This window comes from Anarhichas minor, unplaced genomic scaffold, assembly GCF_050575085.1.
Source record: "Anarhichas minor isolate MPS153535 unplaced genomic scaffold, ASM5057508v1 ptg000016l, whole genome shotgun sequence".
In the NCBI taxonomy this organism is placed as follows: Eukaryota; Metazoa; Chordata; class Actinopteri; order Perciformes; family Anarhichadidae; genus Anarhichas; species Anarhichas minor.
In genome coordinates, this window is record NW_027466462.1 from 3423923 (window position 1) to 3563411 (window position 139489).

General features: G+C 41.7%; 14 protein-coding genes and 1 long non-coding RNA gene across 41 annotated transcripts in view; 5 read left to right on the forward strand and 10 right to left on the reverse strand.

The window, feature by feature from the left end:
- Positions 1-3198: 3198 nt before the first annotated feature.
- Positions 3199-28264, reverse strand: ndrg2 (NDRG family member 2). 3 transcript variants are annotated; one of them, XM_076092477.1, is made up of 16 exons: positions 25697-28264; positions 10605-10687; positions 9442-9483; positions 9208-9313; positions 8907-9027; positions 8306-8368; positions 8011-8071; positions 7661-7747; positions 7369-7425; positions 7136-7239; positions 7010-7048; positions 6844-6895; positions 6663-6710; positions 6514-6549; positions 6252-6303; positions 3199-6127 (listed from the first exon to the last, which is right to left on the reverse strand). In XM_076092477.1, exons 2-16 carry the CDS (start codon positions 10674-10676, stop codon positions 5964-5966), a joined length of 1104 nt encoding a protein of 367 aa, XP_075948592.1. In that variant the 5' UTR covers positions 10677-10687; positions 25697-28264; the 3' UTR covers positions 3199-5963. The 3 variants fall into 3 exon arrangements, with proteins under 3 accessions (XP_075948592.1, XP_075948593.1, XP_075948594.1); XM_076092478.1 differs by lacking the exon at positions 25697-28264 and adding an exon at positions 14967-15193; XM_076092479.1 differs by lacking the exons at positions 10605-10687; positions 25697-28264 and adding an exon at positions 10232-10342.
- On the forward strand, positions 28003-30367 carry LOC142950872 (uncharacterized). Its single transcript, XR_012954528.1, has 2 exons — positions 28003-28662; positions 28809-30367. It is a non-coding gene; the product is annotated as an uncharacterized LOC142950872 (long non-coding RNA).
- Positions 30368-37124: 6757 nt separating this feature from the next.
- LOC142950853 (heterogeneous nuclear ribonucleoprotein C) lies at positions 37125-44881 on the reverse strand. Of its 23 annotated transcripts, XM_076092502.1 has the most exons (11): positions 44803-44829; positions 42536-42589; positions 42367-42428; positions 40988-41037; positions 40164-40411; positions 39290-39362; positions 39061-39108; positions 38689-38852; positions 38470-38583; positions 38216-38352; positions 37125-38142 (listed from the first exon to the last, which is right to left on the reverse strand). In XM_076092502.1, exons 4-11 carry the CDS (start codon positions 40990-40992, stop codon positions 38032-38034), a joined length of 900 nt encoding a protein of 299 aa, XP_075948617.1. In that variant the 5' UTR covers positions 40993-41037; positions 42367-42428; positions 42536-42589; positions 44803-44829; the 3' UTR covers positions 37125-38031. The 23 variants fall into 23 exon arrangements, with proteins under 23 accessions (XP_075948617.1, XP_075948607.1, XP_075948606.1 ...); XM_076092492.1 differs by lacking the exon at positions 42367-42428 and having other exon boundaries at positions 40164-40396; positions 44803-44881; XM_076092491.1 differs by lacking the exon at positions 42367-42428 and having other exon boundaries at positions 40164-40399; positions 44803-44881.
- Positions 43055-65256, reverse strand: LOC142950850 (FH1/FH2 domain-containing protein 1). The gene is made up of 10 exons (XM_076092474.1): positions 65186-65256; positions 63340-63409; positions 48225-48365; positions 47866-48048; positions 46951-47070; positions 46700-46861; positions 46337-46587; positions 45963-46179; positions 44757-45860; positions 43055-43088 (listed from the first exon to the last, which is right to left on the reverse strand). The coding sequence occupies exons 3-9, from the start codon at positions 48336-48338 to the stop codon at positions 45693-45695; spliced, it is 1215 nt and encodes a 404-aa protein (XP_075948589.1). The 5' UTR covers positions 48339-48365; positions 63340-63409; positions 65186-65256; the 3' UTR covers positions 43055-43088; positions 44757-45692.
- Positions 59304-64490, forward strand: LOC142950627 (kelch-like protein 33). The gene is given in 6 exon segments (XM_076092190.1): positions 59304-59343; positions 59346-59453; positions 59888-61117; positions 61615-62542; positions 62619-62786; positions 63968-64490. Coding segments are annotated over 6 exon segments (2997 nt in total).
- LOC142950866 (complement C1q-like protein 4) lies at positions 65063-68499 on the reverse strand. Its single transcript, XM_076092529.1, has 3 exons — positions 66195-68499; positions 65869-66000; positions 65063-65462 (listed from the first exon to the last, which is right to left on the reverse strand). The coding sequence occupies exons 1-3, from the start codon at positions 66373-66375 to the stop codon at positions 65182-65184; spliced, it is 594 nt and encodes a 197-aa protein (XP_075948644.1). The 5' UTR covers positions 66376-68499; the 3' UTR covers positions 65063-65181.
- LOC142950863 (uncharacterized) lies at positions 67026-67895 on the forward strand. The gene has a single exon (XM_076092527.1). It carries the CDS (start codon positions 67113-67115, stop codon positions 67884-67886), a length of 774 nt encoding a protein of 257 aa, XP_075948642.1. The 5' UTR covers positions 67026-67112; the 3' UTR covers positions 67887-67895.
- Positions 68500-69187: 688 nt separating the features above from the next.
- LOC142950846 (kelch-like protein 33) lies at positions 69188-76798 on the reverse strand. Its single transcript, XM_076092470.1, has 4 exons — positions 75927-76798; positions 74894-75842; positions 74600-74770; positions 69188-73636 (listed from the first exon to the last, which is right to left on the reverse strand). The coding sequence occupies exons 1-4, from the start codon at positions 76753-76755 to the stop codon at positions 73117-73119; spliced, it is 2469 nt and encodes an 822-aa protein (XP_075948585.1). The 5' UTR covers positions 76756-76798; the 3' UTR covers positions 69188-73116.
- Positions 70900-72413, forward strand: LOC142950628 (uncharacterized). Its single transcript, XM_076092191.1, has 4 exons — positions 70900-71671; positions 71786-71842; positions 71926-72066; positions 72145-72413. Exons 1-4 carry the CDS (start codon positions 70987-70989, stop codon positions 72411-72413), a joined length of 1152 nt encoding a protein of 383 aa, XP_075948306.1. The 5' UTR covers positions 70900-70986.
- A 1100-nt stretch (positions 76799-77898) lies between the features above and the next one.
- LOC142950629 (uncharacterized) lies at positions 77899-79173 on the forward strand. The gene is made up of 3 exons (XM_076092192.1): positions 77899-78250; positions 78319-78624; positions 78719-79173. Exons 1-3 carry the CDS (start codon positions 77899-77901, stop codon positions 78988-78990), a joined length of 930 nt encoding a protein of 309 aa, XP_075948307.1. The 3' UTR covers positions 78991-79173.
- Positions 79174-79273: 100 nt separating this feature from the next.
- LOC142950841 (protein mono-ADP-ribosyltransferase PARP14-like) lies at positions 79274-90094 on the reverse strand. 2 transcript variants are annotated; one of them, XM_076092464.1, is made up of 15 exons: positions 89791-90094; positions 88742-88905; positions 86374-88476; positions 85979-86215; positions 85619-85843; positions 85450-85516; positions 84564-84710; positions 84355-84414; positions 83945-84121; positions 83457-83595; positions 83293-83348; positions 81829-82548; positions 81607-81740; positions 81339-81516; positions 79274-80491 (listed from the first exon to the last, which is right to left on the reverse strand). In XM_076092464.1, the coding sequence occupies exons 1-15, from the start codon at positions 89963-89965 to the stop codon at positions 80211-80213; spliced, it is 4863 nt and encodes a 1620-aa protein (XP_075948579.1). In that variant the 5' UTR covers positions 89966-90094; the 3' UTR covers positions 79274-80210. The 2 variants fall into 2 exon arrangements, with proteins under 2 accessions (XP_075948579.1, XP_075948577.1); XM_076092462.1 differs by having other exon boundaries at positions 86374-88479; positions 89791-90093.
- A 6024-nt stretch (positions 90095-96118) lies between these two features.
- LOC142950867 (ladderlectin-like) lies at positions 96119-98780 on the reverse strand. The gene is made up of 7 exons (XM_076092530.1): positions 98741-98780; positions 98537-98624; positions 98409-98444; positions 97894-98003; positions 97311-97445; positions 96821-96932; positions 96119-96479 (listed from the first exon to the last, which is right to left on the reverse strand). Exons 2-7 carry the CDS (start codon positions 98595-98597, stop codon positions 96400-96402), a joined length of 534 nt encoding a protein of 177 aa, XP_075948645.1. The 5' UTR covers positions 98598-98624; positions 98741-98780; the 3' UTR covers positions 96119-96399.
- An 8324-nt stretch (positions 98781-107104) lies between these two features.
- LOC142950868 (ladderlectin-like) lies at positions 107105-109766 on the reverse strand. The gene is made up of 7 exons (XM_076092531.1): positions 109727-109766; positions 109523-109610; positions 109395-109430; positions 108880-108989; positions 108297-108431; positions 107807-107918; positions 107105-107465 (listed from the first exon to the last, which is right to left on the reverse strand). Exons 2-7 carry the CDS (start codon positions 109581-109583, stop codon positions 107386-107388), a joined length of 534 nt encoding a protein of 177 aa, XP_075948646.1. The 5' UTR covers positions 109584-109610; positions 109727-109766; the 3' UTR covers positions 107105-107385.
- An 8437-nt stretch (positions 109767-118203) lies between these two features.
- Positions 118204-120878, reverse strand: LOC142950869 (ladderlectin-like). Its single transcript, XM_076092533.1, has 7 exons — positions 120839-120878; positions 120635-120722; positions 120507-120542; positions 119992-120101; positions 119399-119533; positions 118906-119017; positions 118204-118564 (listed from the first exon to the last, which is right to left on the reverse strand). Exons 2-7 carry the CDS (start codon positions 120693-120695, stop codon positions 118485-118487), a joined length of 534 nt encoding a protein of 177 aa, XP_075948648.1. The 5' UTR covers positions 120696-120722; positions 120839-120878; the 3' UTR covers positions 118204-118484.
- A 12477-nt stretch (positions 120879-133355) lies between these two features.
- slc12a10.1 (solute carrier family 12 member 10, tandem duplicate 1) overlaps positions 133356-139489 on the reverse strand; it is a 9660-nt gene continuing 3526 nt past the window's right edge. For both annotated transcript variants that reach the window (XM_076092469.1, XM_076092468.1), the window contains exons 11-27: positions 139060-139217; positions 138802-138909; positions 138555-138678; positions 138253-138354; positions 137656-137811; positions 137452-137551; positions 137225-137336; positions 136957-137091; positions 136608-136714; positions 136295-136377; positions 136091-136159; positions 135637-135741; positions 135440-135551; positions 135010-135096; positions 134512-134647; positions 134150-134217; positions 133356-133494 (exon numbers count right to left, since the gene is read on the reverse strand). In XM_076092469.1, coding sequence (XP_075948584.1) covers positions 133356-133494; positions 134150-134217; positions 134512-134647; positions 135010-135096; positions 135440-135551; positions 135637-135741; positions 136091-136159; positions 136295-136377; positions 136608-136714; positions 136957-137091; positions 137225-137336; positions 137452-137551; positions 137656-137811; positions 138253-138354; positions 138555-138678; positions 138802-138909; positions 139060-139217 — 1901 coding nt within the window. The remainder of the gene's footprint in view (positions 133495-134149; positions 134218-134511; positions 134648-135009; positions 135097-135439; positions 135552-135636; positions 135742-136090; positions 136160-136294; positions 136378-136607; positions 136715-136956; positions 137092-137224; positions 137337-137451; positions 137552-137655; positions 137812-138252; positions 138355-138554; positions 138679-138801; positions 138910-139059; positions 139218-139489) is intronic.

Consider the following 139489-nt stretch of genomic DNA (forward strand, 5'->3'; position numbering starts at 1 on the left):
TAAAAGAGCTTCCGGCTGGAGATGTCATTGTAGCAACAAACCTTGCAGGTCGTGGGACTGACCTTAAGGTTTCTAAGGAAGTAAATACAGCTGGAGGTTTGTTCGTTGTGCAGACCTTCCTGCCTGACAATGCTCGTGTGGAGGCCCAGGCATTTGGCCGCACTGCCAGACAAGGATCTCCTGGATCCGCTCAACTCATTGTCTGCTCCAGCCATCTGTCAGAACCACTCAAATCGCTAGCTTTAATAGGCAAGCTTCAATCTGTATTGAAGAATATGACTAATGTCCTACCCCATCTTTTTGTTATCAACTTGTCTTATCAACAAAGCCGCAGCCATGAGCAATCTAAAGATATGTCTTCAACGCTGTTACATATTTTGACAGAAAACTCCAATTCAGGGATACAGACAGTTAAAAAGTTCAGGGATGACTTTGCGGCTAAAGGACGAGCGAGATACTTGGAGTGTGACATCCCAAACATAAAGAAGAAGGAAGAGCTCTTCAGTCAGTATCTGGGCACACTAGATGAAGTGTACAAAAGCAGCAATGACAAGCCAGCAGATTCAGATTTGTCTGCGCTGAATGAGTTTTGGGGTATGTGGCTACTCACAAACTTGGATGGGAAGGATTCTATCATGGATTTACAAATCAAACTATCCGAGGACCTGAAAAAAGCCAGGCAAAAACTCAGAGAGAGAAAATCGCCCTCATCAAACCTGCACCACTACACAGCATTTGGCAATGATCTGCGCAAAAAGGGCCATCTTGCAGAGAGTATCAAGATGTACACCAAGGCCATCCAGGAGGACCACTGTTGGGCAGCAATTGCATATTACAACCGTGCTTTAACATCTTTGACCCAGCAAGACAGGCATCCGGATCCAAACTGCATCGATCAAGCCCTGGAAGATTTACAAAATGCACTCAGGTCTGTTGAGCTCTACAGTGAACAAATTGAGTTCACTTGTAGATACTCCACGCAAGTCAAGGACCTCTGCAGCGATCCAGTCACCCGCTTTGACAGACACATAATGGCCAGAAAGGATGTGTTGCTGTGTTTCAAACAGAAGATTAATGAGACCATAATGAAGGTAGACAGAGCCCGAGACTTAGGTAGGAATGTAAAAGTGGAGGAGAGTTTAGTCTACTCCGTAGTTCCAGCGGCCTATTTTCTTCCATTGGCAGTCTTTTCGACCAAATCGCTGAATCGTATCCGCTCCAGAGACCCTCTGAAGTTGCTCCAGTTCATCACTGATCCCTACTTCGACATTCTCAATGAACTCAAGTGTCTTGAATCTCTTGGCCTGACTCATGTCTATACCGTGGACACACTGTTCACTCTGGGTGGCCTTTTCTCAAAGATACATAGGACCATAAGTCGAGCTTTTGATTAGATGGCAGGTGTCACCACTTGAGCAAAACAATCAAGCAAGCAATAGAGCAGACAATGGTGTTAGTAAGAAAATCTTGTCAGCCACAAACTTTCAGGAACACATCCTAGTTCCAGCTTGCTGTGGGTTTTTACATCTCTTTGGTTTTTAAGTACTTTCATCACTGCAAGTTTTGAGACAGTTCCCCATCCTTGTAAATCATATGATCCTAACCATAGACTGTACATAAGAAGTGAATGTAGTCACCGTGACTTCATTCATTGGTTTGTGGACTGCCGCTTTGAAGCCTCAAGTTCCGCATTTTGGCCGTCGCCATCTTAGTTTTTATTACAGCGAAGTAAAACTGAATGTTCATTTTAGGTGATTCAATTGGACAATTGCTAATCAATGTATTTTTATTTTATTTTAACATATATATTGTGCAATTTTAAAGGTACATACGTAAAAAATTTGACCTTTCCAAGATACATTTACTTGATCCTTAGTTTATATTCATTCAACTGACAAAGCATGTTGTGATACTCACTGATATATTATTTAATGTTTAAACACTTTGTACAGTTTGTATTTACAAAGTTATTCCGATACTAGGATCACTGAATTAATGAAGTTTTTATTCACTGAAAGCTTATATTTTTGGAGAGCTATACATTTTTGATTACAATTTATAGGTATTTTATTCAGTTTAATAACAATCAAGCTATCGTTCATTTGAAATACATATAACTGCACTATATTTACAAATGTATGTTGGAACAATAATAATCAAATTGTAATAAACAACTCATATGACTACAACATTGACTACTTTCACAGTATTTGTGGTGTAATTGTTTTACTGTTCATTCTTCATGTGAACACAACCTTTAAATAGACACTGCAGCATAAATGCTGAACAGAGAATACATATAATCAGTTCATTACTACGACTGTGTGGTACTATAGGGTACTGAAGTCTACCTGCATTGAAGGCTAATCATAGGGTACAGTCATTTGTTTTGAACAGTGTCATAACATTTTGTCAGATGCATACATATTAGATAACAGTATTTGACACAATGTTAATTTCAAGCAGGTAAAGTTTTTGTCTGTTTGAGTTAATGAACTGATGAATTTACAGAGGAAATTGTGGGACAAAATTAAAGTTTGTGGATAAAACAGCAATATTTCAGCGTAATCTAGCTAATTAGCAACCCAGTTTGTTCTGTGGCCCTACAGTACTGTAGCATCCAGTAGCTAGCTCTGTAAAGGTCTGCTCACCAAGTGAACCCACCTGTTTCAACAAGTAAGTCCTCACAGTGTGCACTATTGTTTAACAAATACAAACCTATCAGGTGCAATATACATGAATTGATATATTTACTTCAAAAAGGAGCACAGGTGCTTTCCATGATGTTCAACAGACGTAAAATCCAAGATGGCGCATACCTACTTTCTGGGCGCTCAGTGCTGCCGTTAATGGTAAGAAGCTGTATTACAACTCCCTGTGATCCGTACAAACATGGAATCCAACATGTTAAATGTAAAGCCTACAAGAGGCTGAATGTACATGCATATACGTAGGCTAATGCTGATATGTAATAAGACATTCTCACTCATTTTACAATTTTTGTACTTTACTATTTAGCCTACTTATTAATTATCTGTCACTTGTGTGTATTTCTTATTTATGGATCATAATGTGCAGATCTTTATTGTGTTTTTTCTACCTGACAGAGAGATCTGCAGCCTACCAGCACATACAAGTTCTGAATCTTGTTTACTTTACATCAGCTCATATTGACAATGCAAGACAGGAGACAGGATATTACTCTTAAGCTTTTATTAATATTTAAGTTTGCTTTTTTTTAGGATGTTCATTGTGATACACACAGAAAATTAGCCAGACAAGTAAAATTGATTGTATTCTCTTTACCTTTAATCTTTTTTAATTGTTTATTATACTATTTTCCCTTATCAGCTCTAATGCTAAAAGAAGTTACACAAGAACTATCACACACACGGTTACCTAACTTGTGAACACATCGGGACGGTAAACTAACACTTCACAGAGATAAAAAAAAAACGAATAATAACAATCCCAAAACATAGAGGGGAAAGAAAAATATGATCGAAGTAAAAATGAAGAGACAAAATGGACAAGCATTTACAATCACACAGCCCTGCTCAACTCTCCACAAATAAGTACCCATCCTATTCCTTATTTGGCAATTTCGTTTCCTCAGCTCCACCCGCTGTCCCTTATTTGGTAGACGCTCCCACGCCTGGTTGCGTGAGTTTTAATTGAAGTTTGGGAGGAGCATTTACATTCTACACTTCAGCACTTCGGACAGCAACACAAGTGCAAACATGACGGCATCCTGGTTCACATTTGCCATTTACACCCTGTAGCTCAAATCCAAACAGAAATTTGTGTTTGCAACTAGAGAAGTGACGTAAAACAGATCACTGTTGTCACTGCCATCATTAATATCTCCCAAGTATACCAGATGAAATCGGAGGCCCTCCGCTGACTTTCTTGTCACTGTCGTCATCACCCATCTCTACTTCATCAACCAGGTTTGGAAAGGAGCGCTAGGCGGCCTGAGAAAGAAACAAGCAACCTCCAAATGGCTCGTAAAAATCATACTGCTTATTAAAAGTAATAGAAAAAAGAAATCAGATGCCACGCTGCATCAGAACAGAAATGCGTGCACATGACTGGCACAAACGCTCCAAGGATCGGGTCATTGTGTGTCCAATGGTTGCGTGTTGTAGGGCAGTGGTCAGCTTTGTGTTGAATTTAGATCCACTATAAATGCTCACAGTATTTCTGATGGCAGAATGTCGCCCTCGTCTTTCGGGGCTCTTGGTTTTGGCAGTAAGAATGTGCTGCAATTCCAGATTAGTTGTTTCAAGGTGCAGATATTGGCTGATCATTTTTCAATCTTTTTTTTTTGAGTGTGTTGGCAGTGAAGGGGCTGGTACATTGTCATTGATAAGTCACAGGGGGTTTTGTTGGTCTCAAATTTGAATTACTAAACTTTTCCAAGGGACCCTCTTTGCTGCATCTGTTGTGCTTTCAGGATACCAGCGCGTCAAACACGCACCCACATTTACTTCCTCGGACACACTCATACATCGCAACCATCGTAACACAATTCTCGTGACCCCGTTGCTTGAATAAAGCCGCTTGTAGCTCGGGAGGAGCTTGTGTTCGCACAGGAACTCAAGTAATGCTAGCTGGGTTTGTTAGGAGGTATCCATGCACGGGCAAGGCTAAGAGATTACAACCCAGATGATAGACACGGTGATCCCTTCTGGCCGTGCCTAACACTGACATGCAATATCCGTACTAGCGTGCTACCTAGCGATGTAACGCTCCCTGTTGTACGCAAGCGTGGATATTAGGACACGCAGCGCTGGACTGCCAGCGGTATTGGAAGCACTATTTAGCGTGCGACTAGTGTTAACGATAGCTAAAGCTAACACCCTCAGCCTCTCATGTGCTTACCGCCAAGTTCACTAAACGCTCCCAAGGAAACAAAACAGCAAACACACACACACACACACACACACACACACACACACACACACACACACACACACACACACACACACACACACTCAAATCCACGCAACTCATTAGCAGAATATAAAAGAAAATTATTATCCAGTCAATATTCATATGGGCTGATTCCAGGCATGCAACTTCTTGAGTCTTGAAAGCAAAATAAGAAAAAAAAAAAAAAAAGCTTCCTGCCCACCTCCAAATCAACAAATCCGATGGGAAAACAGAACTTATAGACGGGGCAAATGGAAGACATGAACAACCTGGCAACATCAAGGAGGAAGTGGTCACTATCATGGCTCTCATTGGCTGTCAGCCAATCAGTAGCTTCAACCATTCGCCTAGGCAAGGTTACAAATGAGTAAATAAAATCCGATTAAAGAAATTAAAATAAAAACTAGTTTAAAAGTAGTAGACACACATTGTTATAAGTATCTCTGCTAGTATTTTTTTTATTTTTTTTTATCTATGTATTTTTAAGCTTATAGTGTAATAAAGAGAAAGGTGTTACTGTGTTTTTTTTCTATTCCATTATCATCATCATTAACGTAATCATCAGCAATACCGTCTTCGGAATTATTACTATTGGTTAAAGCAAGGTGTGCGGTCTCTATAGGCCTCCTTGTCTAAATGAAAGGGCTCTATTGGCTGACAGAGGCTCCAATAGAAGGAGGGAGAGAGGACCGTTGGCCGGTCTTTCCCCACCTATTCATCTCTTCTTGTCTACACTTCTTGTATTCATTGTACAGCACAATCCACTTTGTTTTCAGCTGGCAGGGTGATGTGAGGAGAAGGACCGGTGCGAGCTGTGTTCTTCCTCTGAAATCCCTCGTTTTCTCTTCCTCCCTCCCTCTCCCTGTCTCTAGTCCTAGTCTGCCTCTTGTGGGAAATGGTGGGAGTTGATTAGTGACAAATAAGTAACCCATTCCTCTTTTTCCTACATTAGCGGCGCGCCTCATGTTTCTCCTTCCCTTCGCCCTCCTCACTCACTCTCACTCTCTCGCTATCGTTTTTCTTCTTCTTCAGCAGGACACCTCCATCGTTTGGGAGGGGCTCGGCGGCATCTGGCCGCCCTGCGAGCCCTGGGACAGGGTGCGGGAGCGAGAGCGGGACCCATCCATGGAGTAGGAGGAGGAGAGGGAGGTGGTGCGGGAGCGGGACAGGCGGGTCATGCAAGATGAAGCCACTGTGGAGAGATGGGTGGAAAGAAATGAGAAATCAATGGAAACAATGTGCAACATCTAAAAGGATAAAGATGGCGTTATTCTTATTGTTGACAAACCCTAAAAAAAAAGACCAAGTGAACTTACTGTAGCCCATTCCTTGGATGAAATACTTGAAAGCCTCAGTCAGTTTAGCAGGCTGCAAACCCCAAGAAAAGAAATGGTTCAATCAGTACGCTCACCAGTTATTTCGGGGTGCATAAATTAGAGTGAGAGCATGTTCTTCTCTGCTGAAGGCCAACCTGCTGCTGGCTAATTCAACAGGTATGTTTAAACGAGACAATCTTGCCCTTTGCAGCTTTAACGTCCACGATTTTGAGTATCAGAAAGAGGCTGTTACTGTCGTTACCTGGGTCAGCTGAGGGAGACCACCAGCATCAGCCATCTGTGGAGGACGGAGAGAAGAAGTGTGTAAGAATCAATGACAGCATAAAGTGTAAGTGATTAGAGAGAAGGGACAAAATCAGATCAAAAAAGAAAGAATTCCGGTTTTATTACCTTTAGGAATGAAGTTGTTGTTGGATCCATTTTGCTGTTGCACTCCACCTAGTGGTCACAGAAGGGGAACAAACCTCTGCCATCAAACTCTCCGTGTTGATATGAATCTGATAATATAAGAACACTTGAAACCAAGTCGCTCAGGTTCCCACTAGGAAACATCTCAGACACAAACACTTACGGCAGCTTCCTCATATGGAGCCTGGTCGCCCACCACCAACATCACTGGACACCTGAGGAGGACAGACATAGAGATTGGAAGGGTGGCATATAGAGATTTCAGAGGTTTATATAAAAAAAAAAGATTATCAATGAAGTATAAACATAAAAGTTTGCAGGGGATTTACTTGAAGGAGTTGTTGCGGTCAATGTTCAAGTCTCTGCGGCTGGAGGGAAAGAAGAGAGAAGATTATGCCGGCCGTTGTTTTGAAGCAGAGCATATCTGCGCTTGCGATGTCGGCGGGTGTGTTTACCTGTTGTAAGTCTTCCAGAAGAGCTCCATGTTGACCAGATTAGACGCTTTGGAGATGCGCTCTCTGTGAGACTGCACTAGATTTGTGTTTGATGACATCTCCTCCTGCAAGAGAATAACAACCGTTTGTTCGACTGCAGCGCAAAACAATCACAACAATCACCGAGTTATGAGCAATTGTTTTGGAAATGCATTTTGCATATACACTTTAATAAGACATTAATGTCTTTGTACCTGACTGAAAAGGTGGGACAGGATCTGCTCTGTGAGGGAGGACGTCACGGAGCTGAGCTACAGAGGGAGAGGAGGAGGAATCATTAGGATCGCTCATCACTTAGTATGTTTAATATGATAAACAATGACATAATCAATACTACCCTGGGACACAAATCATGCACAGAGTCACGTAATCTCCACAGCTACATAGATGTAGAGAAGTCGCATCAGGACTAACCAGATTCAAATCCCACGTGTGTTTATGTGCACAAGAGAGTCGTGAAAGAAGGAAAGAAGACACAACGTATACCTTCTGAGCAGCCCAGTCTATCCATCCTCGGGCGTTAGGGTCGATGTTGACCAGAACCAGACCTTCCACTGAATCTGGGTTTGCAATCTGATGAGAGAGAGGAAGCAGCAGAGAGACGGATGGTAAGACGCCGAGAAAAGCGACACAGGACTGAATGTTTTCAGGTTATTTCAGTCGTCAACATTATAAACAGACATGTTCATGAATAACACCGTGTAGAAAAGATATGATTATGTAAAATCTGTTCACTCAGTATACACGAGAAAACTGCCGTTTGACGAATGAAACAAGGTGCAGTATAATTAGCGGCTGTCACAACACGAGAGCTTAAAACAGCAGATGACACTCACCGCGAACTTGGAGAGGATGTACGCTCCCACTCCCACACCCACTCCGATCACAGTACGGAAGCTGACGGGCGGACAGAACAAGCCAACAACACATTCAGAAAATCTGCACGTATGTACATGAATAGATAAAGTGTGTGGAGCTGCATGGAGGAGTCAGTCAAAATAAATCTGTATCTGTATTTATTATGGCTTACAAGACCAGAAGATCCATGTACAATCGTGCACAATCACCTTCTGTGCACAGGAGCCAAATAAAATGCTTCTTCTCACGTCAACATCAATACCGTTAACTCACTTGAAAAACTGCAGGACAGAAGGGATCATCTCTGCTATGGTGTCCATGGAGGGATACTGGTAACTTTAACAGGAAGCACAGAAAAAAACATCACTTTCATCATCGTCTCACCACAATTAATCTCTTAATTACTAGAAATTACCCAAAATACATGAAGACAAAACGCTTTCCTTATCATTTCATCTCAATCCGCGGGGATTTCAAACGAGAACAAGCTTCAATTTCTAGAATCAGCAGCGGGAGTTAAAAGGTCGCAGCCGAGATGCCGTGACAATACGCCAAACACAATCCTCCCGAGCTTGTAACATAATCACGCAAGTTAGAGGAGTGATAGAGAAGTGAAGTGGGGCGAAATAAGACGCACATAAAGAGAGGGAAGATTTTCTTTAAACCTCTGACAAGAGCGTATATTGGAGAGCGCAGAGGAGGGAGATGTGAGAGATGGGGAGTATTTTTGGAAGAGATTAGTTTTTAAGCCTCCCACAGAAGATTGTTTCCACTTCTGAGAACCCTTTTCTTCAAGGTCACTGTAGGACGATGAGGGGGAAATCAGCATTCCAACAAACACACACACTTGACTACACAAAGGCGAACGTCGTACCTCGCGGGGTAGGCAGCAGCCCCCTCCTCCTGCCCCGGAGCGTCAACGTGAATCAGGGTGAAGTTCTTGACAATCTCCTGCATCTCCTCGAACTTGAACAGAGGAGAGAAGCAGCTCTTACCTGCCAGAGAGGAAACAAACAAAAAAAATGAAGAGAGGAATCAATCAAAAAGAGACACAAACGAGTGAAGAGTGACGCAAGAGTTGAGAAACAAAAAAAGGCTGAGAGAGAGAGAGAGAGAGAGAGAGAGAGAGAGAGAGAGAGAGAGAGAGAGAGAGAGAGAGAGAGAGAGCTACTCACTGTCCAGACCCACATCATGGAAGGTGAGGATAGCAGGCCTGCGGGTGGTTCGCGTGCCGTGCAGGGTCACGTGCAGAACGCCGTGGGGGGTCTCGATGCTGTGCTCCTAGTGAGGATAAAGAGAACACGAGTGTGATTTAAAGTGTGATATTGCTGGAGTGAGCTTGGAGATATTTTCTGCCTGTACCAAGTGAAAGTTCTTATTGGAGAAAGGACAACAGGAAACAGTCGTACCTGTCCTTGGTCCAGGAGTATCCGAGCAGCCACTTCTGCATCCTGTGAGAAATGAAAGAGTGAAGTCTTGTTAGAACAAGATGTGCGTGTGATTGTTGGATGTATACACACACACACACACACACACACACACACACACACACACACACACACACGCACACACACACACCAATAAAACATATTCATAAATTCTTCTATTTCTGTAAGTGTCGACACTTTGTGTGATTTCATTTCACGAGTCTTTCTTTTCGTCTTCTTTGCCTTTTCATCACGAGGAATAACGAGTGAAACATTCTCAGCTTTGTGTTCTTCCACAGTGCTTTTATGTTAAACGAGGTCTCGCCCCCTAATTAACGCCCACACAGGCAAGAGGGGCGTCATTACACTGCAGATCCAGCGGCGGGAGAACCTTTTCGGAGGAGCAGGTGGTTGTGGGATACCGGGGTGTGTATGGAAGAAGCCTTTTAAATGGGATATTCATTTGAAACCTTGGATCCATTTACCCCGCTAATGAATTACTCGCATCACAAGCTCTTAGGAAAATGAGCCGTCTGGGAAGCTGAAGTGGCGGTGGGCGTCCTGGAGGTTTGGGTGAGTGGAGAGAAGGCACTGCATGATAAAAGGTCACTACTCTAATCAACGTGAAGCTCATTCTCCGTCTTAGAGCACGTGGTAGAGGCTGGACGCTAAATAGCATGAGGGTGGAGGCGGGATGGCGTAGTGAGGTTAGGGTTAGGGTTACACTGTGAAAGTGTTTTTGTGTTAGCGCTGTGTTTCCCTGTTCGCCCACCAGCTGACAGCAGTGAGAGACTATAGCGGCTCTGCTCTGCTGCACTGATGCTGCTGGAGAGGATGCAGGAGATCTGCTCTCGCTCCCTCTGGGCTTTGACGTCAACCCGGCAGATCTGAGCCAGCGCTGCAGCTTTGCACACACACACACACACAGACACACACACACACACACACACACACACACACACACACACACAAGTCAACCCTTGTTTTTCTGGTCTTCTGGGACACAGACACATGGAGACACACTCTGCCATTTATCCACGGGTTCAGATTATGTACGTTACATACTGACGACCGTGCAAGTAATTCTGCCATGCATGTTTATCCATGTGTGTGTGTGTGTGTGTGAGTGTGGCATCGTCTCTGACCTTGGCTTCAGCCTGACCCGTGAGTAACGGCTTCTCCTCCGTGATGGCGATCTCCTGCATTTCTGTCGTCATGGCGTCGCCTCCTGTACAGGTAAGAAGAGACCAGAGCATTTACAACCCGTCTCTTCTCCAGCTGTTCTGTTCTCTGCACAGTGACAATGAACGCACGTTATTCTTACTGCCATCTTTAAACTCCGATGTGGGAACAGGTGTGCCAGACACACACACACACACACACACACACTAACACACACACTTAACACAGAGGCCAAATCTACACACAAGTGAGTTAATACTGCATGCAGTCGTGTTTTCCTCCGGGACTCTGTTTGAGCTGTGGGACCTCATGAAAGTTAATTAGTAATTAGTGCCGGCAGAGATGAGCAGAAAAGGATTGTGGGGCAGAAAAGAAAGAAGAGGAGAGGAGGGGATGATCAGTGGATGGACAGATTTTGGGGATGGGACATAACGTTGAGGAATAAAAGCACGGAGAGATGAAGGTGAGTGAGACATGAGAACCACCCGAGGGGAGGACTGTGACAAACAAGTGGCTGATAACGATGGAGCGAAGGCAGGAGGGGGACCCACTTTGTGTTGCATTACTGTTATCTGAGCACGGTTAGTCGAGCGTGTCCCTTTGTTTTCACACCTTTACAGCCACAGCACGTGTTACTTTGTGCTACTGTGAGTCGGCCGGAGCAGCCAGCAGTTAAACGCTGCACCCCGAGGGCGTCACACGATGTGGTCGTTTCGGGAGAGGCAGAGGGAGGTTAGCTTCATTGGCTTTCCCACTTTGATCTCTCCGCTGGTCTTGGAATTCAAACCGAATGATTGCGACTGCACAATATTATTGTTATTTTATTTCACTGATATGATTATAAAATAGCATAATAATGTACAGTAAGTGCTCTTTTGAATGTGACAATATATCAACATCTCCTAAATGAATAAAATGGACTCTGGAGCTCCGCTTGTAAGAAATGTGCCATGTCTGCACAATGTCCAAGACTTAACAGTGGAGGGGGAAGCCCTGCTGTTTGTTCTGGAATCACGTTGGCTCAAATGTTGGTGACACTCTTGTGTAAACAAACAAACACACGTGTAAACACAACGGGAAATACCGACGTCAGCAAAAACGATTGAAGGCATTTACATATTTCGTACATAAATATTTAACGTAAAAACTATCCGTGTCATTTCTTTATATCGTACGATAAGTCGGTAATGGATAAAATGTTATGCAAAGTAAAATCTTAGCTGACTGTAAGATAGATAAACACTCATGTTGTTGTGCAGATTCAGAATTCCTTAAAGCTTAAAGGGAATATTACAGTCAGTGAGTGAACACAAATTGTTACTGTGTCCGTTTGACAGCATTCTGACTTTTAAAGCTAAAATATGGGACCGTCTGACATCACTTGTGTGTGTGTGTGTGTGTGTGAGTGAGTGTGTGAGTCAGTGCACACACTATTCATGCTTGCATAAACAGATGACCGTATTCTATCTGCAGCTTTGAAATCACGTCAGGCGAGTTGGTGTGTGTGTGTGTGTGTGTGTGTGTGTGTGTGTGTGCGCGTGTGTGTTTATGTGCCTGTGTGCAAAAAAATGAACTGCTGCCCCGTGGGGCATGTGTCTCTCTGGGCCTCAAACTGAAATGATTAGTCACCAAAACAACCCCCACCAACACACACACTCATTGTGTGCCATCCATTTCTCCTGCCCTCCCTCGACTTACATCTATTAATTAGTCTTGCACATATTGCATTAGTCTCTCCCTGTCACTCTCTTTTTTCATCTTCAGGGTTCAGCTTTTAGAGAAAATAGCTCCAGCATCAACTTGAATATGAACGTGGCTCTGGAAACGTCATGACGAACAGTATGTGATTCCTTTTGATCACTTCCTCAGCCCTCTAATATTGCTTATTATACAGTAAATAAACAGTGTATTTCCTAACGATGTGATACTTATCCGGAAGTCAAGCTCAGGAACCGGTAGGACGTCAGTGTCTTCAGTATCTCTCTGATGTTGCACATTGTCCCACAGCCCATCCTTTATTTTTACGTGACCTGACATGACAGCAGAGTAAGTTTGTTTATGTGCTCCTCTGTGTATATTTATAGGACTCTGGTTTGGCACCATTTGGATAGTTACGCTGCAACAGGATCTCTGTATATAGCATGTGACCCATCAGGAATACACAAAACTAAATTATTTTAAGAAGGGACTCTCGGCTTTAACAGGAACTCAATGGGGGAAAGAAACAAAGAAAAACACACTATAATAATATAAAATTGTTAATTGTCTTTTCGACAAACGACACTGATGAGAGGCTGGTGGTGAGAGTGAACCAAAACAGAAAAGCTGCTTAAAGATGCTAAAATGTTAAGCAGAACTTCATAGTCGGGGGATAATCGTCTTTCACACGAAACATGGTCATTTATTAACCATTAATAATAATAATTTAGAGTAGCTCGAAACCATTAATTACGTATCGTTACAAATTATAGTTGTTGATAGCTAATCAATCAATTAACTATTTAATCCTGCATTAGTATAGAATACGCATGGTATGTTATCACATGACCGAAATTCAATCCTCACAGGTCATGTGCTGACCTCTTCATGGCAAATGAGCCTGAATTACTGCATGAAATGGGAAATGACATTTATTGCTCGTGCTCTCATTTGTTAAATCAACTCTATAGACTTTAACAGTGTGTTGCAGGAACACATAATCATTAATTTAGTTTTATAGACATAAACACAATCGTGTAACTCGCTCATTGTAATTAATCCTCCCTCTCTCTCCCTCCACACACGCCCTCTCCTCCGCGCATATACAGTTTCCTGAAGCTTTAAGTCGGCCTGACTCCCTCCATCGTCCATCTTTCTTCGTCTCTGCCTCCGCCCCTCTCTGAGTCAGTGTGCTCTAGAGCGTGTAACAACCGCTAAACTGCACAGGAGGCACCGTCTGTCACCATGGAAAGAGGGAAAAAAACAGGGAGATGGAGAGAAAAGGGCAGATTTGCATGCAGCGCAAGAAGCGAAGAAGAGAATGTGTTGCTGGCTGAGAAAAGGAAGAAAAAACAAAATGCCTCTTCTCTACATTTCAGCTGTCAGAAAACAGTTGCTGGGCTCATCTGAAGCACTGAACAGGTTCTCCACGTCTCAGATATCAAGTTCCATCGCACAACTGCTCCAGCGTCATTAATCCATGCTTGTTCTAAGCGCTTTCATAATCATGCAGAGAAATGGCATTGCAGTCGCCGTCTCCTTCTAAGATGCCATAATCTGTTTCCCGTCAGACCCTCCCGTCATCCTCAGCCTCACGCTGACTCCGTCTCTGCATCCTTCGATGCAAAGCGATGTCACCACACGGCGACTCTGGGTTCAGGCTGCCAACACTATTTCATCCTGATCCCTCCACGCTGCTTTCGGTTTGTAACGCACTAGAATCTACCACACTACTCAAAATCTGAAATAGCTGTTATGGGACGGACGAAGTCTGCCAACAGCGATGCATTTCAATAATGGAACAGTCGGTCATCGTTAGCTCGTATTCCTGCCATCAGTGAGAGACATTGGTCACATTTTATCTTGTACAGTCAACAAGAAAAAACAGCTCTCAGACCAGCCAGAAATAAAAGGGCTTCAACTTCAAACAGCGCCTGTTTGACTTTAATCAAGCACTAGATCGTTGTTCACAGAGCTGATGTAACAGGCTGCTGTCAGATAGGAAAACGTTCTCTCCATCTGCCCTCTTCCTCTTTATCTTAATCTCACAGCTCTGCACTTGTCCTCGTCTCCCTCCGTTCATCTTCTGTCTCACGCCGCTGACTTTTCCTTCTCTCTCCGCTCTCACTGCGGGTCTTTGTCTCATTCACTGCCATCCTCTCTCTGTCTCCACCGCTTTCTTTTTCTCCGCCCGACAGCGAGTGAAAAGGGGAAATAATGGGCAAACAAGTTCTGCAGGGCCGACTCTTTCATTTCCTCTCTCTCGCTTTAGCTGCCACCGGTGTTTGTGCTCTGAACAAAGAGGGGCACCCAGACACACACACACACACACACACACACAGACAGACACATCAACAGTGTGCTGAACTAGGGCAGCGAGCATTAAGGTCACCTATATTGAGAATGTAGGCCGAAGGCTGAAACGCTAAAAGGTCAAACCCGTGGCATGCGGGCGCAGCTGCTTCAGTATGTGGAGGCTTTGATGTCGACATGTTCAAGGCCGCATAACATGAGTGTGTGGTGGACTCCCTCAAAGTCTATGACATCACTTCATTTCAGCTGTTTGGGGGTCAGTGGGCTACAGCGTTTGTCATGTAGACAGCGTCTGAACGTTTTTTTTCCCTCACCTGTCACCGAACATTTCTTTGGTCTCCACCGCCTCCCGAGAGAAATATCTGGATCTTTAGCTGCTAAATGCTCCACTATGTTCACCAACAAGTGGCTCTCTTTGTCCGTCTGCTGTCTGGTGCTGTAGTCTTTGGTGCAACAGCTGTAGCTCGAATAAGTCAACAGTGATAAGAATCTGAGCAAGCATCCAATGCCAACCTTCAAATCTTTCAACTTTTTGATACTCGAGGCAATAGACACATTTCGGTGACAAAGTAATGAGGTTGAATCAGAAGAGAGTAAAAAGAAAAACATCTTGAGGAGAACAAACACCATCAAATTCAACGGGGAGCGATGCAGTGTTCTCTCTGTCGCACCAATGCATCGCCCCGTACAGAGAGCCAGGTGTTGAGTTCTCTCGGGACCGAATCTGTTCTCCGTCCTGAAATAAATGGTGTAAGTCAGCAGTGCTTCACTTGCTGTCACACCTGGGGTGCCGCTACGTCACCTTTATCTGCACAGCACCGTGATGTGCAGAGCACTGCCAGAGGGTCCGCATGCAAGACGGTCTGTTGAGGAAGCTCAATCTGACCGTTTTACAATTCAGCACTGTTGGTGTAAGAATGGTGCACACATGGAAATGGAAAGATTTAACAGGAAGTACAGCTTTCCACTGCTCGTATCATATACTCTGTTTTACATGCACAACACTTAGTGTCTGCAGGATAACGTGTTTACACCGTAATTTGTTTATATGTATATACAGTACATCATTGCTGTTATTGTTGCATGTGCTTCCGTTTCTTATTGAATTACTGCTGCAAGGACCTCATTTGGAGATCAATAAGGATTAATTATATCTCAAAAGACTTAGAGCTGATCATGTTTCAGGGTGATGCTGTGTGACTGCCAAAGGATTTAAAGCAAATGGTATTGTTTTTTTGTATGAGTAATAAGTTGATTGAGTCTTTGGGGGCAAATTAAATTTGTGGTTTGAAATGCCAATAAGAAACAAACCTCACTTTATCGCTCAGCGAGTCGTGGCTCATAGAAGCTCACAGCGACAAATGCCCGGAGAGAAAAGAGGAACATCAGCCACCATGGAGCCCCAGAGAGGAGCCAAAGCTCCCCTTGTCTCTTCTCTGAGCTCCACCGCCCCGCCCTTAAATCTCCTGTGCTGCTTCCCACGGCGTTGGATGGGCATACGTGGATCACCTCATTGCAAGCAAAAAAAAAAAAAGACACACGAATGAAAGAGAAGCTTGTTTTCTCTCTCCGTCTCTCAGCAAATCACTTTGACCTCTTGTCTCCACAAATCCTCGGCCGTCCATCACTCGGCGGCTCAGCTCAGTTCTTCCTCTCATTTTCAGGCCGCCTGTTATTCCCTCCATCGTGATCTCACCTCCACTCAGACATCCCGTCTCTCTCCGTCCGTCTCGAAAGGTGAGCGTGACGAAAGGTTATTCGCTAAAAGAGCAGGCGATCCACCGCATCATTATGAATATCGTGACTGTAGATTCTGAGTTTTAGACATTAGTTTTGACTATCAATTGGGGAGTCAACTTAGGCCCGGCAGCAACCCTGGAATGTAATGTAGTATTTTTCCCAAATGTTGAATGTTGTAAAGAAGCTGTCGGCTTAAATTGCCAACGGTAGGCTACACAACCAACGCTGATTGGGCTTTTTGAATTAGGGTCAAACATTTCTTGTACCAATGTTGGCAATAGGCTAAAAGGATATCATGACCGCTCGTCTAATAGCAACGCCAGCCTTTCCCGGGTCCAGACCTTTGAGTCTGCCCACTCCACCGAGTTCGAGTTGACAATTCATTTTAATAATAACAGCCAAATGCCAGTCCTCAAATGCCAACCGTTGTCAGGGGAAGTCAGGATGAAGGATTTAAATTTCAGTCCAACTTAAAGCAAATTATTGCACATTTCCTCTGTTTTAAATCATTGCAAATTGAATATCTAGTTTTGGACTGTTGGTCTGACTAAAGAAGCAGTTTAAAGACATGTGAAGATTCAAAGCCATACGATAACCTAACTGAAATAATATCCAATAATGGCAATCATTTCTTAATGTGCAGTACAAACATGACCTTCCAGGAAGTCTAGGACATAGAACAGACGTACACAGAGTCTGGATGATAATGAACAAGCATGCGTTTCTAGTTCTCCGTTCTCTCTGTTTATCTATGAAATTCAGAATTCCTCTTTCCTTCTGCGACATCGGCCACTTAGATATAGGCTTTGTGTTCCTTCGCTCAACAGCTGAGAGAGAGAGCATCGGAGTGAAGCGAAGCCGGTAATCACCTTGACTAATTATGTGAAAGTACAAAAGACAGCGGCTCACTTTGTTCAGGTCACATCTGTGGTAGTTTATTCAGCTACATGTACACAACACACTGGAAGGCCTGAAAGTGGCTCGGAATCAATTGTATGGATTCTAAACCGATGAGCACATGATCACACACACACACACACACACTAATTGACTTTCAAGCTCGGGTCAATTTATATGTTGGAGCCTATTGGCTAAGTGCTGATAGAGATAAATGGCTCGGTGATTGGGAGCTGATTGCAGCTGCAGCCAAATATAAAACAGCTTTTCTCCGGGCAGAAATTCCCCAAAAACACTCAGCTTTAATGAAACATAACAACCTGCACATGTGCAGCGCTGTCTCCAGTGGTTTCTTGTATTTAGAGCGTAAAGTTACACTCAGCAAACATTACCTGCTCTCTCCTAACTGTATTTACCCTAGAAAGAGTTCTGTGACACACATACTCTTACCAGAGGCTCAGTTACAGATTAGCAGGTCTGCTCGAGCAGCTGGGGCTTTAGTGCCTTGCTCAAGGGCTCAATCAAGAGGGTTGACTAGTACGAATGTTTCATTTTGTCAATTTCTTTATTTTTTTTAAGATCACAGCTTGACTTAAACATTGCTTTCCTCAAACATACTTTAACAAATAAATACATAGATATACATTTACTGAATTATTATTCATTATTAGAAGCAAGCGAGGGTGAAATACTTTCAAACAGATGCCACGTTTGTTGTCATCTCCCTCAGCTGTGCAGTCTATACGCATGACATAGTTCGCACCCGTGTAATCAGACGTGAACATAGAGTTGAAGTGAATAGATCGGCCTCATTGTCACCGATAACGTGATCCGGCTATTTGTCCGTATCGGATGGGTGCATCCCAAGCCAAACGTATGCAGAGAGCCAACAATTAAGGTGTTGGATCAAGTCAAGGTCTTCCACACCAAACCTATATTATGCTGCAACATTAATTGGAGCTAAGGGTTTCCTCTGTCTCTATAATCAAACTGATCAGAGCTGTATTATGAGAGGAAGATGTTATCCTGCTTCATTAAAAACATTATGAGAAGAGTTCCTCCGTTTATTCAGGAAGCCGTTGCTGAAACGTTATTAAATGATGTCAAACTGTTTGCTGTTCCGGCCTCAGATTTGAACAGCTAATGAATGGGGATTACAGTGTTGGTGGTCCGGTTTATGGAGGTAAATTAAACGCTGATAAATGAATAATAGATTAGGTGTACAGACTCAAAGGCTAAAAGGACACTAAGTGTCTCCTCCTCGCAGAGAGCTTAGAGCAGATAAGAAGCTATGTGGACTGAACGATGATGAGCTATTATCACCGAATTGCTTTGATAGCTGTTGAGTTATTAAAAGGCTAATTTGATTCAGTTGTGTGTGTATTAACGTGGTGCCTCCATGTTGGTTTGCTCGTACGACCAAACACAGGAAATATCATTGATCCACTTAAACTTGCGTCAATATGCTCGGCTCCACTCTTCCTGAATAGGACGTCTGTCTTTAGATCAATCATTGAGTTGGTTTTAAACGTGTGTCTGATGAACTATTTCCTCCTGTAGCTGAGCCAAAGTCTTGTGTTCAATCTCTTGTCCAGATTTTGATTGTAAAATGTATAATCCTGTCAAGTTTAAGTTTGTTTTTAATGTATTTATCAAGGATCTTCTGCTTGTATTAGTGTTTGTATTTAATTTATTGCCTTGTGTGAAACAGTTTGTAAGTTGCTTTTTCGATGAGGTAATCGGTGACAATGCAAAACCGTCACTTCAACATAAATGTGTCGTTTTTGCAGCATTTGCTACAGCTGTTTTCCTGTTGTTACATATTTATCCACGTTTCTTTTCCCGTGGACCTCCGTCACGGCTGCAGCCGCTGCTGCTAGCAGACCTGTGACACAAATGCAGACGACCTCCTCTGTGTAAAAAACACTTCACATGGATATTGTGCGTAGCAAGCCGGGGACGAACGTTACCCCCGCGAACATGTTATTTATGCTCATTTTCTGCCCCGCTCAGCTCTTCCTCTGCCTGTGGATCTATTGACAAACACTGCTGATTATGTAACTATGCGCCGTGGAATGCCAACAGAACACACACACACACACACACACACACACACACACACACACACACACACACACACACACACACACACGCACACACACACACACACAGTGAACCGTCACATCTGACAGCACCAGACTGGATGCACATTTTAGGTCGCTTCAACTCAAAATCGCAGTCCCAGAGTGTAACATTTGCACTACACAGTTGAGTTGTAGTTCAAAAAAACAACAAAAAAACCACCATAAATCTGCAACCTGAGTAATATGAATGGAGTTTGGGCAGAGCGTTTGTCTATAAATAGGGTGTTGTGAAGGCCTGTTTGGTCTCTTGGGAACAGACAGGGCATTGTGGTGCCCGGCCTCTCTGTTATCTGGCCTCTAGCCATCGGGCAAAAGACTGAGCAAACACACACACACACACACACACACATACTAGATGCCTAGCAAGGAAGACTGCTGTAATCTCATACACCTACACAGTATAAAATCCATACGCTCTGACCCAGATACGCTCCAGTACACCTACACAGAATGTAAAAAAAATATAAAAAATCCATGTTTTTATAAACACCCAGACTAATATTCTACTCTACGCTACAACTGGCCAACACTGATGATAACAATTCAGATTAAAAAACACATAAAAATGTGGTTCAGGTTTTTCTTTAGGCTCGACTGATCTCAGACACCTACGCAGAGAGCAACGCTGTTCTACACTGTCTGTCATCAGCTAATGTGCTGCTTCTCACTGTACAGACAGTAACAATACATCTGAGCTCATGCTACAAAAACCTGTTCGAGTGCACACCGCTGCCAAACAGTCACATCAACATCTTCAGTAACACTGTTGAAACAAAAGTGTTAATTTACAGGATTTCTGGACCGTAAAAATGTTCTTTTATGAACAATTAATGACATAGAAAACACATGCGTCGTGGTGGATATTTGAATGACTTCTTTTTGTTCTGTGAGAGCTACAAAACGGAGTGAAATCCCCTTCACACAACCAAAAGCTGCAGGTCTGAGTGGGAAAACACATTTCAGCTGCTCGGTGGGCTTTGGTTTCCATCCAAACGCTTCATTTTTCAGTCGCCCGTGAGCACAAATTCCAATGTTTATTCTGCGCTCTCGATGGTCTCTCGTGTCACGTTAGCCGGGTTTTAACACACTGAGCTGAATCTACTGTCAACAGAGAGAAATCAATGCTTCTGTTGGCGTCAACAGAGGGAAGTGCAACATCCGGCATTGTTAGTTAGAGTAGCTGCACTCAGACGGGCCAAACGGGATCCAACTGGAGCATGTGAATAAATGACGCGAAGGATTTTCTTCATGCGTACAACTCACCAATGCATCTATATATGTTTGTGTAACTACACAAAAATATCTGTCTCTTTAGACTTTTTCAGTGAAATTAGCTTACTGGAAACAAGGTTGATTAGAGCGAAGTTTTTGGGCCAGAAAACAAGAAGCTAAAAGACGCTAAAGTGCCGCATTGCGGTGAGGGGAATTACAGCCTTTTTTAAATGATTGGTTAGGTTTAGGCAACAATACTACTCGGTTAAAGGGACAGTTCAACCCAAAATCAAAAATACATACAACAACCACCTTTAACGGACTTTCTTACATAACCAGCGTCTACTTTTGGTTTCACTTGGGACACTAACAGAGGACTCCTGGGTGAAAGTCCTGTGTTTGTTTGAGCCATCTACCATCCCTCCCATTAGCCTGTACTGGGGTTTCCTGCAAGTAATACCTACCGAATACAAAAACGTCCACATTCAACGTCTCCGTGTTTTTCTTTTCTTGGTGGCTGGGCTATTACACATGGTCCTTTGTTCCAAAACCTTCATTATCACAGCTTTAAGAATGTCTTTTATCCTCCTATTTGTTTTAAAATCACCAATGTTTCTTCCAGTGGCAAACTGAAGTGGCTATCAGCTCTCCTCTGGAATAAATGAACAGCGGTCCTCAAACTGAGCAGTAAACAAAACTCTGAAGAGGCAATTACGCCCACAGACACGAGCGTCAGCTCCGTAGCACCATCAGCACTGAAACACCATCACACACCTCAACAGAGTCCACTCAACGCAACAATCCTTCACATTTAATCAGCGGCTCGGCGCCGCAGCTGCGCGGAGACGCAGCGCTCGTGTCACAACACTGACAGATCCGCAGGAACTCAACAGCTGGCGAGCTTTTAGAACGGAGATCATTTCAGCGTCAACACCTCAACAGAGGGACAAAAACTATTTCTGAGCGGTCCTGGATGACAACAGCACCTCCAAATATAGCTGTTTACTGGCCTAGTTTGCTGCATATTCACACATTCATCTACCTGTCAACAGTGTTTTATGATTCACAGCAGCTCTCCGACCTTAAAGCCACGCAGTCTGAGCTGGTGCAACATGTTGAATATTTGCTCAGTTTGTCATTGTTGCTCATTTAAAGTCAGGAAATGAACTCTATCGTCAATACTTTTATATAATTAACAGTTTTATTGGAAGTGATGACTCAAAATTCGGAAAAATAAATCATGATATGCTTCTATTCCATGTCAATAATCTTTAGGTAGGTGCTGTCAAACTCTCCAGATGTGACTCCACTTTTTCCAACATTGACGAAACAAACTGTGATTTGAACTTTAACCCCTCATTAGACGTGCAAGCCTTGACCACCCGAACAGGTCGGGCACATCTTCTTTCCCTGCAACTCAACACTGATGGATCAGCAAACACTGCGGGAGTAAATGTTAATATTGGTAGAGTCAACAGGCAAGGTGACAGACTCAATACGCTCTAGTAAGTTCCCCCTCACACAGGAAGTGCTTTTGCGCCTGGTGGCAGATGGAGCACATATGCAATTGGAATGTTTAATATTTACAGCACTTCTGGTAGAGGCTGTCCAGTTGCCATTTCCATCACTTTGGACTTTTGTCACATGATTTAAAAAAGAAAATGTGCAGGGAACCCTGTGAACCTTTGAGTCAAATCTGCCTGGAGTGCAAGAGGTCAAGCTGTCACTGACAATCCAAATGAACGCAGGCGACGACCAATTACGGTACGACGAGACTGTAACGAGGTTACGTCGGTCAATAGTCAGTGGTGCGGAGACAATAAAACATGGCAATCTGCATCTATAGCTATTACAATGACAAACAAAAGACAGGTCAAATGCATCATCAAGTCATTTGTGGATGTTTCCGTTTTCAAGCTTAATCTGGGGGAGAGTGAACCGCCACGGTGTTATGATGTCAACAAGTTGATCTTGGATTATTAGTCTGGCCAGAACGCAAACAAACACTCATGTGGCATCAGACCACGCAGGGGGGGAAACTGTTCCAGCTGAAGAGTTTATTTTTGATCCCGACAGACGCATATGAAAAGCTCCACGGGTCACCGCCGTGACACGTCAAAGTGACGGTGTCCTCGCCACACAACATTTGGCGGTTACACGGTTGATGTGGACGTCATAAATAAGTCCACAAATCAACTGTTTGGACCGTATACCGAGCCTTATAAATGAGTTTTAACATGTTCAACGGCCTTACCCTATTGCCGCTTTACTGTATTTAAAAATATATTGTTGTGTGTTGCATTACTCATTGATCTATTGCTTATTTGTGCAATTGTTGGATTAATAAATCAATAAAATGTCAAATTTAGTCTGATCAACAGTACAAACTAATTACGTGAAACAAGCAGCATTCATCCTCATATTTTCTTTATCTTGAGAACATCACTAAATCCACATGAATAACAGGCGTCTTAAACAAGATTGGTTCTGCAGCTCAACATCCGGGGGATGTAATCAAATTAAAATTTAAAAAATCACAGCAGAATAAATTGTTCTTCTGACCTCTATAAATATAAATACCCCATGATTTGCAATTCATTAGTGTTGGAATTTAAGTAATCTATGAAAAAGCACTGCTAAAAATGTCAAAATATATATTTAAAGTAATTAAATCCTGCCGTCAGTGTTCTTCTTGGAAGTGCACCCTAATACAGAGCAATGCACTTAATGTAAGTCAATGTGGTCATTAAGAGGGTTCCATTATTAATTTGTTAATGTGTAAGCGGGGTTTTAATGCTGTAGCAGGTCCTTGTGGTGCTATACTATTTCAATACACAGCAGGGTGGTTTAGACCAGCACCTGTTTTACTGGTGCGTAGTGGTCTAGCTGTGCAGATACTTCTGGTTCTATCTGCTGAGGTTTTTTAAATATCTGCCTCCGGCATTTCTGCCTCCATCCCCAATAGGGCTGAATGGGATTAGGTTCGTGCTGCACAGCATTGAAAGAGACACTGGGAAGACAAATGAAAGTTTATTGATAGGAACTACTTTCTCCTAAGAAATAGTCCCGAAGAAAACAGTCCACAGTGAGTGAGTAAACATGTCATGCTTGATTTTCAAACCCCGATCTTCAGTGTTTTGAGCAGCACAAATTACATTCATCCTGATTGTACGGCTTAAATCTCAGCGGCACATATCTCAAACCCACAGTAGATAAAACCCAAACTATGTGCACGTGGGAACTGAGACTTGGGTGAACTGTCCCTTTAATATCCAACTAAAAACTATTCTTTCAGGCACCAAGTTTTTCAATGTGTGACCTCTCATTCTGATATGAAACTGAGTCTTTATTTGAAATAAACATCATCAAAATGTTGGACACAGGGCTGCTGGTAACACCGCACCCACCAGCATTTACAACAAAGAAACAGAACACTCTGTGTGTGTGTGTGTGTGTGTGTGGGAGTGTGTGTTTGTGTCCACGCCTGCATTTCTATATCAACACAGTCTATCATTTCTGACATAGCTCGTGGGGAGCCCGCGTCCTCGTGCGCGTGCATTTGTACATCCATAAATGCACAATCCTGGAACAATGTCTACTTCAGACACAGGTCTCTCTTTGTGTGTGTGTGTGTGTGTGTGTGTGTGTGTGTGTCTGCGCGTGTGTGTGTGTGTGTGTCTGCGCACGCGCGTGCGTTATCAGCAGGGGCTCCACTTCACTCAAAGAGCAGAGGCCAAAAGAGTCTCCAAATGCGGTATGACTCACAGAATCTGCGCGCGAGCTTTTTGCTGGAGTGCGTGCGTGCAGCTTGCGGCACAGTGAAAAGCTGTCTGTAGAGCTGCGTGTAGACAGAACGTGTGTGTGTGTGTGTGTGTGTGTGTCCTTGGTCTGGCACGACACACTAAAGCAAAACATTTCCCCTCGCGCGCCAGGCTATAAAATACTCCATACGGACTCTTACGAAACCAATGTTTCCAGGGCTTTGCTGTATGATTTTTTTTAAATTTCCTCTGTTTATTCCTATTTATCCGAGCCAGCACAGAGCCAGTGAACACACAAGAAGGGACACACCTCCATTTGACATTGACACACTTTAACTCCCCCCCCCCCCCCTTCTCCGGCGCGCCAAGAGCCACAGCACCCCCTCTCGACCCTCCCCCTCTCTCTCAGGCCATGTCCAAACTAACTACGTCCTCCTCTGAGAAAAAGAGACAAAACCCAACCTTTATTTAACCATGAAATCTCCATGGCTGCAGCTCGGTATAGGGACACCCGTTCAAAAAACACCACAAAAGAAGAGCTGCGACGATGCTGTTGGCTGGAAGACCAGGAGGGGTGCACGGAGGGAGGGGGGGTCAGGTTCATGCAGGACTCAAGCCCGTGCGACAACAGGATGTCAATATTGTCCTATATTCTGTATGCAGGACCAGTGAGCTGTCACGCCTGGGTCTGCTATTTGAGAGGGGGGGGGGGGGTTGGTTGGGTTTGTGGGGGGAGGAACAAAGAGCCGCTGGCTATGCCACATGTGCGCGTCAATAACACGCACTCTCTCTATCGCACAAACACTCTTATCAAGCTCCCGTGCGTGCAAAAATATAATTTAACTATTTGGTGCTCGCAAACTCATTTAAATAGCAATGCATCGCAGAGTGGACTGTGTGTGTGTGTGTGTGTGTGTGTGTGTGTGTGTGTTGCTGGTAGGCGGACCGAGCGACGTGCTCCTGGATTCAATCAAGGAGGAAAACACGGCGGGCGCTGATTACTTTGTCATCGGTTTGCATAATGCAATATTAAACAGGTTGGCTCCACGTTGCATGCATATTCAAACACAGCCCCCCCCCAAGAAAGAGGAAAAAAAAATACACATTCATTTGTTCTCCTTTTATTGCCTTGTTGCACGACTGTTGAATGAACAATGACAAATCTGCACAGGCTACTCCCTCACTTTCTCCTGGAGAACGTGGAGAGCTCCACACTTTGGGGAAGAAGAAAATAAACAAAAACAATCCCAGTCCGATTATTCTGTTAGAATAACAACGGGACAAACTCACCTTTTAAATCTGCAGATGGGAAACAAAAAAAAAATCTTCACACGAGAGCAGGTACTTCTAAAAAATTAAAAAATTAAAATATGGCAAGTCTCGTTCTCCACTTGCGCAATGTCTTTCTTGCTCTTTCCAGCCGGTTCCTCCGATTTTAGCGCAAATCTCTTATTTCACTTTTTTCCTCCACCTCCTTTTATTTTCCGCAGTTCTTTCTTCCTCTGTTTCCCCCCAGTGTTGATGTTTTTTTCTCTCCAGCAGGAGGAAAAATATACGGAGCGGTCAATCAGAAAAGGCAAGACGTAGCGATGCAGTGTTTTAGGGGTGCTGGGGAAAGTTATCCGCGAATAAATCCGCAATAAATCCGAGTAAACTATTTTAATTGTAACCCTAATCAGTGAGCGGTTATACTTGATGCACCTTGTGACAGCTCCGCTGTGGACCCGACTAAATGCTGACGCGTTATCGGGACAAAATAGCTTGTTTATCTTTCTGGTTCCCCCTACACTTAGGATCCACATTGGTACGGTCCACCCTTGTTGCGCTTGTGGAACTGCGCCGAACGCTCGAGCAATCCCGTGCAGGAGCCAGCAGGTTAATAAACACACCTGGAGTCAAAGCGCGGTCATGAAGGGGGGGGGGGGGGGGGTCTCGTGTTGACTTTCATGAGTCCAACAGCGTGACCACAGTCCTGGAGAGGTCTGGTGGTCTGAACCTTGGCTCTAAGTCTCCCCCAGAGGGTCACTCACGGGGGGGTTTGAAGGTCTCCATGTCCACTGGGGGCCTGGGGGACGGAGTTTTAAGTCTCTGGTGACTCTGAAAAATGCCTTACATACACCATGAGATTCACTTTTATAGCTCCATGTGGGGAAAGCAGGAGGAAAACCAAGCAAGACGATACAATGGAATAAAATCACCAAATAGCAAAAGTTCCTTTTTGCCAAGATTTTAACATTGGTTGTAAAGTGGCCTGCACATAAAATAAGGATTTATTAAAGAAATAGACTGAATTCATCAAAAGTGTGATACTATGATCATTATCTTGCACATATAGTTAAATACATATCAAAGTTGCTTTTACGTAACGATGCTCTGTCCAGTGAATACGCATCTTTCATGAATAATCGGTGAATCGTATTTGAGTTGTGGATCAGTTTAATGCTCAACTCGCTCTCCCACTTTGGCTGAAGTTGAAGGAGATTTGAGCGTGAGCCTGAGCACTTAGTCTTTGTGCTTACTTAAACCTGGATTAACAGGTACGATAAAAGGTGTATGTGATACACCGATTATACACAGGACGTCTAAGCTAAATAAAGAGACGTAAGGTACATATAAAAAAGCTAAGTATAGACATTTTCTACATAGAAGAGTTTCTTCTCTCGTTTCCATGTCTCTTTCTTTCCTCCCATTGAACTACAACTTGCATAATTTGGTTTTCTTAAATAAATATTGAGTTTTCTTAATACGGGAGCAGAGTGGCAAAACACATGGCACATGTGCTCCCAGATGAAACTGTACGGCACTGTACTCCAAACCCAGAGCAGACCACACCACTCATCAGCTCTGTGGTTATATAAGTCAGGTCATAGTTTCCCCAAGTCTCACACACACACACTCACTCACACACACACACACTCTCATTGGTTTTGCCATTAGATGACCACACTGTATGTGCTTCTTTGCTGCATTTAGACGGGAAAAAGACAACGATATTAGTGAAATAATCCTTTTCGTATTCCTAATGAAGCAGTGATTATAGTTGCATTTAATCCGACTAAGCATTAGAATACAATTTAAACTATTGGCGTTCCAGATTTTCCAGCCAGCAAACTTTTTTTTCTGCGGAAAATAATCCAGTTTTTGGAGCATTTGGCGTAAAAACTCACTCAAAGTGTTATCCGCGTCATAGTTGGCGGTTCGAGATGTCCCCGGGGCCCTAAATGAACCACCTTACATAATGATCCTCCAGCCCGGGCCTCTGTCATGCTGCGAATGAGCCAGACATTTGATCCGCCACTGTGAATTCAGTCCAAATCAACACAAACGGTACTTCACCGGATTTAAAAAAAAAAAAACGACTTATTCTAACATGTGCTCAAAGTCTTCTGGGAACAAAGTACGAGGTCAGTGGTTGAAAAAGAAACTCTCTGTCTCCTGTTGAAGTGATTCTGTTTCCTTATTACCTCCATGAAAATCAGAAATGGTGTGTGCGGAGGCATTCACACATGCTCCAACAGTTGCAGTCGTGTATCAGTGGTCATTTCTCATCTTGACCCACCAGCTGTGCCGCCCCCGGCTGGATTCTAAAGGCTTTCGGGTGACGTAACACACCCTCTGGCGGCCGCAACCGGACGTCCGACATAAGCCGTGGCCGTCTGATTGCTGTCGTAGACATGACGTGACTCATCATCTGCATTTAAGTATACCGACAATTTACCATTTTATGTTTTTTTTCTGCGATTTTGATATGGACTCTTGGGAGACCATGCAGCCTTTAGCTAAAAGAGATCCAAATAAACAAAATACAGGGAATGTGTTCATGTCTCAAGTGATGTGAAATGCCTCCTAATGCGCCATCAACAGCTTCTTCAGCCACATTTATCAAAACCACAAGTGAGCCGCGCTATCAGCGCTGGACAGCCGCGATTCACACATGAGATATTGTGAGCGTTTAGCTTCATCCTCTGTCCTGAACTCTCCGTGACCCGAAAAACAACCTCAGACTATTAAATGCGTCCTGGGCCAAAGGCTTCTGTGTGAGAAATAACTCCGACACAGCGGGAGCCAGTGATGGAGCGCCTGCACTCTACCAAACAACAGGTCTACCTCTGAGGTCATGGCAGGCCGAACGGTGGATGGAAAGTCTTCTCCCTCTCTATTATAGCTACCGGTCCTGAAAGTAAAACGTGTGGTCTGTGAGGATTGTTTTGGTGCGACTCACGTCAGCGCTGGAACAAACAGACGAATACCTTCAGGTGTAAACACGTCTCTGTTTTTGTACTGCTGCCAATAAAAATGTTAGCAAGAGGAACACATTGTGGGCCCGTACTGTAACACCATACACAAGTCAATCACATGACACAGAACAATCCGCCTGGAAACGCTTTTTGTTTGTTTTCAGATAAAATACGGGGCTGCTGAGCTGCGGAGACGAGCCAACAGCTACACGGTCGAGCAGGATGTGATATATGTGTTTTCACTGGCACTGCGTGCGATATTATATTCAAACAAAACATTAAATAGCTTTTTTGAATAATATCTCGTTTGGGCTTTTGATACCGCCCACTCGTCCATTATAATCAAATTCAGCACAATCAAATAACAGCCTGTGAGGTGTAATCCACTATAGTGCCATTAGAAAGATGAGATTTGAGCTTAATCATAACTGAACCTCGGGGACAGGAGTCATGGGAGGCTCAGGTAGCCGGTCATGTAATCAACCTGTAGGGCAGGGAAGAAGGATCCGGCACATCTTCAGCGTCAGCACAAATCCAGCAGCGGGTGTCTCGAATGAATTCCAAGTTTGAACAATTTTATCAGCTCATTTACTGCTCAGTCACTCTCATGAGATCCTCTTTGATCCCGGCTCAGGATTTTAGAAATACTCAGCTCCAGAGCAATTACTTTTGACTCTATTTCTGCCACTCAAAGGCCCTAGAAACGAGCTATAAACACTGTTTGTCACATTTTAAGTTGATAGGTAGTTGGAAGATAGTTGCCTTTTTACGTATCCAGCAAATACAACATTTGCATTCACTTAGAGACGTGTTACTGGCCAACAGGCGAAGGTTCATCAGATATTCACTCTCCTTTTTTGCTCTGTTTTGGTCTCCACCAACTCCTGAGAGAGACATCTGCTTCTTTAGCGGCTAATTGTTCCGATGTGTTCACCAGATAGTCGCTAACTTTCTCTGTCGGCCGTTTGCTGCTGGGCAGGTAATGTACGGTGAGTTTTTAAAGAGTGGTTGGAGTAAAACAAAAAATGGTAAAGCTTTAGAGGCCAGAAAACCAAAAGAATGGACACTTCGCTAAGTCCCGCCCCCAAACACAGACTGCCCAATCAGAGCGTAGCACCGGCCAGCTCTGACCAGAGTCTGACAACGATCCGGCTCTGCTCCATAGACTCTGACGCAATCGTTTCCCATTTTCTTTCAGTCATTTCCAAACATGTTAATCCACTCCGTCTGAGTCTCGCCTCTCATTTAGATTCAGAGCCTTAATCTCCTTCAGACTTCTTCACACGATCACTGACGGTTCAAAACCTGTGGCCTCCGTGTTCCTGTTCCACACCACGATCAGCAGCACCCTCGGCCTGAGGGCGCCGATCACCTTCATCTCCACCAGCTCCTCTGCAGCCTCTCGCCCAGCGTCGCTCTAGCAAATAAAGACTCAAAAAGATGAAAGATTTCAGGTTGATTCAATTACTTTGAAATATTTCACATTCTCTTTTTCACCATCGAGGCCTTTGATCCTCTGGATTTGCAGCTTTTAGCGGCCCAATCAAATGTCCGTATCCTTGTCCAGTCCCAAAAAAAAGTCTTCGTCTCCATTGGGCTAAACCTACGGGGCCTGGAGTTTTAAACTTTCTCATCCTCCATGTCGCCTCCTCTTCAGCGTTTCTGTTGCCTTTGTCCTCCTTTTTGCTGTTGTTGTTGCAAAAATAAAGTCGCTTTGATCTGCCGGCTGGCTCCTCGTCTCTCTCTTCCTCCTCTCTCGATGACTTCAAGACAGACTGGATAATGTGCTGATGCTCCAGTTGGTCACTGGTGATCCCCAAGCTCCTTTTAATCACTGCAGTTGACCCCGTGACCCCATCTGCCCTCCGTAGACGTACACACACACACACTCTTTTACCCTCCACAGCCGCCCTCCTGCAGGCAGCATTCCACCAGCGTTAATGCTGATTGAAGGAGAAGAAAATAAGAGTGAAAAAACCAACCTTGATGCTAATGATCCAAAGCCAGTCTGGCTTTCTTACCCAAAATGATGACTCTCACTCAATGCATATAACAGCTTACACATGGCCAGGCAATGCAATGTTCTGCAGAAAGGACAGAAATAGATCTGAGGATCATTTTTCTGAAAGCGTGAGCGCACCATTTTTTTTCTTGAAATCTTCTCTTTAAGGTAATACAAAATACCTTGAGCTTTGCCGAAGGACACCTTCTGAAAGGTTTTTAAAAGGAATCCTAATGCATTCAGAATGAGTAACAAAGGACAGACTGAGATCCTGAATGATTTTATTCCTCTGTAGTTCTTCTCTGTGCACTGGATGCTGTTCATTAGGTGTCACGCCTTTTCCTCTCATCTCATCTATCCCCACACCCTTCAGCTGTCACTCCCCGACCCTCTAATGAAGACACATGACGGCACGACGTTTGCTTTTCAGGCGCCGAGCAGACACACTTATCCGGAGTGATCATTAAGCGAGCCCACCCACCTACTCACGCCACCCTCTGATTATGTTGGTGAGATTACGCTCTGAGCCAGACTGACGCTATTGCAGAAACGTACTGTCGCTGTCAGGCGAGTCGCACCTTTTAGCTCAAACAGAAAGGATTTCAGATTCAAAAGAAAAGCTAAACTCTGTTTTTGCATGAAAGAGGTTCAATACTCCACAAAAGTGTTGCTTTGCAGGATCCCTTGCTCACCTTGTAAAGTGGAAACAGACACAGTCAATGAGAGGGAAGATAATCAGTGTGTTGCTAAAGGACACTTTGACTTGAGACATATTGTTCTGTTCTCTGAATGATCTTGTGACCTGGTGGTAATAAGATGAGGATGCTGTGTGCACCACTTCTCTCACTGTACCGTCTCCCTACTATGTAACACACTCGGTCTTCAAGTCTTCCTTCTGAACTTCATCTGATGCAGAAGAAATGAAAACTGAAAAATACAGATGCAGTAATCGTGCATCTTAAGTCACGAGTGGATTTCATTAGTGCAAATTGGAAATGAATAGTAAGGAATGCTGTGAATGCTTTAACATGCTTCACTGTGTAACGGGGTGAATTTGCGGGGCGTTGCACAGAGCAGACTGAGCCAGGCAGCAAAAGGAACGACAAGAGCGTCCGCTTCATTTTCAAAATAAACACCCTTTACAGACTGCCGATGTCATCGCATCACTCCAGCCACAAATCTTTGATCCATGTCGTTCTTAGTTGGACTTTTTACAGTATTCACTTTGATTGAAGGCTCAGAAATGTGAGTTACGAAATGATAGTCTCACAATCTGCTTCAAAAACGACATGTTGATTTGTCTATAGGCCTGTATCTGTGATTATACTGTATGCTGACGATATTTGATTATCCGTTTCTAACTTACTTAAACTTCCTGCACTACTCAACACTACTGGTGTGAACCCCCACTTTTAGACAACAAGGTAAAACCTCCTTGTCCAAGACTGAAGTACAGCAGGTACTGCATGTGATCTTTGAGACTGGAAACAAATTTTCATTTGGAGAAATACAATCCACTCAACCACTCTCTCTATTTACAGAACGTATTCCGAGGTGTTGCAATTTGGTTTATACAATAACACAGATTTTTGCACGTTTGCGAATCACGATTGTCCGTTCCTCTGATTCATTTGCATCTGAGGTGTGTGATCATGCTCGGCTCATGTTATTTTTTATGTTTTTTTCTTTTCATGAATTGTCTGTTTGCTCCTTTTTCTATACCGTAAGATTGTAAAATTTATTCAAGCAACAATAAGGCTTTTGCCAAGTTCTCATCTTTCACATTGTTCTCATGTTAATACCCCCTCGCCTCAGGGTCTGCATAAATCTGCCTAACAGACTCTCTCACACACACACACACACACACACACACTCTCTCTCTCTCTCTCTCTCTCCTATACACAAACTTGAATGCCTCCCTAACAAGTCTTGATGAAGGACAAGTGAATTTGTTTGATGCTGAAAATCAAAAGCACATCAGAAATAGCTTCTGCTGAACTGAGCGGCACAGACGTCCTCTTTAGCACCATCTAAAGAGGCTCTGGTGAGAGCTGATGTTTGTGAGAGGAGGAAGCAGAGGGGGGGGGGGGGAGGGGGAGGGGAAGAAGAGTAAAAAAAAACGAGTAAAAGTTGCCGCGTCTCCTCTGGGATTATAGTAGTCTACTGTTACCGCCAATGTCGGCCTCTATAGCAGCTGGAATGTATGCTTGTTTTTGTGTGTGTGTCTGGGATTTGAGGCAGCTGCAGAAAAGGGGGGGGGGGGGGGGCTGCAGTGTTGTTTTCCAGTGGGAAACAAGGGGGTGTGTCCCTGCACATGATTGGCCCAGTGGGCCGACTCCAGTGTATCCAGTGACATCACAACGTCCTACCTGACCTACTTAAAGTGGCAGTGACGTCACCGCCGTCTCTTTCACTCTGCTTCTCTTTTTGTCCTCCGTCCCCTTCCACCCTCTCTTATACAGCTCCTTTCTCTTGGCCTCTTTTTGTCTTTCCAATTGCTATTTATTCATTTATTTTTGCATTCATCTTCTCCTTTTCCTTCTTGTTCTCCCATGATACAGAGGCAAGCACAGGAATCAGAGTTAAATGATTGAGAGAGAGGGAAGAGAGCAAAGAGGCAGAATCATCAACCGTCGCCAATAACCCAATTTCTACAGATCTATTGATGAATATTGATGTGTTGGAAGGCAGCGCTGGCCCTGACTAAGTGACAAAATGGGATGACATGCTTCCGCCATATGGACAGAAAGACTCTGTGGGACCAAAGAGAAAGAATCCCAGCTACCCTTTAAAACTGGGCTCTAAGTTTTTCGGACATGCTTTAGATTTGAAAAAGGAAACTGTAGGGATGCCCATGTACATTTGGTCATGAAAAGAACTCGTGCATGCAGCTGAGAACAACAACCTGCGTGTTTAAACAAAAATTTGGACAAATTCTGCACCGTAGGACTCTTTATCTGCAATTCGTGGGCAATAACTACTTGTGAAACGTAACTTTCTGTGAAAGCGGCACAAATCGCTTCGGTGAAACGAGCCTCAGGGTCTTTTAAATGCTGTCGAAACAGTAATTGTGTTTAGTAACTCTATTTAATCAGGTAATAAAGATCTGTTTTTCAAAGGGAGGCCAAGGAACCAAAAAACAATTACAGGCAGACAGCCAGCATACAAACAAACAATCAAGTCAATGGAACTATTTGAGGTATTCTTGAGGTATTTGTGCTGTATATCAGGTGGTTACAACACTTAAATAAGAGAGAAGGCACTGAGGTAGAAGCAAAGCTTATCTTTACAGATGATAATGTAATCAAGTTGTCTAATAAAAAAAACGTTTTTTTTAAAGTGGTATCGACTTTCTCATTTAACGCTCAGCAGAACAAAAATAGCTAATAAGCCCATTATTTTAAATGTTAAATATTCCTTTAACTGCTTCAATTTTGAATGCAGGATTTGGAGTCATTCAGTATTTTCTCCATGATGATGATATTGCTACTTATAACAATGAAAGTTTTTTTTCAGCAATTATTTCAACAATTCCTCCTCTCATTCTCCACCTCTTCTTCTTTGTGTTCGGTGGAAAACCCGCTTCCTCACTCATTTATATTCACACCAGCACAGCACTGTTCAAAACAAACACACACACACACACACACACATTGTTACATTGTTACATTGTCACAGTTAGGCTCTTCTTTGTATGGCGAAATTAAGTGCAACCAAGTGCAGCCACAAACAGGATCAACCAAAGAAGAGGAACTTTTCTTTCATCACAAACATGCTGGCGGGGGGGGGGGGGGGGCACAGCTCTCACATACGGCACGCACCGCCGAACGAAAAGAAGAAGAGAAAAAAGCAACAGGGGTGTTTTTTCTTCTTCTATGTAGCCACACATTGTCCCAACATGTTGTCAGAATGTGGCTCCTTTGCTGGGACGATTAGACAATTATGTTGCAAACTGATTGATTGTTATAAATGAAATACCTCACGGGTTTTGGAAATTGTCATGGGCTGTTTTGGCATTTCTTAATAGAGTAAATAATACAAAATAAAAGGGGTTATCACTCATATAAATACTATTTATAGTCGGTTTAAACTTGAGAGAAAGACAGAGAAATACCTGGAATAAAAGCATCTCCAAACCCCCAAAACAAGTTATTATGAGGACCGATAGCTTTACCCTCCATGACTCGGTGTCAGCAGTCGGTGTATCAGTAATTAACAGAGATACAGTAACAGGAATAAGGTGCAAATTGATTTTAAAACAGGTTAATTTCCTTCTTGCTATTTTTGCATCTTTGCACCCCTGTAGTGATCTTCCCTTTTATCTCCCTCCTCCTCCTCCTCCTCTCTTTCACACCCTTCTCATCCCTCCCTCTCATCCTCCTCTCACTTCGTCTCGGCCGTGACCTCTCTTATCTCCCCCTCCTTCCTCCACCTCAGTCGCCTGCGCATCATTGGCGTCTGTTCGCTCTCAGCTTGACGTGTTTGGATGGTTACAGGCTGAGCTTTAGAGTTATGACAGCGAATAGGCACCAGCATCACCCGTCTTCAGAGTGACTCATCACACTAAAGGGCTTCTGCACAACTTTAACACGCTGACTGTGTTACGTGGACAAGAAGAAAGTGCACAACAAAATGAAACAAAGCAAGTGTTGTGATGATAACGGAGCCTTAGCTTGCAAAAGAAACATAGAAATATCACATCTAGTAATAAAAGAGCCCATCTCAAAAGTGATGGTTCACACATTCACATAAGGTTTGCTAAAGAGCAGATACTCCACCAGGGACACACAGATGGAGGACTTACAGAAGATGCGTCTTGCTCTATAGGACGGCTAACTGCACAGAGAGCTTTAAACGGATACACTTTGCTGGAATCGAACCTATGACCTCTCACGTAAATGGACACTCTTTCACAACAAGGCCGTCAGGCTGCTAAAACATGCTGGAAATATCCATTCCTTTTAACACACGACCCTCCAAAAAGGTCAAAACAGGTGTGTGTTCTGATGGTTAAATGGGTTTTATTTCTTTATTGTAAAGAAAAGAAATTCAAATACACGGTGAAGATGCATTTTGTCACATTGCTCAGTTCAGTGTTTGTATGTATGCGAGCAGAATGGATGGTGCTTCTTGGATGGTGCCGTGATCCATCGCAAAGAAATAAAGAGCGTCAGTGTTTCAGGCCTGTTGTGGAATGCGACTCGACGATACAATCTGTTCATTCGATGAATCGAAACTTAAAGGCACATCCATGTCGTTTCTTGAAGTTTCCTTGAAACTTGCACACACGTTTTCAGTGACAAGCAGTAAAACATTACATAAGAACAACCACCATTGCTTAGAGGAGGTCTACTTTAACTGTTGTACCATTTCCACAAAATCTTTTCCGCTCTCTCCATCTGTCAGCTACTCCCTCCATCTGTCTCCAGCCTTCTGTGGCTGGTTGGTCCACCCCTCCATCATCCATACTCCCATGATCCATCCCCCTCTGCCTGTCTGCTGTTCCCCTTGTTAATCACAGTTCACCCTGAAGACTGATGTTTATTGATTAGTTATCCCTTCTCTGTTCTTTCCCTCGTTACCGAGAGCCATAAGGCCTCGGCAGACTAGACGTGTTTCATGTATATTAATGAGGAAGCCGTGTATTGATTGCTGTTTGGTCATTTGTTATGAGACTGTGAACTAACAAGCTGATTTGTAGATTCATTTTAATTTCCCCTTTTTCCTCGTCTGGCTTGTAGACTGAATTGAAACGTTGGGCTCCTTTAAAATCACCTAAACTACAAACAAAAACAACTGATTTCATTACTTCTATTGTTGCACCTCTATTTTTTTTTTGCCGCATAGGATTTTAAACCGTGAAGACACTAGAGTCAAATACACTGCACGAGGTGAAAGGCAATTAAGATTAAGCTAATTATACCCTTGAGCGCCGTTTGCGTCAAAAGTCACACTCCTTTTATTACCAGTCAAATCTGAACACACAGACATGATACACACATTTCTATAATCAGTGCGACTTACCCTCTAAACGGGGCGTCCTCGTCTCCGATGTCCATCGCGGAAAAAACGATAAATTTGTTTAGAAATCGTAGAAACAAACGACGCTCCTGAAACTCCTGAACTTTGTTTTCTTCAGTGTCAAAGTTACCCGATGAAGGGTGTCTGTAAATGCATGTGTACGTTCAAAACATGAAGTGCTAATAGCTTATTGGGCATACTTTAATTGGCGCTAAGTTGCCAAAATGTAAACAAATCTAGCCAACTAACAAGTGTTGTGGTCCACAGCTAATAAACTGACTCCACGATACTTCCTGTTTACACCTCCTAAAGCACATATATATTAATCTCAACTCATAATTTCCATTTTCTATCCACCGCTTTTAAAAGCCCCACATGCAAACGACCCACAGCCTCGCACTGCACCTGAATGCACCACCCGTGTGGATTTTTTTTTTTAACTGAAAGCTCGGACAGGTTCCAACTTGGAAAACATGTTTATTCACTTTCACCAGTGCAGTTGAATGACAACAAAACAAAAAAAATGTAAATCAACAGAAACAGAGAAACATGGAGTAGCCACTGCATTACAGAAGTCAGTCAGCAACAAACTAAACTATTTTCAGAGCAAAGGAGATTTTGGTCTGAGCACTTTGGCGCGTCAGAGGTTTTGTGCATGCTCATGTTGTTATCCGACAGGGAACGGAGATGCTTGCTGTGTGTTGTGTGGCCAGCTGTTGATGATCCACTGCCACCTGCTGGTTAGGAGGCAGCTGTACAGCAGCTGGATCAGGAATACATGTAAATACATCTTCAAGGCCGGACTCTAGTGTCTGGTATTTTGTCTCAAGCCTGACCTAAAATTCTAACAGTAGCATATTCTTATTCTGCTTTTCTCTCAATGTCAGCTACTACCTGCTGGTAAGTCAAGAAAAAACAACGTTTTCTCTGTCAGTTTGTTTATGTTGGAGTGGCGTATAGCCCCGAGTTCAAACATACAAATGTTATACAATGTTTAATTTATCCTCCATTGAACTTGCATTTTGTCTAAATGTAACAAATCAAGAGTTCACTTTTATCCAAGAGCAGTAATATCTATAAAAAGTCAAATATAATATGTCAGAACACAAAGTAAGAAACAAATCGAATCACCAACTTAAAGGAACTTTGGAAAATCCAGAAACAACTACTTGACATATTCTTGAAGTGTGTGTGTGTGAGGAAGCGATATCTTCATTACGCTGTATATACTGTAAATGTCCGGTCAGTTCAGCAGATATGAGCACATAAACACCGTGTACAGGTCTGGTGTGGAGACGCAATCATACACAGTTTGTGTACGCTGTGTGTGTGTGTGTGTGTGTGTGTGTGTGCCTGTGGGATGCTTAGGAGTCGTCTCCGTTGGCGCTATCTCCGTCGTCTTCTCCTTCCTCGTGCTCCTCATCGTCATCCTCTCTCCCTCTGCTCTTCATCTGCACAGGCGGCGAGAAACAACACTTTATTCATCTCGTGAGCTCTTCGCTCTCGCCCCGGTTTCCTTCCCTCCCTCCTCCTCCTCCTCCTCCTCACCTCATCGTCATCCTCCAGCAGATCTCCCTCGTCGTCCGAGTCGATCATGCCCCGTTTCAGGCCGTCACATTTCTTGCTGGAGGTGGAGGAGTGGAGGGGGGACACCTCACCTGGTTCTGGTTTGCAGCCCTTCATATCTGGGTAAATTGGGGGGAAAAAAATGTGATAAATAAAAGCAAGGAAACTCTGCACTAGACGAAACATCCACATCTTTGTCTTTCACGCTGGTATGAACTTTATTGTCATCAGCCCACCTGACTTCTTGCTGTGGTCCTTCTCCATGCGCTCCAGGCTCTCCAGCAGGTAGTCCACCTTGTGTTTGATCTGCGTGAGCTCTCTCTTGATGGTCTGCAGGTCGTCCGCCTTCACTGTGCGGGGGAGGGGAGAAGCAGTAGAGAAGTCATTACGGCGCTGACGCGGCGGAGCGGCTTCACGGGCAACGGCGGACGGAAACAAAGAAGCGCGGCACGTACTGGTGCGGGAGGTCCTTTGGCTCGTCTTGGAGGACGAGGAGAAGCTGGTTTTGGTTCGTCGGCTCCCTCCTCCGCTCACACTGACCCTCGGGCGCTTCGAGGGGATGATGGCGCGGGACAGAGGGGGAGGGGGGGGAGGCACGCGGGACTGGTAGGAGTACATCCTGACATACAAAACAAAGTTGATTTTTTAAGATTATTGTTACAAAAAGCAATTTAACTTGAACTTCAAACAGGACATTACTGAACAAACCCTGAGGTTGAACCAAACTATAAATTAAGGGGCTACAGATCCTCCACTTTGGACAAAAAGGACTTCAGCAACAACAGACAAACAGGATCAATTATCCTTAAACAGTACACAGAACTTACCTATCATAGTAGTCTCTCTGGAAGTCATAGTCCAATTCAACAGAGGAACTGTGGAGAGAGCAGAGACGGAACATTAACCACAGCACTTATCTGAGACGTGAAGTAATACGCTCTGACTTTGTGCGGTCAGGGGTTCCTGGATTTGCTGTACACACACACACACACACACACACACACACACACACACACACACACACACACACACACACACACACACACACACACACACCTGTACATGTCTCCCGCGGAGCGCTTCACTGTCTTCGACCGGTGAGGTTTCGGCTCGCCTGCCAGGTTGATGTCTGCGGGAGCAAAAACACAAGAGTCAAGGAGGAGGAGGAGCTACGCGTCGCCAGCAGTTTGGTAGAAAAGAACCACGCTAGGAACCCGAGGTGTGACATTACAATTAACACATTTCCATCGCGCCTTCCCCTTCACCTGGTGGTGTTTTATTTTGAAGGACTAACGCATGCTTTAATCTTAACCAGCTGGTATTTGCAAAAATAGTTTGTCTTTAGTGATATGAGAGATGTATTGATGTTGTTAAATATCGCTTGTGTAAAATCATAGGCCTTCCCTACAGCAGACATTTTGAAAAAGCACAGGTGTTACCAATCACACTAACGATGGCTCTGTTCCATTTCTAGTGATCCAGAGAGACCGACAGTGAGGCAGCATGCACCAAACCAGGAGCCTGGAATCAAACCTGTGCTTTCTTTTGTTTACCACAAGTCAAAATGTCTGCTGTGAAAAAAAGGAAACATCAGCCTTCCAGTGTTGCTTCTAAATCCCTGGTTTTATAGACTAGAGGGCAGCACAGCGGCTCAGCTGTCCGTGTCATGAAACGGAAAGAATAAAGGTTTGAATTTGAAGGTGGAACTGACTGTAAAGTGTGACGGATGCGACTCTTGAGAGTGAATACGTGTTCATGTGTTTGTGCCCTGCCACAGATTCATGTTCGTGGGGGGTTTTCTTGTGCATGCTGGGACGGGCTCCGGTTTTTCTTTATAGAAATGTGAAAATAAATGGTAGGTTTGGTAAGAAAATATCAGTGCTCTTTTTCTGACTTTGTACCCCCCTCCTCTACCTCTCCTCTACCTCACCTAGCACCTGTCCCACGATCATGCGGCCGTCCTCGCTGACCACGGCGTTGCGGGCGTTCCTCTCGTTGGCGTACTGCACGAAGGCGTAGCCCTTGTGGACGGAGCAGCCCACGATCTTGCCGTACTTGGCGAAGATGGCCTCCACGTCGCCCTTCGTCACCAGCAGGGTGTTGAGGTTGCCGATGAAGACGCGGGAGTTGAGGGAGCGCGGGTCAGTCTTGTTGGTCACGTTACTGCTGGCCATCGGGCTGACCGTCAAGACAGGGGGGGAGGGGGAGGGGGGGAGAGAAAAAAGGAAAGGTAGCAGATGTGAGATTTGGTTTTCGTATTTTCCTGCACTACAACTTGTAGATTATCGCTGCACCGCGGTCAACGTGAGTGTTGAAGCTCTTTAATAACGGCGCTTTTAACGCACTGCTTAAGCTTTGAGCACGTGTCCAATAAAGACAAAAACTGGCTTTAAGTGGGTGAAAGACTGCAGCGGTTAAATATATATTACATATATTAGATTTATTAGTCTAAAAAACGTCCATCACAAACTTTGCAGAGCTTAATTACCTGTCTATATCAAGTCACCAATTAATATACCGATCATTTCAGCACTCATGACACATTATATGCTCTTTTAGTAACACATGGAACCCACATGTACCAGTCTTTATATTAACAACAGAAAAAGCATTGCAGTCTTTGGTAAACAGGACATTTCAAGGTGCTATTTCCTAGCTCAGTACAGTACAGGTGGGTTACTTGTATACATCTCACGCACACTATGGACGTGTGTTTGCACGTTCACAGAGGGTCAAGAAGCAGCCAGCACTCACTCCATCGTGTCTGTACTCGGGTCGATGGAGGTCTGCCTGCCTGTCTGAGTCTGTTGGAGAGAAGAGGGTTGTCGAGGAACTATGAGAGACTGGGAGACATCTACTAAAAAAAAAAAAAAAAAAGGTTTTCTTGTTTTTGGCAAACCCAAGAAGTGCTTAAAAAGAGAAGAGGGCTGGTAGATTATTTTTTCAAATGGAGACAGCCATAAAAAGAAAAAACCTGTGGGATAAATGGTTGTTATGACAAAACAGGATGTATTTTTCAAACGGGCAACTTCCTTGTTCTGCAGATTGCGTCTCCCTGCAGTAAAAACACCACCGCTCTGAAGCTCATAATAATGCATTTTATTTGTGTAGCGCTTTAAAAAAAAGATTGATTTTAATCCTGATTAAACACGGATGATGTGAGATTTGTGCCACTTAAAAAAAATCTATATTTATAGCTTTAAGTTAACACTACCAGACCAATATTTAATAATGTCAAATACGACAGAGCTGCAGCCTTCGTCAGCGTGTTTACATGGACAGGCTTGTATGATGTTTATATATATATATATATCAGCGTAAACACCAGACCGTGGGGGAGCACAGAGGAGACCGTGTTTCCTCCAGAGCCAAAGTTTAATGACCCCTTGACTTTCTTTTACTGAGTTCTAGTGAGGTTCTACTGGAGGACAGACTAGACACATGAATCTCCCTGCGTGGCCTTTATTCATCAATATCAATCATTGTATTCAAGGTCCAGGTCCTTCCTCCGGATGACTTTTTGATTAATTGACTTTGTTCAATAAAGCTACGACGACATGAAAGATTGCCATCGAACATCCTCAGAATTTAAACATTTCCTCACTGCAAGGTGTGTATTTTGCCCCCCCCCTCTTCACTCCATTTTGTTGACGGAAGGAGACATTTATTGGGAGAATTTTATGTTTATATTTGAAACAAGATCACAGCTTGATAACCTCAATAAACAGAGTATAAGCTTCACAGAGGTGGTGTTTATTGCAGCGCCATCATGTTGGATAGCATTTCATTGTAAACTCCTTTCACTCCAACATTAAATATCTTAACTACTGCCTTCAAATGTGTACAGTGGCTCCTCGTGTTTAAGAGTCCATTCATAGCACATAGCACGATATTTACATTTATGACGGCAATAACTCAGCCTCATCTGGGCTTCATTGTGTGAGCGGAGACTTCCACTGGAAATCTTTACTGTCATTTATGTGAATGTTGGTGCTTTGACTGTGAGAGACGTTGCGACTGCAGCGCCGAGACAAGACGACAGGTAGCGGCTTGTAAACACGTGCATGGAGTGGTGTGCATGTGCTTTATAGGTTTAGAATAAAGGAAATGACGAGTAGGAACGTGATCTTAACTTTTAGGAAGGTGTTTGAAAGCTCAGTGTCCCTGATGATCGTGAGAAATGCAACCTCCAAAACTGAGTATTTAAGAAAAAGATCCTTAAATCAGATACAATCATTACAGGAGAGGTTAGTACTTCATGGTATTCAGTAGGCATGCTTATTTGAATGGGTTCAAACTTACTTTCGGTGATAATGGTGACATTATTGTTATTATCAAGAGCAGGTATCTGTTTTTCTGTGTGGGGGTAATAGACCAGATTTGACTCCATCAAATGACATGCACTCAAAAGACAAAACAAAAACACAATTACAAAGCAAAGGCAGCAGTTATTTTAGCCTTTGTCAGCGGCAGTACTTAATCCTTAAGGCCTTGGTGGACGGAGTCGAGGGAGTGTTATTCAGCATTAGCTACGGGTCTCTCATAATCAACATTATGCATTGGGTTATCATCAACTGGGAACATGTGGGAGAAGCTCATGTAAGGGCCGCTAGTGTCAACATGGAGCAGCTGATCTTCTATTTCACAGCACAAAAAAACCCACTACATGCCATTTTGCTCTAGGAAATCCAAAAGGGGGGAAATGGGCGGAGTCACAGAGGGGTGGAAATAAAAGTGGATTAAAAAAAAAAAAAAAAAAAAAAAATGCAAAATTTGAGGTGAAAAATAAACAAAAAAAAAAAAAAGTTGAGACCAACTTACGATTTGCCGCCGTTCAAAAAAGTGGCTTCAAAAACTAAACAGGGGGGAAACAAAAACGGAATATTAGAAAAGAGGCCATTGTAAAAAATGAGCTATTATTTCCACAAATATGGAGGAAAAATAAGTATTAAAAAAAAAAGAAAAGCCAAATAATAATTCCCTCAATGACACATCACGCTTAAGAATAAATAAACCCAATTAACTCAAAATCACACTGATCTACTCTCATTTAAATTTAAAAAGACAATTCACACCTTTATCCTCAGTTATGTCATTATGGACAGAATATGAACATTTTGCAGAAATATGATTTAGAGTTGAATTTCTTTTCTTTCAATTATTGAAAAACGAGTAATTATCCAACGAATAACTAATTAATGTGTATCACAATTGCATCATACTATTCTAATAGTATAGGATTCTTTCTTCTTCTAACCAAACCAGTAATAATCTAGTCTAGCAGGTGAACACCAACTCTATCTGGGTCAGAGCATCGTTTGTCCCAAGAAACTCAGAAGATCATGCAAAATAAATAGTGAATGGATTCAAAAAAAGTAGATAAAAAAAAAAAAAATCTACTAAATGACTGTTTACCTACAATAACAACCTGCTTATATCTGCTCAGACTTCTACAGATAAGTCACTTATAACTGCCCTCCTTGTAGGGGCCACAGAGCACAGGACCCCTGGAGGGCCTCACGCTCAAGGACGCTTCCAGAGGACACATTTGGGGCCAATAGGGGGGGGGGGGTAAAACTGGGATCCTGCAGTTTTTTTCAGAGGGGGGGAGGGGGCATCAACAACTGCAAGTCTACCCTGATTCCCCCACAATAAGCCTCATATATGTAAACAACTGCTCCGCCATGAAGCCATAACGTGATAGCTCGAGAGCAGAGGGATTTAAAGGTGCAGGCCCCTCTGGAGGCCTCGCGCCACAGCTCAGTACAAACTGCAGAATGAATGAGGCTTTCTAAATCTGCACGTTAACTTTAAAAACATGATAGCAGAATTACCAAAAAAAAAAAATGCACCAAAATCTGTCACACCAATGCTACACAGCAGTGCCAGGTGTTAGTGTTCCTTTAAAGAAAAACAAAGACGCCCCACTCTCATTGAGAGGAAGAAAAAAACAAAACACATCTTGCCTGAAGAAATTACATCACTCCTGAAAGATTTGCTGCAGAAAACACACCAAAAATCACAAAGGAAACGTCTTAGGAGTCAATTTTAAACGACTGCACATCACGTTACAGGTGGAGGCAAAACACGAGACGAGATATAAAAAAAAACCTCCAGAAAAAAGGGCGACCAGAAAAGACTGGAACCATCTTCCATCTTTCTTTTTCCTCGAAAATACGACCACAAATCAGATAAACAACGAGGTCAACACAGCAGCCACGAGAGGAAAAAAATGGCAGTTCTTTCTTAAATGTTTCATTCGAAAAACCAAAAAAAAAAAAAAAAAAAAAAGATCTTGTTGCGGAAGCTTACTTCACACTAGTTTCTGCGCAGCTCAATATGCAAACACAAAATGTACGCCAACCTAAATAAAGCTCAACACAGTCTCAGGAATACCAGGGAAAAAAATGCATTAAAAATGAAAACCAAAAAAAAAAAAGTCCCAAAGAGGTTTCAAAGTCGAAAAAAATATATAAAAATAAAAATATAGGGGGGAAAAAATCTCTCGGTTAAAAATACTCACCAGGAGCTTAACACTAAAAATGAGTAAAAGTCAACGCTGTTTTTACTTGAGTAGGTAAAGATCCCGTTAACGGCTCTGCAGGCTTGATTGTATCACCTTGAAACAGTTGGACACGAAATGGCGTCGTCTCTAAGCACGCACAACAGAAGGAGAGTGACGCCCACCGCTGCGTCACGGCTCCTGATTGGATACTCGAAGCCGCCCCTGTGTGGCTGTACTCCTCACGGAGTGGCAGATGCGCTTGTCAGTCCGGCTCACGGATGACGACACACGCCAGGCTATTGTACACCATTGGTTTGAATAACACTCTTATGATACGTCAGTTTAAGCTCTGCCCACAGCTACGTCAGGCCCTCGCGCTACACTAGTTTACCATTATTTCTCAGATCTAAAAAGTTGATATCTGATATATCTATAATGCTTTATTATTTTTGCAACATAGAGTGTATGTTTTTACACACATAAGGATGACAGAGAGCAAGATGTCACGGGACACGGGATAGAATGTAATGTAGCAATTTAATACAAAGTAACACATTTTATTAATAGAATGTAACAATGCAGAATACAAGTTAATGTACATAAGGAAGTGAAAGACAGCTAGTCTAAAACAGATTTTTGGTTCCACCATAGCTTTTAGGCTATATTTTGGCAAAATGTATATGTATATATATATATGCAAAATATATATATATATACATACATGCATATATACACAACATGTATATATATGAGATTAATAAAAACTGAATGGCATGTGGAATTTCATGTACCTCTCCATTTGCTTTTGTGCTGCAAAAAAACATAATTTTTAACAAAAAATGTCATAAATAAGAATAAACATTATTTTCAGCTTTTGAAAGTACATCAGCAGGGTCACCATTTCATTCTCCGTGAGATTGGACCTGAGGAATAAATAACTAAATAAATAAGGGTTCAGTAGGACACATTGTGAATAAAGAGAGAAAGAAGACGAGTGTGTATATATAGAGCACCTTGGATGTCAGCCATCCTCCTGCGAGCTCGAGGCAGAGTGACGTCCAGTCTCAAGGTGGACTCTTGAGTTCTCAGCACTTCCTCCAGCCTGCACTGCTCCTCGTCCTCCTGGTGGATCAACAGACGGCGGATCAACAAAACCAGTTGAGCATTTCTTTTCCAGAAGGTTGCTTCACTTTCAAAAGCATCTGAGATTTAAAAAAATGAAACCTGTGTTGGAGTTTGTTGACGTTTCCTCCTGCCTACGGGCGTGTTCGGGCTTTCTGCTCCCCTCCTCTGTCGCTCCCTCTCCCTCTGCAGGAGGACGGCCTGCCGTGTGGTCCTGTACTCCAGAGAAAAGTCGCTGATGGTTTTGCAGAAGTCCTCCGCTTTGGTGTCCCTCACCATAGCTCGGGAGTAGCCTAGGAATAAGAGGAAAGAGTGGAACCTGGAGGAGGAAATAGAAAGTTTTCGTCCAGAAGTTAAGAAGGACAACCTTTGGCCTCAAGCTCAAACATTGTAGAGGAACAGATGACACAAAGCAACTTAAAGCACCACATCAAGCAGGAGTTTGCACTAAAAACGTCAACAAAATCGGTGCACACCTGTTGATGACCCGGCGATGGACGGCTCTCAGGACCTTCAGCCTCTCCTCGCACTCTTTTAAAATCCGCGGCAGCCGGTGACGGAGCGAGTCCTCCGCGGCCGGGGCCTCATCTCCTCCTCCTCTCCTCTTCTCCACCTTCCCTCCTTTCCTCTTCTCCTCTGCCTTGTCCAAAATCTTAAGCTGCTCCCATGATGCTTTGCACTGGGCCTCCAGCTGGGTGAAGTTGGACTGGACTAGGGAGTAGTCGAACTGCAGAGAAGAGAAAGAGACGGGACGTTTTCTGCATTTTGAATTGGATCCACATCGGGAATCATGGTTCCTTTTTTTTCCTTCTTACTCAAATGCACACTCAAAAACAAACCTTGCCAGCTTTAGTGACGGCAGTGATGTCGGAGTGGAGGTCAGTGGACTGCGGGTAGAGCTGCAGCAGCAGCACGCAGACGTGGAGCAGCAGCGGCTGGCGAGTGTGTGTATCCCTCACCTGGGACAGCTTCCCCAGGTAACTCAGCTCAAAACCCTGGGCCTGGGAATAATACAATCGAGTAGAATTTAGTTGAAAAAAACCAAAAACAAATTAATTAAAGATGGAGAATGAAGATTGGGATGACTCACCTTGCATCCGTTGAGAAAGTTGCCAATCGCCAACACCGTCGCTAGAATGCATCTGAAGGTCTGGCTGGCTGCGAGCTGCTCCATGGCCAACTTCAGATGGAAGAGAGGCTCAGCGATTTCCTGTCGTGAGGAGGACAATGTGGTGATTCATGCACAGAGTGAGCCATCACACCCATGTGTTATTTTTAGTCTGGTGACACGGTTCGGTGGATGGAAGTCATCACGGTACTGCAGGTTTCTACAGGATCGTGACGGTGGACGTGTTGATGACGTAGCTTGTGTGGGTGGCATCATGGTAGTCCCGCTCACGCTAACTACCTTGATCCAGTTTTTATTTCTCATGCAAGTGTAGCAGTTTGCCAGAAGTCGATTGAATCACTTTTGCATCATTTACACCAGTGTTTCCCAAACTTTTTTAAATGACAAACCACCGCGACCCAGTTCACGATAGGCCTTCTCTACAAATCGCGAGAAGAGCGAATTTGTGTGTAAATGAACGTTGCAAACTATTTTTACAGCCATTTTTGCATCGCCTTATATCATCTTGAATACATAAAACAGTCATTTTTAAGAGCTTTCAGTTTAATAAAAACACAACGTTGTTGTTTGCGTGCGTTATTGAGACCATATACACACGTTAAATACTTAGTATTCTCAATGTTATACAAGTAGGCCACACTTATCAGAACAATACGAACATTCAGGCTCCCTCATGTGGCTCAAACGTGTACTGCAGATATAAATGTTAAATAACTAAAAGACTATTTGCGACCCAAATAAAAACTTCTACGACCCACCTGTGGGTCCTGACCAAGTGTTTGGCAATGTAAAGGGTTGCAAAGCAGACTATCCATCTTTATGAAAATGCTGTTGATTAATTCATTAGTCTCCATCACACATGCCACTTTCACTTACCCTCTCTAAGGAGTCGTAGTCCAGAGCGAAGGCCCACAGCTGAAGCCTGAAGTTCAGATGTGGGATTTCCCCCAAAGTGAGCAGGCAGAGCTCGGCGGGGGCCAGAGGGGAGTGGGGGTTCTGGGCCTTGGCCTCCTTGATCAGACGCAGTTCCTCTTCGGTTGGGATTAGGGCTTTGAGCCGCTGTTTTAGAAGGGAATGTGGGAAGAGATGAACTGTTCAGTAGCTGTGTCTGTCCTTATGTGCATCCTGCTCAGGTTTCATTTCGGTGAGGGCAACAAATTGCGTATCCAACAAAAAGACAAACTTTAAAGGTTAAGCAAATGCCGAAGCTCAAATTCTCACGAGCTCTGCTGTACCTGAACGTCCTCTCTGTCCAGCACACTGCTGTCCATGCTGTAGATAGCCGGGGGGAGGAGGCGAGGAGGGGGCAAGCTGCTCAGGGCGATGGTGACGATGTTGCTCCTCTTCATCCCCAACACTGAGACCGACGGCTGCTTCTGTAGCGGGATAAAGAGAAGGATATGAGACAGTTTAGTCAAGATACTGAACTGTGAGTACTTCTGTGAACGCATTTAGGGTTACATTTGTCCTACTGAAGAAGTATTTGACAATTGTAAAATGTTCATAAAATGATGATTTGAAGCTCTGTAATGCACCATAACAGATCAATCGGTACAAAAATGCCATCTGGATGGGGCTAGACAGAAATGTTTGATGAATATTGCAGAAATGTTGCATCACACGCTCCAATACCTGACTTTTTTTTCCAGCTTCCATAAAAACATTTTCTCATAATTTCCCCAAAGATCACATTGCCTACGTTGCTTACAGTTCCTCCATAAATCTGTTGCTGCAAAAACACATCGGTTAGCACAATCTCGCTAACGAGCTATCGGTCTCACCTGCCTCCCAGAAGCCACGTTAAAACTGCTGCTATTTCCCTTAGACTCAAACAGGTGCCCCAGACGGTTTGTGTCCAAATGGACAGGCTCAAGTCCGGCCCAAATCGTCCGAGCCCCGAAGCGCGTCATTCGGGGAAGGGGAGCCAAACTCTGCAGCTCCCTCCAGTGGAGCCTCAAGGTGCGGCCTTTGATGGTCGCGCCCTTGTGCGAGGCCGAGGGCAAAGGCGGGGCGAGCGGAGGAGGTGGGGGCGGAGGAGGTGGGGGAGGAAGAGGAGGGGGTCCCGGAGGGGCTCGGGGACACACCGATAATTCGCCGGTCGAGCTGGCTCCCTCGTCCTCTTCACCGTCTTCCTCGTCCCAGAGGTCTGAGAAATCCAAAGTGTCGAGGCAGAGACGGGCAGCTGGTTTCAGGAACGACTGGTCGAAATCCCAAGTTTGGGGGTCATCCCTGGTTTGGTCCGACTCCTTCATTGGTCGGTCAGAGCGAAAGTTCTGTTGGTGTTCAGCTGCATTGCCCTGACAAACCAGGTTATAATTTCTGTTTTGTGCTCGAGGAAAAAGCATGCCCCTTCCTCACATTAGATAAGAACAAGGCCTGTTTTTGGATCCGATCACACTGAGGGCATATTTGCTCTCGTCCTTATGTTCCTGAACTTGATCCTTTCCTTGTCTCAGACACAGTGGATGCACGTGGACGCTCAGCCTCACTTGTCGACCACGGAGGCGCATAACTCGCGCGACCAAATCACAATCTTCGAACCGCCTGCGGGTTGTCCTCCCCAGCACCGTAGCCTGCAATTGCCTCGGGCGCAGCGTTTGTTCTTCAAGTCTAGAATGACGAGTCTGATGCTCTGATCCAAAAGTCCACGGTGACCTCGGTCAAAGGGAAAGAATTCATATGACTTTTGGACGGTTCGTTCTGGTCCTGCATCCAACTCTGATGGGAAAATTCAAGGAACACCTTCATGTGGCGCCTCCAGAAAATCCAAGTGAAGCTTCTGCAGCTATGCCTTGACTTTCATCTCTCTGATTCTCTTTCTGTAAATGACAGCGAGTGAGAGTTTTGGAGAGCAAAGAAAAGAGAGAGCGAGAGAGAGAGAGAGGTGCATTTGTCCGTTGGTGCATCGCTCTTGGCTTATTTGAGTTGCACCCTTTCCCTTAATTTCCTTATCGAGCCTGCATCTCCTGTTTGTGTTGCTACTTGTGTATACACAAACGTCTCTATCTGCCTCTTAAGATCTGGTACTTCCCTCCTCCTCTGCCTCCCCCCCTTCTCCCGCATAAAAGAGCACGACTGACCAAATCTCGCCATGCGTCCTTTTTTCTATGACCTGCACCCTTGATAATGACACATCGAAGCTGCCTTGATGAGACAAGCGGCACATTTTCGGTGTGTTTGCACGCACACGTGGTACTAAATAGATCATTATGCAGCGGACGGAGTGATTAGGGACAGCAGTGCATGAGGACCAGCATGGGCAACCTTTTTAAAAAAGGAAGAAATATTTACATGCAGTTCAGCAATTGCAAAAACATCCCAGCCTGGATGAAATAAAAGCGTCTGCAGTCCCAGATACAGTATACAGTAGGTTCACAGGGGTCATTTGCATGGTCGACATGCAGCCGTAATGAGGAATCCCTCCCTCAGACCATTAGGTCGGCCCTAATTACACTTTATCTCGTTCAGTGGCCCTGCTGTCTGGAGGCGGGAACGGGGCTCCTGGGACATTTAGGCCAGTCTGAGCTCTGTTTGGAAAAGCTCTTTTTAGTATTTATTTATCGACAGTGATTTCAAGCCCTTTCAAGGATTTAGAAAGTAAATCTTTTTTTGCATCTCATTTCTGGAGGTTTTTGTTTGTTTGTACTTCTTGCCAATGATAATCAATATGTGTTCAACTGGATTTGATGATCCACTATGACATCATCTCAACTCTCTTAGCCGGACAGTATTTCGGTGTTGATGTAGCGAAGCTACTGAAACGGACAGATTTCCCACGGGGACAGACATTTCCGGGTGACTCGCCTGGGACTGTGTGTGTGTGTGTGTGTGTGTGTGTATACAAACATGTGCTTCTCTTTTCATGTTCCTCTCTCTGAATGTAGTTCAACTCTCGCAGCGTCTTTACAGCACACGATAAAGATCAGGGCAAAAACGACACGTAATCACACCCAGTTTGCTTTGAGAACGTTTACGTCTTCTAGGTTGTGAGTGTCGGGGACCACAGCTCGGATTTGGAGCTGGGACTCATATTTATAAATTCTATTAAATAAAAAGGGATAGTTTGTCACTGGCCTGGGCTGTTTTGTGAGATGGAGGTGGATTAGATTACCTTTTATGTGTGCAAATATGGATGATGACTTGATTTCATCATGATGAGCCAACAAGTTTCCGATATATTACAAAAGATGAGCGGAGCTGTGCGCAATAATTCAATTTAAACACACACACACCTTTGAACGTGCAGCATAAACCTCATTTTCCTGAAAGACAGTTACAATGCCGGTGTACCACACCGCTCTGCACCACACATGTATTGCAACAATGCAGTGGCGGTTGTGAGCAGTGAAGGTGTGATCATAGGCTCCCTCCTTTGGACCTGATGATTGGCGGGTTCACAAAACCACTTTCAGATCATGATCCAGGAGGGAGAACCCTGCCAGAGATAGGAGGAGACCAAACAAACGAGCTTTTCTGAAAGTATGCAAGGCCGGATTACCAATTATAAGCAGAATGTTGTGAATAAACACAACTAAAACAAAGTAGGCTATTAACGTAATACAAATCTTAAAAGGACCCCACTGGTACGATATTGAGGGTATGATTTTTTACAATGTTTTATTGCTGTTTGCCTATAGGGCAAGTTTATATCCAACTGATTACCCAAAGTGCATTTATGCTCTTAATATATGGATATGAATGTGTGAGAATAAAGCACTGTATTTGTGCTTCGATTTTGTTTTGAAGCCATAGAACACATGGTGGTGTCACTGCCTGAATAAAGCCATATATATAGACAAACGGTATACAGTATATTCAAGCCCACACGTGTTGTTTGACTTTCTTAAATACTGCCTTTTATTTCGAAAGTCCCAAACGGAAGTCCCCGCCGCATTCCGCGCGCTCCCGCGATTGCTCTGGGTACATTCGGCATCCCGGTGGGCGCGCGCCACACCGGACCTCAGCCGCCTGTCATCGCTCGAGCTGACATCACCCACACACACACACACACATACGGGAGGATTTGCCACAATGTCAAACATTCGCAGGCAGCGCGAGCTCCCGGCTTCCCCGCGCCACAATGAGAAGCGTCGCCGCGTTCTGCTGCTCATCCTCTAAATACAGAAGTCCATTCACTTCTTTATGGCTTTATTCCAATGTTCCTGCACAGGATGCGCATGAGGTAAAAAACGGGTTACTCTGTTCTATTTCATCATTGCTTAGAAATAAGTTATTTTTCTGTGTACATTTACAATTGTATGTGTTTGAATATCATCAGAAAATATTGACAGCATCTTTCTTCCCCCCCCCCCCCCCCCCTCTCGCGTCTTTATCTGAAAAGTTGTCCGGCTCTAACATTGACTGTCGTAGGCTATTACGTAACGGGAGTGCGGACAGATGTTCCAGTGAGGTTGCTTGCGTAAAGACGGCATCATCTGTACACCACTGGAGCACCCGATACAAAAAAAGAAAATCTAATTTCTATAATTAAAAAAAAAATATATATATAGGAATATTAGCCTATATTATCAATGAAAAACATAAACATATATAGATAATAAATTAGAATAACATAGACATTTGCATCATATAAAAAAAACAAAGTAATATTATTAGATCATCATGACATGGTTGCACAGATAATATTGAATATTATCGCCTTTACTATCACAATTTCAACTCAGCCTCTTGAAACCTGCCGTTACTGAGCTGTTCATGCGCTGCAGCAGGTCTACGTGAGTGTGTGAGCCGGGTCGGAGGCCATGCTGCGGACGGAATCTGACCCCCACGGCCTCTTCTCCTCCGGAGAGACGTCCGACAATGACTGTGAGGTGAGTTCATTCATTTACACCCGTTACATATGATATACAAGCAGCTTCATCACATTGTTGTGGCCTGCAATTGACACAAAGTTACATTTCTACCTTAAGTATAATCAGATGATGATACAATATGTTGGACATCAACATCTGGCGGACGGACAGCATACCGTCATGTATTTTGATTATTGCTCTGATGTTCTGAATCACGTGGATTCATCAGCCGTCATCACTCAGACGTCAATGGCGGTGCCAGTCAACTCCTCCACGTTTGAGCAGTTTGAAATGCGAGTAGGTGGAAAAGGTTGAAAGCCAGAAACCGTATCGCTGAGCCGCTGAAAGGAATGTCCACGCTCTTTCTACATTATATCAAACTTGTGCCCGTCCACCTTTTGTTAATATGCAGTTGTGTATCCTCTCTGTCTTTGTCTCAGATGGGGGCGAGTTGTGGAGAGGTGGATGTAGTGTGTCTGTGCGAGGCCGGTCCCTGTACACTTTATTCTGAAGCACACACGCCCACGCCGGTGAGTGCTCAGGCTCGCCACTTAAAGAGTCCGTGGCTGCCGCTCAGTGATGTTTCTTCATCTGTAATCGTGCTCTAAATACACACCTTTCACCTCTACCCATCATCTGCTGCTGTCTGTGTGGGCTTCACAGTATGTTTTAAAGGTACTACTGTCCATGATGTGGTCAGATTGCTACTGTTCTTTCAATCATTATCTCCTTTGTTCTCTGCTCTCAGGACACACTGCTGTGTGAGCACTGTGGGAAAAACAGGGTAATGATGACCAGGTACTCTGAGGGATACGGCACAGAGGTAATGTGTGGCCTGCTGTGTGTCTCCGACAACATCACGTTCCCACACGACAAAACTGCATTCTAAATAGGTTTCGTGGGAAATGTACTTTCTTGTGGATTATGTTTGCTTTCACGTATTAGTAGTGATTTTTGTTGCCTAAACATAAACAAGTAGTATTTTTTTGTCAAACCATGATGTTTTTTTTAAATTAAACCTAACTACTTTGGTTGCCTTAACCCAACAAAGCAGTTTTGTAGATTTTGTAGATTTGATATTTATGTTGCCTTTTTTTTTTAGCAGGCAGCTGTTTTGTATACGTTTGTCCGCTTCAAGGTTTCAGCATGTGAGGAAAACCGAGAGAGATATTTGGAAACTGAGAGGAATGACATCATTTATGTTCCAAACAAACTAACTTTAGAAGACACAATATTGTTCATGGAAGCCATATTATTAGCCCCGTTTAAAAAAAAAAATGTATTTAAAGGAATAGTGCAACATTTTGGGACGTACTCTGCTTCAAGAGTAAGATGAGAAGATCAATAACACTCTTTTAATACACAATAAACAATAAACAAAGGAGATATGATTAGTGAGCTTTAGAGGTGCCGGTAGGTAGATTTTGTTAAACCTTCTGACACAGCCAAGCTATAGCTGTTACCCTTTGGTTCAAGTCTTTATGCTAAGCTAAGCTCACCGTCTTCTAGTTACAGCCAAAAAAGACTAAAGGGCATATTTGCCAAAATGCCAACTATTTCTTTAAATGGTCTAAATTATGAGGGTAAAATGAATGCTTAATATAGGGCCCTCAGATGTTTCCATGGACATAAAATGTAGAGTTCATAGTACAACTTTTAGGTAACAAACTCCGATAATATATGTATAATGTAGAGTTTTAGACTTACCAAAGTTATACTTTTTTAAATAATTTATTTTTAGGAATATAAACTAAATAAAGGAATACAATTAATTTAGGCAGAACATCCCAAATGTTAAGTGTAATCGAAACACAAAGCATTCGTTGAACTTTGACGAAATAAAATAAGGCTGTATTTCTAAAATTGTATTTTTTTTATGGACACAGTACTATCAAAGTAAAATCAGTAGGAAGCAACCAGCAGATTAGGTGTCTGAGCTTATTAGTCATGTGTAGAGGTGTCCGCTGATTCACACATAATAATAATGGTGATAATAAAGAGTGACGCACGACGACACGCACGCAGATAAATGCCAAGTGTCGCTGCGTTTGGTTTACAAATAGTGGCGGTCGGTGATGATTCACTTGGGGCTCATCTGTGTTTCATCCAAGGACTACAAAATAAAAGCCTCATACAACAATGTGGGGGTTGTAGGCCTATTTATAAAAGGCTTTCAAATCTTTCTCGAAAACAACGTCACAACTACGAGCATATTATTTTTGTCTGTTTTCCCCACGTTTTTGTATTTGATTCAATATCTAATGTGTTTCATTCCTCTGCAGGAGGAGTGCGTATTGTCTGACCCTCAGGGGGAGAGTGATGCAGACGCTGATATAGAGGACACAGATTGCAGGTTCGCTGTGCACCAAAACACTCACGTACACACGAGCATAACTCGCACGCAGCACTGTTTCCTCTGACCTTGTGCCTTCAACCCGATTGGTTCAGACTCCAGGAGCCATCAGGTTCTCTCCAGCGAATCAGCTCACGGAGACGCAAGCGACCGCAGGTCGCGCGCCAAGACACCACCGAGAGCGAGGACGACGGCGGGCGAAGCCACAGGTCGCACCGCTGGAACCTCAGGCTCAGTCCTGACAGAGCGCACAGCAGGACCATACTGGAGGTAGAAAACACTTAGTCTCAGTGCACAGAGCTGCGGTGTGACATAGTTTATTTACTGGCTTAGCTGCTGTTTAGAATTGGGTTGAGATAAACCAAACTTGCAGGGCGTCAGCTGGACTGGAGATAAACTGCAGCTAAACCGGAAGAAACTGAATTTCTATCAGTATATACTTCTTCAAATGTACATTATTTCGTCAAACATATTGTCCGTACCACACTGACCCCCACCTCTTGTTCTTTGTCCTCCAGGAGAGCGTATCACAGGTCAGGCCACTGGTCATCTGCCGGCCAAACGCGGAGAGGCCGGTGGAGCTTCCCCGAGGCTCCAAACGTCTGACGTCTTTGTGGCCGTCTTCCCTCTCTCTCCCTCTCGCCCTCCTCCTCCTGCTGCCTCTCTCCCTCTCCCTCGTCATCGTTATCGTGTCTCTCCTTCGACCGTGGGCCAGCGCTTGACGCGACACTTCCGCTTCAAGAGGATAGTTTCATTACAAAAAAGCTCCACCCACTCCCACAGTGCAGTGGGTGGCACAGCAATGTAAACAGAAATGATGGTGCTTTACAGAGGATAGTAAGTTAGATATGCTTTAGTAGACGTAACCATCCATATTTATTTATTTTTCCTCCCAGAATACACAGATTTTAAACTTTATTATATCCAGAGAGGCACAGGTTCAAATACATTCACTCTCTGCACATCCAGAATCTGTTCACGACGGGAAAAAACGACATAAACTCAGCCCTTGCTATTGCCTCATGAAATCTCACCTTCCGTCTCGCTTTCTCACCCCCTCGTTTGTAAAAATAGACCTGGACTCGTCTCACTCCTTATTCTAATAAGCCACAGGAGTGAGACGCGGGGGGAGAAGGTTCCAGGGCTTCACGGGTACATTCAAAACGTAATAAGATAAAATAAAAACAGGCTCAGTGGGAACAAGACGATGCTGCTGAACTATGCAAAGAAGAAGTCTCCTATTTCTTTGGCACTGTCGTCACCTTTTTGGCCCCGTCCCTTTTCTCTTTGGAGGACAGGGAGTTAGTTTTAAAATAGAGCATGAACCAATTGACAAAGCAATAGCAGAAGAGATCTGATACAGCTCATGATCTGGCAGTACATCAGTTGGTTTAATGAGTAGATTACATGTATACTTTTACTTGTTGCAGACATATTTACAAAAAAGATGGATACTTCTTCCTCTTCTTCTTCTTGGACTCGTGTGTGTTTTCAGTCAAATATACCGACCTCACAATAAAATGAGCTTTTAATTATGTTTAAGCAATTCAAACAGTCTTACAGTTGTTTACTATTATATTGAATAATGATATTTATGTTTTATCTATAGTTATGAATTATTATTTAAGAAGAAAATTGAGCTTGACAATCAGTCACGCTACTCATTCCAAGCTGAAATAGTTGGAATAAAAGCCGTGGCGTTCTCTGTATTGTATGTTTTGTTGTTTTTGTATGTTTTTGAAAGTTGTGATTTTTTTCTTTTCCACAGTTTCTTGCATCCTTGTAGAAAAATGTTCATTCCCAATTAAGATCAGGTTGTACTTATCAGTATGAGTCAATCCGATTCATGTTCAGCAACTTTTTTTCTTCTTCTATCTTTCAGCCTGTTGCCGGTCTTAAATGTATCTCCATGTGTGTGTGTTCACTTTTGTGTTTCATGGAGTCATAGAGGTTCAATAAAACTAGATTGTATTTTGACAAGAAACAGCTTCCTTGTTGTAAATATCAGCAGTTTGTACAGGATTATTTCTTAGTCTCTGCTGGTTGCCTGCCTCATAACACCACAAATTGTTGTTACACTGAAACACAAAAAAAATGCCATGATGACGCACACATAGACTACCAAGATGAACAAAATACCAGCCACAGTGTTTCCAGTGTTTATGCTAAGCTAAGCTAACCAGCTGCAGCTTCATGCTACCAGTACAAATGTGGACGTTCTCCGGCTTTCATTTCAAAGTAAAAAAGTTGATAGAGGTTTAAAATAAGAAACAGTGACAGCTTTGATAAGTGAAGACAAATTCTTCACCTGCTGCTATTAAGAAGAAGATTATAAAGAGGAATCGGCCTCTTCTTGTCCCAGCAGTGTGTGCTGCTCTTGAAGAAGACGGCCCGAGGAGGACGGTCCCATAACAAGGTTATGTGTGTGTCGCTATGGTAACAATCAGGACTTTTCATAAGTAGATCGTGAGCTGCTGCCCAGAGCGAAGCACTCACTGTGGGCGATAATGTGCACACCACAACATCTGCAGTGTTACAAACACGTTTAGGTTGTTAATGGAAGTCTGCTGTCCTCCAGAGCACACCATGGTTTTTTTTTTTACATGGCACTTCAGAATGTCTCAAAATCTCAAATGTGCAGCTTAAGTCCTCAATTTATTTAAATACATTCAACTTCTCCTTTTTGCGTAGGGTTGAATAATAACCTGACTCACTTGACTGCTTGTTAAACCTCTGCGCGCATGTGTGTGTGTGTGTGCCTCATATGTGAAAAGACCAGAGTCATTGCGTCCTCAGGTAGGAGTGTGTTGCCCACCAGTTTCATTTTCCAACTCACCCACTCACAGTGCTTCAACTTCAAAGCATCTCAATAAAAAAAACTCACCCTGTGTCGATACAATTGAAGAGCTGTTATTTCAGAGCATTTAGAGGCCCGAGGTTAAAGACAAGATCTTTAAATTTGGGAACATGGACTTGTGCGGTTCCTTAATGCTGGGCCACCTAAAGTGTAGGTTGCAGACCTCTGAATTGTATCTTAGATGTATTCACCCATTACAGCTGTTTCCATCAGTTGGAGAATAAAGAATGGAAACATTAGCTACATTCATGAAAAACCGCAACAGAAAAATGTTAAATTGTCAACTTAGTGGCTCCTAGTCAAATGAAATTGACTCGCTACTGATTGGTTGAGGCTAATATGACCCTGTTAAAGAGCAAAAGAGGTTTGAAATGCGGACGACTCAGAAAATGCTTGCTAGTTGTCACTAGTTTGAAAACTAGGCAGTAGTTAATGGTGCAATACAGGATTCTAACATAACAGCAAACAACTATTTGCAATGCCTCTTTCTTTAATAAAAACGTAGGAAGGACTTAACAAACAAACTGTTGTGAATTTGAAGATCTGATGCAACCCAATGCCATTCTAAAAGTGTGGTACAATACAAGGAGAGAGGATATTTATGAGGATCCATTGCCAGCTATTGCACTTGTGAGCCGTGCGACTATATTTCAAGTCAAGGTGACAGTGTGACCCAGCTGCTTGCTTTCCCTGTCAGCACAAAGGGCAACAGGTGTAAATGGAGTCGTTTTGTTCTCCTTCTTCCCCTGACTTCTCTCTATCCTTGACCCAGATTCCACTGGTGTTGGATGTGGAGGAGCAATGTGATCCCACTGGTGACCCTCGGAGCATGTATTACTAATCTCAGGGACATATGGTCCAGAATTAAGATGCCAAGACCCCAAAGACCACAGACAGTTTGGTTCGGACGGGAAGAAATCCAGCTGCCTCTAGGTCTAGATCATTCCCTCTTTTATCACTTGCTTGGTCAAATCTTTACAGTATAACTTCAGAACTGATCACTACAGGAATAGGCTGCAAAGTGGAAACAATAAAAAGCAATAGAATAGACTGCATGGCCTGTAAATGTACTGTGCATGATACATTATTCAAAAAGTACAAATTGAGGAACCAAAGGTGGAATAAAACAACGTGGTGTGACACATAACATTACATTATAGTGCATAAACCAGTCAAACTTTTGTCAGGTCTCAGACATGGCATCCCAAAAAGTCAAGAATTTACATTACATCGTGACATAGTACTCTGAATATAGCAACTTCTTTGGTTATAAGAGGATTCATGGGTTCACATGCCGCGCTCAACCATGCAACACATGCAGGAGGAGGGAGAGGCAGGAGAGGAACAAACACACAACAGAGCTGGTGTCTGCAGACGGGCGAAGAGGTGAAGGAGTTTGCAACAATAACAGCAGCATCCAAAGTGCGGATCACTACGGCACGTACAGGAGTTTCTCAGTGCATTGTTCCTCATAAACCGTTCAAGAAGTAAGTGATCTGCAATCTTTTGGCTTCGAGAGGTGTGAATGTTTTGAGGGATTTCAAGGATCAGCTCAAATCAGAGTGATACTGGACAGTATGGCAGTAGAAGCTAATTAATGCCTCCAGGGCTTGGATGAGTGGAGAAGAGAGAGGCTGAGGAAGAGGAGATGGAGGGAGAGGTTGAGTCTGTGGGTTAGAGTAAAGGCGAGCGAAGAAGAAGAAGAAGAAGAAGAAGAAGAAGAAGAAGAAGAAGAAGAAGAAGAAGAAGAAGAAGAAGAAGAAGAAGAAGAAGAAGAAGAAGAAGAAGAAGAAGAAGAAGAAGAAGCGGCAGGGGCTGCGGGCTGTGAGGAAGAAGAAGTGTGTGAAGGCAAGGAAGGGGAACAAAATGAAGTAGGTGAGAAGGCAGAAGAACAGGTGGTAGAGCAGCAAGAAAAAGAAGGGTTTGAGAGGGTGGTGAAAAAAGTAGAGGAGCTTGAGGAAGCCGGGGTAGAGGGAGAGGATAAGGTGGCAGCAATCAGGGAAGAGGAGCAGGTCGAGGAGGAAGAGGAGCAAATTGGGCAATATCACCCTGCAGAGCAATCAAGAAAACACATGAGAAGAACTGAGGATGAGAACATTCAGCAAACCCAAGGAAGTGCGAGGCGAGAGCGCAGAACAGTCAATGAAGAAGAACACTTGCCTGATTCAGTGGAATCCGATAATGCAGATTCTGAGTTGACGGGATCAGAGGATGGATTAAACAACTTTGATAGAGTAAAAACTGAAGTGAGTGCTGTTGAGAAACAATATAAGGATCCCGTGGAACTGGAAGAACCTGATGAAAAGTCACGGAGGAATGAAAATAGCATCCCAGGAACGTGGACTTCTAAGGAAAGAAAAGAAGCTGAAGATGACTATGAGAAGTTGAGCGATGAGAAAAAAGCCATTGTAGAATCTCGGACAACTCAAGAAGAAGGGTCTCAAATTGATCGCAATGAGCTTCAAAGGGAAGAGGAAGAGTTTACAGATGATGAGGAAGCAGACCATTCGACGGACGAAGAAGCAGATGGCAATGACGAAGACACAGTAAAGATTTACTGCAACGATGATTATCGCACAGACGTATTCCGCACCTTGACAGAGTTCAGGGACTCCTCCCTTCTCACTGACCTTACTTTGAGCACAAAGGATGGGAAGAGTTTCCACGTACACTCCCTTGTCCTTGCTGCTGTCAGCCTCCGTATCCGAGAAAGACTCCGTAGAAGTAGTGTAGATAATGAGAGAGTTAATGAGAGAAAAGATGCAAGTGTTGGAGTCCACAGGTGGACAGTGTCTCTGGGTCCAGAGGTGGATCAGGTTGGATTGAAGGCAGTTGTGGATTTCGCCTACACTGGACTCATATCATGTTTGAACCAGACCACGTGGCACCAGATTAAGGCTGCGGCTCAAACGCTGGGCGCCCTTAGGGTGCTGGATCTCTGCAAAGAGGAAGAGGAAAAGTACACAAAAACTGGAGGGCAGGGGAAAGACGACAAGATCTCGGCTGCAGAACAAATGAAGATCAGTCTTCAGTCCATCAAACAGTTGAGGATGGAAAGAGTGGGCTGTGATGTCATTCTGGAAGCTCTCGGAGGATCGCTTCATGGTGAGTAGAACAACGATGACGTACGCAAGTGTGCACACTCAGCTTGTCAAGCTATGCAAGGGCATTAACCATCCAACCAAAGATCACCAATGCAACCAAACCAGTTTGACTTTCCATATCTGTGTGCTTTTAGTGAGTTTAAAACACGAACAGAACTCGTCTGTGTTTTTTATCCACGCCAACCACTTTACGTAAGTTACTACCAACCGAGGAGGCACTCGGCTGATAGTCACTGGTCAACACGGTCACACGTTAAACTGAAACACCTGTTGCTCTGAAACGCTTGAAATCCTGAAGGAATTCTGTAAAATTTGAGTCAGCTGTTGATCGATTCTGACAGCCGAACATGCAACAACCAGACGTTTTGACTCTGCTAACAGTTGTAATTAAATGTTTAAGGCGTGCTAACTCATCTGTATGGTTAATGCAAAATGCCAATTCCATTGCCAACACATTTTTCATGACATTGGCTGTACTCATTATCATCCTCCCTTCAGTCCACAGAGTCATCCTGGCTGTGTGCAGCGACTACTTCCGCGGCATGTTCACCTCGGGGATGAAGGAGTCCCATCAGCCTTTTGTGACCCTTCCCTTCCTTTTGGCATCAGAGCTGGAGGCTCTGATTGACTGCTCCTACAGCGTGAGTATCCCCATCAGCTGGAGGTGTGTCTTCGAGATCACCAGCATCGCTCTCCAGCTCCAGTACCAGCCTGCCCTCTCCTTGTGCCTCAACTTTCTGCATCAAGAAATAAATCCTCACTCCTGTCTGGATGTGGCATCTTTTGCGGAGGCCTACGAGATGGTGCAGCTTCTTGAAGTCGCAGATGATTTTGTTCAGCGGCAATTCCAAAAAGTGGCTCGTTTCTCAAAGTTCAAGGACCTGCCAGTCAAAAAGCTCTTGAAGTACTTAAATAGTCGCTCGCTCTGTGTTCCATCTGAGCTTGTTGTGTTCAAAGCAGTGGCAGCATGGATCCAAGCAAAACCCCGAAAAAGGTTGAAGTTCGCTAAAGAACTAATGAAAACCATCCACTTTCCCCTGATGACGTCCGAGGAATTCAAAGAGGTCCAATCGCTGAATATGTGGTCCGATCGCAGCCTGGCGGACCTCTATGAAACAGTTTTTGAGGATTACTGCTCGAATGAGAGTCACTGCCGGATCTATCTCCCGAAAGAGAGTCTGGTCTTGATTGGAGGCGACCAGATCTCTGAAGACCTGGGTAGTCGCAGCATCAGCAGAGAACTCTGGTTTGTGAATTCCCTGAGGAACCATATAGGGATAAAAAAGGCCATGGAGTGGAGAAAGTTGGGAGAGATGCCAGAGCCAGCGAGGTACAGTCATGAGGTGGCTGTCCTCAAAGGACAACTATACGTGTTTGGAGGGAAGAAGTACTACGGCATCGGCGACACCCTGAGTTCTAGTTACAGGTGAGAGAGGTGATGATTACAGTTTTAAAGTCATGTCTCAATTACTCATATTTGTCCCATTTGAACATATTGTTAGGTATGACCCCCTTCAAAACAGCTGGGAGAGGCTTGCCGAAATGCAGGAAAAGAGATGCTCTTTCTCTGTGGCGGTGCTGGATGGACAGATATATGCCATCGGTGGACATCGTGACCCTGAATATATTGAGAGTGTGGAACGATACTGCCCCACTGGAAACTCCTGGAGGTACGTTGGAAGGGATATTGATTTTTCAAAATAAAGGGCATTTGCTATATGCATCAAGTGTGTAGTCTTGCTAAATATCCCTGACAACCATTTACCAAGGTAGCTTGTACGACACATCTGCATGTTGTGTAGGCAGTGATTCGCTGAGCAGCCATTATGAATTGCTTGCTAAACACTTTACAAACCTAAACATAAAACCAGATGCAGTTGCAAAATTGAGTCTACTGACTCCTGTTGAGAATTTCAACATCAAGTGATTGGAAATGCGGATATCAGATTATACTTAATGCTAAGTAAATAAGTTACAGAACCCTAGCCTAAGACAAAAATGACCATAAACAATTTAATGTTGGGTTTGGGCAACAAAACTACATTGTTAACAATTTTATGTTAGTTTTAGGTTGAAAAATGTAACGTTTGGTTTCGGCAACAATACTACTCCATAAGGTTTAGGCCACAAAACCTTTTGGCTAGGTTTAGGATAGAAAACCTCACGGTTTGGGTTAAATTAACTATGTTCCGTCATTTCTTATGTCGTGTGTAAATTACTTACCGCTGACTTGTTTTTTCACACGGGACACGAACATCGGCCTCCTGGGTGAGGGGAGTCGGTTGAGCATGCCCTGGTGAGAAAAGGACAGAAATATAAAAATAACTTTAAGTTTTAATAGCAACAGTGTTTTTGACTAACTGGCAACCTTAAATAGTACGGACAATTTGAATCAGCTGAGGGGTAATCAGGGGAATGCAATGCAGCTGGTGCTAAGACAATCCAATGAATTGTCTATTTAACATAACAGATAAAAAAAACAAAAAACTTTACAGCTTTATGGAGCGTATTGTTCAGGCAGAACTTACATTAGCTGTTTCACAATTACTGGCTCTTTCGCCAGCTGTTTGGCTACCAGCTGAATGGTAATAACCAATCATATTGATACAGTTTTACAGCACAGTCATAACCTGATACTTCTCATTTGATATAAATGTGCAATTATGTTAAGTATGATGCGTCAGACTGAACAAAATATATACTTTCAGATATTTTAGGGTAAATAGCAATAACAATGTGTATTTTGGATGTTTTCTCTGCATTAGTCTGATAGACGATTGGTTATGGAGGCAAAATAGCCCCACATTTTTTGCCTGTAGTGTTTCGCCTTAAAAAATGTCTTCTCCTTCAGCTTCACGTGGCCCTTGGATCTGCCTCTGGCTGGCCATGTAGCAAAAGTTTTACAAGGCCGGATCTTTGTCTCAGGAGGGCTGAGCAGCAACTGCCAATGTCTTGCATCCATGTTTCTATACCGCCCAGAGACGGGAAGCTCTTATTTGGCAAACATGGCGAAGCCCCGAGCTCGTCACTGCATGGAGATCCTGGGCGACCGTCTCTTCGTAGCAGGTGGAGTCACCGTGGACGACAACGTGTGCATTGTTGACCAGCTAGATTGCGAGGTGTACAATCCAGTGGCTGACTCCTGGACTGCCTTCGCGTCTCTGCCAGTGCCACATGTGGGAGCAGGAGGCGCGGTTCAGGAGGGGAAGTTTTACGTGCTGGGTGGATACAGAGAGGACGACTACAGTGAAACTGGGACGGTCCATCGGTATGATCCCACCACACAGAGATGGGAGAACATGGGCAACATGCCCGGGCCGAACAATGACATACGAGCATCTGTGCTGCGTTTGCCACCAGATCTCCGCTTGTAAAGCACAGTGACATATATACATGTCATATGTTACGTTTAACGTCACGTATTGCATTAACAGTGGTATTATTGTAATTTGAAGAAAAAACATTCTTCCATTGTCAACAATATCACATCTCACAATTGTTTGACATCTGGATGAAGGTAAATTGATCTTACACAGTACATCAAGTAAACCTTTAGGCATGCAAAAGGTAGGATACCAATCTAATGTAGAGCATTTTTGGTGCTATGTATTTAATCTAAGTGTACCGTGTTCAAAAGGCCCTGTGATGAAATGTACTAGCCTGGGATGGGATGAGTTATTTCCGTAACACAACATAGGCTAAAAATATATTTACACTAACTACCGCAATCACAAACTATGAACACAGGATGGAGCTGCTCCCTCCTGTCATACTTTTAGTGTGAGGCCAGTGAACACGTTAGTCATTGCAGAGAGCTGCTTTGGTCACCAGACACAGGAAGAGAGACACTGAAAGAAGTTTGTTTTTTGTATCTAGCGTTCCGAAGAAGGCCCACACATTTATTTTTGCATTCAAATTTATTTCGCAAATAACAAACATGCATGAGTTCTTCAGATTTATCAATGAGCTTTTATTTTAATTTAGGAGAGGATAATCATACTTTGTCATTTTCACACGCTCTCTCCTCGGTGTAAAAGCACAGTGCAATGCATTGTGTCTAATCACTTACACAGGGAAGACAAGAAAACCACTGAAAGTCGTGTGTCCATTCAAGTTGTTGAACACTCTGCCGTTATCCCACAGTTCCATGTGCACCTTATCACCAGCAGCCAGTTGCAGAGCGACAGCGTTACTGCTGCTGTCCGAGCCGTCGGCTGAAGGGCCATCGTAGGTTGAAATCTGGTGTGCGCCGTTTTTCATTAACATGGCCCCCATGATGTGAGTGTTGTAGCCATAGGTGCTGAAGCTGAAGAAGTAGAGACCGCCCACTGGCGCTGTGAAGATTCCTGTAAACGGAGCAAAGAGAAGCAGATGAAAGCGGTTGGAGCCAATGACTGGCCCTATCAATTTAGATTTGACTCGTGTTGCTTAGAGTGAACCATTTCACATTACACTTGGTCATTTAACCCTTTGTTAATATGAAATAAAGAATCAGCACTGGGAGACACTGGAGACCCGAGTCAAACGGCATCAGCAAATTCTTCTCTTTGTTTGTTCTTGTTTGAAATACCAGAAGCTGATGTGTGAGTTTTACCCCCTTAGGACATTTAAGGTCTACAAGTAGACTTCACAGAAAAAAAACAGCAATCGTATCTCAACAAATTGCTTCAAAATAACACTGGGAGACTGATGAAGCAGTTTTCTTTGCCAAACCATTAGAAAAAATGTAAATAAATATTGATTTTACAGTACCTGTACTTTGGTCATAGCCATTGCCGGTGTTAGAGAAGACCCTTTTGTAAATCAGGGCCTTGTCTGTGCAGGGTCCTTTGTAAATCTCCCCGAAGTTTGCCAAAGAGGCCGAGAACGCGATCTGAGGAGCACCTGTGTACAGTTACATGGAGAAATTAATACGAACGATGTAATAGTTTGGTATAAAATTGAAGATTGGTAACACAGAAACCTAAATGCTAAAAGGCTGATCATCTCACCTTTAGCAATACTCTGTTTCAGCCTAACGAGATATATATATATATATATATATATATTTGTAAATTGTTCGTCATCACAAACATTACCTTCATTCTCTTTCTTCAGTCGGTCCACTTCAGCTTTCTGTGCCGTCAGCTCGTCTACAGTCGCGTTGAGCCCGGCCTCCAGAGCTCCAACATCATTCTGCAGTCTTTCCACACATTTAAGTTTGTCCTCCAAGTTCTTTATTAATTCCACTTTATCTTTCAGCCACTCGTCAATATCCATGTCGCCTCTCTGTCCAAACGCCGGCTCCACAAACAAGAGTCCCCAGCAGGGTCAGCAGAAGCAAAGCCCTGAACTCCATTTCCATTTATCTGTAAATTTACAGTCTCTTGGACGTTTTCCTCGCAGCTTGTGGAGGGATGTTTTTTTCCACAGAAGCTTATATACCGGCTCTCCTCGCTGAGGGGGCTCGTCGGATGTCGGTGAGTGAGCAGTGTCGAGGCCCTCGGGGACCCCAGTTCTAGTCGTGTCCCAACAAGCCAACAGGGAGGATTTTGTGAGCGGGTTAGCCAGTAAAATATGAATAGGAAATGTGACAGACATCATATAACCAATAGATAATAAATTAGCGTAGAAACAAACCATGATGTCAATCAAAAACCAAATGGGTGTCTCAGGCAGGAGACAGGGAACTACTTCTTATTCTTTTGTTTTTAATGGGTACATTACCACCACCCACCAATCTGGAGTGTGAACTTAAGGAAAGTAATTCTCTAATACCAAAAACAAACAAACAACAAGGACCTACTGAGAGTAAAGAGGGTTTTTAAAAGAGTGCACTGGCACAAAGGGCCCATGTGTTGCCAGTGTTGCTGATGAGCTCAGGTGTTTCCACTCTGCTGATGACCCTTTGCCACGCCCACCTCAAAAAAGGTAAAAGGGAGCTGCCACATGAGACTGGCACAGGAATCCTAACTTTGCAGACTGGTCAAGTAAAGAACCTTAACTTATCTCTGAAGATGGTCACCATGGTGGTTTTTCTTCTGGCTTTTGTTGGAGCGGCATCTTCAGAACTCCCCCACAGACGGAGGTGTGACCCGGAGCAAGGACAAGAAACGCCGACTCTTTGCTCAAATTACAAAAATATTTTACACCTCGACGATGTTCAGACAAAACTTGAAGAGAACCAAATGCTGCTGCGAGAGAGGATTGACACTATGGAAGGTAGGACCAGACTGCAGCTTGATTCTGCAAATGGCAACATTAGTGCGCTTGAAAGGTTAGTGATGAATGTTTCAAACACACAAAAGGACCTAGAAAGGATGGAGTCACAAACTGAGATGGAATTGAGAGATGCAAAGACAAAGCTGGAGGAACAGGAAGTTGACATTGCCAGCCTGAAGAGAGAAGTTGGAGACCTGGTCAAACACAGGGAGAGAGTCGGGGGAAACGTCAGTGAGATTGAGGAGAGACTTGATACAACTGAGAGGCAGTTAAGGGAGAGAAAAGAGAAACTTGAAGATCTGGAGTCAGAAACTGGGGCTGCGTTCAATGCCACACAGAAACTGCTGAATCTGTACAAGAAGGCACTCTCCCACCTTAACTCGACGGCCCGGGAGCTCGAAGTCAAAGTCGAAGGCCTACTGAATCCCACGGAGACGCAACTTGAAGCTAACCTGACGGAAATACATAATGACAGTGAAGGTAAGTTTTACAAGTCTGTATTATCTTTAAAAAAACGTTTTCAGGAATTGACTGCAAAAAAGCTGCTATTTCATAAATGTGGAATGTAAAATTGTATTTTTTTTTTTCCTGCAGAACCCAGAACTGAAGACGGTGAACTCCCATTAGAGGTGAAGCGCCTTACAGCACAATGTAAGGGAAAGTATAGTAAGTAATAGTTCAAAATGCTAAACACACACAACTGAATTTAACAATGTTTGCATTTCTTTCTTCAGTCAACGCCAAGGTGGCCTTTTCTGCAACTATAATCGAATCCAACAATACGTTCACTGGACCCGGCACGAACAGCACCAACAATATTCTCATCTATAACCGAGTCTTCACAAACGTTGGCTTCGCTTACAACTGTAAAACGGGTATGTTCTAGATACATAACCTTCAGAAGACTAGTATGTGTCTTTTAAATGGAATTAAAATTGCATTCTCCTCAACAGGCATCTTCACTGCTCGACTGAAAGGCGTTTACCACTTTTCATTCATGACTTTCGGCTACAACGGTCACACTTCCGGAGCCATCCTGGTGAAGAACAGGCATTACCAAGTGAGCACCTGGGAATTCACCGGCTCAGATAACAGTGACACCACCAGCAACACGGTAATCCTTGAGCTGAATTTCGGAGAGACCGTCAACGTCATCCTGAGGAAGGGTGGAAAAATGCATACAAGTGTCTTCAGTGGGTTCCTCATCTTCCCAACATTGTAGATTTTAGAATAGATGGATGCCAAGGTTTTTATTGAGGGACTCATGGCTCATCTCAATCTGTTCTTCTTCATTTCAGCAATTTCTCATGTAAACATTTTGGAGGATTGTTGAAATATGTCAAAATAAAAGATTAAACAAATGTGTTGTAAAACTGTTTTTGGCTTGCTGTGCGTCAAACACCTCACTATTGAAGATGTTTTTAAAACCCGAGATCAACTTATGAACATTAACTCGGTCACCGTCAAAAATCCAAGACACTGAAAACTTATATTTCAGTCTTTTCAAGTGATTTCTTCACAATGGGGACATCTGGTGGCACAACACCTGGTATTGCATTTGTATGGAGGATAAGAGACTCAACATACAAGTGAACACGCAGCTTTCATCCTTGATATTTTGTTCAATATTATAAAATAAACATTGACCGATTTTAAATAACATATGACTCTGCTTCTTAATGTGACAGATTCACTGTGTAATTCTGGGCGTGCTAAAGCTCTGCATCGATACGCCCTGATACCGTAGGATTTAGGACACGCACAATGATCCAATGAAACATGTTCTACTTCAAGCGTGACATGACTCAACTTACCTCCAGGGTCTGTCTGGGTTGAACATCTCGACGCTGTCTAGGTTGGTGTTCTCCTTATCTCCACCAATGGCATAAAGACGGTCCTCGTGTACCACCACTGAGAAGTCTCTAAACTCCTGCATGTCAGCGAGTCTTTTCCAGCTGTCCTGCATGGGGTCATAACTATAGCCTGTGTGCGATGAAAGAAAAAAGGTAAAGATGGAAATGTTCAGACCCCGGCTGTGCATCTGTGGGACAATCTCCATTATTCAAAGTAAGAGGATATTTGTGCACCAGTTGTGTCCTTTTACCTGTAGGCAGATTTCATCATGTCATCCTTGCAGTAGTAGTAGCATCCTCCAAACACATACAACTTTCCCACCATTGCTGCTACTCCATGCCTGAACTTTGGCTTGTCTGGCATCTCACCCAGCCTCCTCCACTCAATCTTCTTCACCAAGCCTATACCACTGCGTAAGGAGTTTGCAAACCAGTACCCTGCTTGGTATGCGCTGTCCCACATCTGGGTTCAGCTGGTCTCCCCCGACCACAACCCGGACGTCAGACCCGGCACTGATCCTGGGTTTCTGGAAGGCTGAAACCAAATTCCTTGAGCGCTGAACCATAGAGTTCCACCTCTTTGTTTCCGAAGCTCTCCATGCTTAATGGCCCTGACCTCTCGAAAGGTCATGAGGGGTAACCGGACTCTGGTCATCAGTGAACCAGCCTGGCCCAACCTCTCTTCAGGATCATTAGGATTATCCAGACTAAACTGCACTGTGTTATTAGATTATTGGCCTGTTTGTATCACATTATTTGACTGAAGTGTCACAAGAAGTGTTATGTGCACTTTTGTTTTTATTACACACAATTATGAATGAATGAATGATTTTGCTCTTGATTGTTTTGGATCATCTCTTTCAGGCATTTCTCTGCTGCATTGCGTCTCTAGTCTTGTTCTGTCAAATCGTGCGCATTGGCCTCCATTAAAAGTGCACTATACGGGGTTCAGAATGTGATTTTTTTGTTTGAGCGCCGTGTGACAGAATAATTATGTTAAAACCACAGACCCCTATCCGTTTCTTGCTGAAAAGGGCTAATTTGTGGGCAGTTATTTTTATATAGAATCTGCGATTACCTTGGAAAAAGAATCATAAAGATGGTTTTCCTTTTTGCATTGCGTGGCTGTTGCGTGAACCCAGCACAAGTTTCAATTGAGTTATGTTACATGTCAGAATAGTAAGAGAAGTCTACACATGGCAGAAAATCAAAGAGAGAGGTTTGGTGGTTTAAGCGGTGAGGGACATTCCCTAGATGTAAGAAAGCTCTTGTTGCACCCTCGTCACAAACCGACAGTTACGAGTGAGACTCACGCAACAAAGCAAATTATTAAATGAAAGGCAACATAAAAGGCAAGCTTAAACTAACAGTGGTGTCTGAAATCAGTCAACCAAAAACCATATGAGTGTCTCTTCTTCTTCTTCTTTTTTGTTTAATGGCGGATGGCATCCAGTGAAAGGTGCATTACCGCCACCTACTAAATTGGAGTGTGGACCTGATAGCCTATCCCCTTACCAAAACTAAACCAAAAACTAAAAACAAACTAAGCAAAATAAAATATAACAAAAAACAAAAACAAACCATATGGGTGTCTCAGGCAGGAGACAAGGCTAAAAAGTTTTTTTAAAAGAGTGCACTGGCACAAAGGGCCCATGTGTTGCCAGTGTTGCTGATGAGCTCAGGTGTTTCCACTCTGCTGATGACCCTTTGCCACGCCCACCTCAAAAAAGGTAAAAGGGAGCTGCCACATGAGACTGGCACAGGAATCCTAACTTTGCAGACTGGTCAAGTAAAGAACCTTAACTTATCTCTGAAGATGGTCACCATGGTGGTTTTTCTTCTGGCTTTTGTTGGAGCGGCATCTTCAGAACTCCCCCACAGACGGAGGTGTGACCCGGAGCAAGGACAAGAAACGCCGACTCTTTGCTCAAATTACAAAAACATTTTACACCTCGACGATGTTCAGACAAAACTTGAAGAGAACCAAATGCTGCTGCGAGAGAGGATTGACACTATGGAAGGTAGGACCAGACTGCAGCTTGATTCTGCAAATGGCAACATTAGCGCGCTTGAAAGGTTAGTGATGAATGTTTCAAACACACAAAAGGACCTAGAAAGGATGGAGTCACAAACTGAGATGGAATTGAGAGATGCAAAGACAAAGCTGGAGGAACAGGAAGTTGACATTGCCAGCCTGAAGAGAGAAGTTGGAGACCTGGTCAAACACAGGGAGAGAGTCGGGGGAAATGTCAGTGAGATTGAGGAGAGACTTGATACAACTGAGAGGCAGTTAAGGGAGAGAAAAGAGAAACTTGAAGATCTGGAGTCAGAAACTGGGGCTGCGTTCAATGCCACACAGAAACTGCTGAATCTGTACAAGAAGGAACTCTCCCACCTTAACTCGACGGCCCGGGAGCTCGAAGTCAAAGTCGAAGGCCTACTGAATCCCACGGAGACGCAACTTGAAGCTAACCTGACGGAAATACAAAATGACAGCGAAGGTAAGTTTTACAAGTCTGTATTATCTTTAAAAAAACGTTTTCAGGAATTGACTGCAAAAAAAGCTGCTTTTTCATAAATGTGGAATGTAAAATTGTATTTTTTTTTTCCTGCAGAACCCAGAACTGAAGACAGTGAACTCCCATTAGAGGTGAAGCGCCTTACAGCACAATGTAAGGGAAAGTATAGTAAGTAATAGTTCAAAATGCTAAACACACACAACTGAATTTAACAATGTTTGCATTTCTTTCTTCAGTCAACGCCAAGGTGGCCTTTTCTGCAACTATAATCGAATCCAACGATACGTTCACTGGACCCGGCACGAACAGCACCAACAATATTCTCATCTATAACCGAGTCTTCACAAACGTTGGCTTCGCTTACAACTGTAAAACGGGTATGTTCTAGATACATAACCTTCAGAAGACTAGTATGTGTCTTTTAAATGGAATTAAAATTGCATTCTCCTCAACAGGCATCTTCACTGCTCGACTGAAAGGCGTTTACCACTTTTCATTCATGACTTTCGGCTACAACGGTCACACTTCCGGAGCCATCCTGGTGAAGAACAGGCATTACCAAGTGAGCACCTGGGAATTCACCGGCTCAGATAACAGTGACACCACCAGCAACACGGTAATCCTTGAGCTGAATTTCGGAGAGACCGTCAACGTCATCCTGAGGAAGGGTGGAAAAATACATACAAGTGTCTTCAGTGGGTTCCTCATCTTCCCAACATTGTAGATTTTAGAACCGACTGAGATGCCAAAGTTTTCATTTAGGGACTCATGTCTCGTCTCAATCTGTTCTTCTTCCTTTCAGCAATTTCTCATGTAAAGTTCTGGAGGATTGTTGAAATGTCAAAAGAAATTAAACAAATATGTTGTTGTAAAGCTGTTTTTGGCTTGCTGTGCATAAACACCTCACTACTAGTTAAAAATGTTTTTAAAACCGAGATCAACATATGAACATTAACTCAGTCACTGTCAAATCTTTAGTGTATACTAACAAAATTATCGATTGGTAATTTAACACAACCAAGTTATGATGATATGTTTCTATCAAAACGAACTTTTCAAAAACCCTTTTACTTTTTCAAACAATTATGCTGAGAGTAAAAGTAACTGTTATACATTTAGTTGTCAAGCAGAAATGGGGACCATGCAGAGATTCATATTGTGACATACTACAAATGATTTGATAATTCATAGCGCCAGTATTTGGGATTGTATATCATCCTACTGTTTAGTACACCATTTTTCAAGAAGTAGAGACCAAATTGGCATTTACAACAGTCATTCTGGACTTGGATTTCTACAATTTATACCACATGTCTGAACAATAAAACTTACAATTTTCCAGCTAAAACACATTTGCTGATGTGAAAAATTTTGATAATGGATCCCACTAAAAATGTCTAGTTTCTAAATATAATCTTGATCAGTTACTAAAGTCTAAAATGTTGCGGCAGTCGGAGAAGACAGGCCCGTATGTCGGTAAAAGCCCCAGGCAATTTGCCCACGTTCTGCCACCGCTGTGTACTGGGTTCGAACCGGTGGACTAGTCCAGACTCACTGTAATCGTCTTGGCAGTATCCTCCCAGTACATAGATCTTCCCTTCCAGGACGACTGAGGCTGCACCCACATGGGGCAAAGGCAGAGACTCGAAAGCAGTCCAGGAATCGGCCACAGGATCGTACACTTCACAGAGTTGTTGGTCATCGTAAAACTTCCTCAGGTTACACACGCCGCCGGCGGCGTAGAGATGGCCTCGCAGGGGCTCCATGCAATGCTGGGCCCGGTCATGGGTCATGTCTGCCAGGTAGGTGGTTCCTCTCTCTGGGTGGTACAGGAGCATGGAAACCAGACACGCATACTTGCAGTCGAAACCTCCAGAGATGAATATTCCTCCGTCCATGACGGTGACAGCATGGCCGCTCAGAGCCTGGTCCAGGGGCTGGACAAAGCTGGGGAAATGAAATAAGAGGCATCAGACAGGAAGGACAGTTGACAGCCTACCATTTAACCTGAAACGAGGATACGCTCATGTCGTATTTGTAGAAATAGTGTCAGTGAATCAGCTTCAGTTTGACTAATTTTAAAAATATATATATATTCTAATTTCTACCATAAATGCAATGTCATGGAAGAAACGGCATCCATCAGCTGCTTTTAATCCCAGTATATGCGGAGCAATATGTGTGTTGACCACACTCTATAGTGACAGCTTCATAGCGGGGTGATAACAGAAACAAACTATAACAAAGCATACATTTCAATAGGAGTTTTGTTGAGGTGTTATCTCTGTTTACTAGGACACCAGCAATGAGAGATCCAGATCAAATTGTCAAAATCACTTTAAGACAGTAGCAGTTTTATTTAGGCTTTTAAATAATCTTTGTTGCAGAAATATATAACATGATGGAGCTCATGTTCTCCAAAGAGCTCTGTAATACTTAGATTGAGGCTTCTGATGCAAATAACCCAATTATTAAGTCATTATACAATTCTGCTGTGGCGGTATAATGTCAACATTCATTTTCCAATTTATGTAGTACTCAAAGAGACAAAAGATTTCCAAGGCACTGAAACACTATATTTCAGTCTTTTCAAGTGATTGATGTCGTCACAATGGGGACATCTGGTGGCACAACACTTGGTATTGCATTTGTATGGAGGAAAAGAGACTCAACATACAAGTGAACTCACAGCTTTCATCCTTGATATTTTGTTCAATATTATACAATAAACATTGACCGATTTTAAATAACATACAACTCTGCTTCTTAATAATGTGACAGATTCACTGATGTGTAATTTTGGGCGTGCTAAAGCTCGGCATCGATACGCCCTGATACCGTAGGATTTAGGACACATGCGACGATCCGATGAAACATGTTCTACTTCAAGCGTAACATGACTCAACTTACCTCCAGGAGTCGGTGTCTGGGTTGTACATCTCGACGCTGTCTAGGTTGGTGTTGATCTCCTTATCTCCACCAATGGCATAAAGACGCTCCTCGTGTACCACCACTGAGAAGTTGCTTCTAAACTCCTGCATGTCAGCGAGTCTTTTCCAGCTGTCCTGCTCGGGGTCATAACTATAGCATGTGTGCGATGAAAGAAAAGATGGAAAAGTTCAGACCCCGGCTGTGCATCTGTGGGACAATCTAGGTTATTCAAAGTGAGAAGAGGATATTTGTGCACCAGTTGTGTCCTTTTACCTGTAGGCAGATTTCATCATGTCATCCTTGCAGTAGTAGTAACATCCTCCAAACACATACAACTTTCCCACCATTGCTGCTATTCCATGCCTGAACTTTGGTTTGTCTGGCATCTCACCCAGCCTCCTCCACTCAATCTTCTTCACCAAGCCTATACCACTGCGTAAGGAGTTTGCAAACCACAGTTCCCTGCTTGGTATGCGCTGTCCCACATCTGGGTCCAGCTGGTCTCCCCCGACCACAACCAGGGTGTCTTTGGGACGTCGGACCCGGCACTGATCCTGGGTTTCTGGAAGGTTGAAACCAAATTCCTTGAGCGCTGAACCATAGAGTTCCGCCTCTTTGTTTCCGAAGCTCTCCATGCGTAGGGTAATGGCCCTGACCTCCCTGAACTCTCGAAAGGTCATGAGGGGGAACCGGACTCCGGTCATCAGTACGCCAGCCTGGCCCGACCTCTCCTCAGGATTAGCCTCAATCCAAGAGATTACGGCTCGAAATACAGCCAACTCTGAGGGTACGCACAGATCATCACAGCAGAGGATGTCCAGAAGCTTCTCTGCTGGTAGGTCCTGAAACTTTGACGTGGCTGACACCTCCCAGAAGTTCTTCAGCACAAAGTCATTGGCTTCCTCGAGCAACTCTGGCATCTCATAGGCTTCAGCAAAAGACGCCACATCCAGGCAAGAGCTTGCCTCCATTTCCTGACTCATGAATTTGAGGCAAAGCGAGAGGGCAGGCTGGAACTGAAGCTGGAGCGCTGTGCAGGAGATCTCGAAGACACAGTCCCAGCTAAGTGGAAGAGTTCCACTGTAGGAGCAGCAAATCAGAGCCTCTAACTCAGAAGGTGACAGGAAGGGAAGGGCAATGCATGTCTGGTTGGATTCCCTCATCCCGCAGGTGAACATGCTGCGGAAGTAGTCACTGCTTGCTGCCAGGATAACTCTGTGGACTGGAGACAGACAAAAGAAGAGCTCAGTTGATCAATATCAAACAATCAACAAGATACCTACAAATTGCATGACTCTATACTAACCATGGAATACAGCACCGTCCACATCCAATATCACATCATACCCAACTCTGTCTGCCCACAACTGATTGATGGACTGGAGAGTAATCTTCATCTGTTCAAGGGCAGATATCTTTCGCTCTTCCTTCTTCGGACTGCCACCTTCTTTCATCCGCTCTTCTTTGTTGCAGAGATCCAGCACTCTAGGAATGCCCAGAGCTTGAGCTGCAGCCATAATCGAGGACATGCCGTCTTTGTTCAAAGACAACACAGCTCCAGTGTAGGCAAACTCCAAAACTGCCTGTAGCCCAACATGATCAACCTCAGGAGACAGAGACACTGACCACCTTCGGACTTCTACATCATTATCGTTGCCTGATCGTACTCCACTTTCATCCCTCAGTCTTTCTTGGATGAAGGAGCTGACAGCAGCAAGAATAGGGGAGTGTACGTCAAAGCTGTTCCCGTTGTCAGTGGTCAGAGTGAGGTCTGTGAGAAGAGATGAATCCCAGAATTCCTTCAGGGCAATGAATACCTCTTTAGGATAGGTGTCAATGCGGTATGTGTGGACTTTATCGCCAAGTCCTTCATCCCAGAATGCTACCTCTCTCACATGCTGCCCAATTCCTTCCAGACTAGCACCACTCATCCCGACCTCCGACCCCTGTTTTTTACCCCTCCCACTCATCAGCCCCATCCTGGAGTCATTGTACGCCACGATCCTCCTCAGTTCGCGGTTGTCCTGTTCAATACCTTCTTCGCCACCTTCTTCAATCACTCGTTTCCTCCTCTCCTTGTCTCTCCTCCATCTCTCTTCCCATTCCATTGGAAGGTAATGCCTAGTAAACTCCATGCATGTGGCTGGGCTTTACTTTCTCTTCAAACTAATACCCACAGTGGTCTTTCTGGGGTATTTTTTAATTACTGATGACCTCCAGCAAAATCTTGATTTGATAAAGTTACTTTCTCATAACTACTCTTGCTGCCTTCACAAATCTTTCTGTCCCTCTCTAATAGACTCAATGTTCCTCACTGCATCAACAGCAGCTATTCATAGCTACTGGGTCAGAGAGATTCAGTTTCAACTGAACCTCAGCTCTCACTTCATTGTAATGTTCACCAAGGAAGAAAATGGAGATGAACTTTAATGTTTATTGGAGCCAATAAAGAGCCAGATAAAATATTTTCCCACCATTGACAAGTTTAACCTTGACTTATAGTAGTAAAATAACTTCTGTATAACAAACAACCATCAAGGAGCCAGACAGAAACGGTCTTAAGTGTATTTATGATAACACAATGTTTATGCTGTACTTTATGTTAATGATTATTCCTCATAACATTATTTTCCGTGATATGTTTTATATCCTTAAACCATAAAATAAACTAGCCTGGGCTATTTTTTTTAAGTGTCATGCATTTGAAGTCAAATATCAGGGGCACAATTCTGAACAAGTAAATTATAATGATCTTATTCTAGAGTATGTTAGTCTTTTGTACAAGAAAGATAAAAAAAAGGGGATCTTGTAGTTGACATTTACATAATGGAAGTGGATGGAAACATGCTTTCATTTGCCTTCTCTTTTGCAGATTTTCTTTAAATTCAGTTAATAATTGGTCTGCATTTGGATGGGAAGCTGGCTAGTGTCAGACTGTTGACATGTACTTTGTTTAAGAAAAAAACTTCTATTCCAGATTACAACATATTGAAGGCACATAAAAAGTAAAGGTAGAATCACACAAAAACATGGGCCTAGACTATGATGTTAATGGATTGTTAAGTTGTAATTCAATAAAATAATAACGACCAAAAAACAAGTGTCAAGATGCCATAAGGAAATAGGGTAAGGTTTATCAGCTTATCTGATGTTTTTGCAGCAGCTTTGATTCATGCATTGCTTCACCCAAACAATTATTAACCTGGACTTTCTTATAAACACGTATGTTTTTGCTGTCAGTCATTTCAGTATCGAAAGAGGACCTCCCAAGCTGAAGAATGGAGAACTTCTCAGTGATGATGGCTGTGTGTTTGCTTGCTGGTCTATCTGAGTGCCAGACTGGAGGTGAGGACAATCAGACCCAGATCACAGAACTCACCCATGAAGACCTGGCAGACACCTGGGTTGAGCAGGATGCTCTCCAGAATTTAGAAACGCCAACCATTTTGACAACGGCCTCAACAGCAACCCAGCCAAGCTGTAATCCACCCATCTACACGGTGCTGAAGGAGCTGGGGGCTCTAGGAGAAAAGCTTGCAGCTACCGCGAGAGCTCTGGAGGAAACAAACAAAAGACTGGAAGCCAGTGAAAAAAAGCTCTCTGCACTTGAGAACAGTGCAGAGTATCAAGGTAATACAAATATGCTAAACAATGGTTGTGCAGAGCCATAGTTTGTCATACAAACCACTTGTTGTGAGCTGAATCGGTCTATTGTGAGCTCACATCAAACTTGTTGTTGCACATTATTTCATTTTGCAGAAATGATTTATATTTTTTTTTTGAAAACTTCTTTATAATTAGAGTTAGAGTTAATCTGAGATGCTGTTTTATTTTGAAGGACAGAATAATGACGTATTCACGTTTCCATCTCTCAGGGCGGTCTCGGATTGCATTTTCTGCTACATTCTCAATAGATGGCACCATTGGTCCTGTGAATGTTCTTTACGCTCTGGTCTACAATCATGTTCTGTTCAACACTGGAGGGCATTACAGCCCAGTCACAGGTCAGTATTCACCGTGTACTTGCTCTTGAATTAGTTGTCAAGTACTGTTTGGTAACTCATGTTGAACAGTGATTTTATTTTACTATTGTTGCAGGTTATTTTACAGCACCAATGCAGGGAGCCTATTATTTCACTTTCACCTCCTTCGTCTGGAGTGGTAGCTCCGGTGGCAGTTTGTACCGAAATGGAAACCAAATAGTGTCATGGTATGGTACTCTAAATCATTCACGCTCTAGATCTAACAGCGCTATCTTGCAGCTACAAGTTGGAGACCATGTCAATGTTCGTCTTTGGGGAAACAGGATGATCAGTGGTCATCCAAATCACTACTCCACATTCAGTGGATTTTTGATTTTCCCTGTTTGAAGTTCATGAAAAATATTTACAGATTTTCCAACTTTTAATAATTATTGTCAAAAGATTGCTAAATGTAATGTGACTTTCTGCAGCTGTACACTTCATGTTCAAAATGTTCATTCTCACTTAACTGATTTATGTTAGAGAATATTTAAAACAATAAGACTTAATTTCATTCATTTAACAGTTTCCTTTTTTATTTCAATATTGTTTTTTTTGGTATACATGTTAAATGTTCTGTACTTTCTTTCTACCACCATTTTCTGATACCTGTAAATCATAATGTACCACATAAATCATAATTTCTTTTATTTACATTGTTCAGAAAAGCTCTTTAAAACTGTCAATAAATGGCACGGTTACAAAAGCACAGACTGCTCCTTTTGCTGCTGTATTCTCTTGCACCTTTCAAAGAAAAATAATGTCTGAAATATATTTACTTTGGATTCTTCGATTACAAAATCATTGTACAGTAAGAGAAATTCTTTAATTGAATTTTTAGCAATATATTTACTACATATTACTGTAAGTCTAGCATCAAAACAGTACTTCCAAAATACAGTGTGACCACTTGTAATGAATCAATTACCTTGGCGCAGATGGTTTAATCCCTGCTCGTTTAATGTTGAGAATAAGGGATTTTAGGCTTATTCTACTTTTGCATAGATTGTTAAAATGTGTGCATCAGCTATGTTATATTTTACATAATATTAACACTTGGAGTTGAATGAATAAAGTGCAGAGAACTAAAGACTTATATTAAATCAATAAAAAGAAAAGCAATACGTCTGCCTCAAATATTATATTAATCAATAAGATCAAATAAATGACAATACAATAACCCTTAGAACAATCTTTGCCAAATTAAGGTTATTACATACCGCTTAATATGAGTTACATTCCCCTAACATTTGACTAATTTAACAATTCATATCACTGACGCAAATCGTAAAAAGATTTCCAAAAAAGGAAAGTATAAACTCACGGTGTGTTTCTGTGGTACAGGTTTGTCCTTCAATACAAGGCTGTTCAATACAGTTGGGGAACGCTATAATTCAACTCTGTGCAATTCAAAAATATGCTCAGGAAATAAAAAAGAAAAAAGAAAACTTTATCTGAAAGTAGAAATTGGATGGCACATTCTAAGGTATCGCTACTTTTGTAGCATTTAACCAGGATGGTTCTGACACCACAGCACAGTGTTGAACCGTGACTTTCTACAGTTTTACTCAGTTGAAGGTGATGAGGTACTCTGGGTAGGCCTGGTCATCGTGGAAGATCACAAACATGGTGGGCTGCTGCTGGTTGTTCACCAAACTGTCGAAGCAGTCAGTCCGGTCTGAGCCTCGAGGAGGGGTGTCTTTCATGGAAGAATTACCGACCGTGTAACGGCCGGTCAGGACACGAGCCACATACAGCCTCTTCAAGCCTGACGCGTCTGCTGGGCTGAAGCTGCTTGCTGAATACTGTGCGTTGACAGCAAAGTAAACTCCCTTTCCAAACACGGTAGCTGTGATAGAAATACACAGGAAAAAACACTTTTCAACATCCAAAATACACATTTTGGTGTTTTTTTTACTACTTTGTCCATCTGTGTCTTTATAGTTCTCCTAAATTCACCAAAAAGTAGCATTAGATAATGCCTCATTTGCATATTTAAACTTACAATTACAGAAAGCTTTTTTTTATTGGTTATATCTAATACTTTTTTTTAACCTTATTTCCTTGTAGTGTCCTGCAAAACGTATGGAATTTGTTTTAATACACATCTTTAAATGAGTTTTTTTCTCAGATTCTGAGCCAGAAATCTCCACTTCAGTAGCACTTACATACACCGCCTTTCATTTCATTCATACCTATATTCTTAAGGTTTTTACAGAGGGATTTGTTTATATATAATTCATAGTCTAATATATATGATATTTTATTGATAAAAACATGGAAAAATTGTAGTTTTTTATGGCCGTTGACAGTATTTCCATTTATGGTGTGATATAAAGAGATATCCAAAAAAATCCCGTGGTTAGTATCATATTTATGCTCTGGAGATTTATGCAAATTAGCACATACTTGATAAAATAATGCCTCATTTGCATATCCAAACATACAATTTCTGAAAACTTGCAATACAAAAAAGAATTACCTTAACCTACGTAAGTAATCAACTGGGGATGTTTTATGGTGATATGTATTGGTTGAAGTGGTTTACCCTATTCACCTGCGTCTCCCCTTAAAGGAGTAGTTCAACACACTATTCACTTTGTTGCCACAAGGTAGACGAGAGGATCGACACCACTCTCATGAAGCTGCAGACAGAAACCGGTTGGCTTAGTTTGGCATGTGACAACATTGCTTACCGTGTTGTCCTGCGTAGCTCCTGTTAAATCTGTCCTTTTCAATGCAGTGGCATGACTCTGCCGATGTGCCATGGTAGAGAGTCTTCTCCCCAAGGTCTGCTTGGCCATTTTTGGCAAATATACGCTGCCTACACACAGTATAGGCATGCCACAGGTAGTAGTTTTGCACCCGCTCAATCTGAGATCAGAAAAACAATCAATTACTTGTTCTGTACCTACTGTAGGTTTTTAATGTGAGAGACGTGTGCTTTTGTGTTCTTATAGTCACTTTTTGGATGTTGTATTTAGCCGTTTTGAGGAAGCCCTGGGCTACAGTCTGGTACTCTGGTGAGTTAGGTTGCAGCTGGATCTTTTTAAACACTTCTCCGTGCATAGGTTCCCATTCTGTTGGCAACTCTACGGCTGAAGTAGAAGTCACATGAATTAATGTTTTAAAGACATGAAAAAAAGAGGATGGTGTTAACATGACAAACTACAAAATGTGACATACCTGTTTCAGACTCGCTCCTTTTCACTTTGTACATGACGCCTGTTAGCAGATTGGTGGCTTCTTGTGTTCTCAGGTTGACTTTCAACATCATGCCGTTTGGTGCCGTCAAATCTACAAACACTTGTTTCTCCAGGTGAGCCTCCTCCAGCATGTAGTTGTCATGCATGCTCAGCTCTTGCCAGGCCTTATTTATATCCTGAATCGACCACTGCACAGTAAGAGCCAACATGGCTTCTTCTTTGTCTTGGAGGTCTTCGCAAAGTGCCTCTTGGATTGCTCTGTTTACAAGCTCGATGACGCCCAACACGTCCTCTTTTAGGCCTGTCAGCACATAGACCTCCTTTCCTGACCCTGACCGATCTCTAGCTTCAGCTCGGGCTGCGTTTCCTGCTCGGTTGCCGTTCACACCCTCAGAACTTTGACGCCTCCTGCACTCCAGGCTTATACCTAAGACTTTGACTTTGGCCTGCACTGCCTCCAGCTCCATCCCATCAAGCCTGGAAAAATGATGTACATCCACCTCTCTCTCTACCAGCTGCTTCTGCAGGATCCCCTCCAACTCTTTCTTCACTGTCCTGATGCTGTCTGGACTACAACTGATCACACTTACTACAGCTGGCGGTGGCTTTGAGGAGGCGAAGGTTTTGCCTTGAGGTGTTGAAGTTGTGGAGGTTTTTGAATACTTGTCGTGCCACTTCTTGAGCTTTTGTTTCGCTTTTTCTAAAAAAAAAAAAAAAGAGCAAAAAGAAATGAGACACCTCATTTCGTCAATTATTTGAGCCCAGATAAGCTAAACTACAAAGGGAAACGAAAAGAGGAGAGAGAGAGAGACACAAAGCAGCTACAAAGAGACACAAAACCACAGAGAGATATGTAACAACTGTAAAGACACACAAAACAACAACAAGAGATATTAACAAATATTCAGTCTGTGTGTCTTGCTCACTGGTAGGAGAGCTGGTGGGGTCTGTGACCAGGAGTCTCATAATCTGCCCATGGTTTATAGCCATCATATTATGTGCCAATCTTACTATTTATCAATATATATCAATATGTTGTGAAGATAAAATTACTTTGTTTTGTGCAAGAAAAACAAGTGTTCTGTGTGCTAAACGGACACATTTCCTAATAATACACTTTATAAAAGAGTTGGAAATTGTAACAAATGGCAAATAGGTCGGTCCGTACATTATTTTGGATCCAGACTGAAATTTCACAACAACTGTCATTTAATTGAAGTTAATGAAATTCACATTAGCTGGTCTTCATCTGACGGAAACATCTCAACATCTATTGGAGTATAACTAAGACTTATGGCTAATCAGCCTCTGCTGTATTTTCCGTTTAGTGCTAATTAACACAAGTTAGAATGCTAAACTAAGACCATGAACCTGGTAGATAAAAAACTGATAACAATTAGGTACAAAGTACAACATTTTTCAAGCTTTATGGATGAACACAAACCTCTAAGACTGAGGTGGCGAGCAGCTGTTTGTCCAAAGCGGTTCTCCAGCTCTGCTCTGAAAAAACATATTACAGGGCAGGAAGTTTACAACAAACAATGCAACCCATGATAAAAAAATAGTTTAACTTTCTGTTCCATTGTGTGAGTGAGATTTATATCTGACCTGAAAGCCTGGAAGACCGATTGCTGGAGGATGACAATGCGGATCAGTGTGAGGGAATTTGGTTTCAAGTCACTAATAGCTGAGGTCATGCCATCCAGCATGGCTTTACAAGCTTTGTCAGAGTTCATACCAGCCACACCTGATGGGTTATATAGAGAACAATCAGATACCACCAATGATGCCATTGACATTGTTATTATGACCTTTTTTTTTTATCATTTTAGATCCTATACTATAATTAAAGAAAAGTATTTTCATGCTACTAAAGGCCACCAGAAATGCATCTGTAGACTTACGGATCTATTACTAATTTATACCTGAATAAGTTTACTTTATGTGTTATTATATATATACTTATATGTGAGATTTTTAATCAAGCTTAGATGTAAACCCTGAAATTCTAACTACATTAGGGTGGTTAAGACAAATCTGGTGTAGCCCTCAATGCACAAAGTACACATAAACACACACATGCACACAGCACAAACCAGTATTGATGGCTGGGAAGGCCACTGAGCTGTAGCCTTTGCTCTCACACTGCTTCAGTATCTTTTTGCAGTTCTTCCGAATAATCTGAGTGTCATTGCGGAAGCTAGCATGAATGATTTCCCTACAGCAGAGCGACCCGGATCCTGTGGTGCACATGTAGTCTGCTGGGATGCCCACTGATAAAAGACATGAAAGCATATACGACCATGAAAACAGCAACACATTGGATTTGTGTATAAGATGTTGGTTGATTAAAATGTAGCACAAGTTTAAACAAAATCTCCAGAAAATAAGTAAATGTGAATTAATTTGTCTTTCTAGCCTTTACTGTTGGACAGTAATGTTCACAACCCAAAACTCTACAAAGTATTTTTGCAGCATTTACGTTTAGCTCCCTCTCAAGGCTTACCTTGTGCCAACTGTGCCTGGACACTGGGCCCTGCTGCAGTCACAATGGCTTTAGACACACCTGTGAAGTTTGTGAACAGTTACTGTCGGATCTCAAATATAAATATAATGTATACAAAACTCTCAAAAATAACACCAGTTTGTGGTGCTGTGGTCCTTTACACGTATATATTAAAAGTCAATCAAAAGATTTAGAAAATCAAATCTTACCAGATGGGTTGTTGGAGAAGTCAGTTGTGTTGACAATGGCATCAGTGCTCTCCTGAATGATGTCACCGCGGACCATCTGGAGCTTGACTCTACCCAGCATGGCTGTGACCTCATCATCAGTTGCGGAGACATGGCGGTAAAAGGAAGCTAAAGACACAAAAGTAAAAAAAGCATGTTAGCCAGAACTTTAAAAATGCTAATATGTTGGTGGCAGTGTTTGGGAGCCTCTTTAATGTTTTCTGTTTCCATTCAAATATTTTTAAAGTATAACATTAGAAAAGCTACATGGAGACGGAAAAAATTAATAAAACTTCCTTAAATGAGAAAAAAAAAAAGTTTTGGTGGATTTTGCTTTTGTCGAAGAAGAGTTGGCACTCCAAATGGGATATGGAAACGACTTTGCAGAATTAATTCTGAGTTAGCGAACATTTAATTCCAATGACTAATCAGTTGTTTCTGTTGTCGGCGTTGTCTCAGAATATACTCATAACGTGCAAATGCTTGTCTAATGACGACATGAAACATGGCCAAAACTAGCTGACATGAAAGTACAATTAAACATGCCCAAATAGAACATATTCTTGACGACCTCTCTCCATTTTTCTCTCGTAGATGGGCAACCAGACTTCGTTTCCGGTTCACAAACTCTATTTCTTAAACTCTGTTTGCCGGGGGGTTAGAGCCATGTGTTCCCTATAGTGCCAACTTCTGATCAAACTACGCTGTGGCAGAGTTTATTTGCTCATTTCAAAAGTTTGGTCAAAATTTGCTTGACAATTGACAGGAAACATGGCTAATTATTATCTCATTGATTGATTGAAGAAACAAGTAATGTATCAAACTCTTGCTCAACCGGACATTAAAAAAAAAAAATATGCACACTAACCTTGGTCTGGGTTAGCGTCGTTGGTGAATCCTCTGAGATGCAGAGTTCCCTGGGCAGACTGGAAGGCCTGCAGTGATGAAGTGACGGGTTTAATTCCAGTTCCACATGCAAAACAAAAAAAACTATTGCACTCCATTTTTTTTGTTACAAGGCACTGCATTATCTTTACCTTGCTGGAATCTTTGTCATTGGGGTGGATGACAAAACGGACCAGGAAAGATGTTCTGGTGACCCGGTCCTGTTCAAATTTATGGACCTCCTCCAGTAAAACCCTGGATGCCACGCTGTGAGGAAAACGCAGGACAAAACCGGTCCCAAGCACAGGGAAGGCAACAGAACTGAAGCCTCTGATATGACAGGAAGCCAGAATTTTTCTGATGCCCTGTCTCATAGTCTGGAAGATTGAATGATTATAAGGTTACTAAACCCCTTAGTTTTTAAGGGAGTAAGAACAACAAAACACAGACGCAGTAAAGACAAACCTGGTTGCACAAAAACCTACAAGGACATATTCAACACACAAATTCACCTGGATGGCAACTTCATGTTGGTTATTATCCCAGGGAAGAAGGTTGAGGAAGAACACTCCTTTAGATTGAAGAGTAGGCAAACCCGCCACCAGGACTGTGTCGCCAGGCAATGTTGGTCCTCCTGCTTCCTTATGGAAATTTGCAGTCAGCTGAGGTCCAACCATGACTGACAAAGCGCTTCCAACACGGATCGAGGTGGGATCATGGCCAAGCATAGGGGTTACTATGCAATCCACCTAGGAGAATACAGCAATCTAATTTCATCCATGTTAACACTTAAATGTTCCTATCCAGAAAGTGGATTATGTATGCAAACAGAGCATGGTACACAGCAACAGCAGCAGATTACCGTGTGAAACATCCAGAATCAAATCAATTTAGCTCGGTTTCTCACCTGCTGGGTCTCCAGGGTTCCCTGAATGATCTCTACATGGACACCATCTTCAGGAGCTCCACCAGTGGCTCCTCTTTGGAACCCCGGATCACTTGGTGCAGCGTTTCCGCTACTTATCCCTTGGAGAAGCCGGTCACATGCTTCCTGCATGGCCCTCACCACCTCTCCTCTGTTATCAATCAGGATAACTCTGCTCAGACTTCGCCCTCCCCGACTACCAAACTTCTTAACAGCAGTTACAATAGCGTCAGAGCACACAGCGACGGGAACACCAAACACACCTGAGCTGATACAGGGCAGGGCTATAGACCTTAACTCCATCTCCTCTGCTAAATTTAGGGCAGACTGGACAGTTGTTTCCAGTAAGATCCTCTCTCTGCCACCTGATTTTCCTCCTACAGGCCCAACAGCATGCAGCAGTATCTTACAGTTTAAGTTCCCCCCTGTGGTCACTACCACATCACCTGTAGGAACTTTTCCAGTCCGCTTTACTATATCTCTGCTCTCCTTCTGCACCTGAGGGCCACCCGCTTTACTCAGTGCAGCAGCGACCCCACCGCCGTGGTCCAGATCTTCGTTGGCAGCGTTCACCAGGGCATCAGCTTCCTGTTTGGTGATGTCACCCTGACACACCAGCACCTGGAACCCGTCACGAAGGCTGTAGCTAGCAACTGTTGTGTTTACTCCACTCAATCCTGCACCAGATGCCAAAATCTGTCTTGTAGCGTGAGCTTGTTCCTGAAGCTGTACGAGACACTTCTGAGAATGAGCAACACTTAAAATGTTGACTCTTCCAGTGGAACTTTCAAAATACCTTACTGCCCCTGGTAGGTCAATGGTGATTCTATCCTGAACAAGGGAGTCCAGAAATGGACCAAGTTTGTTCCTGACCTCCGTCACTTTTCCGGATGGACCTTCCAGCACCACCATGGGCCCAGGGAAAGATGTTAAAGGATGGAAGGTAACCCCTGAATAGTCAAACCCATGCAGCTGCAGGAATTCTGGTAAGAGTTGTACTAACTCTGAGTAAGGAAGAATGACTTGGCCTTCTATGCTTGACTCATCCAAAATAAACTGTATGACAACTTCATTTAGCTCTTCAACCTCTTTGGTGTGGCCCAGTAGGCACACCGTGCTGTCTGGGCCAAACACGACCTGAGCCCTGTATTGCCCTTGGTTCATTTCATTTGTCTTGGACTTTAGCTTTTCACGAAGATCAGTCGGCACAGAAGAGCAGTTAGGAACATCAATCTTGACTTCCTTGAATTTTTCGTACAGTTTTTTTTTTGTGTCATCCAGTTTATTGGCAGAGAAGGTGAAGAAACGTACCTCTGTGTCTCGTAACTCTATTTCCACCTTGCCACCAACCCCTAAAAAGTCCCCCAGCACCCCTGCAACGCCGTATGCCTTTCTCAAGAAGGCCAAAAGATGTGGGCTCATGTCAGAAACGGTCCTTTCTAACACAAGGTTCTCCTGCTCAGAGATAGAATATCCAGCCTTAAGAATCTCCTCCACAGAACCTTCCAAAACTAACTGTCCTGCAGCTCCCTGCGTGACCTTCACTTCTGGAAAATCTTGTCGCAAACTGGGCTCCATCTCTTTCCAGAGGAGGCGGAGCTTGGCCTCACCCAGTCGACGAATGCTTTTTTGCTTCTCACTGGAACCTGACCGTCGTTTAACATGCGAGTCCTCTACAGCCATCAACATGGCCTTCACTTGAGAACGCTCCCCAACCACAATGGCCATCCCATCCTCACTGTACACCTTCACCTCATCTGTGGTCTGACGAGAGCTGCAGGACTTAAGTAAAGCTTTACCTTTGTGAGGGTCCACCTCACAGTGGCACATGTAGCCATCAAAGAGTTTGTCTACCTCGGCTTTCCAATTTCTAACTGCAGCACCAGCTTGAGCTAACCGGCTAACTAAAACCCTCCCCTCCTCTGGGTACAGCTGGGCAGAGCAGGCCACAGAGGTGAGTGCTTCCTCTAGTTCTTTCACAGCCTTGGGGCACTCCTTTAGATAACGCAGGAGGTGAGAATCAAGTCGTAGTTCATATTCTTCACCACTTTTTAGCAGGCTTGGGTTAAGACTGGACGGCTGTGTCTGCTGTTGGAAAGACGTACATTCATTTGGTTTTCAGTATATGACAAATTGATGTTCATTACAGGCACACGCTTTTTTTTAAATGATTGAGACACTTGCACAACAATTGAACACATACCCTAAAGCATTTCTATGAAAAGTCAGTTTCAATTATTCCAATCAAACTGTACTCAGTAAGTGCTTGTGATGCTTTATAATGATAATACTATATAGTTTTACAACCAGTTGCTCTGAGACACTATTTTAGAAGACTTTCCACTCTGACCTGTGATGATGTTGAGTCCAGTTTTGGGCTAACTGACTTTCTTATAGTCGAGGATGTGATGGGAGAGCCGGCGGAAGGTCCCGGGCTGCTTCGCACAGTCAGCACCAGAGGACCCTCGTCAAACTCCAACACATGTTCAGATCTATGCAGGACTCTTTCCTGAGCTGAGACAGAAAATGATTTATTACTTATGACAAAAACAAAACAACTACAAAAGAGCTGAAAAAACCCCGATAAAGTGATGCAAAAGATACAAAACAATCACAAAGACAAGCAAGAGACACAAAACAACTGCAAAGAGACAAAAGGCAACTTCAGATTGATGCAAACATGCTCATTATATAACCAAAAAGCAACGCAAGACAACTAGAACGAGTTGCAAAACAACCGTTGAGAGACACAAAACAACCACAAAGAGACGCAGGGTTCCTGCAAATACACCAAATGACTACAAAGAGACAGAAAACAATGGCCACTGTCTCTGCCCAGGAGCCCCGGCGTGTCCATCCACGCTTTACAATGCGTGTGCAGTCTATCACTTTAACTTGGCTGCCGTTTGTGCCGCACCCTGTCAAGTGGAGGTGAAGTTATCAGTGCGGTGCAGTGATCAGCCGGAATAAAGGATAGGCAATGACATCATATTCGTTTGTTGATGATTGTTATTTATCCTCTGAAACCGCAAATACCGCATCAATAGGCACATTTCAAGATTCATCCTGTGGCGTACTAGAGCGTGATGAGCGCTCTAGTACGCCACAGGGTGAATGTGAAACTAGAATATGTTTTGAAATGAAGACAGTGAATATACTGTACAGTAGCCTATGTTAAAGTCAAATTGACAGTCAAAAAGTGTGGATGTGGCTCTATAAGCAGGTGGTCTCTTTCATTACCCCCCCCCCCCCCCCCCCCCCCCCCAGATATAATCGAATGAGATCAACATGTTTGCAGTGCATACTTTCACTTTCACCAGCACAAGACGACACATTTCAAGAAATCATCGACAAGTGACCCAATTGAACAGATAAAGGTTTAAAATCACGTCTTCTTACCATCTCGCTTATTAAAAGCAATGCTGTAAACGTGATCGTGCACGTTTGTTATCGAGCCGCAGTCTCCACCTCCGGATTTGCGTCGCACGGTAAAGTACTTTTCTATTTTCTTCTTTTGCTCTTCGTCCAGACCAGGACCCTCGAAGAAGACGGGATACTGGTAAGGACCCTCCATGGTGTGAACGCTTGATAGACTTTATAATTAAAATACGTACAGGAGCGGACTGCAGTGGAACCGGGTGCCACTCTATTTCCCGGTTTCGAGGAGGTTTACTGAACTAAGCCAAGATGAATGTGGCAGAGCCTCTTTAAGAGTGGTGCAAAGTGAAAGTAAATGTACTCGAAAGGCGTTGTTAAAGGAACAGTGTGTAGCATTTAGGGGGATAGATTGACGGAAATTGAAAATCATATTATTAACTATGTTTTATTTAGTGTATCACCTGTAAATAAGAACGCATGAAATGCAGATTTCTGTAAATATTCTATTGCAAACTTTACCAGTTTTCTCCTGTGGACGGCAAAAAGTTTAAAATATTGTAAAGGAACAGTGTGTCACATTTAGGGGGATTTGTGGGCGGAAATGTAATATAATATCCATAACTATGTGTTCATTAGTGTATAATCGCCTTAAGGAATCAATAAAGAATCGTTGTGTTTCTGTTATAGAACGAGCCGTCACGTCGTAGGGAGCCTGTCTTCACTATATTTAAGCAGCATTTTTATTGAAATCAATTGTATCATTTGTTAAATATTGCTCATTGCTTTCTTTAACAGGTCATGCATAATTATATCATTATAATAATCTTCTCTTAGTTAAATGATAAACGTGAGAAATGTCAGAGAACTGCTCAATTGTTTAACATTTTTAATCAGCAGCAGAAAAATCAACTGTTTACATAAAACTCAAAATGAATATGATAAAAATGATTACATGGTTTTACACATTTTAAACATCCCCGTATCTTAACCAAAACTAAACATTCCAAATACAGTATATTAAATGTTTACTAGAGTGAAGCAGTATATAGGTGTGTGTATGTATTTTCTCTTATTGTACCACACTGATGCAAAATACACCCTCAAGCGACACATAAAAAGCCCACTCTTTAAATCTGAACACTTCCTCATTGAATAACAGACGATCACCGTTTGTTATCTCTCATCCAGCCATGATGAAGGAAGTCAGTCAGATGTTCCTGAATCAGGACAAGGAGACAGAAAACAAAACCATATCGCAGGGTTACATTTAATTACGAAATGTGTGTTATAATTGACATTGTGTTACAGCCGCACTCATCTCATCTGTAAACTGATTTTCCTCCCGTTTAGGCCATGATACCGACATGTGGCACTGTGCCATTTAATAAAATGAGAAGAAAGAATTAATTCTAGAAATATGACGTCTGCAGCTAGTGAGTTATAATTATTTGTTATTTCTGAACTTACAAGCACAGATGAAATTACGAGTTTCCTCTTCCGACCGCCAGAACCACTTGTGTTCATCTCTTGCGCTCATGGCCACAGCGATGTCACAGTCCTCCGTCTTGTTTCCTGGGGCCCAGTTATTATAGCAGACCAGGTTATCACTGACCCAGAACCATAAATCCAGAGGGCAGCTGTAGCGCAGTCCCAGCCAGACGTAGGGACTGTTGGCCTGTTTGGCTTTCTCTTCGACCCATCCCTGCTGGCGAGCGTTAGTGATGGAGACCAGGTCACTGTTGTTCCTTCTGCAGTAATTCAAGGCGTCCTCCCAGGTCTTGTTCTCCTTGATCAGGTTCAGTTTCTCTGTCATGGTAGAGATGGACACAAACACAGGATCATAGCAGCAGCTTTGTTTGTGTTCTCTTGATTGTTGAGAGCACTGAGCTCCAATATGGTCACTTTAAATCACTGCCTAAATGTTTGGTGCTGATGATCTTTAAATGCCTTCCGCCACTTTTAAGGAAAATGTAAGGGGTTGCAACTGGTTGCAATGTGTAACCTCACCACTAGATGAAGCCAAAACCCTACACACTATACCTTTAAGTGACATTTTATTTTAGAGCTAGCAGCGTCATAACAAAGTCTCGAACATAAACAGGATCAACATGAAAAAGCAGATGGAGCTCGTGTACATGTAGCAAATAAGTACTCACCGTCATAGCAGAAGAAGGGTTTTGTGTTATTGCATTCATCGGAGCTCCATGTTCCATTTGACACAGTCATAGCACATTCCTTGTTGCTTTCATCTTTAAATTGTTTCGGATCCCAGGATCTGAAAGAGAAACTACTCTCATCTGACCACCTCCAGGTGTCTCTGAACAGGCCGATCCAAACGTATTCTTTCACAGACTCTATCTCAATCTTGAATTCTTCGTCATGTGTTAACTGTGTTAACTGTGTGGGTCCACTGATCAGGTCAGTGTGATGTTCTCTGCAGTAGCTCTGAGCCTCTAGCCATGTCTTCGATTCGTTAATCAAATGGAATGTTTTTGGCTTTGTTTCTGTGGAATGAACAGAAAAACTTAAGGAATACACATTGTTATTAGTTATTGCCTCTCATAAAATCATATTTTCTTATTTAAACATGTGAATTAAACATGTGAGATAAACATGTGAGATAGATTAACATGATTTCACTGCAGGTTCAGATATTTAGATGAAAGTGTTTGGGATTATAAGGTGGATCACATCATTTCTTGTAGAACATAATAAAAATAAAAGTAGTCTATATTTCATAAAGATTCATTTGTGGATTTTGTTTTATCCCCATACCTCCAAAAAAAGATGAAGTATATGTCCACATGGAAAACTATTGTTAGACAGGTTGATATTCTTTATACACATAATATTATTAGCCACATATTCTCACCATCGTAGCAGATAAATGGAAATCTGTCAGTACAAGGGACATCGGCCCATTTGTGGTTGGATTTATCCACTCTCACACAGTTCTCAGGATGATTTATATCATTCGGCTCTCCATTAGCCCATTCTGTCTCACTATCATTGAACTCCACCCCTGGCAGAGACCAGAGCCACTTCCTGTTGACATTGCTTTGGTTGTGCAGTCCAATCCAGGCTTCACCTTGATTCCTTGCTGAGTAATTGAGGCTCTTCATATCTGTCATGTCAAACACTTTGGCCAGGTCAGTGAACTTATCTCTGCAATACGTTCGGGCTTCCTCCCAGGTCTTCTTCTCCTCAACAAAGTGGTACTCGTAGAGGCGACACAGACAGAAGGAACACTGACCTGATAACAGAGATAATAAATGTGTTCAGTACTGGAGGAGAGAGAACAGCAAACATGTTATAAAATGACATCATGCCCCTTCATTTAAAATGGGGCTCTGAGTGCACTTAAGCAGTGTGAGACGTACAATTGTTTTTAGCTGAAGTGATTCTAGCTCAAATAAATGAAAACAGCAGCAGATGATCCACTTACCCATCAGAATGAGCACAAACAGACTCCACTGCATGTTTGCTCTGTTAGATGAAACTGATATTTTAGTGCAGTGAACCAAACACAATTATTTTAACAGCTTGTCTCCATCTCTTTGTTCAGTTATAATAAAACACACGACCACTCCCTCCAGTGTACAAAGTTAAGTCTGATAAGGAAGAGGAATGGAAGGAAATATGCAAACTGTAGTCAAAACAGAACTAACAATATGCATGCAATAATGTTCTGTTTTATTATCCAAGGTCACTTATTTGAATAGTTTACAGATAATACAACAAACTAAAATGAATGTTTCTGTGTAAGCTTGTGATGTTCTGGTGTTTGCTTCTATTATCAGAATTATTGTCATTTTCTTCAATGTACAGGTGATACAAGGAACAAGAGGAACACCTTGTGAGATGCTGTCGGTCACGACAACGTATCAGTCAAATCAACGGACTTCTGACTCAATGTCATGAAACACTACACATTGTGCTGTGAGCATTTATTCTAATTGATTGCATTTCATATTCAGGTGTTCCTGTTATTGTGTCCACCACTTGTTAAAGCTAGAAAATTACATATTTTACTGCAAAGTTGCAATTACAGTTGTGCTGTCGTTATGAATCATATCATAAAGTCTGGACAAGTTTCTGTATTACGAGTGAACAAACCCGACTGTAAGTTATATTTAGTGTCATAGGAGGAGTAAGATATGCTGCTAATTAGTATTCACTAATACAACAACATAAAGCTGTAATATTGTTTAACCAGAAACAAGCAGAAAAAAGTAACTGGTGTTATTTTAGCCCTGAGTATTGTCTGCAGAGAAAACTGCATGCTGAATTATTCAGTTTTTTTCTCATTGTGTTCAAACTAAACATTTAGTAAAATTGAGATTTAAATACAATCATTTGTAAATATAAACCTTGTTAGAAATAAGCAGATTTGTTTTGTTAGGCAAATAAAAAAGTCAAAGTTTCATTCTGATTTGATGTTAGATTAGGTGAAATATAAACTGAAGAAAGACAATGTTGCACTGTCCACCTCTGCACAATAAACACTAGATTAAAATGACAGAAAATAATATTAACTTACATCTTGTGAGTCTTCCTCTTAGACGCGTCACGCTGGTGTCTCTCCTCACGTACTGATGAAGACTCACACATCAACCAGGCAGGTGCTCTCTTTTAGCCGCCTGAACGCCAACATTTGAATATTGAAATACAGAAGTCGGAGACGTCCATTAGAGAGGAGAAAGGATCCATTGATGACAAGTCATTTACATGATGTAACAGGTAAACAGAGAGGAACACACACTTCCCTGTTGACCGTCCAACATGCGGAAAGAACGGCGTCATTCCAAAGAAATCTACTCATGAGGAGAATACTTTACATTTATGTAAACTGTTCTGAAAATACACAAATATTGCTTTGCCAACAATTCTAAACCATTCTTTGGTTCTTATTCTGTTTATTTATTCATACTGGCAATGTAACCAATCCCATCATTCCACCATGATATAGAATTAATTTACAAGATCAGTCATTTGATATGATCATTAATACGTTTTGGGCTTTTGGTGTGCAGTTTATTTTTACTAATTTATTCTAAACTACTGAAACATTTAAATGTCTCTGTTTACATCGTCACTGTTCATTTTTAACGCGTGTTTCACAATTATTTTCATGGTTACTGATGTTTAAAGAAAAATGTATTGTGTCAAATCCAGCTAATAAAAACAGATTTCTATCAGAGATATGTACAAACAACAAAGTAGAGTAGAAGACACGTCTTAAAGGAGCGCTGTGTAGGATTTAGCGACATCTAGTGGTGATGTTGCAGATTGCAGAGGGCTCATTCCAAGCAAACAAAGACACAACGATTCTTAGTCTCAGCTTAAAGCTGGTTGTGATACTGATTATGAAGGTACTTTCAACTTGTACGATCGACTTAATACTGCCTCTGAAATGTAGGCTACTACTGTAATATTGTGAAAATGTACTGATGATTGTAAGAAAACACAAAAGACTGTGCCCTAACCCTTTTCATTAATCACTGATATAATAAAGTTGTTTAAGGATGGAGTCTTATTTCATTGATTTATCCAGGAACCAGTATTACCTGGAAATCATTTTGATCGGATGAGAATGTAAACGTAAAGCTCGTATTACCTTATTTTGCTTCTCTACCCACCAGGCAACCACCTTACCAGGGATGGAAAGAGTACTAGAATACACGAGTACTACATATACACATGTACTTAGATAAAATGCACTCTGAGTAAACTAAACTGCATCACGTTTAACCAGAGAAAGAAACAAGACTGACATGTGAGCACCACCTGCTGTGTTGTTGCAGGAATGAAAGCTGCTCTTCTTTACAGTGTTTGATGAAAAAAAAGTGATGACTCAGATAAAATAAACTTAACTTGCACCAACTCAAGTTATGGATTCATTTCTGAGATCGTTTTCCGTGGATAGCAGATTCACGCAGCAGTGAGTAAAGAGGCGGGGCTTATCGAATGATTGTAGGGGGCTTCAAACACAAAACCTTCACACCACCTGTGTGATCATTCAGTCTTTGGGAATACTATTTTCACATTTGGTCTCTTTCTGTTGAACTGAAGCATGCATACTTGACCGTTTCTTGCAAACAGGAAGCTCTATATACATTGAGGATGATGTAGCATTCATGCTACTTCTTTCTTTTTCTTTTTTTTTTCGGTTGATGACACAAATCTTGACCTGAAAGGTGAGTTACACATCCCACATGTTATTCTGTGGTTTAAAACTTCTATTAATTACTCAAAACATGCAAAGTGTGAAATAGTATTCACTCATATAGCTGGAGCTGTTTGAGGTTCAACATGTGAAGATGTATGGATAGATGGATGACAGACCAGCTTGTTTGAATGCTTGAGCCTTTTATTCATGCAGAAAGAAAGAAGGGTTATATGTGTAGAATATATGTCGTGCTAAAAGGATTCGCTCCATAAAACACTCTTATTAAGGCACAAGGCCTCAAAGACAGTCCAGCTCCTGTTGATGTCACTTGTCGTATCGTTCCTTAAGTAGCGTTACAGCGATAGAAAAGAAAGCTATAGATATGAAATACAGTCAGATGTATTTGCGATCATGCACACAACAGGACTCCCTCTGTGTTACGGGTACTTCATGCCTCACTGTCAGCCCACCAACCAGAGTCTCTTGACACACACAGACGGTGCACGATAGTTGCACGCTATGTCGTCCCAGCACTTCTCAGCTGCAAGTACAACACAAAAAGGTGAGTCAGTGAATGTTACTCAAACTGTTTCATGTGACTAATTATTATTGATGGATGAAGTCAGCTAACACTAGAGTCACTAATGCAAATCAAATCATTGTCAAGCCGTGAATAATGTAACACAAGAGGTCCTTGAGATACAAGTATGTTAGAGAGCTGCTCATCTAAACAACTTCACACTCAAAACTTCTTTGAGAACTAAACAACAGCCAACGAGTGTGAAGTCGATGTGATGAGCGGTTACCAGAACATAACTACATGCAGTTCACTCTCCTCTTATCACTAGTATCACTCCTACAACAAGCACTGTGTTGTTTTACCTCCATAATTCATATGCAGACAATGCTGCTTGCCGCGATAGTTGTTAGGCTCTCCCTTACACCAGTGCACGTAGCTGAAAGAACTACCGTCACTCCACAACCATTTGTTCTCCTGGAAGAAAGAATAGAATCGAGTATTACAAGAAATAAAAGTGTTCAAGTTATTTGATTTAAGTAACTTAAGATAAGCTAATTGGTCCCCAGAGGAGCAATCCATTTGTTGCAGAAAAGTAATAATAATAATACAATTATAAAGTATATAAAATAATACAAATAGTAATGGAAAGAGCGATTTTAAGAAGTGGTCATGGAACTGGAGTGGGGGGGCAAAAGAGAGAGAAAGTAATATTATACCTGTTAATATAATATGGTAAAGTTTCATACATAATACATAATAAATAAATATGGAATGAATTATAATAATATATAATGGATATTATATGTATTTTGTGAGTAATATTTGCAAATGGGGCAATGACGAAATAAATACCTCTTGTGCATCAGAGCCTCCAATCCAGGTTGATTTAGACTCATGACTGCCGCTCACGATGATCCACTGAATATCATGGTACTCCAGGAAGTTGTGGACGGATGCAAGGTTTCCACCCAGGGACTCACAGTTTTTCTACAGTACGAGAGAGAGAGAGAGAGAGAGAGAGAGAGAGAGAGAGAGAGAGAGAGAGAGACAGACGAGTTGTTAAACACCAAGTCAGTCAAACATGTCAAGTCTGTGTGTGCAAACACAATGACATTGTTGTAGAAGTGTCCTACGTCAAAGCAACAGAGATTTATTATTTTATATATTAGTTATGTATTTGACATATTTATGAATAACAGTAACACGATATTGTAAATCTGAAACAGTCTGGATCCTCTCCCCCTCTACAAAGAGATCTGGTCAACTTTCATTTGTATTCATATAAAAGTAGATGCAAGCGGTTTTGCGTGTGTCAGGCAAGATTCTCAATTTCTATTGCTGAAGTTAATTTGGCTGCCACTCCATGTCCGTCTTTAACATGCACAGAAATCACAGTGTCATCCGCAAACAGTTTCTTCAAAGCCACCAGCATTACCTCAGCTGTAGCCCAAGTCATCGGTCTTGGAATGTAGCGGAAACAGCGACCGCTGCGCTCAGTCCAACCGTAGGAACAATACACTCCTCTCTTCACCAGATCGCTCTTTGCTGAGAAAAATAGAGTTTGGTGGATAATGTGGAGTTCAGTGAAAGTCTCTTCATGTAGAATATTTATATTAAATCCATTTATTTTGATGGTACATAGATGCTAAAACATGATATAACAATATATATACAGTATATATGTATATAGATATAATATATATAATACATTATGACGCAATGCACAACAAAGTAACATGAGCGTAACATAACACAACGCAATTTAACACATTATAAGACAACATAAGATAATATAACTTAAAATAACATAATGTAACTAATGCAATTGTTTTATTTCATTGTGTTATTCTATGTAATATTAAAATAGAGAATCAAACAATAACAAAATAACAACTGTGTTGGTGAAGCATCTCAGCAATCTATTGAAGTGAAAATCTAAAAGCTACTCACCTGTTTGGTCGTTTTCCGGCATTCCCTCTGGAAGAGCTAGACAGTTTGACATTGCAGTTATTGATCTGGATTATTGCTGTTCACTGACAATAAATGAATCTGTAACAGTTTCTATGTATAATACTCACCAGCAGCTCTAGTCAGAGCAATCATGGCACAAACAAGTGCAGACGCAGTCAGCGTCTTCATGGCGAGGGCAATGAGATGATGCAGATGCTGAGGATGAAGACAACAAAGACAGACAGATTACTTATAGGTCTGTAGAGAACAATGAAACACACTGACTGTCAGAACAGTGAAGTCAAAAGATGATGAGAAAGTTTGCAGCAAACCTGATACTGATGTCTGTAGCTTCAGCCGTCCTGTGATGAGGTGCAGAACAAGAGGAAGACATAAATAGCCTTATCTTACCATCTCTCACAAAGACGGAACTGAGGACAGATGTGGGACTGTTGTCATACACAGAACAACATTTCTTAGTTATTCACATACAGAGAACTGGAGAAGTTGCTATGCTGACAAATTAAGAAAAAATCTTCACCAATTTCACAACACATGGTCAAACCGGAGGAGTGTTGCAACACACAGATAGACAGATAGACACTTTATTGTCCCCATGGGAAACATGTGGGCATCCAAGACATGCAAACAAAATAAAATAAACGGCAAAGAATAAAGCTGTACAATGACGCACACACACACACACCTTGAGGCATCAATGGTTTGTAGCCTTTTTGCCGATGACTTTCACCGCAGTCTGAATCAAATGTGATAACTCTGACTTATATATGTGGTCATTCCATATCTGATTACACTCTCCACAACACCCTGACTGAACTCAAACTTACCCAGTCTACATGCATCCTCCAGTAAAGTACTATCAATGTGGACAACAAGATACTTAGAGGACAGGACTTGTGTACATGGCTGGTAATGTATAACCACTGGACTGTGATCACAAACGTCTTTGGGATCAAAAATATTCTCATGTTTTGTTGTACGTTTAAAATGAGGTGAGTTTGTTGCACCAATCAACAAACTCCTTTACATCTGGAAGACACATGTTTGTATCATCAGGCCTACAGAGCAGACTTAGCACAGCAGAATCATAGAAGTTTGATATCATAACTGAATCTTCAGATACTTTATAAAAAGACATCTTTTCATACAGTCATTGTTGTTTCACGTCGCAGTTAAATGAGAAGTTTGTACTGAGAAACCTTGAAGCACCCAAAGCTGTTACAGTGTGATGGTGATGGAGATAAAATGATAACTCTGATGAAATCATACCTCAACTTCTCTGTTGAAGTTATTTTCAGAATCTTCTACTTCTTTGAAAGGCTCTGTGGCAGTGAGATACCGAGCTGTTGGTTAATCGATAGACATCTGCAAGTCATGTTGTAGAACACACAGCAACAGTAGTTCACGTCGAAGGCTTCTTTTTAGCTCTCTGGATGCTTTGTTGAAGACAAGATCAAGCATGCTGATGATTTAAACTAAACATTTTTCACCATGAACCATTGATATGCAGCAACGTATTCCTGAGGTCTTGTTGCTGCAGTGAGCTTGTCAGGTTTGGTGCCGTCACGCCTGAGAACAACACAACGTGCTCAACATCCGTATTTGGAAGCGTGCAGAAATGTTGCACAGACGTACTCAACTTAATAATAGACAATAGACTTTTGCATGACTAAAAGTATAACAATAAATCTAATTAATAGTATTATGATAGTAATTTAACTTGACTGTTGGGGCCTTTCTCTGGACGTATGCATCACAGAGGATAAAAGAATGTATTGCAGGAAAACACAAAAGTATTGTGAAGGATCACTGAAGTAGAGATAAACAACGGTGATCTTTAGTGGCTCTGTACTTAGTTTTATTTCTGACTTACCTGGTATGACATTTTCAGAAAACAAAACCAAAACTTGTTTTCATTTGAAAGGCAGAAATCTTTTTTTAAAGTCACGCAACTACAGGTTCAAGTTTCTGACGTATTGTATTTCTACTTGAATCCTTTTCTGTTCTTATGATGAAATGTTTTTGTGAAACCTAACTAATTGGTTTTGTTGCCTGAACCCAACCCTCGTTTTTTACCGTAATGTCGTCCTGGAAAAGTTTCAGAGCGAAAATGTGTGTCCCTGTTGAGATTGACCAGAACCAGAAACCTGTAATAAAGTTTGATTTGATCAGATCAAAAGAGATCACGTGATCACTGAATGTTACAACAATATGTGTTACCAGTGGAGGGCAGTGTATTTTATACCTGGGCCTTCAGTGCTGTCCTACTCCAGTTGAACCACCTCTTAATAACCTCATTGTGTAACGGATTGTACATGGACACAATTGCAGCACACAAGATTCCAGGAACCGTTGGCTTTTATTATAAACTTAGCAGGTACAGAGTGTTACAGCAAAGTCTCTAGCAGAGCAACAGAAACAGCCGGCAGAATGAATCCAGGTCAGGAACAGAAGGCTGGCGACTTCACCGGGAGTCAGGCGGGACGGGTAGCTCAGGGGCAGGAAGGGTCAAAGTGCTGGAAAGTCTGGCATTCAATAGCAAAGAACAATCTGGCAATGAGCGCCTGAGAGGCAGGAGTCTATATAGTGGCTCGATTAGTGATCAGAGGCAGGTGAGTGAACAGGTGAAGGGAGTTCAACTGATGAGGAGGGAGTGGCTGACAAGTAGAGTGAGGAGGGTGTGGAGCTGAACTGTGACACATTATGACATCACGGCTACGGATTGTTATTTGTTTCGTGTAAACACCTCATATTCACATAACACTGCAACATTTGACAAGTGAAATAAAATGTTACATGAAGCTCAACACCTACAAATACGCTTCTGTTCACTTAAAGAGAAAGTCCATCCTTCTTTCTTTGTTAATGAAGAGTTTAATGACGAGGTTGTACAGAACGTTGGTGCGGTTCAGTTCCAGCCAGAGGTCCTCCTGCGAACGTGTTCGTTGAGTTGTAGATCCACTCGGGTCTCAGCAAACGTTCTCTAAAGCACCGTAGCTTGTAAGTGTCCTGCCGTGCTATGGTGTGGTGTTGCTGCATTGGTTAGACACCTCAGGTTTTTCACAACAGTCACGCTAGCCCACTGACCAATCAAGCTGCACGTTAATGCTGATGTACTTGTAGGCCACCCAGAAGCTCTGAGCACGTCAAAGAGTACGCCCATCATGTCAAACTAAAGATCTGATTGGTTGAAGACTGACAATCAACAATATCGTCCCCATTCACTGAAATAAATCAGGTTCATGATGTGACAGTTGGATAGTTCGGTTATGTTTAAGAACAGGTTAAAGGAAAGAATAGTTTGGGGTAAAACAGGCAGAAAAAAAGAGAAGACCACTCTATGATTTGACAGTTTATTAATCCTCAGAAAGCAATCATCCGTTTACATAGAACTCCATAAATGTGATCTTCACAGATGAGGATTTTACATGATGACAGCATAAAACCACAACCAGCTATTCAACATAACGTGATACAAAAGAAGGCAAAATCTTCCATTTTGAATATGTGGAAGCAAAATCAAACCAGCATGTAAATTGTTGTATTTATTCCCATTCCAACCACACAATGCACCCCTCAAAAGATGAATAAACAATCGATATTTTTAGAGAAAGATCAATACAACAACTTCAGAAAATAATAAGTGATCATTCAGGTGTTCCTGGATCAGAATAAGGAGACAGAAGAACCTGGTACAGGGTCACATTCTTAGTTATCTTGTGAAACTTTGTAATAAACTGACATGTAGCCACTTTCCCAATATAAAGTCTGCTGTTGGAGAGTCTGTAATTTCACGTCTCTGCCCCTTAGATTGTGATTCCTACGTTTCCCAGAATGCAATTCCATAAACCCAGAGGATAACGATACATAAAAGTCACACCACTGCAAACAACCCGAGTAAATATATAGAAGGCCCGTCACCAGTAGATTGGGTTTTAATCATTGGTGCAGATGAAATTAAACTCCATGGAATCATTCTTTTTGGACCACTTATGCTCTCCTCCTGTTTCCATGGCTCCAGACATGTCACATTCATCCATCTCACCGTTAGGTTCCCAGTTCTTGTACTCGACGGCCTCGTCAGTGATCCAGAACCAGAAACCCAGAGTGCAGGTGTAGCGCAGTCCCGTCCAGACGTGGGTACTGTTGGCCTTCTTGGCTACCTCTTCGACACATCTCTGCTGGCGAAGGTTAGTGATGGAGACCAGTTCACGGTGGTTCTCTCTGCAGTAGGTCAAGGCCTGCTCCCAGGTCTTGCTCTCATTGATCAGGATCACTTCATCTGTCACAGTAGAGATGGAGACAAACACAGGATCATAGCAGCAGCTTAGTCAGTCAGTCAGTCAGTCAGTCAGTCAGTCAGTCAGTCAGTCAGTCAGTCAGTCAGTCAGTCAGTCAGTCAGTCACACTCTCTCTCTCTCTCTCTCTCTCTCTCTCTCTCTCTCTCTCTCTCTCTCTCTCGTACATGTAGCAAATAAGTACTCACCGTCATAGCAGAAGAAGGGTTTTGTGTTACTGCATTCATCGGAGCTCCATGTTCCATTTGACACAGTCATAGCACATTTCTTGCTGTCTTCATCTTTAAATTGTTTCGGATCCCAGGATCTGAAAGAGAAACTACTCTCATCTGACCACCTCCAGGTGTCTCTGAACAGGCCGATCCAAACGTCTTCTTCTTTCACAGACTCTATCTCAATCTTGAATTCTTCGTCATTTAACTGTGTGGGTCCACTGACCAGGTCAGTGTGATGTTCTCTGCAGTAGCTCTGAGCCTCTAGCCATGTCTTCTTATCGTTAAACAAATGGAATGTTTTTGGCTTTGTTTCTGTGGAATGAACAGAAAAACTTAAGGAATACACATTGTTATTAGTTATTTCCTCTCATAAAATAAAGTTTTCTTACTTTAAACATGAAATAAACATGTGAGATAAACATGTGAGATAGATTAACATGATTTCACTGTAGGTTCAGATATTTAGATGAAAGTGTTTGGGATAATAAGGTGGAACACATCATTTCTTGTAGAACATAATACAAATAAAAGTAGTTTATACTTGATAAGGATTCATTTGTGGATTTTTTATTTTTTATCTCCATACCTCCAAAAAAAAGATGAAGTATATGTCCACATGGAAAAACTATTGTTAGACAGGTTGATATTCTTTATACACATAACATTATTAGCCACATATTCTCACCATTGTAGCAGATAAATGGATGTTTACAATTACAAGGGACATCGATCCATTTGTGGTGGGATTTATCCACTCTCACACAGTTCTCAGGATGTTTTATATCATTCGGCTCATCACCAGCCCATTCTGTCTCACTATCATTGAACTCCACCCCTGGCAGAGACCAGAGCCACTTCCTCTTGACATTGCTTTGGTTGTGCAGTCCAATCCAGGCTCCACCTTGATTCCTTGCTAAGTCATTGAGTCTCTTCATATCTTTCATGTCAAACACTTTGGCCAGGTCAGTGAACTTATCTCTGCAATACGTTCGGGCTTCCTCCCAGGTCTTGTTCTTTTTAACAAGGTGGTACTTGTAGAGGCGACACAGGCAGAAGGAACACTGACCTGATAACAGAGATAATAAATGTGTTCAGTACTGGAGGTGAGAGAACAGCAAGAATGTTATAAAATGACATCATGCCCCTTCATTTAAAATGGGGCTCTGAGTGCACTTAAGCAGTGTGAGACGTACAATTGTTTTTAGCTGAAGTGATTCTAGCTCAAATAAATGAAAACAGCAGCAGATGATCCACTTACCCATCAGAATGAGCACAAACAGACTCCACTGCATGTTTGCTCTGTTAGATGAAACTGATATTTTAGTGCAGTGAACCAAACACAATTATTTTAACAGCTTGTCTCCATTTGTTTGTTCAGTTATAATAAAACACACGACCACTCCCTCCAGTGTACAAAGTTAAGTCTGATAAGGAAGAGGAATGGAAGGAAATATGCAAACTGTAGTCAAAACAGAACTAACAATATGCATGCAATAATGTTCTGTTTTATTATCCAAGGTCACTTATTTGAATAGTTTACAGATAATACAACAAACTAAAATGAATGTTTCTGTGTAAGCTTGTGATGTTCTGGTGTTTGCTTCTATTATCAGAATTATTGTCATTTTCTTCAATGTACAGGTGATACAAGGAACAAGAGGAACACCTTGTGAGATGCTGTCGGTCACGACAACGTATCAGTCAAATCAACGGACTTCTGACTCAATGTCATGAAACACTACACATTGTGCTGTGAGCATTTATTCTAATTGATTGCATTTCATATTCAGGTGTTCCTGTTATTGTGTCCACCACTTGTTAAAGCTAGAAAATTACATATTTTACTGCAAAGTTGCAATTACAGTTGTGCTGTCGTTATGAATCATATCATAAAGTCTGGACAAGTTTCTGTATTACGAGTGAACAAACCCGACTGTAAGTTATATTTAGTGTCATAGGAGGAGTAAGATATGCTGCTAATTAGTATTCACTAATACAACAACATAAAGCTGTAATATTGTTTAACCAGAAACAAGCAGAAAAAAGTAACTGGTGTTATTTTAGCCCTGAGTATTGTCTGCAGAGAAAACTGCATGCTGAATTATTCAGTTTTTTTCTCATTGTGTTCAAACTAAACATTTAGTAAAATTGAGATTTAAATACAATCATTTGTAAATATAAACCTTGTTAGAAATAAGCAGATTTGTTTTGTTAGGCAAATAAAAAAGTCAAAGTTTCATTCTGATTTGATGTTAGATTAGGTGAAATATAAACTGAAGAAAGACAATGTTGCACTGTCCACCTCTGCACAATAAACACTAGATTAAAATGACAGAAAATAATATTAACTTACATCTTGTGAGTCTTCCTCTTAGACGCGTCACGCTGGTGTCTCTCCTCACGTACTGATGAAGACTCACACATCAACCAGGCAGGTGCTCTCTTTTAGCCGCCTGAACGCCAACATTTGAATATTGAAATACAGAAGTCGGAGACGTCCATTAGAGAGGAGAAAGGATCCATTGATGACAAGTCATTTACATGATGTAACAGGTAAACAGAGAGGAACACACACTTCCCTGTTGACCGTCCAACATGCGGAAAGAACGGCGTCATTCCAAAGAAATCTACTCATGAGGAGAATACTTTACATTTATGTAAACTGTTCTGAAAATACACAAATATTGCTTTGCCAACAATTCTAAACCATTCTTTGGTTCTTATTCTGTTTATTTATTCATACTGGCAATGTAACCAATCCCATCATTCCACCATGATATAGAATTAATTTACAAGATCAGTCATTTGATATGATCATTAATACGTTTTGGGCTTTTGGTGTGCAGTTTATTTTTACTAATTTATTCTAAACTACTGAAACATTTAAATGTCTCTGTTTACATCGTCACTGTTCATTTTTAACGCGTGTTTCACAATTATTTTCATGGTTACTGATGTTTAAAGAAAAATGTATTGTGTCAAATCCAGCTAATAAAAACAGATTTCTATCAGAGATATGTACAAACAACAAAGTAGAGTAGAAGACACGTCTTAAAGGAGCGCTGTGTAGGATTTAGCGACATCTAGTGGTGATGTTGCAGATTGCAGAGGGCTCATTCCAAGCAAACAAAGACACAACGATTCTTAGTCTCAGCTTAAAGCTGGTTGTGATACTGATTATGAAGGTACTTTCAACTTGTACGATCGACTTAATACTGCCTCTGAAATGTAGGCTACTACTGTAATATTGTGAAAATGTACTGATGATTGTAAGAAAACACAAAAGACTGTGCCCTAACCCTTTTCATTAATCACTGATATAATAAAGTTGTTTAAGGATGGAGTCTTATTTCATTGATTTATCCAGGAACCAGTATTACCTGGAAATCATTTTGATCGGATGAGAATGTAAACGTAAAGCTCGTATTACCTTATTTTGCTTCTCTACCCACCAGGCAACCACCTTACCAGGGATGGAAAGAGTACTAGAATACACGAGTACTACATATACACATGTACTTAGATAAAATGCACTCTGAGTAAACTAAACTGCATCACGTTTAACCAGAGAAAGAAACAAGACTGACATGTGAGCACCACCTGCTGTGTTGTTGCAGGAATGAAAGCTGCTCTTCTTTACAGTGTTTGATGAAAAAAAAGTGATGACTCAGATAAAATAAACTTAACTTGCACCAACTCAAGTTATGGATTCATTTCTGAGATCGTTTTCCGTGGATAGCAGATTCACGCAGCAGTGAGTAAAGAGGCGGGGCTTATCGAATGATTGTAGGGGGCTTCAAACACAAAACCTTCACACCACCTGTGTGATCATTCAGTCTTTGGGAATACTATTTTCACATTTGGTCTCTTTCTGTTGAACTGAAGCATGCATACTTGACCGTTTCTTGCAAACAGGAAGCTCTATATACATTGAGGATGATGTAGCATTCATGCTACTTCTTTCTTTTTCTTTTTTTTTTCGGTTGATGACACAAATCTTGACCTGAAAGGTGAGTTACACATCCCACATGTTATTCTGTGGTTTAAAACTTCTATTAATTACTCAAAACATGCAAAGTGTGAAATAGTATTCACTCATATAGCTGGAGCTGTTTGAGGTTCAACATGTGAAGATGTATGGATAGATGGATGACAGACCAGCTTGTTTGAATGCTTGAGCCTTTTATTCATGCAGAAAGAAAGAAGGGTTATATGTGTAGAATATATGTCGTGCTAAAAGGATTCGCTCCATAAAACACTCTTATTAAGGCACAAGGCCTCAAAGACAGTCCAGCTCCTGTTGATGTCACTTGTCGTATCGTTCCTTAAGTAGCGTTACAGCGATAGAAAAGAAAGCTATAGATATGAAATACAGTCAGATGTATTTGCGATCATGCACACAACAGGACTCCCTCTGTGTTACGGGTACTTCATGCCTCACTGTCAGCCCACCAACCAGAGTCTCTTGACACACACAGACGGTGCACGATAGTTGCACGCTATGTCGTCCCAGCACTTCTCAGCTGCAAGTACAACACAAAAAGGTGAGTCAGTGAATGTTACTCAAACTGTTTCATGTGACTAATTATTATTGATGGATGAAGTCAGCTAACACTAGAGTCACTAATGCAAATCAAATCATTGTCAAGCCGTGAATAATGTAACACAAGAGGTCCTTGAGATACAAGTATGTTAGAGAGCTGCTCATCTAAACAACTTCACACTCAAAACTTCTTTGAGAACTAAACAACAGCCAACGAGTGTGAAGTCGATGTGATGAGCGGTTACCAGAACATAACTACATGCAGTTCACTCTCCTCTTATCACTAGTATCACTCCTACAACAAGCACTGTGTTGTTTTACCTCCATAATTCATATGCAGACAATGCTGCTTGCCGCGATAGTTGTTAGGCTCTCCCTTACACCAGTGCACGTAGCTGAAAGAACTACCGTCACTCCACAACCATTTGTTCTCCTGGAAGAAAGAATAGAATCGAGTATTACAAGAAATAAAAGTGTTCAAGTTATTTGATTTAAGTAACTTAAGATAAGCTAATTGGTCCCCAGAGGAGCAATCCATTTGTTGCAGAAAAGTAATAATAATAATACAATTATAAAGTATATAAAATAATACAAATAGTAATGGAAAGAGCGATTTTAAGAAGTGGTCATGGAACTGGAGTGGGGGGGCAAAAGAGAGAGAAAGTAATATTATACCTGTTAATATAATATGGTAAAGTTTCATACATAATACATAATAAATAAATATGGAATGAATTATAATAATATATAATGGATATTATATGTATTTTGTGAGTAATATTTGCAAATGGGGCAATGACGAAATAAATACCTCTTGTGCATCAGAGCCTCCAATCCAGGTTGATTTAGACTCATGACTGCCGCTCACGATGATCCACTGAATATCATGGTACTCCAGGAAGTTGTGGACGGATGCAAGGTTTCCACCCAGGGACTCACAGTTTTTCTACAGTACGAGAGAGAGAGAGAGAGAGAGAGAGAGAGAGAGAGAGAGAGAGAGAGAGAGACAGACGAGTTGTTAAACACCAAGTCAGTCAAACATGTCAAGTCTGTGTGTGCAAACACAATGACATTGTTGTAGAAGTGTCCTACGTCAAAGCAACAGAGATTTATTATTTTATATATTAGTTATGTATTTGACATATTTATGAATAACAGTAACACGATATTGTAAATCTGAAACAGTCTGGATCCTCTCCCCCTCTACAAAGAGATCTGGTCAACTTTCATTTGTATTCATATAAAAGTAGATGCAAGCGGTTTTGCGTGTGTCAGGCAAGATTCTCAATTTCTATTGCTGAAGTTAATTTGGCTGCCACTCCATGTCCGTCTTTAACATGCACAGAAATCACAGTGTCATCCGCAAACAGTTTCTTCAAAGCCACCAGCATTACCTCAGCTGTAGCCCAAGTCATCGGTCTTGGAATGTAGCGGAAACAGCGACCGCTGCGCTCAGTCCAACCGTAGGAACAATACACTCCTCTCTTCACCAGATCGCTCTTTGCTGAGAAAAATAGAGTTTGGTGGATAATGTGGAGTTCAGTGAAAGTCTCTTCATGTAGAATATTTATATTAAATCCATTTATTTTGATGGTACATAGATGCTAAAACATGATATAACAATATATATACAGTATATATGTATATAGATATAATATATATAATACATTATGACGCAATGCACAACAAAGTAACATGAGCGTAACATAACACAACGCAATTTAACACATTATAAGACAACATAAGATAATATAACTTAAAATAACATAATGTAACTAATGCAATTGTTTTATTTCATTGTGTTATTCTATGTAATATTAAAATAGAGAATCAAACAATAACAAAATAACAACTGTGTTGGTGAAGCATCTCAGCAATCTATTGAAGTGAAAATCTAAAAGCTACTCACCTGTTTGGTCGTTTTCCGGCATTCCCTCTGGAAGAGCTAGACAGTTTGACATTGCAGTTATTGATCTGGATTATTGCTGTTCACTGACAATAAATGAATCTGTAACAGTTTCTATGTATAATACTCACCAGCAGCTCTAGTCAGAGCAATCATGGCACAAACAAGTGCAGACGCAGTCAGCGTCTTCATGGCGAGGGCAATGAGATGATGCAGATGCTGAGGATGAAGACAACAAAGACAGACAGATTACTTATAGGTCTGTAGAGAACAATGAAACACACTGACTGTCAGAACAGTGAAGTCAAAAGATGATGAGAAAGTTTGCAGCAAACCTGATACTGATGTCTGTAGCTTCAGCCGTCCTGTGATGAGGTGCAGAACAAGAGGAAGACATAAATAGCCTTATCTTACCATCTCTCACAAAGACGGAACTGAGGACAGATGTGGGACTGTTGTCAAACACAGAACAACATTTCTTAGTTATTCACATACAGAGAAATGGAGAAGTTGCTATGCTGGCCGGCACATCGCAGATAAACAAAACACGAGCAAATTAAGAAAAAATCTTCACCAATTTCACAACACATGGTCAAACCGGAGGAGTGTTGCAACACACAGATAGACAGATAGACACTTTATTGTCCCCATGGGAAACATGTGGGCATCCAAGACATGCAAACAAAATAAAATAAACGGCAAAGAATAAAGCTGTACAATGACACACACACACACACACCTTGAGGCATCATTGGTTTGTAGCCTTTTTGCCGATGACTTTCACCGCAGTCTGAATCAAATGTGATAACTCTGACTTATATATGTGGTCATTCCATATCTGATTACACTCTCCACAACACCCTGACTGAACTCAAACGTACCCAGTCTACATGCATCCTCCAGTAAAGTACTATCAATGTGGACAACAAGATACTTAGAGGACAGGACTTGTGTACATGGCTGGTAATGTATAACCACTGGACTGTGATCACAAACGTCTTTGGGATCAAAAATATTCGCATGTTTTGTTGTACGTTTAAAATGAGGTGAGTTTGTTGCACCAATCAACAAACTCCTTTACATCTGGAAGACACATGTTTGTATCATCAGGCCTACAGAGCAGACTTAGCACAGCAGAATCATAGAAGTTTGATATCATAACTGAATCTTCAGATATTTTATAAAAAGACATCTTTTCATACAGTCATCGTTGTTTCACGTCGCAGTTAAATGAGGAGAAGTTTGTACTGAGAAACCTTGAAGCACCCAAAGCTGTTACAGTGTGATGGTGATGGAGATAAAATGATAACTCTGATGAAATCATACCTCAACTTCTCTGTTGAAGTTATTTTCAGAATCTTCTACTTCTTTGAAAGGCTCTGTGGCAGTGAGATACCGAGCTGTTGGTTAATCGATAGACATCTGCAAGTCATGTTGTAGAACACACAGCAACAGTAGTTCACGTCGAAGGCTTCTTTTTAGCTCTCTGGATGCTTTGTTGAAGACAAGATCAAGCATGCTGATGATTTAAACTAAACATTTTTCACCATGAACCATTGATATGCAGCAACGTATTCCTGAGGTCTTGTTGCTGCAGTGAGCTTGTCAGGTTTGGTGCCGTCACGCCTGAGAACAACACAACGTGCTCAACATCCGTATTTGGAAGCGTGCAGAAATGTTGCACAGAAGTACTCAACTTAATAATAGACAATAGACTTTTGCATGACTAAAAGTATAACAATAAATCGAATTAATAGTATTATGATAGTAATTTAACTTGACTGTTGGGGCCTTTCTCTGGACGTATGCATCACAGAGGATAAAAGAATGTATTGCAGGAAAACACAAAAGTATTGTGAAGGATCACTGAAGTAGAGATAAACAACGGTGATCTTTAGTGGCTCTGTACTTAGTTTTATTTCTGACTTACCTGGTATGACATTTTCAGAAAACAAAACCAAAACTTGTTTTCATTTGAAAGGCAGAAATCTTTTTTTAAAGTCACGCAACAACAGGTAAAAGTTTCTGACGTATTGTATTTCTACTTGAATTCTTTTCTGTTCTTATGATGATGAAATGTTTTTCTGAAACCTAACTAATTGTTTTTTTACCGTAATGTCGTCCTGGAAAAGTTTCAGAGCGAAAATGTGTGTCCCTGTTGAGATTGACTAGAACCGGAAACCTGTAATAAAGTTTGATTTGATCAGATCAAAAGAGATCACGTGATCACTGAATGTTACAACAATATGTTACCAGTGGAGGGCAGTGTATTTTATACCTGGGCCTTCAGTGCTGTCCTACTCCAGTTGAACCACCTCTTAATAACCTCATTGTGTAACGGATTGTACATGGACACAATTGCAGCACACAAGATTCCAGGAACCGTTGGCTTTTATTATAAACTTAGCAGGTACAGAGTGTTACAGCAAAGTCTCTAGCAGAGCAACAGAAACAGCCGGCAGAATTAATCCAGGTCAGGAACAGAAGGCTGGCGAGTTCACCGGGAGTCAGGCGGGACGGGTAGCTCAGGGGCAGGAAGGGTCGAAGCGCTGGAAAGTCTGGCATTCAATAGCAAAGAACAATCTGGCAATGAGTGCCTGAGAGGCAGGAGTCTATATAGTGGCTCGATTAGTGATCAGAGGCAGGTGAGTGAACAGGTGAAGGGAGTTCAACTGATGAGGAGGGAGTGGCTGACAAGTAGACGTGTTCGTTGAGTTGTAGATCCACTCGGGTCTCAGCAAAAGTTCTCTAAAGCACCGTAGCTTGTAAGTGTCCTGCCGTGCTATGGTGTCTTGTTGCTGCATTGGTTAGACACCTCAGGTTTTTCACAACAGTCACGCTAGCCCACTGACCAATCAAGCTGCACGTTAATGCTGATGTACTTGTAGGCCACCCAGAAGCTCCGAGCACGTCAAAGAGTACGCCCATCATGTCAAACTAAAGATCTGATTGGTTGAAGACTATGACAATCAACAATATCGTCCCCATTCACTGAAATAAAGCAGGTTCATGATGTGACAGTTGGATAGTTCGGTTATGTTTAAGAACAGGTTAAAGGAAAGAATAGTTTGGGGTAAAACAGGCAGAAAAAAAGAGAAGACCACTCTATGATTTGACAGTTTATTAATCCTCAGAAAGCAATCATCCGTTTACATAGAACTCCATAAATGTGATCTTCACAGATGAGGATTTTACATGATGAAAGCATAAAACCACAACCAGCTATTCAACATAACGTGATACAAAAGAAGGCAACATCTTCCATTTTGAATATGTGGAAGCAAAATCAAACCAGCATGTAAATTGTTGTATTTATTCCCATTCCAACCACACAATGCACCCCTCAAAAGATGAATAAACAATCGATATTTAAAGAGAAAGACAATACAACAACTTCAGAAAATAATAAGTGATCATTCAGGTGTTCTTGGATCAGAATAAGGAGACAGAAGAACCTGGTACAGGGTCACATTCTTAGTTATCTTGTGAAACTTTGTAATAAACTGACATGTAGCCACTTTCCCAATATAAAGTCTGCTGTTGGAGAGTCTGTAATTTCACGTCTCTGCCCCTTAGATTGTGATTCCTACGTTTCCCAGAATGCAATTCCATAAACCCAGAGGATAAAGATACATAAAAGTCACACCACTGCAAACAACCCGAGTAAATATATAGAAGGCCCGTCACCAGTAGATTGGGTTTCAACGCTTAGTGCAGATGAAATTAAACTCCATGGAATCATTCTTTTTGGACCACTTATGCTCTCCTCCTGTTTCCATGGCTCCAGACATGTCACATTCATCCATCTTACCCTGAGGTTCCCAGTTGGCGTACTCGACGGCCTCGTCAGTGATCCAGAACCAGAAACCCAGAGTGCAGGTGTAGCGCAGTCCCGTCCAGACGTGGGTACTGTTGGCCTTCTTGGCTACCTCTTCGACCCATTTCTGCTTTTGAGAGTCAGTGATGGAGACCAGTTCACGGTGGTTCTCTCTGCAGTAGGTCAAGGCCTGCTCCCAGGTCTTGTTCTTCTTGATCAGGATCACTTCATCTGTCACAGTAGAGATAGACACAAACACAGGATCATAGCAGCAACTTTGTTGGTGTTCCCTTGATTGCTGAGAGCACTGCGCTCCAATATGGTCACTTTAAATCACTGCCTAAATGTTTGGTGCTGGTGATCTTTAAATGCCTTCCGCCACTTTTAAGGAAGATTTAAGGGGCTCTATAGTGTATAATCACCTGCAAATAGTAATCTTTGTGTTATGGTTAGAATGAGACGTTTATATCTACATACTGAGCGGGTCCTCTTCAAGGATTCGGCCACCACGTTTCTACGGTAACCCAGAAAGGACAAAACCAACCTGCGTTGACTACCCGACCGTGGTCGGTAAACACAGAGGGGACACCGTTGTTGTGGTCTCCAGGGACAGAAAACAAAAACACGGGAAACTTCTGTTGGTCTTGATTCAACTGGTTGCAATCGGCAACCTCACCACTAGATGAAGCCAAAACCCTACACAGTGGACCTCTGAGTGACATTTTATTTTAGAGCCAGCAGCGTCATAACAAAGTCTCTAACATAAACAGGATCAACATGAAAAAGCAGATGGAGCTCGTGTACATGTAGCAAATAAGTACTCACCGTCATAGCAGAAGAAGGGTTTTGTGTTATTGCATTCATCGGAGTTCCATGTTCCATTTGACACAGTCATAGCACATTCCTTGTTGCTTTCATCTTTAAATTGTTTCGGATCCCAGGATCTGAAAGAGAAGCTACTCTCATCTGACCACCTCCAGGTGTCTCTGAACAGGCCGATCCAAATTTTTTTGTCATACGCTATCTCAATCTTGAATTCTTCGTCATTTAACTGTGTTAACTGTGTGGGTCCACTGATCAGGTCAGTGTGATGTTCTCTGCAGTAGCTCTGAGCCTCTAGCCATGTCTTCAATTCGTTAATCAAATGGAATGTTTTTGTTTCTGTGGAATGAACAGAAAAACTTAAGTAATACACATTGTTATTAGTTATTTCCTCTCATAAAATCATATTTTCTAATTTAAACATGTGAGATAAACATGTGAGATAGATTAACATGATTTCACTGTAGGTTCAGATATTTAGATGAAAGTGTTTGGGATAATAAGGTGGATCACATCATTTCTTGTAAAACATAATAAAAATAAAAGTAGTCTATATTTGATAAGGATTCATTTGTGGATTTTTTTTATTTATCCCCATACCTCCAAAAAAAAGATGAAGTATATGTCCACATGGAAAACTATTGTTAGACAGGTTGATATTCTGTATACACATAACATTATTAGCCACATATTCTCACCATTGTAGCAGATAAATGGATATCTGTTAGTACAAAGAACATCGAACCATTTGTGATTCTTCATCATCACACAGTTCTCAGGAGGATTTATATCATTCGGCTCATCACCAGCCCATTCTGTCTCACTATCATTGAACTCCACCCCTGGCAGAGACCAGAGCCACGTCCTGTTGACATTGTTTTGGTTGCGCAGTCCAATCCAGGCTTCACCTTGATTCCTTGCTGAGTCATTGAGTCTCTTCATATCTGTCATGTCAAACACTTTGGCCAGGTCAGTGAACTTATCTCTGCAATACGTTCGGGCTTCCTCCCAGGTCTTCTTCTCCTCAACAAAGTGGTACTCGTAGAGGCGACACAGACAGAAGGAACACTGACCTGATAACAGAGATAATAAATGTGTTCGGTACTGGAGGTGAGAGAACAGCAAGAATGTTATAAAATGACATCGTGCCCCTTCATTTAAAATGGGGCTCTGAGTGCACTTAAGCAGTGTGAGACGTACAATTGTTTTTAGCTGAAGTGATTCTAGCTCAAATAAATGAAAACAGCAGCAGATGATCCACTTACCCATCAGAATGAGCACAAACAGACTCCACTGCATGTTTGCTCTGTTAGATGAAACTGATATTTTAGTGTGCAGTGAACCAAACACAATTATTTTAACAGCTTGTCTGCATCTGTTTGTTCAGTTATAATAAAACACACGACCACTCCCTCCAGTGTACAAAGTTAAGTCTGATAAGGAAGAGGAATGGAAGGAAATATGCAAACTGTAGTCAAAACAGAACTAACAATATGCATGCAATAATGTTCTTCTTTTTATTATCCAAGGTCACTTATTTGAATAGTTTACAGATAATACAACAAACTAAAATGAATGTTTCTGTGTAAGCTTGTGATGTTCTGGTGTTTGCTTCTATTATCAGAATTATTGTCATTTTCTTCAATGTACAGGTGATACAAGGAACAAGAGGAACACCTTGTGAGATGCTGTCGGTCACGACAACGTATCAGTCAAATCAACGGACTTCTGACTCAATGTCATGAAACACTACACATTGTGCTGTGAGCATTTATTCTAATTGATTGCATTTCATATTCAGGTGTTCCTGTTATTGTGTCCACCACTTGTTAAAGCTAGAAAATTACATATTTTACTGCAAAGTTGCAATTACAGTTGTGCTGTCGTTATGAATCATATCATAAAGTCTGGACAAGTTTCTGTATTACGAGTGAACAAACCCGACTGTAAGTTATATTTAGTGTCATAGGAGGAGTAAGATATGCTGCTAATTAGTATTCACTAATACAACAACATAAAGCTGTAATATTGTTTAACCAGAAACAAGCAGAAAAAAGTAACTGGTGTTATTTTAGCCCTGAGTATTGTCTGCAGAGAAAGCTGCATGCTGAATTATTCAGTTTTTTTCTCATTGTGTTCAAACTAAACATTTAGTAAAATTGAGATTTAAATACAATCATTTGTAAATATAAACCTTGTTAGAAATAAGCAGATTTGTTTTGTTAGGCAAATAAAAAAGTCAAAGTTTCATTCTGATTTGATGTTAGATTAGGTGAAATATAAACTGAAGAAAGACAATGTTGCACTGTCCACCTCTGCACAATAAACACTAGATTAAAATGACAGAAAATAATATTAACTTACATCTTGTGAGTCTTCCTCTTAGACGCGTCACGCTGGTGTCTCTCCTCACGTACTGATGAAGACTCACACATCAACCAGGCAGGTGCTCTCTTTTAGCCGCCTGAACGCCAACATTTGAATATTGAAATACAGAAGTCGGAGACGTCCATTAGAGAGGAGAAAGGATCCATTGATGACAAGTCATTTACATGATGTAACAGGTAAACAGAGAGGAACACACACTTCCCTGTTGACCGTCCAACATGCGGAAAGAACGGCGTCATTCCAAAGAAATCTACTCATGAGGAGAATACTTTACATTTATGTAAACTGTTCTGAAAATACACAAATATTGCTTTGCCAACAATTCTAAACCATTCTTTGGTTCTTATTCTGTTTATTTATTCATACTGGCAATGTAACCAATCCCATCATTCCACCATGATATAGAATTAATTTACAAGATCAGTCATTTGATATGATCATTAATACGTTTTGGGCTTTTGGTGTGCAGTTTATTTTTACTAATTTATTCTAAACTACTGAAACATTTAAATGTCTCTGTTTACATCGTCACTGTTCATTTTTAACGCGTGTTTCACAATTATTTTCATGGTTACTGATGTTTAAAGAAAAATGTATTGTGTCAAATCCAGCTAATAAAAACAGATTTCTATCAGAGATATGTACAAACAACAAAGTAGAGTAGAAGACACGTCTTAAAGGAGCGCTGTGTAGGATTTAGCGACATCTAGTGGTGATGTTGCAGATTGCAGAGGGCTCATTCCAAGCAAACAAAGACACAACGATTCTTAGTCTCAGCTTAAAGCTGGTTGTGATACTGATTATGAAGGTACTTTCAACTTGTACGATCGACTTAATACTGCCTCTGAAATGTAGGCTACTACTGTAATATTGTGAAAATGTACTGATGATTGTAAGAAAACACAAAAGACTGTGCCCTAACCCTTTTCATTAATCACTGATATAATAAAGTTGTTTAAGGATGGAGTCTTATTTCATTGATTTATCCAGGAACCAGTATTACCTGGAAATCATTTTGATCGGATGAGAATGTAAACGTAAAGCTCGTATTACCTTATTTTGCTTCTCTACCCACCAGGCAACCACCTTACCAGGGATGGAAAGAGTACTAGAATACACGAGTACTACATATACACATGTACTTAGATAAAATGCACTCTGAGTAAACTAAACTGCATCACGTTTAACCAGAGAAAGAAACAAGACTGACATGTGAGCACCACCTGCTGTGTTGTTGCAGGAATGAAAGCTGCTCTTCTTTACAGTGTTTGATGAAAAAAAAGTGATGACTCAGATAAAATAAACTTAACTTGCACCAACTCAAGTTATGGATTCATTTCTGAGATCGTTTTCCGTGGATAGCAGATTCACGCAGCAGTGAGTAAAGAGGCGGGGCTTATCGAATGATTGTAGGGGGCTTCAAACACAAAACCTTCACACCACCTGTGTGATCATTCAGTCTTTGGGAATACTATTTTCACATTTGGTCTCTTTCTGTTGAACTGAAGCATGCATACTTGACCGTTTCTTGCAAACAGGAAGCTCTATATACATTGAGGATGATGTAGCATTCATGCTACTTCTTTCTTTTTCTTTTTTTTTTCGGTTGATGACACAAATCTTGACCTGAAAGGTGAGTTACACATCCCACATGTTATTCTGTGGTTTAAAACTTCTATTAATTACTCAAAACATGCAAAGTGTGAAATAGTATTCACTCATATAGCTGGAGCTGTTCGAGGTTCAACATGTGAAGATGTATGGATAGATGGATGACAGACCAGCTTGTTTGAATGCTTGAGCCTTTTATTCATGCAGAAAGAAAGAAGGGTTATATGTGTAGAATATATGTCGTGCTAAAAGGATTCGCTCCATAAAACACTCTTATTAAGGCACAAGGCCTCAAAGACAGTCCAGCTCCTGTTGATGTCACTTGTCGTATCGTTCCTTAAGTAGCGTTACAGCGATAGAAAAGAAAGCTATAGATATGAAATACAGTCAGATGTATTTGCGATCATGCACACAACAGGACTCCCTCTGTGTTACGGGTACTTCATGCCTCACTGTCAGCCCACCAACCAGAGTCTCTTGACACACACAGACGGTGCACGATAGTTGCACGCTATGTCGTCCCAGCACTTCTCAGCTGCAAGTACAACACAAAAAGGTGAGTCAGTGAATGTTACTCAAACTGTTTCATGTGACTAATTATTATTGATGGATGAAGTCAGCTAACACTAGAGTCACTAATGCAAATCAAATCATTGTCAAGCCGTGAATAATGTAACACAAGAGGTCCTTGAGATACAAGTATGTTAGAGAGCTGCTCATCTAAACAACTTCACACTCAAAACTTCTTTGAGAACTAAACAACAGCCAACGAGTGTGAAGTCGATGTGATGAGCGGTTACCAGAACATAACTACATGCAGTTCACTCTCCTCTTATCACTAGTATCACTCCTACAACAAGCACTGTGTTGTTTTACCTCCATAATTCATATGCAGACAATGCTGCTTGCCGCGATAGTTGTTAGGCTCTCCCTTACACCAGTGCACGTAGCTGAAAGAACTACCGTCACTCCACAACCATTTGTTCTCCTGGAAGAAAGAATAGAATCGAGTATTACAAGAAATAAAAGTGTTCAAGTTATTTGATTTAAGTAACTTAAGATAAGCTAATTGGTCCCCAGAGGAGCAATCCATTTGTTGCAGAAAAGTAATAATAATAATACAATTATAAAGTATATAAAATAATACAAATAGTAATGGAAAGAGCGATTTTAAGAAGTGGTCATGGAACTGGAGTGGGGGGGGGGCAAAAGAGAGAGAAAGTAATATTATACCTGTTAATATAATATGGTAAAGTTTCATACATAATACATAATAAATAAATATGGAATGAATTATAATAATATATAATGGATATTATATGTATTTTGTGAGTAATATTTGCAAATGGGGCAATGACGAAATAAATACCTCTTGTGCATCAGAGCCTCCAATCCAGGTTGATTTAGACTCATGACTGCCGCTCACGATGATCCACTGAATATCATGGTACTCCAGGAAGTTGTGGACGGATGCAAGGTTTCCACCCAGGGACTCACAGTTTTTCTACAGTACGAGAGAGAGAGAGAGAGAGAGAGAGAGAGAGAGAGAGAGAGAGAGAGAGAGAGAGAGAGAGACAGACGAGTTGTTAAACACCAAGTCAGTCAAACATGTCAAGTCTGTGTGTGCAAACACAATGACATTGTTGTAGAAGTGTCCTACGTCAAAGCAACAGAGATTTATTATTTTATATATTAGTTATGTATTTGACATATTTATGAATAACAGTAACACGATATTGTAAATCTGAAACAGTCTGAATCCTCTCCCCCTCTACAAAGAGATCTGGTCAACTTTCATTTGTATTCATATAAAAGTAGATGCAAGCGGTTTTGCGTGTGTCAGGCAAGATTCTCAATTTCTATTGCTGAAGTTAATTTGGCTGCCACTCCATGTCCGTCTTTAACATGCACAGAAATCACAGTGTCATCCGCAAACAGTTTCTTCAAAGCCACCAGCATTACCTCAGCTGTAGCCCAAGTCATCGGTCTTGGAATGTAGCGGAAACAGCGACCGCTGCGCTCAGTCCAACCGTAGGAACAATACACTCCTCTCTTCACCAGATCGCTCTTTGCTGAGAAAAATAGAGTTTGGTGGATAATGTGGAGTTCAGTGAAAGTCTCTTCATGTAGAATATTTATATTAAATCCATTTATTTTGATGGTACATAGATGCTAAAACATGATATAACAATATATATACAGTATATATGTATATAGATATAATATATATAATACATTATGACGCAATGCACAACAAAGTAACATGAGCGTAACATAACACAACGCAATTTAACACATTATAAGACAACATAAGATAATATAACTTAAAATAACATAATGTAACTAATGCAATTGTTTTATTTCATTGTGTTATTCTATGTAATATTAAAATAGAGAATCAAACAATAACAAAATAACAACTGTGTTGGTGAAGCATCTCAGCAATCTATTGAAGTGAAAATCTAAAAGCTACTCACCTGTTTGGTCGTTTTCCGGCATTCCCTCTGGAAGAGCTAGACAGTTTGACATTGCAGTTATTGATCTGGATTATTGCTGTTCACTGACAATAAATGAATCTGTAACAGTTTCTATGTATAATACTCACCAGCAGCTCTAGTCAGAGCAATCATGGCACAAACAAGTGCAGACGCAGTCAGCGTCTTCATGGCGAGGGCAATGAGATGATGCAGATGCTGAGGATGAAGACAACAAAGACAGACAGATTACTTATAGGTCTGTAGAGAACAATGAAACACACTGACTGTCAGAACAGTGAAGTCAAAAGATGATGAGAAAGTTTGCAGCAAACCTGATACTGATGTCTGTAGCTTCAGCCGTCCTGTGATGAGGTGCAGAACAAGAGGAAGACATAAATAGCCTTATCTTACCATCTCTCACAAAGACGGAACTGAGGACAGATGTGGGACTGTTGTCATACACAGAACAACATTTCTTAGTTATTCACATACAGAGAACTGGAGAAGTTGCTATGCTGACAAATTAAGAAAAAATCTTCACCAATTTCACAACACATGGTCAAACCGGAGGAGTGTTGCAACACACAGATAGACAGATAGACACTTTATTGTCCCCATGGGAAACATGTGGGCATCCAAGACATGCAAACAAAATAAAATAAACGGCAAAGAATAAAGCTGTACAATGACGCACACACACACACACCTTGAGGCATCAATGGTTTGTAGCCTTTTTGCCGATGACTTTCACCGCAGTCTGAATCAAATGTGATAACTCTGACTTATATATGTGGTCATTCCATATCTGATTACACTCTCCACAACACCCTGACTGAACTCAAACTTACCCAGTCTACATGCATCCTCCAGTAAAGTACTATCAATGTGGACAACAAGATACTTAGAGGACAGGACTTGTGTACATGGCTGGTAATGTATAACCACTGGACTGTGATCACAAACGTCTTTGGGATCAAAAATATTCTCATGTTTTGTTGTACGTTTAAAATGAGGTGAGTTTGTTGCACCAATCAACAAACTCCTTTACATCTGGAAGACACACGTTTGTATCATCAGGCCTACAGAGCAGACTTAGCACAGCAGAATCATAGAAGTTTGATATCATAACTGAATCTTCAGATATTTTATAAAAAGACATCTTTTCATACAGTCATTGTTGTTTCACGTCGCAGTTAAATGAGAAGTTTGTACTGAGAAACCTTGAAGCACCCAAAGCTGTTACAGTGTGATGGTGATGGAGATAAAATGATAACTCTGATGAAATCACACCTCAACTTCTCTGTTGAAGTTATTTTCAGAATCTTCTACTTCTTTGAAAGGCTCTGTGGCAGTGAGATACCGAGCTGTTGGTTAATCGATAGACATCTGCAAGTCATGTTGTAGAACACACAGCAACAGTAGTTCACGTCGAAGGCTTCTTTTTAGCTCTCTGGATGCTTTGTTGAAGACAAGATCAAGCATGCTGATGATTTAAACTAAACATTTTTCACCATGAACCATTGATATGCAGCAACGTATTCCTGAGGTCTTGTTGCTGCAGTGAGCTTGTCAGGTTTGGTGCCGTCACGCCTGAGAACAACACAACGTGCTCAACATCCGTATTTGGAAGCGTGCAGAAATGTTGCACAGAAGTACTCAACTTAATAATAGACAATAGACTTTTGCATGACTAAAAGTATAACAATAAATCGAATTAATAGTATTATGATAGTAATTTAACTTGACTGTTGGGGCCTTTCTCTGGACGTATGCATCACAGAGGATAAAAGAATGTATTGCAGGAAAACACAAAAGTATTGTGAAGGATCACTGAAGTAGAGATAAACAACGGTGATCTTTAGTGGCTCTGTACTTAGTTTTATTTCTGACTTACCTGGTATGACATTTTCAGAAAACAAAACCAAAACTTGTTTTCATTTGAAAGGCAGAAATCTTTTTTTAAAGTCACGCAACAACAGGTAAAAGTTTCTGACGTATTGTATTTCTACTTGAATTCTTTTCTGTTCTTATGCTGATGAAATGTTTTTCTGAAACCTAACTAATTGTTTTTTTACCGTAATGTCGTCCTGGAAAAGTTTCAGAGCGAAAATGTGTGTCCCTGTTGAGATTGACTAGAACCGGAAACCTGTAATAAAGTTTGATTTGATCAGATCAAAAGAGATCACGTGATCACTGAATGTTACAACAATATGTTACCAGTGGAGGGCAGTGTATTTTATACCTGGGCCTTCAGTGCTGTCCTACTCCAGTTGAACCACCTCTTAATAACCTCATTATGTAACAGATTGTACATGGACACAATTGCAGCACACAAGATTCCAGGAACCGTTGGCTTTTATTATAAACTTAGCAGGTACAGAGTGTTACAGCAAAGTCTCTAGCAGAGCAACAGAAACAGCCGGCAGAATTAATCCAGGTCAGGAACAGAAGGCTGGCGAGTTCACCGGGAGTCAGGCGGGACGGGTAGCTCAGGGGCAGGAAGGGTCAAAGCGCTGGAAAGTCTGGCATTCAATAGCAAAGAACAATCTGGCAATGAGCGCCTGGGAGGCAGGAGTCTATATAGTGGCTCGATTAGTGATCAGAGGCAGGTGAGTGAACAGGTGAAGGGAGTTCAACTGATGAGGAGGGAGTGGCTGACAAGTAGACGTGTTCGTTGAGTTGTAGATCCACTCGGGTCTCAGCAAAAGTTCTCTAAAGCACCGTAGCTTGTAAGTGTCCTGCCGTGCTATGGTGTCTTGTTGCTGCATTGGTTAGACACTTCAGGTTTTTCACAACAGTCACGCTAGCCCACTGACCAATCAAGCTGCACGTTAATGCTGATGTACTTGTAGGCCACCCAGAAGCTCTGAGCACGTCAAAGAGTACGCCCATCATGTCAAACTAAAGATCTGATTGGTTGAAGACTATGACAATCAACAATATCGTCCCCATTCACTGAAATAAATCAGGTTCATGATGTGACAGTTGGATAGTTCGGTTATGTTTAAGAACAGGTTAAAGGAAAGAATAGTTTGGTGTAAAACAGGCAGAAAAAAAGAGAAGACCACTCTATGATTTAACAGTTTATTAACCCTCAGAAAGCAATCATCCGTTTACATAGAACTCCATAAATGTGATCTTCACAGATGAGGATTTTACATGATGAAAGCATAAAACCACAACCAGCTATTCAACATAACGTGATACAAAAGAAGGCAACATCTTCCATTTTGAATATGTGGAAGCAAAATCAAACCAGCATGTAAATTGTTGTATTTATTCCCATTCCAACCACACAATGCACCCCTCAAAAGATGAATAAACAATCGATATTTAAAGAGAAAGACAATACAACAACTTCAGAAAATAATAAGTGATCATTCAGGTGTTCTTGGATCAGAATAAGGAGACAGAAGAACCTGGTACAGGGTCACATTCTTAGTTATCTTGTGAAACTTTGTAATAAACTGACATGTAGCCACTTTCCCCAATATAAAGTCTGCTGTTGGAGGGTCTGTAATTTCACGTCTCTGCCCCTTAGATTGTGATTCCTACGTTTCCCAGAATGCAATTCCATAAACCCAGAGGATAAAGATACAAAAGTCACACCACTGCAAACAACCTGAGTAAATATATAGAAGGCCCGTCACCAGTAGATTGGGTTTCAACGCTTAGTGCAGATGAAATTAAACTCCATGGAATCACGCTTTTTGGACCACTTATGGTCTCCACTTGTTTCCATGGCTCCAGACATGTCACATTCATCCATCTCACCGTTAGGTTCCCAGTAGTTGTACTCGACGGCCTCGTCAGTGATCCAGAACCAGAAACCCAGAGTGCAGGTGTAGCGCAGTCCCGTCCAGACGTGGGTACTGTTGGCCTTCTTGGCTTCCTCTGCGACCCATCTCTGCTGGCAAAGGTTAGTGATGGAGACCAGTTCACGGTGGTTCTCTCTGCAGTAGGTCACGGCCTGCTCCCAGGTCTTGCTCTCATTGATCAGGATCACTTCATGTGTCACAGTAGTGTTACAACTCAGCTTCGAGGCTGCAACATAAGGGAGACAAGACGAGAGATAACAGTAATAAATATACATTTATTTAAAGAATACAAACTAAACTAACAACCAACCAACCAACCAACCAACCAACCATCCATCCATCCATCCATCCATCCATCCATCCAAACAAATAGGCAGCCGTGTCAGCCAAGGAAGAGGCAGCAGAGAAGAGGGCCCCCATCCTTGTTCAGAGGTGGGTTTATATAGCCATCAGCATATCAGGCTCAGCTGGGGCTCATTAGCTGCTGATCAACATCCTGAAAGAGAGAAGACAGCAACCAGGACTGTCCTGGTTGCTGTCTTCTCTCTTTCAGGATACAAAGAGAGAAGTATTGCATTTGATTTTGTATTGATACAAAATCAATATACATTTGATTTACTCATATTTATTTTTCATTTTGCTGTATTCATTGTTCTGAATGATCTTTATCCCTTTAGACTGCTTCTTCTGCTGCTGTATTGTGACATGTGAATTTACCTTCTTGGGTTGTTGTTGGGGGAGCAGTTGTTGTTGTTGGGGGAGCAGTTGTTGGTGTTGGGGGAGCAGTTGTTGGTGTTGGGGGAGCAGTTGTTGTTGTTGGGGGAGCAGTTGTTGTTGTTGGGGGAGCAGTTGTTGGGGCAGTATTACACAAATTGTCTGAACAACAGGATGGTTCACTGCTTATGCTTCTAGCACTTTGCATGAATGGAAGGCTACCCAGTCTTCCAGCAGCTGCACACAGATTTGAAGATGCACAGCCAAAAGCTGGAGAAGTGCTGGACCCACTTGTCACTGTAGAGGAAAAATCATCGTTTAACTACACAGCCTTCATTGTTTTAAGTTTGCTAATTGATTCAAATAAGTAATACCACAATGTAGAATATACTTAAAATATCAGAAATAAAAGTATTTTCACTTTGTACGTGTTTATTACTCTACTTTGAATACTATTGAATTATGACACGTAACATTTTGGGAATATTACAACATCAAAACTTCAGTGTATTGACTTTTCTTGAAGTATAGTCACTATAACTGTCATATGAATGTAGTGCAGTAAAAAGTACAATAATTACCATTGATATTGAGTGGACTATAAGTATTAAGTAGCACATCATAGAAATACTACAAATACTATAGAACAGCAGTTCAGGACATGTACTTCTTTACTTTCCTCCACTGGTTGATTTTCCAGATCTCACATGTAGTTGGTTTGAGATACTTTAAGGTTGTAAAATACTTTCTGGAAACCCCGTATCCTTAAGACTCACCATTCGCTTGAAAGCAGCGGTTCTCCCCCTCCCGACATTGTACTTTAGAAGTACATTGAGAGGTTGTGAGGTTACAGGTGAAACACTGTAGGGCGTTAACTGTCTGAACAGGAGGGACTGAAAGAGAAAAGAACATCATTAGTTTGACGAAGAGAGAACATTTAAGCTTCACAGAATTGAAGCATGTCAAAGTCTATTCTGTATTTTTTCATCTTAAATGAGGTATTTATACATCTGTACTTACACGGTAGAGTTTCTGTGTTGCAATTATCTGTGTTGCAGTACTTAGCAACTGCACTCAAAAAACCAAAGTTGAATGAAAATGTGTGAGAGCCTGTGGCTGGACACAGGGAGGATGATGCACACGCCTTGAATACTTGCTGTGCTGGAGTTCCAGATGAATTGGCTACAAAATAAAAAGTTGAGTTTGTCAATATTACTGTAAAGAACACATAACTCTGCAGTACATTTATTTCACTCAAGAGTAGAACATGGTATAAAGAAATGCCCACCTCGAATGGAAGCTGTTACACACATCGTCTCTGAGGAACATGTGACTTGCGTTGTGTTTGAACACTGCTCATCTGTGCAATTCTGACATTGAAGTGGCCCATCTGAAATTGGGAGAAAAAATTGTCAATGAATAATGATCACATCTCAAATGTCAAATCAAATATCTGAAGTGTATTGATGGTTTGTAAAGACTGAAAAGTCCTCTTCTTCTACTTCTTCCCCTTCTTCTGAACCAGGATTGTAAATAATATGAAGTTGTAGTTTCTAAAAATGGTTTAAGTGTGTAATAAACACGACTTGACTCTTTACTCCACCACACGTATCTACTGTATGTACTTGCACAGCCACGTGTTGTCATGTATATTGCCTAAGAATTGTAATGTATCAAATTGCACACAGACCCCTAAAGGGGGGGTCATCACAGTAGAGATGGACACAAACACAGGATCATAGCAGCAGCTTTGTTGTTGTTCTCTTGATTGTTGAGAGCACTGCGCTCCAATACGACCACTTTAAATCTCTGCCTAAATGTTTGGTGCTGATGATCTTTAAATGCCTTCCGCCACTTTTAAGGAACATTTAAGGGGCTCCATTGTTTACCTGAAAATAGTAATCTTTGTGTTTTGGTTAGAATGAGACGTTTATATCTACACACTGAGCGGGGCCCCAGTTCCTCGTACGTGGTTCAACTAAGTCGATCAAATGTCCTATCAGCCAGCTTAAATTAACCCGATGATTGAAGTCAGGCTATCTCGGTTTCTCAAAGGCTGATCCGCGCTCAAACAATCTCGTTAATTCGAACCAGACTTCAGTAATCAGGATAATTGCGCAATAATTCAATCAATTGAAGCAGTGAAAATAAATAGTGTGTGATTCTCTCTATTCTTATGAGTCCACCTTAATCATTTTCTACAATAATGATATGCTGGTGTACTAATAACACTGTCATATAATTATGAGTGCTTTTAACCCTCATGTATGCAACGCAGCCATCAAGACGACATGGGAGCAAGTAAACACTAAGCACACACACATTACTCAGAATGGTGAGTCAATATGTGCCATGGTGATGTAATGAACACATCCATAAGTTTATTAAGCGCCAAATAAACTATGCATCCAGTGTGTGAGACATCAACGCTCGGCTGCGGCGTGTGGTGTTCAATGTATGCTCCAGAAGGTCTGTAAATAAATGATTCCTTGTCGGCAGAATGGATAGCGCTCGTATAGGAAGTCATCATGATGTGATAACGGATCTTGGCGATGTGGAAGAACTCTCTCCCTATAAAACGCTAATCTAACTAATATCGCTCCTTCATCAATGGGATCTCTGAGGAAGGGAGCTGCCATTTTTTTTCCGGCGGAGTGGCAAGCTTATCCAGCTAACTTCAGTTAGCCTGCGCTGGAGCAGCTTTGAGTACCCGACCGTGGTACCGTAAACACAGAGGGGACACCGTTGCTGTGGTCTCCAGGGACGGAAAACAAAAAGACGGGAAACCTCTGTTGGTCTTGATTCAACTGGTTGCAATCTGCAACTTCACCACTAGATGAAGCCAAAAACCCTACACAGTGGACCTCTGAGTGACATTTTATTTTAGAGCTAGCAGCGTCATAACAAAGTCTCTAACATAAACAGGATCAACATGAAAAAGCAGATGGAGCTCGTGTACATGTAGCAAATAAGTACTCACCGTCATAGCAGAAGAAGTGTTTTTTCTTACTGCATTCATCGGAGCTCCATTTTCCATTTGACACAGTCATAGCACATTTCTTGTTGTCTTTATCTTTAAATTGTTTCCGATCCCAGGATCTGAAAGAGAAGCTACTCTCATCTGACCACCTCCAGGTGTCTCTGAACAGGCCGATCCAAAAGTATCTGTCATTCTGAGGCTTAATCTTCTTGAATTCTTTGTCATTTAACTGTGTTAACTGTGTGGGTCCACTGACCAGGTCAGTGTGATGTTCTCTGCAGTAGCTCTGAGCCTCTAGCCATGTCCTCGATTCGTCAATCAAATAGTATTTGTTTTGATTTGTTTCTGTGGAATGAACAGAACAACCTAAGAAATACACATTTTCATTAGTTATTTCCTCTCATAAAATAAAGTCACTCACTTTAAACATGAATTAAACACGTGAGATAAACATGTGAGATAGATTAACATGATTTCACTGCAGGTTCAGATATTTAGATGAAAGTGTTTGGGATAATAAGGTGGAACACATCATTTCTTGTAGAATATAATATAAATAAAAGTAGTCTATATTTGATAAGGATTCATTTGTGGATTTTTTTTTTATCCCCATACCTCCAAAAAAAGATGAAGTATATGTCTACATGGAAAACTATTGTTAGACAGGTTGATATTCTGTATACACATAACATTATTAGCCACATATTCTCACCATTGTAGCAGATAAATGGATGTTTACGATTACAAGGGACATCGATCCATTTGTGGTTGGATTTATCCACTCTCACACAGTTCTCAGGATGTTTTATATCATTCGGCTCATCACCAGCCCATTCTGTCTCACTATCATTGAACTCCACCCCTGGCAGAGACCAGAGCCACGTCCTGTTGACATTGCTTTGGTTGTGCAGTCCAATCCAGGCTTCACCTTGATTCCTTTCATTGAGTCTCCTCATATCTGTCATGTCAAACACTTTGGCCAGGTCAGTGAACTTATCTCTGCAATACGTTCGGGCTTCCTCCCAGGTCTTCTTCTCCTCAACAAAGTGGTACTCGTAGAGGCGACACAGACAGAAGGAACACTGACCTGATAACAGAGATAATAAATGTGTTCAGTACTGGAGGAGAGAGAATAGCAAGAATGTTATAAAATGACATCATGCCCCTTCATTTAAAATGGGGCTCTGAGTGCACTTAAGCAGTGTGAGACGTACAATTGTTTTTAGCTGAAGTGATTCTAGCTCAAATAAATGAAAACAGCAGCAGATGATCCACTTACCCATCAGAATGAGCACAAACAGACTCCACTGCATGTTTGCTCTGTTAGATGAAACTGATATTTTAGTGTGCAGTGAACCAAACACAATTATTTTAACAGCTTGTCTCCATCTGTTTGTTCAGTTATAATAAAACACACGACCACTCCCTCCAGTGTACAAAGTTAAGTCTGATAAGGAAGAGGAATGGAAGGAAATATGCAAACTGTAGTCAAAACAGAACTAACAATATGCATGCAATAATGTTCTTCTATTTATTATCCAAGGTCACTTATTTGAATAGTTTACAGATAATACAACAAACTAAAATGAATGTTTCTGTGTAAGCTTGTGATGTTCTGGTATTTGCTTCTATTATCAGAATTATTGTCATTTTCTTCAATGTACAGGTGATACAAGGAACAAGAGGAACACCTTGTGAGATGCTGTCGGTCACGACAACGTATCAGTCAAATCAACGGACTTCTGACTCAATGTCATGAAACACTACACATTGTACTGTGAGCATTTATTCTAATTGATTGCATTTCATATTCAGGTGTTCCTGTTATTGTGTCCACCACTTGTTAAAGCTAGAAAATTACGTATTTTACTGCAAAGTTGCAATTACAGTTGTGCTGTCGTTATGAATCATAACATAAAGTCTGGTCAAGTTTCTGTATTATGAGTGAACAAACCCGACTGTAAGTTATATTTCGTGTCATAGGAGGAGTAAGATATGCTGCTAATTAGTATTCACTAATACAACAATATAAAGAAATAAGCAGATTTGTTTTGTAAGGCAAATAAAAAAAGTCAAAGTTTCAATCTGATTTGATGTTAGATTACGTGAAATATAAACTGAAGAAAGACAATGTTGCACTGTCCACCTCTGCACAATAAACACTAGATTAAAATGACAGAAAATAATCGTAACTTACATCTTGTGAGTCTTCCTCTTAGACGCGTCACGCTGGTGTCTCTCCTCACGTACTGATGAAGACTCACACATCAACCAGGCAGGTGCTCTCTTTTAGCCTCCTGAACGCCAACATTTGAATATTGAAATACAGAAGTCGGAGACGTCCATTAGAGAGGAGAAAGGATCCATTGATGACAAGTCATTTACATGATGTAACAGGTAAACAGAGGAACACACACTTCCCTGTTGACCGTCCAACGTGCAGAAAGAACGGCGTCATTCCAAAGAAATCTACTCATGAGGAGAATACTTCACATTTATGTAAACTGTTCTGAAAATACACAAATATTGTTTTGCCAACAATTCAATTTCTTTCTTTCTTTTACCATGTTTAACACACGTTCTGTCTCTTTTTGAGCTCCTTATATTGTAAGTGTGGCAATATCATTTCCCCAAGTCCTATAGTTCCTGATGGCAGGTGACTTTTTGTGTGTGGAGCGGGAAACAAGCAAATCATTTAGATGTTTCTTTTGTTTTTTTCCACTTAAGGCTTAATATTTAATTCACCCTTTTATAGCGAGGCATGTATACAAGTCTACAGAGCTCTCTTTCACAAAGTGGTACTCGTAGAGGCGACACGGGCAGAAGGAACACTGACCTGGTTTTCATGGTGAAAAAAACATCACATTTACATGAGCATAACAACACTGCACGACAAGAATGAAGACTCTTACGTGACGAATGAAGATGTACGTGATGTTGCAAAAGGCAAATTAGTGCACGCTGTGGTTTGCAGTGAACACAAAGAGTCCTCGTCTTTCCCCCCCTCTTTCTCTTATCTGAATCACACTACCATGGACATACTCATGGTCTGATGGCTTTTTGTTCATGGTTTTGTATCCCAGTGGACATCAGACAGTGTATGGTATTCATCTCCTGATGCTGACAGAGGGCTGCGTACATGTTTCACCATCTGTATGTTATTCATATACGACAAAACCTGAAGACTAAACTTGAAAAGAACAAGATCAAGACCACTCATAAATTCATAGCTGTGCTCTATTTAGACGCTGCATGGCTCTTAAAAAAAACTAAACCGCTTCCCCATGAGTTAAATGATCATACACGCTTTGGCCTCTTAGTTCCAAGCAAGATAATTCTTATCTTAATCTATTCGATTATTTTATAAGCATACAAGGTTTAGAAACAGGATAAAGAAAATGCAAATATTCAATTGCAAAACTTTTTTTCAAAACTACCCAAATTATTGCTATATAAACTTTAAGTCAACCTGCAGTCCATTTACTTTTAAATATTTTTTCAGTTAAAGACATGAATAAGTCAAGAGATCAAGTTTAATCCAAAAGATTTTTCCTCAGAAACTTCAAAAGTTGAAGTCTGGTCCGCACAAATAAACAACAATTATCAAGTGTTATGCATTTAATGGCGAACGAATGTTGACGAAGTTATATTATAGTGTTATTTATTACCCAAGTTACATTCATGTTACATCTCTCCCAGTTAAATTGCAATAAATGATCTTTGTTTAATATCCACACACATAATAAGATAACATTTAAAATACAAACTTCCAAACATGTGATGAAAGTCTTGCTATCATTCAAAATTTTCATTCTTCAAATTCACATTCTTCAGTTTCATTCAATTGGCCGTTTTCACAGCAGCTATTTTGACATGTCATCAAAGGGTAAACACAGGTGGTGCATTCAGGGAGGCCGGAGCCCTGGTGTTGTGCTGGCTCACTGACGGTGACACAATCAGTTACACCTGTTCACCCTGCTGGCACATGTCAACATGGCTGCTGTGAAAAGGGCCTCAAGTCTCACATTTGCATTCAATAGTCTCACAAATAATTAAAAATAATTAAACAATTTAATGGAAAATTGACATTATGGAAGGAAAGTCTGAGAATATTGAATGAAACTGAATATTCTGAATTAACAGACCATTTCTGCATGAAATCATCACACATTTTATTCACCGATACTCCTATATAGTAAACATTCACTAGTTTACATTCAACTGAGATTTTGGGTATTTATGAGTCATGACTGACAGGTGTCCTATTGCACGAAAATGTGCACATGATGCATTGAAACATTGCAGTGCACACGTCATGGATACTATACTTTTCCATTTTAATGTGCACTAATTGAAATAAATGATTTCATATACCACTTTACTTATTATACTTATAGTGCTATTATATAGCAATTATACTAATCATCTCTTCGCTTAGTAAATAGCACTTCTCTTGCAGAAACAAGCAAGCTTTGAGAAGCTCATTTCTCAAAACAAAGAGAACCAAGAACAGACCCCTGTGGGACACCTATTCAAACTCTAACAGCACTTGGAAACTATACGACCAGGGTTCTACCAGAGATAACAATAATACCATTCAATGAACTGTTCATCCAGGCTACAAGGATAGTTCTCTTTTTTCAAATATTACATTTATATATACTTTATAATATAATAAAAAGGGAGTTATTCTTGGAAACATCCTATGCGAGTGTTCATTCCTTATTCTTGAGTTTCTTTCAATAATTGATGTATTTCTTGTAATTTTCGGAGACCTTCACTTCATTAGTTTTTAAATTGCATGAGCAGAAACACTATATACAGCATCTATATATACAAAGACGAGTGACAAATTAAAGGGAAAAACCTGAATAAACGGCTAGAGATACCAAATTCAGATACTTCTAAGGCTGTAATACATGACACAATCAGTCTGTAGCTGATCTCAGGCTACTAGTTCAAAGACATTCTCTTTGGGTCTGGGTGCGTCTTGTATCGTTTTCTGTTCCAGGTTGTGGTTCTTGCCTGTAAGCATCACAGGGGTCCTCCACTCTTCCTCTCCCTTTGCTTTCACTGGCAGCTGTAGCCGAGTGTGGCCGACTACGATGGCATTGACATCCTGAAGATAATCTTGAATGCAAGTATCTGCATTGGTGTTATCTTCCACCATTGCCTATAAGAGCTCTCGCGCTCTACACATTTTCTTTATGTTCAAATATTATAGAGGTTTTTAATTTTAACCCTCCGCTGGTACCAATTGTGCGAATATTTTTTTGTTTCTTACTTATTAAGTTTGTGTGGCTTAATTTAGTGTCCATCCCTTAATAAAATCTGGATTCATTGGCAGTAGAAAGTGAGCACGTTCTGCTGGTTTCCTCGTATCAACACCGCGGGGCAGTGGAGGCCACAGGTCAGAGTATCCAGCCAGGCCATGTACAGAGCACTGGTGCAGTCTCTGTGTGGCACAGGAAGGCTCCTGAGGAAAGAAACATCACATTTACATGAGCATAACAACACTGCACAACAATAATAGACTAAAAGACTCTTATGTGTTGAAAATGTTGCAAAAGGCAAATTAGTGCTCTAAGCATCATCTGAGCACTGAATGTTCTTGCTTTTGACTATTTGCTGTTCGTCCGTGTATTTATGCGGTGACACTTTTACCCCTCGTCAAAGAGATTAAAAATCTCAATGGGATTATTCGAGCTGAATAAAGGTTGGATGAAATAAACAAAACAAATACAAGCGTTTAACCCTATTCAGCATTTAGTAAATGTTTATAACACACTATAATGTAGTTGTAAGCACACATACTTGTTTATACATGTAAAATATGTCTTCCATGTAACAAATGATGTCCTTATATCTGCTCACAGCTGCATTATAGGGTTTTATAAAACCTTTAATACATGTTAATGTAGCGCTTATAAATGCTAAATTGTATCTTATTTTTTAAAATAATTTTCCTCCAAAATATCTACCAATATCAAAAATACTGACCAGTTTGAAGTCAGAGGGGCAGAGTCCCAACATGTCATTTGTATTAAATATGCAGAATTTGCAGGAAATGTAATGAGTCTTGAGATCCTCGTTGATCATAACTGAACTGATCATGTGAACTGTGTACTCACACAAGCACGAGAGCAGCGTGTTGAGAATTCCTCCGGATGATCTCATTCAGCCTCACTTTTCTCTCAGACTGTGAATGAGAAATTCATTTGAGACATTTGGAAGAGTTTATTCACACCGAGCAGAATCAGATTATATTTTTTTCATTGCTCCCAATTTACACGAGAACAAGGACAACAAAGTTCAACAAATAAAGGTAAAGAATAGAAAGTAGCTATTATGTAAACGTATATTATTCATATATAAATATAGTATACATAAATACTGTATAATTGACACCAATGACAACAGCGACAGTATGTTTGTTGACCTGAATGTACACACACACACACACACACACACACACACACACACACACACACACCTTAAGTTTGAAGGCCTCAAACTCTTTGTCCGATATTTTCCATGGGGCGCTTTGTCTCAGTTCCTGAACTGAGACGCCTTCCTGCTGTTCATCGTGTAGCCTGAAGGGGGCGACACTGTCCACAAACCTACCGAGGCTTCGAGGCGGCAAGAGCAAAAGGACAGAAGTCAGCAAGCGATGAAGGATAGAGATCAAATGTATTGAAATTACAAACGACAGTCAGAAATGTATAATTTTTATGAGACTATAGCATTTGTTTGGGAGCGGAGCAATCCATGCTTGTCATCTTGAAAAGCAACACTTTTTGGTGCCAGAGTCAAAACAAATAGAATACTGCACATGGTGCCTTTCATTTTTTGTAATTTAATTGTTTAAAATAAAGCTAAACCCAAAACAGTGAGGATGACAGCCTTTTATTACAGACTGATCCCCTCCTGTATCAGTGCAAATGTTCAGATTTCAGTGAATGTTATGACAGCGAGGGTGTTATGGAAATACTTTTTGGCGTTTGGATGCCTCTCGCTGTCCGTCATCACTGTGACGTTGTTAAAATCCAAGCGAAACCTCTTCAGCAGAGCGATCATCCTAAAAGAAGAGACAGTCAAAGTATCAGCACACAAACACAACACACTGATCTATAACTATAATGTACACGACAGTGTCATTAGTGTACACAATAGTGTATTTTGTGCAATGGATTGCACAAAATACCCCAGAAATCTACCAGATTACAATCTGCAGCAATCAACCTGCATGAAAAAACATATTAATATCAATAAAAAATAGGATTTAAATGATTTGAAAAAGATACAGTATAAATGAAGATCAAAGTCCTCACTGGACTGCAGACCAACAGGTGATTTATTCCAAAATTCGACACACAAGATATGAAGTTTTACTTTTTTTCCAACATCACATGAAAACCTACTCGTTGCGGCCTTCCTCCATGTTTTCTTCATCTCCTACGATGAAGACCCTGATCTTACTGCGGTGCCAGCGTTTCCTCCTGGTGAGCAGGTAAGGAACCAGCAGAGTCAGACCTTTCAAAGAGAAGAAGCGGATCGGTTATCACGCATATTAACAACAAGTCGACTCGTGTGCCGTGCTTGCTTTGTCAGATCTCACCTCCGTCGTCAGCTATCCAGTAGACGTCGATGGTCTTCTTCCTCTGGTCGTTCTGAAACACCGTCTTGTTCTGATCACTGTCGCCTCCATCGGAGATGTCGTCCGCTGTAACAGAAAGAGGAGGAAGAGTGAGGCGGGGCGGGGGGGCAATATTCATGATGACTCTGAGTCTATGTTCACAAGCCAGCCTCTAGCATTGTCTGTCTGCTAATTGGTGCCGAGCAGGTCGTGCGCAGTGGGTTTTTAGGGCTCTTTCAGTACATCGCTAAATCTAGAGGGTGATGACGTCAGGTATGTGTGACCGACCGAGGGAGCGTGTCAGTAAGGAAGTTAATGAGTAACTGAGGAAGGGAAGGAGTGTGTACTTTATTATTACTGCGTTTGAATCACATAGGAATGACTGCTGTAATATCAAAAAATATTATTGTAAATCATATGTAAATACTATGCTCACCCGATTCCCTCCCAGGAGATTGCTGGTCGTCATTTTCAACAGATTCATCCGGCTCAAAGCCCTGGTTCACTGGAGGAGAGGCAATACATTCCTCATCATCGTCTTTGTTTTGTTTTGTTTAATATTTGTACTAATATGTTATGTTGTAGGAAAGCATGCAGAGGAAATAAAAGACGAAGAGATTACGAAGTCTGGATTTGAAACCTTCAAAATCTAACTGGTCAGAGACATCCAGCCCATCCATCATCCTCAAGATACACAAACAGTAGTTGGCGTCAAAGGTATCGCTGGAGAAAAGAGAGAAGGAAGTGAAAATGGGAGTTTTAAAATGGAAATGGGGATGCAAATTAATAACAAAATTAATCTTACTGCACCTATAGAGGCTGGATTTTAGTTTAGCAACAATGAATTTTCAAATAGTGCAATATTTCCTCACACTGTAGAGAGCTGTGTAATCTTTCAATGCCACTAAAAACCGAGAGAGTCAACTGCTTTATTTAACTTTAACTACACTTACTATATGGTGTTGATATAATCTTCAATACTTTCAGGTGAACTGTCCCTCCAGTTTGACTTGAAGCCCAGGACCAGAGTGTTGGGCTTCAGCTTGCCAAGACCAGAAGCCTTAAAAAAATAAATAAAAACACAAAAGAGACAAAGATATTATGCAGGTATTCCCAGGATGATCTAATGTTTGTAATACTTTGCACCCAATAGAAGGCGTGTCCTGCAAAACAAATGAGAAGACGTCTAAATAGTAAAAAGACAGAACCGCGAAGATGAGATGATGGAACTTGTCGACATCGGGATAAACTCAGTTAATGTGCTTTGTTCCCCACGGATTTAAACACATGCAGACGTTTCACCTGTAGCAAGTGTCGGGCTCCAACTCTGAGGCTGTCGGCAGTGAACGGAGTGTAAAAGGAGCGCACCTTCCTCCTGTTCATCCACTTCACCAACAGATCTGTGGCGTCCTGCGGCCGAGTCTGCCTGTCGTGCTGCTAGAGGGGTCGGGAATTCAATTACGTCTTTGACATGATATAATAATGAAAGACGTAAAAACAAGCTAACATGACCTAACATGATAACATGATTAACATAAAGGGTATGTGTCATCTCTCATATATCACTGACCATGATTATGTCTCCACAGATCATGAGGCTTATGTGTTTGGTGAAGGAGCCGACGAAGTCCACCAGTGCCGGTCGCTGGTTTGGTGGCCCAGTCAGGACGAGGCATTGTGGTCTGACGGAACACAGATCAGACTCCAGTTCAAAGATGGATGAGACAAATGCCATAGACAGAGGACTGTATGCTGACACGTGAGAGGAGGATTACTGATGCATGACATAACACTCACCTAAAATTCTTGACGTGATCCTCGACACCAGACAAAGAAACGGAGTACGACAAAGCCATGTTGTATGTACCGGCCTGCACTGACGAACCCCAGTTCACCTCTGAGGACACCGAAAACACACACACACACACAAGTGAGGTGTTTAAGGAAGAGCAGAGTTAGCGGTTGCTGCCTTTTAGACCATACAGTGTGTTTTGAACTTACGGGGCTTTTTGTAGTTGACGTATCCAAAGAGCAAGAAGATGATGCCGAAGGTGGTGAGCGCCGCCCACCAGGTGAACATGATCATCAGCACCACAGAGACCACAGCTCCAAACAGAGCTGTCCACTTACTGTAGTAGTGAAACGACGGCCTCCAACCTAAAGGGGGGGGGGGCAACAATATGAAATATGACTTTCGAGTGGCGCAAGGTGACCTCTCACATGACCTGACTCTGTCCAAGACGTTGACGATTCTTTTTTATATTTCATTGTGTAAGGGAGGGAGATTTGTTTTATGCTTTTTGAGATTGAGATACCGCTTTTTCTTTATACTTTTAGTACGTCCTGCTGCTGCCCCTTACAAAGTGTGTACTGTTGCATGCAGTATGCATTTAATTGCTCTTGAGGATTGTGGGTCAGAATAGTGGTGAAAGCGTGCACGCTAGCTTGCATGCTGCAAATTGCGACCGGAATTTGCAGCATGTTGGTTTCTTTTAACCACGACGGCAATGTTTCCGTAACCTAAATCTCGGCCATAGCGGCGACTGGACACTTCCCATGGGTTGTTTTTTGGAAGGCCGTGACAAACAGGTAGCTCACCGGGGGAGTTGGTGATTGAAGCGTAAAAGCAGCTGAAGTTGATGAGGCTGTAGGAACACAGGAAGAAGTTGGAGATCAAGGCTGCGATGGTGTTCAGCTCAGCTGTAACGATGAAGGAGGGAGAAATCAAAAACGCATTGCACATCCAGAGCTAGATGAAGGTCATCAAACTTACGAAATTTCTCCTTACTTCAATATTTAATCATTATAACAACAAAAACACCTTATTGGCATATATAAACAAATATGTGAATTAATAAAAACAATAAAGTAAAAAAGCAACAGTATTAGATTGCACCCACCAATGAGAACGAAAGCCACAGCGATGAGGTAGCAGAGTACATAGGCCCGGAGGGGCTCCTCATTTTTCCCGTAACCCTTTGCAAAGAATCCAATGTACGGGTAGATCTCGTCTCTGCACAGACACTGGCAGGCAGAGAAGGCAGACAATATAAGCTCATTATTTTTGTTTCATTGCTATCTTCGATGACAGAATTGCATATTTTTGTACGTAAAAGTGCAATTTAGAACAAAGGCTTTGTTTCTCACCTGAAAGACTTTAGGGGCGGAGACGAGGAAGCCGAGGGCAGACGACAAGCTGGCTGCAAAGACACCGGCAGTGATGAGGTAGGAGAAACCTGAAACTTGGCCCAGTACCTGGTTGGAATAGAATTAACATTATCATATTTTATATAACTATTTGTGAACAGAGATTGAAAACTGGCTTATTTTACAAAGCCAGTCTCAAACCAGAGTTTTTGATTTAAAAAAAGTTAAAATTATATTTTGATTCTGTGAACTTGATACCTTTGTATTGTTGGCCAGACCATATTCACAAGACTGCGACTGGATGCACTTTGTGAAGTTCCAGCCCAGGTTACATCCCAGACCCACGCAGCCGTCGGTGATGTTTCCAGGCAGAATGTCACTCATGTTCCCGGAGGCGTCCCGCAACACACATGACCCTGGAGGAGGATGAAGATGTAAACATTATAGTCCTGATGCAATGTCCAAAAAAAGGAAAAAGATAAAGCCCTCTTTTCACAACTCCAATGATTACTTAAAGCTCTTTCACATCTTGGATGATTCTTTGTAGACTAAACACCAACTGGACTTTATATTGGCACCATTATGAGTTAATGTTGACCTCTGTATTTTACCCATCCCAGCATATTAGGAGCAGTGGGCTGAAGCGCCTGGGCAGCGATTACGGGTTCTGTGTCTTGCTCAAAGACAC

Coding starts and splice junctions, on each gene's coding strand:
- LOC142950629 (XM_076092192.1), top strand. CDS start 77,899: ATGGAGAACTTCTCAGTGATGATGGCTGTGTGTTTGCTTGCTGGTCTA. Junction 78,251..78,318: donor GAACAGTGCAGAGTATCAAG/GTAATACAAATA, acceptor ACTTGTTGTGAG/CTGAATCGGTCTATTGTGAG. Junction 78,625..78,718: donor GCATTACAGCCCAGTCACAG/GTCAGTATTCAC, acceptor CTATTGTTGCAG/GTTATTTTACAGCACCAATG.
- LOC142950841 (XM_076092462.1), bottom strand. CDS start 89,965: ATGGAGGGTCCTTACCAGTATCCCGTCTTCTTCGAGGGTCCTGGTCTG. Junction 85,517..85,618: donor ATGACAAAGATTCCAGCAAG/GTAAAGATAATG, acceptor TCATCACTGCAG/GCCTTCCAGTCTGCCCAGGG. Junction 83,349..83,456: donor TCGGTCTTCCAGGCTTTCAG/GTCAGATATAAA, acceptor ATGTTTTTTCAG/AGCAGAGCTGGAGAACCGCT.
- LOC142950868 (XM_076092531.1), bottom strand. CDS start 109,583: ATGAAGACGCTGACTGCGTCTGCACTTGTTTGTGCCATGATTGCTCTG. Junction 108,990..109,394: donor GCCGGAAAACGACCAAACAG/GTGAGTAGCTTT, acceptor TATTTTTCTCAG/CAAAGAGCGATCTGGTGAAG. Junction 108,432..108,879: donor TGACTTGGGCTACAGCTGAG/GTAATGCTGGTG, acceptor CTCGTACTGTAG/AAAAACTGTGAGTCCCTGGG.
- LOC142950850 (XM_076092474.1), bottom strand. CDS start 48,338: ATGAAGAGGAGCAACATCGTCACCATCGCCCTGAGCAGCTTGCCCCCT. Junction 46,862..46,950: donor ACTTTCTCAACGGATGCAAG/GTGAGTCATCCC, acceptor TATTATTCCCAG/GCCCAGGGTTTTGAGCTGAG. Junction 46,180..46,336: donor CATCGCCGGGTCATCAACAG/GTGTGCACCGAT, acceptor TTCCTCCTCCAG/GTTCCACTCTTTCCTCTTAT.
- LOC142950846 (XM_076092470.1), bottom strand. CDS start 76,755: ATGGAGTTTACTAGGCATTACCTTCCAATGGAATGGGAAGAGAGATGG. Junction 75,843..75,926: donor GGACGGTGCTGTATTCCATG/GTTAGTATAGAG, acceptor GTCTGTCTCCAG/TCCACAGAGTTATCCTGGCA. Junction 73,637..74,599: donor CCAGACACCGACTCCTGGAG/GTAAGTTGAGTC, acceptor TCATTTCCCCAG/CTTTGTCCAGCCCCTGGACC.
- ndrg2 (XM_076092477.1), bottom strand. CDS start 10,676: ATGACGACAGAAATGCAGGAGATCGCCATCACGGAGGAGAAGCCGTTA. Junction 9,314..9,441: donor TACTCCTGGACCAAGGACAG/GTACGACTGTTT, acceptor TATCCTCACTAG/GAGCACAGCATCGAGACCCC. Junction 6,711..6,843: donor CTCCATATGAGGAAGCTGCC/GTAAGTGTTTGT, acceptor TGTGACCACTAG/GTGGAGTGCAACAGCAAAAT.
- LOC142950866 (XM_076092529.1), bottom strand. CDS start 66,375: ATGGATATTGACGAGTGGCTGAAAGATAAAGTGGAATTAATAAAGAAC. Junction 66,001..66,194: donor ACTGAAGAAAGAGAATGAAG/GTAATGTTTGTG, acceptor AACTGTACACAG/GTGCTCCTCAGATCGCGTTC. Junction 65,463..65,868: donor TGGCTATGACCAAAGTACAG/GTACTGTAAAAT, acceptor CTCCGTTTACAG/GAATCTTCACAGCGCCAGTG.
- LOC142950863 (XM_076092527.1), top strand. CDS start 67,113: ATGGTCACCATGGTGGTTTTTCTTCTGGCTTTTGTTGGAGCGGCATCT.
- LOC142950628 (XM_076092191.1), top strand. CDS start 70,987: ATGGTCACCATGGTGGTTTTTCTTCTGGCTTTTGTTGGAGCGGCATCT. Junction 71,843..71,925: donor GAAGCGCCTTACAGCACAAT/GTAAGGGAAAGT, acceptor TTCTTTCTTCAG/TCAACGCCAAGGTGGCCTTT. Junction 72,067..72,144: donor CGCTTACAACTGTAAAACGG/GTATGTTCTAGA, acceptor TCTCCTCAACAG/GCATCTTCACTGCTCGACTG.
- LOC142950867 (XM_076092530.1), bottom strand. CDS start 98,597: ATGAAGACGCTGACTGCGTCTGCACTTGTTTGTGCCATGATTGCTCTG. Junction 97,446..97,893: donor TGACTTGGGCTACAGCTGAG/GTAATGCTGGTG, acceptor CTCGTACTGTAG/AAAAACTGTGAGTCCCTGGG. Junction 96,480..96,820: donor TCTGCATATGAATTATGGAG/GTAAAACAACAC, acceptor TTGTACTTGCAG/CTGAGAAGTGCTGGGACGAC.
- LOC142950869 (XM_076092533.1), bottom strand. CDS start 120,695: ATGAAGACGCTGACTGCGTCTGCACTTGTTTGTGCCATGATTGCTCTG. Junction 119,018..119,398: donor GAGGCTCTGATGCACAAGAG/GTATTTATTTCG, acceptor TCTTTCTTCCAG/GAGAACAAATGGTTGTGGAG. Junction 118,565..118,905: donor TCTGCATATGAATTATGGAG/GTAAAACAACAC, acceptor TTGTACTTGCAG/CTGAGAAGTGCTGGGACGAC.
- LOC142950853 (XM_076092480.1), bottom strand. CDS start 42,623: ATGGAGTCAAATCTGGTCTATTACCCCCACACAGAAAAACAGATACCT. Junction 39,109..39,289: donor TCCGCGGGAGACATGTACAG/GTGTGTGTGTGT, acceptor CTCTCTCCACAG/TTCCTCTGTTGAATTGGACT. Junction 38,353..38,469: donor GGACCACAGCAAGAAGTCAG/GTGGGCTGATGA, acceptor CAATTTACCCAG/ATATGAAGGGCTGCAAACCA.